We start from the raw sequence: 120,091 nt of genomic DNA, 5'->3' as shown, positions 1-120,091 counted from the left end.
GCATAAGTTTATTATTCTAATCCCAAACTGTAAGAGGAGAGTCTGTTATTTTAGCTGTAGTGATGGGGCGTCTGTCTGGTGTGTGGGAGAAGCAGAAATGTGTTCACAAACTTTTAAAATAGTTTTATTCCCAACTCTTTCTAACAAACGCGAGACGCTGCGTGACCTGAGGCTCCTCTCTGTTCTCGGGGCTGAGATGTGTCTGCCTTGATTAGAGGCGCCTTTCTCCGCCCTCTGACGCCACCGCCTGGTCTCGTCTGGAATCGAGGCGAGGCGCACTTCATCTTAAACACACCTATTAGGTGTGTTTGAGATGAGCCAGACGGACGCAGTTTTTACAGCCGACTGCAGACGCACGGTGCATGCCGGTTAGATTTCTGTCCGACTTGCTCCAGACGGGCTCTGATGTCACGGGCACGTGGGGCATGGAAAGATCGTGAGACCCCAACGAGACCAGCCGACTCGATCAGCCGCTGCATCTCTCCAGAGGCAACTGCAGCGGCTCCACGGCCCCGTGCATGACGGGAAAACGCCCACCTGTCCGCGGCTCACGCTCAGGTGATTGGATACGAGTCTGTGTGATCAGAAACGTGCTCCTCGCCCCCTCCCCTCTCCTCCCCTCTCCTCTTTAGATCTGAACAAATAAACTATGACTGAAACTATTTAAGTTTTGTATCGCCCCTAAAATAGAGCTCATGTTTGATGCTTTTCAGAACAAATTAATGATTTAAAAGGACGTATTTTATCTCACAAACTTGAACAAACAAACGAATGGGAAAGTTTTCTCTGATGAAGAATGATGTCTCTGGAGTAAAGGAAACAGAGCAGGAGGTGAATGACTTTTATTTAGGATACACTTTAAATTAACGCGATATCTGAACGAGAAGCTGCGTGATCAGAGGCCACTCTCGTTGTTCTCTGCATGTGGAGGGTCGGATTGGCTTCAGACTTTTTTTCTCCGCCCCCGTTGCGCCGGCTACTCTCGCCGATCATCCAGGCGAGCCGCAACGGCATCTTAAACACACCTAGTGTTACACTGCAGCTGCCCTCTCCTGACCATCCCCTGTGATAGTCAAATACTGTCCAAATGTACATTTGTATCAAGAAAAGGAAAAAAATAGAACCGTAAACAAACCCACTGTAGTTACAATAAAATTCACGGTTTATTTGATGATTAATATCATTTATATCGGTCAAGTGCAGACATGTGACCAGCTGCCTCTGCTGGAGGCAATTGCCCCTGGCAACAGCTGTGCAGATTAATGGCGCGCATTTACCACATGCTAATTATTCTGGAAGCATGAGAGTTCAAGTAAACAAAATCACACATGAAAACACTGGAAAAGACTAGGCCATAATTTGGTGAAATTATGTCAAATTAACAATGATGACCTTTGATCTATATACGTAATTACGCCTGACGTGATGCAAATTCTGCGTGTGCGCTGGTGTTCGTCCAGCACGTGTGATCAGGGGCGCTGTCCATGGTGCTGAAAACTAATTTCTCCGTAGTCGTAATAACTGGAGACCTATGCTGTTTTATAGCGCCTACATCTTGAAGGACTTCTTAAATTGCTGTGCTGAAATGGATGGTCTTTCAATTCATTATTAGAAACACTTTTGTTTTAAGCAAGGATTTATGCCATAATGAAAATATATTTATAGTACAATTCCACTAGATGGCGCGCAAATCATGTCAGTCAGTCACCGGAGGATAATTCAAATTTGTTTAACAAAACATGTTCGTTTTGCCTGCTACAAACTCTGTTTGACAATATTATTATTATCATCATTACCATCATTATGTTTGTATTAGCATTTGGTTATTGAGTCAAACCATAACGACATGGGTGCGTGCGCTCTTATTGGACGTATTAAGATTATCAAACGTAGAGACACGCCCATTTCATCTCTCCTGTTTTGGCCAAATCAGAGCCACGTGGCTGAATTTTTGTTTTAAACAGTTTCCGGCATAAATCAATTATCCGACACAGGTAACATTTCTCAGGATAATATATGCATTTGACGAACATACTTTGTCAAACGTTATTGTCTCAATTGAGAGAGGATTGGCGACCACATTGTGTGTGGCGCAGAAAAAACGTCATGATGCGATGCACGCGATTAATACAAACACTTGTGATTTACATCAATCGTGTGTTTCACATCTTAGATCTTATGACATTTTATGCGCTTCAAGAGTTGCCTAGTTTGCAGACTTTGTGTTTTGTTTTGTTTGTTGTTGTTGCATTTCACGGAGAGTAACGCTGGGCGGCGCACTACACTTGAACAGAGTAGCTTCATCACAGCATAGAATTTGATGTTTTCATCTCAGCAGCAGAAATATGTTTGATGTAACTCAAAAAGTCAAGTTGACAAGTGCAAATATTAACTTTTTGCAGGTTAACTGTTCAATAAAATGTATATTTTTAGCATATTATTGGTTGTGATTATGATGTTGTTTATCTTTCAGAGCAGACCACCCCTCTCCTGCCCGGTAACAGTATACTACACCACTGTCCTCCCGTTTCTATGGCAACAGTGAGCGGTCCCCCTCCTCACAAGCCTCCAATTGATCTAAGGTGTGTCGTGTGTGTGTGTGTATGTGACGCCCTGGCCGACCCTGACCCCAACACCCCCCTGCCGCCCCATCGAAATGTGAGATTTATACTTTTGAATTATTAACATGGGTTCCATATTCTAACATGCAGCGTCTTCATGTTCATAATAAACACTAGTCTGGCACGATTTGTTTAAATGACCTATTTTCTAGGATTCTGACGAGTTTTGTGAATAATTCATTTTATTTTATCTTTTTTATCAAATTTCTCTCCATAGTGCAAATGTTACACTGCAGCTGCCCTCACATGTGAGAGAAGACTGAAATGTGAACTTCTCAACTCAGACTCATGAGGAATGTTTGCAGAGGTTTAACAATAAATCCTTATTTTTGTTTTCAGAGAAACCTCTTGGTTGCATCACGTGCTAGAATTTGTCTCAGATGGAAGGCAGATACAACTCTATAGGTTAAGACTCTATTATTGATAGAAATCTCAACAGAAAATCTACAAATGTTTTCTGTGATCATTATTTATGAGGGATTAGGTCTCAAAACTGACCATATTAATCTTTTGGCTGAAAGTCCTTTCAACTATAGCCAAGATCAAGCACATGTTTTTAAATACTCACCACATGTGGACACATTATGAGAGAATAATTTCTCCTTGGTGCAGAAAGGGAGCTTTGTGCCAGTTTTTGTTTAATGCTTATAGGCCCCGTAATTGCAAAGATATTAGCCATAAATCAGGCGGCAACATCTGCATTTTGACAGTTGCCATAGTTACCGCCATAGACGTCTTAGCTGCCCACCACCTCAAGATTAAAGTGTAGGCTCTATAGAATGTTGTGATGTCACAGGAAAGCAACCCATTGCAGTCTTTAGTACTATATTTAAACACACACACTGCAGCGTAAGCAGCATGTATCTGCTACCGTCTTGCTCCCTTCACAGATTGAATTCAAACGTTTCAAATGTTTAATGCATGGTGTGTATCGGGTGAAGATGAGCTAAAAATTCAAGATGATACTTGAAAGCGGGCTGCTGGTAACCCATGCCCACCGCGCTTGATGTGAGAGCTGGAGGCAAACTCACGCTCCACTCAGATCCTCATTGATCAAACAAACACATCCCTGCAAGTTGGCTACCGCTCCCCGAAAACGATTAACCCATTCACATCAGGGAAAGCAGCTCAGTATTGGGGCCATGCAGATTGCAATCGCATTTGTAATAACATAGGCATAAAGTCATACGTTGGGTATGTTACTTAAGCTAGACAGTGCCTTGTTTGTGAAAAATAAAGAAAATAAAAAAATAGAAATAAATTATCAACCCAATATCACACAGCTATCAACTTTTGGTGCTACAAAGTCTAAACAAAGTCTGCATTACTAAGGAGGCAGAGGACATTTAATATTGTGTTTTATGTAACACTATTGCCTCATTTCCTTCAAAGCAGAGAGCAACACCGGGGCTTAAAGGAGCAGAAAGAGGCTCTGTGCCGAACTCATACATTATTTAGCAACGACTATTCTTCCACCGCGGCTAAAATTAGGACTCTCCTCACTTTTGCTAAAAATTACCAAAGAGATCATAAGCATTTATTACTGGGCACTGAAGGTCCTGACAGTTCCAGGTGAGGGTGCTCGCTAGGTGCTATGTTTGCTCTCCCCAAACGTGCTAGCGCTGCTGATGCCCCCGGAGGCTGGCGGCAGAGACCGAGCTCCTCCTGTCTGCCGTCAAGGTCAGACCGAGGCGCATCCTTTAGCGTCAAAAGCATCGCGGAGAGAAATTAAACCCCAAATCAATCGCCCTTGAACCGAGCATCCGTCTGTGTGTGTGTGTGTGTGTGTCTGTCTGTGTGTGTCTGATTGCCCGCGGATTTGTTTCAGCGTGTGAAAAATGCCGTGCTCCGCTTTTTTTTTTCCCTTATCTTCTGCTCTTTTTGTGTGTGTGTGTGTGTGTGTGTGTGTGTGTGTGCGTGTGCGTGTTCGTGTATGTGTGTTGGCGTGCCAGGAGCGATCACGGGTCGACGGCGTAATTGCGCGAGGCACTTTATGCGCGATGGGGAGGAGAGGATGGCGGCGCTGCGTGCAAGCGCGACGCCCCGCCACCGTCGACGTCGCCCGTGAATCCTAAAAGACCAATATGGCGAATTGTGACAAGACGGAGGAGGAAGGAAGGAAGAAAGAAAGACGGTGATTGTTGATGTGAGGATGCAAAGGTGCCCGGCGTGTGGCTCGGGGGCAGGAGGGAGAGACAGTGCGCCCTGGCTGAATGGGATGAGAGGCAGAGTCCCCCACCCCCCCACCACCCCCTGTCACACCCCCTCTCCTCCTCCCCCCCCCCCTCCCTCCTCTTAGTCCTTATTTTCATTCATAGCACATCACTGACACACTCACGGACATCTCTCCTTGTACCGCGCACACAGCGGCAGCCTCAGACAGCTCACCCCTACAAACGCACAGCTTTACATAAGGACGAGCTCTTTCTCTTACAAACACACCTTCATGCTTCACCTTTGGGAGGCAAAGTCAAATCAATAGTGGAAAGAGGTATTAATCGAGCCGACAATTGCTTCAAGCCTGTGCGTCTAAGCGTTTTCTGTTGTGAATGAATTTAATTGTTTTGAATCTGGTACATGACACATACATCATTCACATGCAGGAAGCGTATGACGGTATTGGATTACAATGGCGCATAGGCTCACGCCGTCAATAACATTCGGTCGTCGCCACAAAGCCCCCTCGACCAGACAGACGCTACAATAACCAAAAACACGTTTGAGCGGCTGCACATCAAAAATAACCGGTTTAGTTTGTTTTTTTTGTTTTGTTTTTTTTCCCGTCATGACGCGCACACACAATTCCCAGACACACACACGCACTTCCCCACCACCCACTCAGAGAAAAAGGGAGAGGGAGGGTGTGGGGGGGGAGCAAACCTGAGACGAGAGGAGCTTTGAAGCTGCTGTTTGCCCTCTCTTTCCCTCTCTCACTCCAGAGAGAGGGAGAAAGAGAGAGAGAAAGGTAAGAGCAGGTGGTCCCAGAACACGCACACACTCGTCCCATCAGTGCATCGCTCTGTCCTACACACACGCACACACACACGCACACACACGCACACACACACACACACACACACACACACACACACACACTCACACACGCACACACATGCACAGAAAACATGGCAATGGCAATCATTCGAGTCCAGCACCGCCCCCATCTGCTGCCTCTCTCGCAGCCACACTGGCAGACAGGCTGCTAGACTGCACAAGGCCACTTCTTAGTATGGCAAATTTCAAAGTTAAGACTCATGCCCAAATCTACACTTGTATTGGATATCTGATCTGGCTAAGAGATTGTATTTTTTCCCCCTCCCAAATCGATGAACATTTCTCCTGAGGGCTTTGTTGGTGTCTTTGTTTACCCTAATGGACAAAGTTGGTGACCAAATTAGATCATCAGAACAATTCCTGAACTCTTTGACTCGGCACTAAAAACGTCATTGATAGTGAACCTCTTAGCCTCCACCTGAACCGAGCACATTTTCTCCAGTTTGGCTTTACCTAAATCTTAAAGCTTCTTGGGGGGGAAAAAAGTGTCAAAACAGAGACAAAAACAGGATGAAAATACAAAAAAAAAAGTAAAAGCAACAAAAGAACAAAAAAAAAACACTATAACCAAGCGAGAAAAACATGATTAGATAGTGATGAAAAAGCAAATAAAAAGGGCCACAAGAGAGCAACAAAGAAGCAACAAAAGAGAAACAAAAACATGCCAGAAAAGCAACAATAACATAATAAAAAAAAGGGCCAAAAACATGACTAAAAAGTGTAAAAAACAAAACAAAAAAAAAGCGATGAAAGGCAACAGAAAAATGAGAAGAAAAAAAAACATGGCAAAAAAATTCCGATCCCTTTTGTAGGTCTTAGCTTTCAAATGAGGCGTTACCCTGGCCTATAGGCTGCGAGCTCCAGTCGTGAAGCTTTTAGATTTGGGTAAAACTGAACTGCAGAAAATGTGCTTGGTTAAGAGGTTAACTTCTGACCTCACTCTCCCTGCTTGCGGTGCGTAGTTCCTCTTCTGAGTAAAATAATCATGATATAATGAAAAAGTGTGTCTTGTTACATAATCTGATGAAATATAAATGAATTCCTCTCTCCTGGATTCTGTGTTTTTCTTTCCTTTATCGTTGACAGATCTCTACCCTAATATCACCTGACAGTGCAGTGGAGGCTGTAGGACGATGCGCCCCGGCATAACTCCACTCCCCTTTCCCCCCCACCCCGCCAGTGCCCACGCGGTGCCCCCTCTCCGGGCTAATTCCATTATATACATTCCCCGACTGGAAGGAAGCTGGGGCTGTCTTCTAATTGCTTTCTTATTCCCCTGAGTCCCTCGTCGCACCACCCTTCGCCCCAACCCACCCACCCACCCCCGTGCGCAGCCCACCCCTCACCCGGCGTGCACTCAACATGGCAGCAGACAAGCCGGGGAGCCAAGTGAGCTAGAGCAGCAGCAGCAGAGGAGAGGGAGAGGGAGAGAGAGAGAGAGAGAGGCAAGCTGCCGCTGCTGAGGAGCACTGGTGCCATTTTCAGCATCGCAGGGCAAAGGGATTGAGCCTGTTTCGGGAAACGCGCTCAGCTCCAGACCCCGGGACGCACACTCCAGCCCATCCACAGGGGGGGTCAGAGGGGCTACCACGTGGAGGATTGCTGTCTAACGCAGGTACTTTTATGCTTTTCTGCTCAATAGTAAGTAAGACATGTGGGGTGCTAGAATAGGAAAGGGGGGCGTGTGTGTACTGGCTGTGTACTTGCATGCTCAAAACAGGACATCATGGGATTTTGTCATATTTGAATTTGAACAAAACGTTTATACATTTCGCACGCACGGAGTAGTCCAAACACACAACACCTGCCTCTACTTCTTGCCCGAATCTCTACAAAATAACACAATTCTAGTGAGATATCTGCCTGGGGGGAAATAGAATAGAAAGAGGATGATGAGCCAGTGTTCAACATCGCCTGTTTGATCTGCCTGATCTCTGTGTTGAAAATGTAAAATCGTGTTGTTTTGCGTTGTGCTATAATGAGATACAGTTGTGTGTCGTAGCATGCTGTTTACTTTGTGGTCGCATCAGGACGAAGCCATGTGTAGGAAAAGCATTCAATGTCAATATCTTTCAAGTTCAAGCGATGGACGACATGAAACGATTCTGATTTTGTTGTTTTATTTGTTGAGATCAGTGAAACTAACTCTGTTTTTAAGCTGCGTAATGCCTTTTATTCATAATTTCTTGGTGTAAGCTGTGACGAATACAGAGGGAGGCGGTGCGACGGTGCTTAGCGTGTTTCGGTATAACATGCCTCATAGGCTCACATCACAAGCATCTCTACTGCTTCAATGCCATTTAAAGACGCGACGAGACTGCAGTGTCACTGCTGACTGAAACGGATGCTACCAACATCCTCAATCACACAGGAGAGAGCGAGAGAGACAGAGAGAGAGAGAGAGAGAGGGAGAGTGTGTGAGAGAGGGAGAGAGAGAGAGACAGGGAGGAGGAGATAGACTGTGAGGGGAGCCAGTGCAACAGAGTAGGAGGGGTACAACGAAATAGATAAGGGTGTAAGAGAAGTGTCAGGGAGAAAAAACAGCGGTGCGATACAGACCATTGTGTGTGTATGTGTAAAGATAGCACCAACGTAGGCTCAGAGTAAGAACTATAGAGGGAGAGGGCCAGTGATAAGACGTGGAAGGGGCATGAATGGAAGACAAGGTGCTGATCGTGTGTAGCGAAGCAGCGACATGGCGGCCATCAACACGTAAACAGCTGCGCTTAAGTCAACGCGGCACAACATTTCCAAAATCAAAACATCTACAGCATGAATAGATGGGTCTGTGTGTTGTCAACTGAGCTGACAGTGTAGTTGTGCTCCTGTATCTTTGACTAAGCGCGTCCCAAAGGAATGCTTTTTTTTTTGTCGCAAGGAACAGATAAGACCAGAGCCCTCCGATTGGTTTGGCACAGCATGGTGTGATATGGCAGAGGAAATGGGTTTAGAATATTTAATAGCTGTTACAAGAAAAGAGAATGAGGCTTGCTAGGCATGTGGCTTATGTTTTTGTCTTCCTTCACGCATTACAAGACTGTTTGTTTTTTCTGTATGATGCAACACAATGAAAGAAACCTGATTACAAAAGCTGGCAGAGGGCTGAGATGTGTGCGCGTGAGTGTGTGCTTGTGCGTAGGTGTGTTACGGTCAGCAAAGGGCAACTCATTGCTGTGGAGAAATCAAAGGTGAAACTTCCCTCTGGTTCTCTTCCATTTTTTCTCCCTCATCCTGAGCCCAAAGCTAATAGAGGTCAGTGAACATTGCCACAGTTTGTTGCGCGTCACTTTCTAATACCTTTTATATGAATTCTTACTTTTGTAGCCCCGTGTTTGTCCCAAGAGCATGTTTAATTACCCCAAAGGAAGCTTTTTAGTGTGTGAGGTGACTACTCAGACCGAGGAGGAGACGGATAGAGGCTAAAGATGTTTGGCCCTCATTAAGGGGACGTGTCACAGGCTCTCGGATTCCTGTAAGGGCCACAGCAGCAATGCACATGACAAAACCCACAGCCGCTAACGACAACAGGCATCTAACCTATGACTCAGAGAGGGAGGTTGATAATCACACCAGCAAACTGTCGGCACGCTACAGGAAGCTGCATGGACGACTGTTATGATTTGATTTTGAGCGTGTAAACATTCATTATTACGACGATTTAGTGCAAATAGGCATAAGACACACTTGTTTACTTGAAATTTGTCCCATTATTCTCTAATTGAAGGGGGAAAAAAACAAAATAGCAAACTGTGGACAACTTGCATATGGTGTTGTCCCACCTCAGCTGATGTGAACTTGAGAAATGACACTCTGTGCTGACACGCTTCACGTTTTTAGCATCTTTTTCCATGTGCGTCATCCATCCACAACAAAACAGTGAATAATCCCAAGGATAGTTGGTCTGATATCGGCCCATTTGATTCACTCTCGGGTTCCTAAAAACATGGAAAAGCGTCTCTGCTGTCTATAACCTTATTGCGCTGGTGACTGGAGTGTTTCCCCCTCTCTGAATGAAGGCAGTCATGATGGGTACACGCTGTTCCGGTGAATGCTAAGGCACGATTGCTAACCTAGATCTCATTACACGCTATATCGAATCACGTGGACGTGTGAGATTGGGCTATGGCAGGGTTTTTTTTCTTTTTTTTTTTTCTCAGGGAACCCAGTGAAGCCCGTGTCAGTGGTGGTTGCCAGGCTCCTCTATGTAACGGTGGACGACATGATAGAAGCACGGGGGTTACTGCAGGGAAGAGTAGGCAGTGGTTGTGATGAGAGAGAAGGGGGTGGAGAGAGAGAGAGAGAGAGAGAGATGCTCATCAGTATTCTGGGTACTGCACGCTGCCTGTTTGATCTGGAGGGAGTGCTTAGTGCTGGATGGTGGGATGCTGCAAAGTGCGGAGGCAAAAAATAGGGTTCTTCCGAGTGTGTGTCTGCGTGTGTCTGTGTGTGTGTGTATAATTAGGAGTGAGGTGTCGGGTGCAGCACTTTGCTCATTAAAGCGATCTGGCGCTGGTTCAGCTCCGTGCACTTCATCAGCTGTCCTTCATGTCTCTATCCACCTCTTCTTACATTTTTTTATTTGTCCTTGAGTTACTTCTGAACACTTTGTACTCACTTTGTACTCGCGGCACGATATGACAAAACATTGCGATATTCGATATCTGTTTTGAACATTGTCATAAGAGGTCGACCAATATGGGTTTTTCTTAGGCCGTTGCCGATTTTTGGGGGATTTCTATTGGACGATGCCGATATGCTTGGCCGATATTTTCATTCAATTTCATCAAATGTCTGCTCTATAATCCTGTAAAAGCATAAATGATTTTACTTTATTACTGTAGGTGATTCAATCATAGTTTCTGTCCCAGCCTTGATTAGTTTCCATTAGCATTAACCCCCCAGCCGCTAGCATTAGCATACAGTTGCTAGTCGTGGCATTTTGCGCGGCGATTACAAATACAATGGCGGAGGTTAGAACTAACTCAGCGATTGGATTCTCCAGGTTCTGTGCTTCAACATGACATGAGGCCTAGGGAGTTGTGGGAGTTGTTTTAAAGCCACAACTTCGCTCTTTCCAATGCAAAATATGGGAAGTCCCGGGGATATCGGCTTTTTTCGGTATTGTAAAATCCCCAAATATCGGCCCGACATATCGCTCCACCTTTAATTGTCACTAATATTGCATTTTATTTTACTAAAACCATTTCAACACAATATGTTCCATTAAATATGTTCCATTAAATTAGGTATTTATTTAGGGAAAATAATTTAATAAATATGTCATTATTCCTAGTCTGAAAAACAATTCTAGTCCATGTTTGATAAAGCCTTCGTGGTTTAGTAGGCTAATTCTTGTGACCGTATTGCTCCCTGAAAGTTGTGAATGGTGCTTGTGAAGAATTGTAATGTTAAAAATGTGTGATGAAAGTTAGGAGAGTTTGAGCCACAATGAACAATTTACCCGCTCCCTCTTTCTATTGCTTGTGAACAAAAGATCAGGTCTAGAGGCTTTAAAATGACATGCTTTTTAAAGAACATGATTGACACACTATCTTCACTGCCCATTTGCGTGCACCTCAGGGCTAATGTTTTTCGTGGAGTGCATTTGGCAGCTCATTAGCCGTAGACCTGTTGGCTTTGTGTTATCGGCACCAAGAAGTCACATCTGCTTCAGAAGTGAAACAACACACGCAGGTAGGAGTCGGCCCACTCAGCAGTGGCACAGTGCAGAGCAGGTGCAGGAGAGTTGCATGATCAAGGCTTTCACTCAGCAGCTGCAATGAGTGGAGCACATCTCACTTCTTCAATGTTCAACAAGGAATGTGAAAAATACACTTTAACCAGCAGTCGCCATATTGAATAATCCTGGTTATGTCTTTATGAAATACTAAATTAGAAGGAAGCAGTGAATGTTTTGAACATGGGGTTGCTAGAGCAGGTGTCTGAAACCTTAAGGATCCAAGAGCCGATCCTTTACGAAAAAAAAAGAGCAATATTTCATCAGCGTGTTTATGAAGGTGACGACTGAACAAAGGCTAAACCCACAATAAACCTGGCTAAATTAGACCTAAATACGGGACTAAACCATTTCCAAACCAGGGCTAAATCAGACATTGCCACACAGTAGGAGCAGTGCTAAAGAGCCGAATGAATGTGGCTCTAAAACCATGGGCTGGAGTTGCCTGTGCTAGAGGCATGAAATTGGCATGAAGTGCGAGGATTTCCGTTAAGCATCAAAGCTCTCTCTGTAGACCTTGTTGTGAGGTGTTCCAAGTCTGCACTGAGAACTGGTTTTGATCCTAAGTGAAGATTGGCTTTCGTGATCTGATGCATTCAGTCCAATAAACAAGCGAGTCACACACAGATTCACAAACAAAGTGCAGCCTTTGTACCGATATATCGAGTCCAGGTAAATGTGTCAGCTGTCAAATACAGTATTGTACATGACTGCATGATAGCAGGTAGATTCGCTGACAACAGCTGCGCTATAACCGTCCTGCACCCTGCCTTATGCGCAGATCTTTCATCAACAGCAGCACTTTGAAAAGTTTCACCCTACCAGCCCCCTTCTGCGCAGCTGCTGGAGTTACATAATGGTGCGAGAAAAGGAAGACAGTCAGAACCCTGGAGAAAAGGATGTTGTTGATATAATAGGCAGACTTCACACGTGCGGCGGCGCTAAGAATGGCATCACATGCTCAAAGACTGACAGAGTGTTGTTTTGGATCTTGACACTTTTCAAATTTTAATATTAATAATTTGGTGCTGTCATGGCGGCTGCACAGCTGGAGTCGGGATGGGACGTGGAAGTGGAGCAACAACTGAGATGAAACATCACATTGCAGGAAAACAAGTAAAGCTTAGGGGTTTACTTTAGAAACCCCCAAAAGTGGAAACCTAGCAGCAGCAGAAGACACTTAAAATCTAACTAAAATGTTACTCATAAGGTTACTAACGCTATAATGATTGTTCGTACATCTACAGCTTCTACCGCTAATCCTGTTGCTACGACAGTGATGGGCTGCGGTCCTTTATGTATCTGCTCTATACCTTACCCTGTGTCTGTTGCTAGGGAGCGCCATGTCTGAGCCTGTATGTATGTGTGTGGCAGCTGTGCACTGGCTCCATCCTCAAATTAGCCTCCATAGAAACCAACGCTACACATCCAGCTAGGGCAGCACAATACAGCGGCAAATTATTATGACTTAGTTATTAGATATTAGGTAACGCGATGTTAATATACCAAATAGCTCCACCGTTTTCAATGAGATCTTCTATGTATCTGACTAAGTTGTTCACATATTTTGCTAACACACCCTTAAAAATAAATAGAAATAAAATATGCAACCGCTAAGTGTTCAGTAATGACTCTTCTCGTAGGCTCCTTCCATCAACCTCTTAACCCCCACCTGAACCAAGCACATTTTTTCCAGTTTGCCATGACCCAAATCTAAAAGCTTCTTGAAAAAAGCATCAAAATAACAACACAAAACGAAACGAGGATGAAAGTGCAACAATGAAACACATCAAAAACGTGACCACAAAAATGACAAGAAAGCAATGGAAAAAACTAAAAGTCACAAAAAGTGATTGAAAAGCGAGGGAACTTTTTAGAAAAAAAAATTGACGACAGAAATGTGACACTGGCCTAAGCTCCAGTCAAGAAACTTTTTAGATTTGGGTAAGGTCGGCCGAACTGGAGAAAATGCCCTCGGTTCAGGTGGGGGTTTAGAGGTTAAAGCCTTCTTTTGGTGCTTATGTTGTATAAATGTAAAATAATTTAGTAAAAACATTACAGTTACATTTTTACCTCATATCTAGAAACACAGATAGGTCATGTTTATCAATAATTTACAAAAAATCTCACATCCCATACATTTAAGTCGTAGTGAAGGGAAACTAAATGCTGGGAAACATATTTTTCAAATCTTGCTTTGACTTTTTGATTAAAAAAAAAAAAAGCTTGCGATTCTTCAGCGTTGAAATGGTTTGGTGACCATTTTTTCTCACGTGGTGCATTCCTTCATCCTTCCTGGCCCCCGATGGAAGGGGGCTTGGTTTTAACCTTGTGGTGGAATGTGGATGGTAAACACAGGATTTAGCGGGAAACGTAATAGCTTCCCAGGCCTGTTTGTTTTGATATTCTTTCTCCTCCTCCATCGCTATTTTTGTTTTGGAGCTTAGTATCTCCCTGTTTTGCCTCTTCTGTGTTGACTTGTCTTATCTGTGTTTGCTTTCCTCCACTCTTTCTATCCGACTCGGAGAGAAAGAGGTTGCAGCATTGCAGAGGTGGGTGTAGTGTGGAGGCTGGAGAATATTTTTATCAGTCCGAGGTGGCCGATCACCTTGGATACTCACATATGTTTCAGACGTCAGGCGCGCGTCAAATGCAAACGCTGAAATATTGGGCTTTGTGGCAAAAATAACCAAATACAGGCCTTGCACAAGTCGAGAAAACTTTAATCTGAACTAAAATGTGACCTGATGCTGGTCCACAGCATCTGTTCAGCCACCGAGAGAAGAAGAGTGATAATTGGTAATGTTCTTGTGCAGAGATTGAGAAAACATGAGCGAGATGCTAATGACCTCTCACTCTGATGTCTATTGACTGACCTCATTGTAACCATGGTATCGAGGATGAAAACTCCTGGACTGTGCAAAGCATATAAAGGTTAAGATTGATACATACACTATTTGAATCTTGTGAAATTATCACATTGTTGAAGAATATTTGAATGAATGAGCTTTTATTTTTCTTCAAAACCTGTGCCAAGCAAAAACAAAACCCACATGCATGCATACAGCTTTAATGTGCATAGGCAACAGCTTAACCTGCAGCCACGGCAACAGAGCAATGCATAAAAGATTAGGAAGGAGGCCAAAGTGGTGAAAAGCAGACGGATGAGACAGCGGAGGGCTGGGGTGAAGGATGGAGAAGAGCGGGACGGCCAGATCTGTAATGGGATCTGGATGAGTCAGTATCAGACTCCATTTGAATGCATTATTGTTGGGCATTTATTAAGGCAATGTCTTTCAACCAGGGCTCCATAGACCTTGGAGTATACGAGAAACTAGTCAAACCTGTGAGGCGACTTCTGTTGTGATATTGGGCTATACAAAACCTTTAAACTTAAACTTAAACTTATTCCTATATTATCCAACATTGTTAAAATACTTTTTTTCAAACTATTGTTATTAACTATTTTTTCAATAACCACTTTCTAAACTCATCATCATCTGCATTTGCGGTTTGGCGACTCAGAGTGTGGATGAAAAGACAGAGGGGTGAGACTTTACAGGTTGGGAAACACTGTATTAATTGATGTAGAATAGATTTATGCATCAATCCAAAAATAGTTTAAGTTTGTAACCACAGAGAGGAAGCTTCGTATGCAAGTATCTTTGTTTTAAGGTCATAGTTATATGTCAGCCCTAAAACACAGCCAAATGAAATGACATTGTTTAGAAACAAGACACTCTCATATGTCTTATTGAGAATGAAATCCCAAGTGTGTGTCTTGATTTATGATTTTTATTTTCAACCATTATCATTCTTTACGATTCAGTTCCAGCTCCACTGGGTTTCTCCCGGTCCTTATCTTTGCCCCCAGCTCTGCTCTGTTCAGCGTATCTGTCTCCACACTATCATTCTCTCCCCAGTTTCCTTTTCTTTAATAAATGCTTCTCCATCATTTTACAGCCTCACTGTCAACATCCAGGGCCACACCCCCTTCTCTCCTCTCTCCAGCTCACATCTGACTAACACCAATCTCCCTCATTTCACTCGATTGCACCCTCTTATTAAGTTCTGGTATTTTTCCTGTTATACGTCCTAATTTTAGGGGTGACTTGTAATAGCATATTTCTTCTTCAGACACGGCAATTACCTGAAGCATTCATATTGTTAGCGTGAAGATTAGTAGACCTAGACTGTGCTGAATGACTGGGGTTTGGTTTGGATGTAGGAATAGCAGCGGTGCTGGAAGGAGGTGTGTGAGATGGCAGTACAAACTGAATCTTCAGTATGCTGTGGGCTAGGGCTACACGGTTTAAAGGGAAAAATGTGTAATTGTGTGTATAGTAAGTAAGTAAGTAAGTGCTTTATTTGTCATTGTACAAAAAATTGTGTTCAGGTATTAGTCCTGAGCCGCTGCGTCTGAGTTGCGCCACCACTTTGGGCCAACCTGACCAGCATGTTTTTGGAGATAAGGGAAAACGGAGAACCCAGAGGAAACCTCATTGGCTCCCTTTAGTCTCTGATCCTCTGAAACGGTGCAGCGCCTCATGGGTTTGTCCCTGTTTCAGAGCATGGTGTCCTGCACTGTTCAGCTCCTCCACCTCCCCCTTCCTCTTCTCCTGAGCAGGTCCCTTCGCTCCACAACAATCTTTCACCGTCTTCTGGGAAGAGTTTAGCAGTTATTCTGTTGCATTCTCCATTGAATGTCCATTAGCCAGAACAACAGTAGGGACAGAAGGCATGTGTGGCTTAGCTGTGAGTCGTGCCCGGATACCTCCTCGTTTGTCCCTTTTTTGTTTCCTGTAGCGTCTCTTGTGATGCCTCCACTGTGCTGCAGGTGTGGGGGGCTCTTGGTGCCTCATCAGTGTTTCAGAAGAGGGAATTTGTAGGTCTTTAGCCCATAAGCTAGCTGTTTGTTTACTTTTAAAAGCTGCTTTCTTCAGGACCATTATGGACTCTCTGCAGTAAAAAAAAAATCACTGAACCTCCACATGGCAAAGACGTACAAAAGCATCAAGTAAAACAGTGTGTAACATTTAGACTTGCGATTTTTGTGTTGAAATCAACATTCAGTTCCCTGTGAATTTATTTAATGGTGAATATGGATATGAACTAATGAGCTAATGCAAGAAATATAAAATGTACATGTATAAACTCCAGAGCTGTTGCAAATGAAGTTCTTACATAATTGCGGCTTTTGCAATTATGTAAGTAGACCATTCAAATTGCTATTTCAGTTCCGTTGCATCTCGCAGCCCGACTGCGGGCACCCTGCCCCCAACTGCAATGAAAGATGGGTATAATCCAGAGGACAAATTTGATGACGCTCTTGTTAAACAGAAATCCAACCAAACAGAAAGAAACCATACTATGTGATCATTTTCAGTCCGCAGCCTGAATACTTACATAAGGACAGACATGTGAGCAGCACGCGTGTCTACAAGTTTGTCCACATTTACAGTAGCGTGAACGTAAAAATATCGTTTTGATGCTACGTCGCTCCCCTCTCATCTATTTTTACCCGTGGTACACCCCCACTGTCTGCCTCTCACTCTCCATGTCCTTGTGTGTCTGCTGCAGCCAGCTGTGTCTTCAGGCCATTACTGCACCCCCCCCCATCGCCCATTTCCCCCCTCAGTGACTCCCCAAGCCTCCTCTGCACTCCTCCCCTCGCCTCTCCTTCACACGGCTCTGTCCCTGTGACCACTCGGGGCTGTCACCAATAATGCTGATAATGGTCCCCTCCTCGATCAGGCTTTTCCATTACGCCAATGCGCCAAAATCACGCTCCCCTCTTTATCGCAGGCGAGATTAGCAAACAGTTCATCTCCATAGTGTTATTTTGCTTCTGCCCATAGCCACATTCAAAACAGTGCAGTCAGCATCCTCTCCGTTCTGTCTATGTAAACATCTTGCGCTGTGCTAAAGCCTCTCTCGCGTCCGCCTTTATGAAAAGTTATTGCGCTGCATAATGTAGTGCCTTACTACACTAGGTACCTCTCTTACCCAACTCGCTCATCCTCATAAAACGCAGATTGATCTATAGCTTTGCCGGCTGCACACTGATGGGGTGAGACAGTGCGTGGCCTTCAGACGTGCAGCAGAGGAGCACAGTGCGGCGTGCCTTTGAGAAACTGGGCCACGGGTACCGCGTCCCCTGTGGATGCGGACGGTCAGAGGGAACACATGTGATGCAGAGGGCTAAATACAGTCATTCTCTTTTGTAATTGACCCATATATACAGTATGTTACACTTGCACATTGAAATAGTTGAAATGTTTTCTATCTTGAAAGATGTTTTAGTCCCGGGATTACCCAGTTGATCAGGTGAAACTTATAAACTGTACATTACATATTAGCCAAATGTTACTTATATATCAATACTACAAATGCAAATATTCAAAGCATTTGTAGGGTTTATTGTTTCTTCATATTATCCAATTCTCCTGCGAAGAGTGGTATACCAAATTCACCAATTTTTTTGTCAGTTTAAAAGATGGTGGTTTCAATCATACGAAACTAATGAACATTATTGGATTACCGACATTTTCCTGGCAGAACAGTGCAATCTTATATTCCGGGCATCATGCAAGTGATTCGTTAAGTTTATATAAGGTTTTTATTGCCATAAAGCCAACAAACAGATGATCTGTTTGGGCTCCCCTTTGCCCAGGGATGGGGCTATAAAATTGGGGTTTCAGTTCAGGCAACACACACACCCACACTTCTTCTGTACACAAAATGATGGCTTGTTGCATCAGGCCCCCCCCCTCGTTTTCTTCTTTCATCCATTACCATCACTCCTTCCTCCAAGCCACTCTCATTGATTGGACCATTCCATTTCCAGCTGTAATTCAACTACGGGGTCGCACTTAAATATGTAAATGAGGAGTCACCCCGAATATTTTTGTTGTCATGGTAACGCCTCCATCCCGGACGCACACACACGCACACACACATATAGAGAGAGAGACACTGGTATTAGGATCCTGAAGGAGTGGCAAGGTGAAGTGTGTGTGATGCTCACATGGCTTTTGACCCCAGTAATGCAAGGCTGATTTAATCAGAAATGGCACTCAGTGTCCACGGGGCAATTGTTGTGCATCTGTTCAATGAAAATGAATTCCCATACCTCTGGGTTTGTTGTATTTCAAGAAAATACTGAATTGTATGAAGAGATTACTTTTGGAAATCAAAATTAAATTCTCTGCAGCTTTTAAACATTACCACATTACCACTAATACTGGGAATACATACAACTGCTTTACTGCAACATGCATTTCAGAACATATTTCAGAACATACAGGAAAAAGACCTCATAGTAACAGAATATATAACGATATGTCATTTATATATATTTTTCCGCCTAAATAATTACGGTCTTTGTGATTTGCGATTTGCCTGCTCTCTTTGTGGCTCTTATTTGATTTGTGAGATAGATAACATTAGAACATTTACCCTGCTAAAGCTGAAATACAACCATCTCTCTAAAGAAAAAATATCTGCCAATACATTTTCATCCCTTTTTCTTTTCTTTCATGTTTATGTAAACTAATTGTGCCGAGAGCAGAGGAGCCTCGTGCCTCCGTGCAAAACGCACATAAAACATAACCGTATGCAAATGTAATATATTCTGCATACGTCGTCCGTCTCTGTCACACACATCCTGCTGCGACGGGATACGCACCAATATTACCAAACACGCCCTCTCTCTCTCTCTCTCTCTCTCTCTCTCTCTCTCCCTTCTTCTGTGCTTGCGTCTTCACTGGCTTGTTTTTGCCATGGGGACATTTTTAGGTCACTACAATGTCACGGCGATCCAAGCACACTGGCATCTCAGCGGCTGTGTTTGTTATTGTGGATTGTATGTGATAGCATGTATTGGTTTTAGCTATTGAACACAACTGCAACATTCAGTCTGATTGATACAAATTTTAACGCTATTGCTCTACTTGAAAGGAGCACAATTAATAAACAAAGAAAACACATATTTATTAAAAAAACGGGCAAAAATATGAAGGTACTTGAGGCACTTGAAGCTACAGGGTTTCATTTGAAATAATAAATGAATATAAAAAATATCCAGTAGTCATTTTATGTAAACAAAAGCATGAATTGTCTGGAAGCTTGTGACTTTGCATCTAATAAACAATGACACTTCAATTTGCGCTCGAATCAAGAACAAAATTCACTTCTCTTGTCAAAAATCCTCCACAAACCTCTCCTGGTGATGATGATTTGAATTGCTGAGCGATTGTGCCTGTGAGTTGCTGTAGTCAAATGGTGCGTATGCTGTGCAGGCCTCTCGGTGGCGGCTGCAGATGGCGGTGCGGGGATTGGGTTGATTTCGTTTGGACGTGACGTGAAGCCTGAATGCTGCTGCCGGGCTCAGGTGCCTTATCACATCCGACACACACAGGTCCCGACACCAGCAGCCCACCGGCTAACTTTTACAGCCCATAGATGCGTGCGCACATGATGGTCATTCCCTTGGGTGATCCCTCTTTGCTGTGAAGTTAATTATGAGCCCCCCCTCGCCGGCTTTGCATTAGCCACTAGAGAACTGTTTCTGACGTGTTTACTAGCTGTGAGAAAGGACATCTCATTTATTTCAATTTTATGACTTCACTGTCAGAGTTTATACGCATCTTATCGCCCTTTTGGGAACAGATTAACAAGGCGAAATGCCTTTCTAGACCATTGTGCCCAATATATTCAAAGAAGAATGTAGGAATGTACTGTTACATATTGTGGTTGTGGAGGTGGAGAGCATACAGTATAATACAGCCACAGGGGTTCACAACCAAGAGTATTATTCTTTTGTGCTGTGGCTATACTGGAAAATGTCAAAAGAAAGTCACCATACACATTGCTTCTATGTGTTTTTATTTTTGACAATTTGAACAAACACAGAATATAGAGTAATATTGTTCAGTTTCTTTAAAGTTAAAGCAGTACTAAGTAACTCATGCCCCTAGAGGCCATAAGCGCCACTGCAGGTGTCCTAGCATGTCGCGTTTTTTTACTCATTAATTGTTCTTGAGAGTAAATGCTATACTGATAGAAAAGACAAAGAGAGAGAGGTATATTGTACATTCAATTACACAATAGAGATCTTTTTTTTTCACTCAAACTTGGCTGTAAATACTCTTAAAGTGGCACTAGCCCACAGTTAGCTTTTCCCTTTAGCCTGTTAGCTTCTTCTTCGTGACTCTATCAGTGTGTATTGGGCCAGAGACACCAGGGGGAGATGAAGGACCCCCCAATCATCACTTTGTACTGCTTTAAGTAACTTATGTTTACATTTTGAGTGCAAACTGAAGGGAAGACTTCCTAAGATTCGAAAGATATTTAATATAGATGTGATTTATCTGATTAATATTGACAATAAATACAGCCGTTATTATTTATATAACACCTTTATGACCCAATGACTATTACTGTCATAGATTCCTTAGAGTACTATAGTATATGTTGTTCATTTGGTCAATGGTCACAAATCTGCCAAGGTGAAATCTCTTACACATCTAGCTTGACAACAGCTAGTGGCACTGGTTATATACTTATGCTATATTGATCATTTTTTTTACCAGTTTACGCACATGATATCACAACATCGCAACACAAAGTGAGGAAATGTGTAATTATTTGTATTTTGTCACTCAGTCCATAATGTTGAGGGTTCTGTTCAGAATGAAAATGTATGGCATAGTACACGCAACCCTGTGTTTGGCTCAAGCTCTCCCCTCGCCACCATTTGAGAGGAGTTACCTCAGCGGTTGGACAATGAAATCAAAGACACCGCACAAGCCGCCGCGATGGCAGTGCATTTGGTGTCTCCCGCATGGTTAACAATGCACCAAATACTTGAAAGATTTCAAAAAGTCAATTTTCTCATCAGATCAGCTTTGTATCTGTTCTCTTCCAGTTCATCTGAAAACTTGAACATGGGTGAATTCGAACTATGGGCAAACATTTTGTCTCACAGTTCAGCCCTGATTCCATGTAATCTAAAGTCTTGATTCAGGTTTTATAATGAATTTTCAGTTCGCTGTTCCGCCCTCTTTAAGTGTGTGAGTGCGTCCTTGGATTACATCCTTTTTTCGTGCGCTTGCCCCTCCCCTCACTGACTGTATTCTTTGCTTTTTTTTTTCATCTCCGTCCTCTTCCCCGCTCCTCCTCTCCCAGGGTGAGATAGAGGAGGGGACGCGGCAGGCCGAGGTGGTGGAGATCATAGGCGGATAGGAGGCCGAGCTCTGCGGATTGGATAGACAGATGCATTGATAAGGGCTGCCGACTGCACAGGGCCCTCGCCGCATACTCAACCCCCCTACCCCCACCCGCCTCCCACCCCACCAACCCACCCTCTCTCTCACGCTGTACTCGCTCTCTCTTTTCCCCTTTGCAATTCTGGACTAATGCTCCCGTAGCTCACCCCGCTTTGAGACACACACACGCACGCGCTTTCCGAAACAAAACGATCCAGGCTTTTGCAGTCGGGCAAGAGAGAGAGAGAGAGAGAGAGAGAGACGCAACAGGGACGTAGACGAAGATGGAGGGTTGCACCAAAAGAGAGCCTCAGATCTGCTTCTTCTAGAGTTGACTGATAAATGCACTCACAAACCATAGCTTGGAAGGAGTTGCAATGACACTTTCATTCTGTGAATCTACTGGCATCGGAACCTGCTGTAGTACCAGAAGAGAACAAAATGACAGTAATTTTCCCTAGAGACCACTGACCATTTGAGATATTACGGGTTCAAAGACAACAGAGCCTTGTAAGCGATGTGGTAGCTTGGTATATAGTATTAATGAAATATATCAACTACGGCTAACTATCAAACAAGGTGTGACCCATTTTGTTTATTGTCTGAAAAATACAATATCTATTTAAGTATCAATGCTCTTACATGAATACATTCTGGCAAATTTTTGGACGTCATGCTGACAGATTACAATAGAGTGCAATAGGGCCTTGCAGGCTGTTTAGATTGAGAGTGTTTACACAGAACAGCGATCTCTCTGACATTGCGATTTTGTTTTCAGCGCTCAGGGTTCAGTCGGCATGACCGTGCATTTATTCCTAGGTCAGATGACTCAGCAGGTATTAGGCCCATCAGCGGCCGGGGGTGATGTCCTTTGCATCAAAACTGAATCTGCGCGTTACTTTACGGAGCACAAAAAATGCACTGTATACGACCTTTGCACCCCGTGGCTCAGGAACGTATAGCGTTTTCGCAGTCTTTCAAAAATAGGGCCAGAGATTGAGCACAAACCACGTAAGTGCAAACCCGGATGATTCCAAGCTTTTGTTAGGTTGCTAGATTGTTAGGAATACCTTAAAAACATTACCTTACCTCAGACTTGACTCCATTTTGCTGGGGTCATGACATCACCAGCTTGTCTCCATGGAGATGTTGCTGCTTTGCTTTAACCACAGGTTGCCAATCATTATGTTCACATTAGGTCCTTTTCCAAATGCTTTATTTCGATAACATACTGTGAAAAACATGGTCTGTGTCTGGCTAAATATTAGGTGCATGCTTGGTGTTGTATTTATCAGTGTTTTGCGACAGTTCCGTTGCTCTTGAGACGTGGCATCATGTGACCTAGAACGTGGCTTTAAGCTACAGTATGTCTTTGACCTCTACTGACTTTTTTAGCGTAAAGTCATGTCTTTACATGTCGGCTGCGTTACGTCCCGCTAAGTTGACCAAATTCATCCCAAATCGTAAAAGTCTAAAGGACAGACGCATAAACATATTTTATATCTAAACGAAAAGGAAAGAGGCAGTGAACGGCATAAAACTGGGGATTAGGGGCTTAGTTTGCATGCATGAAATCCCCTTTGCCTCTTGCGTCCTACAAAGGGAGAGAAGCAATTGGCCACATCGCACAAAAGAGGTTGAGACGACGGAGAGGGACGCTATGTTTTTTTCTCTCTGCCTCCTTTGGTGTAGCGCTGCGTTGCTGTCGTTCCACTTGTGACATCACCTATATCGATGTACAGGGCGCCATTTCCCCCCTGCCTTTTAGCTTTCTGGTTGTTTCCTGTGAAGGAAGAGTGACATTGGCCTTGAAGCCCGCTATTGTCTTGCCTCCAGGACCGCCAGCCAACCACGCGCGCGCCGTCACCCAGAGATACAGGGGAGAGACGGTTGCCATGGTTACTAGCCGGGAGGTTTCGGCGAGGCTTGTTTATCCGTTGGCCAGTGATGCACACGCACGTCGGGGTCCCTCTCGTCCAAGCAGATGTTCGTGTGTGTGTGTGAGTGTGCGTGTTTTAGGTTCAGCTAGGACACGGAACCGGTGCCGTCTTTGTAAACACAATCGGCCGCCGTTACCTGTTCGACATCAGGGAAGCCATAATGGGAGAAAAGCAGGAGGAGACCACTGCAAGAATAGAGTGGAGTTTCAAGATTAAAATGACTGACAGATAGCGACAGAGGAAATGAAAGCAGATTGGGGGGAAAAATTCAAACAAAAAGAGGCCGGCGAATGCTTTGTGACATAAAGCGCAGGATGTTGCCAGAAAACAGGGAGAGGATATGAGTCGGGGGCAGAGGGATGAAAAAGCAATATAAAGAGCGCCATGAGAAAATGTCATGAGAGAATCTTTTTATAGACGGAGGCGAAGGGAGAAGCGGCAAAACATCTGGCGAGAAGCGGAGGTGGAAAGTGTAATGGCGGAAAAGATTCGAAACTGTGGGGGGAAAAAGCACCATGTGACGACAGAAAGGTATATTTGATGCGATGCAACGTGACGAGTGCAAGACGAGGCGAGATGCTGAGATCACGGAGCACTGCCCCCCCCCACCCCCTTCCACCCAATCCCCGTCCCGTACAATAGCACTGCAGGCGCTGGGCTGTGTCAAATGTCAGAGGAAGACACAAGGCAGGCCAAAGCAGGAAAACTCCCCCCATCAGCGCATTTCTGATTTCTGACCTTTTCTTTAAAACAATATATATTATTAGTGACAACTAACTTTAGGCCATGCATCACAATCAAGATAAACTTGCAATTGGAGCAATGATCAAATCCAAAAGAGAGCAATTACAAAGGTCATGCAACAACAAACTGACCGGTCTCCACGGGAAACCTTTTACATATAAACCCCACCAGTATTGTAGTTAAGAGCTCCACAAATATGTTCCAAAAAGGCACATAATTCTTCCCGTGATAGAGTTAAGCAGTTGAAATTTCAAACTTCTCTCCAATGTTAAGGCTCCTGGACACAATTAGGTATTTTTCCTAAAGCAGCACTAAGTAACGGGTTTACCTTTAATAAATCCTTTTCGTTGTCCCTCTGGGGGTAATACAACTGTTAATGGGATGATTGGGGGGGTCTTTCATCTCCCCCTGGTGTCTGGCCCGAAAACCACACTTACAACTTTCCCTGCCTCTGGGTCGGAGCCACCAATACACACTTATGGAATCACAACGAAAAAGCTAGCAGACTAACGGGCAAAGCTAACTCACTTTGGCAGTAATTACAGCCATATTTGAGTGGGAAAAATATCTCCACTGTGCAATTGAATTGTGGCACAATGAACAATATCCCTCTCTCCCTTTGTCTTCTCTGTCAACGTAGTATTATAATCTTATGGACAATTAATGAGGCAAAAACAACAGGCAGTGACGCTTATGGCCTATAGGGGCATGAGTTACTTAGTTCTGCTTTGAACTGTGGTGCTCCATTAATCATGATATAACTGAAAAACAATGTACAGCATGTTGTGAAACTCCTTTTACAATATACAAGATTCCCTACTATTTCATTTTGCAAGTTAGAAGTGCCATACCTGACCTATTGTCTGGCATACATGAGACCTGAACAAATATACTTTGACCGTCTTCTACCAACTTTTTCTTTTTCCCATCACTTGTGCTCATTATAGGAATGTTGTGTAAGCTAAATGAGCATATTTGTCCTTAATGTGAGAAAAGCATATTCACAGTAACCTTATCATCTGTGGTGGTTGCTATGAGACAGTGGCTACATATGATGAGGGGAGATTGTACAAGACGCCCATTACCAGAGACAGACCTCCAATGCAGTTCGTTAGCCGCGCTGCCGTGTGCCGTCATTTGCGCTGAGCACTGAGACGGCTCGTGGAGGTGTATTGTTCTTTATGTGCGTCCCAATTTCTATTTTTCAAACTATCAGAGGTGAGCACGAGAAAAATAACCTTAAAATAACAAGCCAAACCTTTCCCGCAGGACAGCAGACAGCTATCGCGCGCGCGGCCTAAACCCCGGGTCGCCCTAGTTCACTGCTCGATCCATCCCTCTTTTTTTCTGCCTGTCTCTGCCTCATACGATGCTATTAATGTCTCTCTCTCTTCTTCTGCTCTCCATGAATCACACATAGTGGCCTAACAAGCCTCTCCCTCCCCAACGTTCCCCTCTTTTCTCTCGCTGTGAGCCCCGTGCTAAAGTGTTGAGACGCGTCCGCACAAACAAGGCTAAATCATCAAATGTGCATCGGAGACAACAGCCGCACTCGTACTCTTTCTAACAAGGCAGGCTGCCCACACCTCCAGCTAAGCCTAATGAGCTTTCCCTTGGTTAACTGGGCCAGAAAAGGCAGCGGTCAGCAGCAGCCCAAAGCCCATCTATCCAGCAGGCTCTAATTTTGATCAGCCTCTACACTTGAGCAGCTTGCTCTCATTCGCCGGGCAAACGAGTATGCCAGAACAGAATAGGCTCCATCACTCAATTAATGGCTTTCTATTATGCCTAAATGAAAAAAGGCAAAAGTGGAACATTGGAAAAAATAAAACCGTAAAAGTGACCGGATCGCACGCAGGTAAACGCATTGCACCAGTTCGAAGCCAGAGAAGGAAACTGGTAAAGCTATATACATACATGCTTTTGATTAGATAGGATTTACCCTCTATGAGTTATTTTGATTGGAAAAAAGGACGAGTATTTCTGTTTGTTATTTTATTGTTAAATCCGCAAACAGAAGACAACCACAAAGTTCACTCGGTGACAGTGTTTTGAATGAAAAACTCTAGATAGACGTTTTTGCTTTGTGACTAGGTTGTGTGAGTGTCTTATTTTGTCCTATGGATTTATAGTTTGGAAAACAGCTGCCTCTAGTGGTAATAAGAAGAACATATTGGCTTGGAAAACTGAAAACACAGGAGTCTTAGTTGTAACTGGAGATGTGTATTACCTTTAGCATCCTACATAGTCCACTTTTTTCTGCAATACACTGGTGAGGCTGTTGGTAGAAGCCCAGTGTTGAAAAGGACTGTGCATGGATGTGGGGTACAGGGGTGCATGGGGGGGGGGGGGGGTTGCAGCAGGGCGTCTGGCAGCGGCAGGCGTGGAGACAGTGGCACGCAGTTCCTCTTGGCATGGTCTCTATCAGTCACTCTCAGGCCTGGGCGCGGGGCCCTCGGCGGCACAATTTCACACACACAAAAAACACACTGGGGCTCGCCGCTGAATACAAATCAAAGAGCGCAGAAAGGCCGACTGACGACTACAGTGCCCCCAAACCGACACCGCACACAATGCCCCCGGTCCAGCAGCGTGCACGCGTGGCAGAAAGGAGCCCGCAAAGTGTGTGCACCAAAATGTCTAATTGTGCCAGCGCTGCCAGACCGGGATGAGGGATGGTGTCTCCTAGCCCCTTGCTTCCTCTAATAGCCGCTGACTGGAGGTGACAAGCTCGCCCCCTCCACTCCACTCGGCTCTCCCTTCTCTTGTTTTTGTCCAATCAGCAGTCGGCTCCTTGCTCATTTCCTCGGCCAGGCTCTGCGCATCATCTCTCCCCCCCCCCCTCCGTTTTTATCCTGCGTCTCCTGTGCCCTTTTACCCTCGCCGCCTCCCCCTCGCCCCCTAACTCTGCTTTCATCTCCGCGTCGCACCCCCTGCCAGCCCTCATCAAATTCTCCTTTACTTCCTATGCAGACCCTCACTCCAATCACCGCCGTTCTCAGCAGCGTTCCCAGCGGTGATGCACAGGTCCACCCCTGGATGATGTTGCACTGACTCAAATAGAGAAACCCGGCAGAGAATATGGTAGCCTCAAACACTGCTACGGTGGGCGGTGCCCAACTTATTTTCTTGCAGTAAATAAGTACATTTATTTTACCATCATAGAGCAAAATGATCAAATTGATAATACATTTTTATAGACGAGGAGTAAATCTAAATCAGCATGTTTTATTTTTTTTATGGCATCCTGCTTTGTTTTGCCGCTAATAATAATCAATCGTACATGCTTGCAACGATTAGTTCACGCAAAATATCGATGGAGGATTCTGTTGGAGCTAGAAATGATTTGGGGCAGCAGTTTTAGTTTAAAGTAAGGAGTTAAACCACTCCTTTGTTCATATATTGGAAACATGAAAACCACGTAAATCAGTCAAGTTTCTTGTTTTCTTGTTTCTTGTTCCCCTCCACATCTATTCTATTACATCAACTTAAAGGAACAGGCCACAGTTTTTCCATACTGAGATGTGTTCTCAACGGAGTTGATTCGTAACTGTCTGGCTTTATGTGTGCGCTCAGTCACGTAAAAATCTCAGTTTTTCCACGTTTTCCGTATTTAAATACGGTTACGTGCGTAGATACACGATCCAAGTATTTAAAGGGCGTAATAACACCTTAGGAGTACGTCCGTGCAGTAATATCTTCATTTTACCGCGTGAACGTCGAAGTGCTTCTAAGGTGTTGTTATGTCTATAGTACCCTTTTACTCACGTATCCGTATTTAAATAGGAAAAACGTGGAAGAGCTTAGTCGCTTCTAGCTTCACCTCCGTTTGACCCCATAGAGGAGAGGCTGAATGCTAACAACATCTTTGGTCTTTTTGCGTGACTGAGCGCCCGCGTAAAGACCAGACAGGTACGCATCAACACATCTAAGCTCAGGTAAGAACATATCTCAGTATGGAAAAACGGTGGCCTGTTCCTTTAAGGAGTGAGCAGTAAAATAGTGCGGCATAGGGGCTTAGGGGTTAGGCAGGAGCACATGTATATTAAACACTATGCCAGCCTCAGCATTGTAAGATTAAGTCCCAGGTTTCACAATTTGCCGAATATCTCTGATGTGGATTGCACTTTGGGATGTTTTGGTCATCTTGTGATATATTGTGCAGCAATAGCATGAATACACACACGTTGCTCGCTCTCCCGACTCATCTACCCACGAAAACGTTTAAATCCACCAGATAAACCAATGACATAGCCAGTTAGAATAGCGGAGTCTCAAACAGGCTCTGATTGGTTGTTTGAAGGCCTGTGTGTGGGTGCACCAGGAGGTGAGTTATTATTCCTGGTGTGCTGCAGCGATTCAATCCTGGATGGAAAGATCAAACAAAAGACTAGAGGACGCGTGCACACACACACACACACACACACACACACACACACGCACACACACGCACACACACACACACACACACACACACACACACACACGCACACACACACACTGCCTTCTGTGTCTGTTCTGCTCCAATCTCCCGCTGCCTTTTCATATCCCGTTCGTGTTGTGCAGTTGCATCACGTCTGGCCCTTGTCCGCAGAGAGACGAGATAGAGCCGCTCTCTGCATTCTGCCCCACGCCAGGTTATTAGATGCACACAATTAGGGCCCGCGCAGGATAAATATGCCTGTATATGTGCGAGAGCTGTCAAGAGGTCATTGTGTCCGCAGTCAAATTGATGGTATAGAATGAGTCATGCCTGATTTGGTCACTTCGGAAACGCGCCACTGTGATCGTGTCATCGTAGATATTTGTTTTGTTTTGTTTTTTGCGAACTTTGCTTTTATCTGCTACGATATTGAACATCATGATGCAGTTGCTGTGTCCCCATCTTCTTTTTAGTTTGACTATGAATATTGCTATGTCCGGGTTGTTTTCCAAAGTTTTACATGGCGTGTAGCGTTCACTTACGCCATTTTCCTTTTTAAAAGACCCCTCTACGACGCAAAACCAACAACAAACTTATTCACTCAACGTCTACTACTCTCATTTGGCGTTTGTTATCGCCATGCTGTAACATCATATGCGTACCCTCTTTGCAGGTTACACCAGACTATTGTGTTCGCTGCAGTCCTTTCATCTGGTCTGTGGAGGTGTATCCGTCTCCTGATGCTCTCTATTCTCTGCACTGTAGCTCTGAGGTCTTGAAGGCTTGAGGCTGCGCGGACGGATCCCTCATTGTCTTTGTACATATTTAATGCCTGTGAGCCGCGCGTGCCACAGCACACGGCTAAAGGGGGGGGGAGGGGTCACTGCGGTGTCGTCCTTCCTAAAGGGAGAGAGCTGGCCCCGCGGGGTGCAAAAACGGGGGGCCGCAGTGCTTCACAGCCAATCAGTTGTACTCAGCTCAGGCAGCCATCCTCTGCCACCACAGCAACAGCCTCAGCACCACGGCAACACGTAATACCGATGTGCGGGATGACCACGTGGGATCCATTGCACTGTTTTAACACGCTGTTCTCTTTTGACCACTACTGTTCCTTTTTCCAGAAGCTTTCCGATGTGTAATAAGAACCAAAAATTGGGTGTGGAGCATAAATGTTCTTTTTCATTTCTTTTCACCGAGAGCTGTCTGCGTATCTCGCCGCTCCTCTGTAGCTTCAGCTCACAAATCCCTTTTCTTTTACCTCATATGTATGCAAATAAGGCATCCTATGCAAATCAGACAGGTAGAGAGAGGGGAGTTGAGCTCAGAGCGACGTCTCGTTGATATTTGTTGACTAATATGGTGGTCCTAAAGCCCATCCAAAATCTTGATGAGCTCGAGGGACGACTTTGAAGCTTGACCCATTCATTTAGATGTTTCTCCGATCCAAAATCTTAGTACATCTCGTGGCGTTTGCTGTCAGCTTGAAGGTGTAAGCAGCCCAATTTCTTATTATCCATAGCCTCCGCCGTGGGCCAGCTGTTGGTACTAAAGTCTTCTTAATGCTCCGATTTCCCTCCCTAAATCCCACAGTTTTTTTGTCGGTAAGACGATATGGCTACTTAACCGCCTCCCCCCGCCTCCATATGCATTTGTTTTCCCTTTCTGTTTTACCAAAAAGGATAAACATCTTGGAAGAAATTTCTCCATCAGCCTTTCTCTCCTTGCACCATCTGCCATTGTGGGAAACTTTGAGCGCTTCTTGTTTTGTTTTTTTTGTTTTTTCTCAAAGCTTTTCTGTTTTATGCCCAGCACATTTTTTTGTAATCTGAGGGTTACAATCACTCAGCCAAAAAGGATGATATTGAATAAATTTTTTGAGTTGAAGCATAATGTCTGGTTGTCAAGGTTTCGAGGCGGGTGTGGGGATGGTGCAGGAAGAAACTTGGTAACACTTTCTAATAACTACACCTTATTTAGCCTTCATAAATGAAGGGTTAGCACTTAATTCATCATGAACGGTTCATCAGTTAAGTGTGACTAACACTTAATAACTACTTAACAATGAATAAGTGGTTGGTTAGTTGGTTGGTTGTTTTATTAAAAGTTACTAGAAGTTCACTTTAAAGCAGTACTAAGTAACTGGCCAGAGGCGCCACTGCAGGTGTAGCATGTTGCTGTTTTTTACTCATTAATTGTCCGTGAGAGTAAATACTACGCTGACAGAAACGACAAAGAGAGGGAGGGATATTGTACATCCAATGACACAATGGAGATAATTTTTTCCACTCAAACTTGGCTGTAAATACCGCTTAAGTGGCGCTAGCCCTCAGTTAGCTTCGCCTGTTAGCTTGTTAGCTTCTTCTTTGTGATTCCATTAGTGTGTATTGCACATCCGACCCGGTGCAGGCAAAATTGCAATTGGGATTTTCTGGCCAGAGACACCAGGGGGAGATGAAAGACCCCCAAATCATCCCATCAACACGTGTATTACCCCCAGAGGAACTATGGAAAGGATTTATTAAGGCAAACAAGTTATTTAGTACCGCTTTAAATGGCAACAAAGTTGCAAAAACTTTGGCCTAATGTATCATTATCATCACTGTATTTCTTTAGTGCAGCATGTATTGTGCATGCTTCAATTAATGTTTCGTGATGAGCCTGTAGTGTTTTCACAGATATAAACGTGTGTATCGTCGTGTTAGCAGCAGGGCTGGACGCCGGTCTTTAAATGGTTTGATTATTATTGCAGCCGCTCCAAAATTGCATATTGCATCAAGCCGTTTCCCCTCCTCACTTTTTCCAGAGGCTTCCTCCTTCCACTGCCTGTTCACTCCCCATGCCCCCGTGGCTGCTGCAGGGATGAAGTCATGCTTTGTCTCGCCCTCCCTGGCTGTGCCCACCCCTCCTCTCTCCCTCTCACTCTCTCTGACAACATATGGGTGTGTGGTAGTGCCAGTGCCTGCCCCCCTGCCCACCTGACTGTGTCTAGTCACGCAGAGCGGTCACTGCGCACTCTGCCAGCCTTCCATGACGGGCACCTCCTTGATGCCCCCCACTGTGGACCTCACCACCAGCTGCAGCTACTATGGAGACTCCCTTCACTGATGACTGTAGCTGAGCTCACTTTTCAGTTTTTGCTCAGGCTTATAACTTCATGTTGTGAATGAAACAGGTTAGTGGTTAGTTACCCAGAGATCCAGGTTAAAAGTATGTGCGCTCCACATACTATTAGAGGCATGTGAATAAAGTGTTCGCCACAAAGCGTATGCCTGCTCCCTCATCCAGCATTAGCACTGCAGTATTTGCTCAATATAATTTCATTCAGGGATATGGAGCAGCAGTAACAGCAGTTAATCTGCAGTATGGGGCCACCGTGATGGCTAATTCAGTTTATGTTCTTCTGCAATCATCGCTTGTGTGTGCTGCAATATGAAGATTTTACCATAACAATTGACTTACATCTACAACTTTCAAAGACACACGTTCATGTGCATGAAATAATATTGCCGTTGCCAACAATTTATGTACAGCTAACATTTCAAGCTTAGATCAACACTTTACCAGTTGGAAATATGACCCATTCCTTGTCACGTGGCAAGTTGTCCAATATCAATTCAGTTAGTGGGGCATGCTTCTTCTCTAGCCATAGGCCCCTCCGACCACCACCAATCACTCACACATTACATTCACACGGGAAAGTTGGTAAAATGTCTTGCCAAAGAACGCAACAGCAGCATCAACAACCAACCTTCCTGTTATGGAATGAGGGCTCTACCACATGAGCCACAGACTGAGGCAGTTGTAATCTGAATGCTTTTGTATGTACTATATATAAAGATTTAAAGGTGCATTATGCAACTTTTCATGTAGAAAAAAAAGTTTGGCTGTATGAGTGGTCAGCATGGAGCCTTAACTTTCCATCACAGTGGTCTCTAGGACGCTCCAGGATCAATTGTTTGGAAGGTTTTTCCTGCTGACAGACCCTCATACCACTCATACAGCCAAGGGGTCACTACAAGGTCAAATATACACAAATATCCACTTTTCTTTCCTCATAAATAGTTTCACAATGCAGCTTTAAATGCTTTTGACCAGTGGGCTGCTTCAGGTAACAGCACATGGCCTCTCTCCAGCAATACAGGACCATTCAGCGCCTCATTGTGTCTATAGATTGGACACACACACTTATTATTAACACACAGCGGCATATAACGGATCATAATTGGTTTCCCATAATTGACAATGGGACGCACACAGTCTGCTACTGGGGCTGGGATGCCCTCTGCTTGGCACAAAATGGCGCCGTTTGTCCTACCAGAGGTTGTGTGAGAGAGAGCTGGAGATGGGAATGGGGCCAGACAGTAGAGGACTTGGAACCAACGGTTTGTGTGAGTGAGATCAAATTTAGGCGAGAGGGAGTGGCTTCACCCTGAGAGGCCCATTTGCATCAACATATAGCCACAAAGAGTGTCATGTGTATTGGCCACAAATACATGAATAAAAATATTTATGACAGTATGGGTCATTTTCTGTGCTCGAGCAAAATGCGTGCAGTGATTCACATTGATAGCTTTTTCATATGTCCTTTTTAATACTCCCTCTGATCTCACTGGCTCAGTTTTATGTACGCCGTATAACACGTTTTGCTGCCATTTGTTTGCCGCAAAACAAAAGTAGAATTCGACTAAAGACGGGGATAAGCTGCAGGGTGACCTTCCATCCTTGTCATTGTAGAACTGACTTGTGTGGCAGGTCATTTGCGCACTATCGCCGATTAAAGTTTAATTAGCGAGCTCGGAGTCATTTGGGTCTCGGCTGAAGGGAGTAACTTGGTGCCTCGCTCGCTCGCTCATCTCCTCATCGCATGAAGGCTCATCAGTGGGGAAAAGTCTGTGTGGGAGTTTCGGGATCCAATTCTTTCTTTCATCAAGCAAGAACAAAAGGACCTACCCCTGTTACCCCTCCACTGCTTCCTTCATCCTTCCTCACTTTTTACACTTCATTCTCCCGCATTTTTCCTCGCCGCTTCCAGCTGGCTCATTTCCACAGTCACATCATGCTCGCGGTTTTGAGCCTCAGAGACTTCACCTCCGTCACGCTGCACCACGCTGAAAAAAAAGTTGTGAGGATGATCAAAGTGGCCTCACGCTAATGTAGATATTTTAAGATTGATTAAGTTTCTAGAGATTGCTTTGGCTGCTTGCAAGATATTGTGGCCCATCTGTTGGGCCACATTCTAGAGTGGCCAGGATTCAGTTTGTAGCTTGGTTGAATTTCATAATAATCATGCCACTATGGACTTCACCCATGGAGAACCCTTCAGCCAGTATTAGTGGTATTCAGCCAAATGCTGTTTGTTATAGCCACAACGCTTAATACTGTGGTAGTTTATTGCTTCTTTATCTCCAGACAACAGCCACTGCTTTTTTGTATGCATGCAGTGTGTATCTGCATCCTCTGAGTGCTTTCAATTACAGACAATGCCTCGGTGTTGTCAAAAATCAATTGTCTTTCTACGAGAGTTGCATTTAATCCATGATAAATTTGTCATTCTAGGTTCTAGACATACTAAGCTCTACCTTTCAAAAGTTTGCTTTTCTTTTCATTGAAAATGTGACCGATACAGTCCTGCTCAAAAGCATAGCCCTAATGATGACGGCTAAACTATGGGACGACTGCCTCTAGTGTCATGACCTTACCTCTCGGCCCGACAATTAACTCTCCCCGCTTTTCACACACTTTCACGCTGAACTGTTCTGTCTTATAAGGCCTACAGTCCCAAAAAATCTGCAAACCAACTTGCACTATTATTACTTAATCACAGCCCATGTGTGCACAACTGTGTTCTCTGACGTGAATGCGTGTGTCTGTGTGTGCGTGTGTCTGTGTGTGTGTGTGCGTGTGTGTGTGTTCTTGTAATTAGGGTTAGGGGCTTAGGGTTCCGGGTTAGTGTCTTGGTTATACATTAGGTCTGTGAGTGTCCTCACTAAAATGGCAGTACACGATTGTGTACTCAATCGTGTCTTCTTCTACTTGTCTTCCACATTTGCTTGTGTCGTCTTTTTTTTGTCTTGAACACACCCTAGGTTGATCAACCCGCTCCCCACTCCTGCTCCGTTTGCCTCTGTGCGCCGCCCGCCTTTTTCCGGCAGGTTTTCACTTTTACTTCAAATCCTCATTGATGTCACAGCTTCTCAAGCAGATGGTGGGACGCGTCCTTTGTTCTGACTGGTTGTTCCTCACTCCTGCAGTCTATGACCAGGCCAGCCTAAATAGTTCATGATGCCAATTTTAGGTAGATGTCATTTTTGTGGACCAGTAAGACAATTAGTGTTTATAAGGGTATGTTTATATCGATTGTCGGTTTTAGCCAAAGATGATATTTCAGGATAAGGGTTTTGTGACTTCTGACTTCTGTGATTTCTCCCTGAACTAGAAGATTCATGGTATTATAATATTATAACATTTGAATGATGTAGATATTATTCACTGTTTCCATTTGAATATACAAGTCAGTTCAGTTCATTTATTGAGGAATAACAACATGGTATACAATGTCACACAATACAATACGAGACTTTTGGATGCCTATTTGAAGTAGAAAGAAGTCAAAACAAAACCCCTCGTCCACATAGCAGATAGCAATACAAAAGATTACATCTAGTGAGCTGTGGTGGTAAAAGTAAAAGTTTCTTAAACAAGATGATACTGAAGTAAAAGTGCTGAAGTACTGACTGTAGAAAGTATCTCAGTATTCTTAGAAGAAAGTACAAATCAAAATAAGTGTTGTGAATAATAACTGTACAGCAACGTGAGGGGGAAAAACATGTTTCCTTGTCATGAGTCAGTGGCATTGGCAGAACATCTGCAGACTTCCACCTACTGCTTTGAGCCTCATGAGGCTTTTAAATAGGGCAAAAAATGCTGCCAATTGTAGGCTTTTCACTTTAGTGCCTGTATAGAAATGTAGTGAAGTATAATGTATTATTATGTGTCTTTCAAATGGAGTGGAATAGACGTATCTTTTCAACAAAAATACTTCTCAAGTAGAGCAGAGATCCTCAATAACTTTACTTGCTGTATTATGTACTTATGTATTTACTTTGTTACTGACCACCTCAGCTATTGAGTAGGCAGACATTTTGACCAATAAATTGCAAACATAATTCCTTTAGGGATGCCACATTTTCTTTGTGATCATGTCCCAAACTCTTCATATCCTTCTATCATTTTCCTTTTTTTTTTCCAAGTTCAATGTGTCAGACCACAGACCACATACCCTGGTCTGACCTAGGACAAGGTCACACCCCCCCCCCCCCCCCCCCCTACATTTATGCACACACAGCCAGCTGATGCTACACTGCAACGATAGTGTGTAAGACATAGAGGACAAAGGAGGGCAAACTCGGGAGGACACACTGACATAAAGCCGAGCATCAAGACGACCGCTCCTTTGACGCGCCGTGATCAGTTAGATGAACCGGAGTGGCACAAAGAGGGAGCAGGTGTATGCCAGTGTGTGTCTGCCTGTCGCATGCATGAGCCAATCTTGCACATGTGCGTACGTGTAAATGAGAGAAGGGACGCGCCGAGGAACAGCAGCAGGAGGAAAGGGGGGGGGGGGGTACCAAAACCTGCCCAGACACCTCTTTCTGTGCTTCACTTGAACGCTTCACCTTATTACCTGAAAGTAGTCAGCGCATGTGTGTGTGTGTGTGTGTGTGTGTGACTCACCAAAATGGGTCACCGCAAGAGATGAGCCATGCCGCATCTGTTTTTTCGTAGTCAAAAATGGCATCTTTGTTTCTCAGCTCTCTTGCGTCTGGTTTTGAAGTAAGTTGGGTCAAATTGGATTTTTTTTCCACCCGTGGTGTAAATGGGAACTTACCAGGGACACGCGCTTGTGATTGAGGCTCTCTTTAAGTCTTCTCCTGCTAATCTCCATCTTCTTCCTGCGTCATTTTCTTTTTGCATGCGCCACAGACTCCCATGCTGGCTCTTTTGGTGGATTCTGAGAGAATACCAAACAGTTGTGCAGCCCGCATTAGAGGACCCCCAACTCCCCTGTGTGCTTAAAAGAGAGCGAGCCAGAGATAATGAGAAAAAACTTGTGTGTGGGCGCAGCTGAGGTGCCAATAGTACCTAAACTTCTGTCACTTGACAAAAATGGGTAATGCATAATTCTCCTTATGGAAAAATATTTGACAAAAGAATGTCTGTTGCCGTTGACGTGCTGGATTTATGTGTTTATTTAGGGTCATTATGCAACTTTTTGTGTGAAAAAAATCTGTTGACATTTGTGTGTATTTGACCTTGTAGTGACCCAGCGCCTGTATGTGTGGTCAGCATGGCTCCTTTACTTTGTGTCACAGTGGTCTCTAAGACGTTCCAGGATCAGGTTTTCACTGCTGATGGACCCGCGCACCAAAAAACCTACAAAACAGTTGATCCTGGCATGTCCTGGAGACAAATACGCACAAATATGAATTGATTATATCACATAAAAAGTTGCATAATTCATCTTTAAACTTGCCAACAAAGCTATTCCTGCATATTCCTAATGATGTTTTGTACAAGATGGTCATGTTGAACATTAGGTTGGCTGTACATAAAAATGGTTTTGTTTGTACACGCTGCAGCATTGTATTTAGTATTATATGACACCAACTTTTACATCTGTATGTCCATGTTTGTGAAAGCTCTCAGTCGTATTGCTTTTTAAAGTTCCTCTAAACAGAGGCTTTTGATCCAGCAAAGAGTAACTTTTTAACATGAAGATGGTTGAGTTAAATCCCTTTCGATCAAAATATATCAGGCCTGCTGCCAGATAAAGATCATTAGTTGCTGACAAAGCTTCCTGGGTGAGAAGCAAGAACCTTCACAACACTTTAACTACCAAGTACAGATGAGGGCTTAAGAACTTGTCGACAGTCTGTATGTCCATGGTATATTAAGTTGGCATTTGTTCATTCTCCTTCCCCCGGCCCTGTCTATCCATTCATCTCTGTTTCCATGTCAACAAACCAGGTACTTTCAAAGGACAGTGCTTAGCAGCTGCCCATTTAGCTGTATCGAACAAAGGACGCAAGAATGGACAGGAATCATCAAGGATTAGAGACTTGGGGTCAAGGTTCTTATTAAAAAATATACAACCTGTAAAGTTAATGTGTAAGTACCAACAAAACCTCAGGATCACGAGATTATGGTCTATCTGACCGAGGCACAGGATTTGTGAATGATGTCATTTGTATCGGTTGCTGTACGGCCAAACTGTGCCTGTGATGGTAATTTGTCACTTTTTTCCCATTTCTCTTCAATAAATGGGCAATTCACTGTTGTGAAATATTATGAACACTTACCACCAGCATTATAGCATGAGTTGCTATGAAAATAAATAGAAACACTTGAAAAAACATAATAGCCACTTTAAACAGTGTCATCATTATCATAACCTTCATTACCCAGCGATTTCTCAGCTCCAGAATTCCTGATACTTTCAGGGTGAACTAGACTTTCAAAAGTATAGCGTGTCCCCATTCACTGACCTGCATTTCTCCCACTGTTGTGGTGTTGGTGCGTCGAGGCCGGTCTAGAGTGTCATCCCCATTAGTGGTGAGATAGACAGCCGAGACGGTAAATGCCGATGAGTCATCCACGGCCCCAGAGACAACGCCGCCGCCGCTCTCTCCTCTCACACATGCAACCAAGAAAACTGGCTTAAACCGGCTTTCATTTGCTTTTTGTTTTAGCCCTAGGGTTATCATCTCAAACGTACGTTGCGCATAACATCTAGCTCAAGAAAATTACACTTTTTTTTTATACTGGCAGGACGTGACAATGTTCGATTGAATGAGTGCTTTATGGATGCTTGATTAAAAAGTTGTTGAGGAGTGATGTTAAATCTGGACAGAGTTGATGAGATGGCACCCACACATCGGCACACATAGAATAACAATTCAAGCCAACGCAGTATGTAAGTTATGCATAGAGATCCTATGTATGTGCTCATGCAGCAGTCTGTAGATCACTTATTGAGACAAGACATATTTCAACCCTGATATTGAATGGCCTTTGGAGGTTATTTGCAGCCTGTCCTTACGCCGTACTGGTCTCTACCCATACCACGTCTTCTCTGATAATCTATGTGACTGGCCATCGCTGACCCTGCATGACCTCCAGCTGTGTGTCATGACAACGGGACTGTGACAAATGTCAAGGCCGATATTGGCTTCCTTCATCTCCTCTGTCTCTCTCCCCTGGGTTAGACCCACCCACACAGACTGTAGTGGAGGAGGCAGACATGTCCGTCTGTCCGCTGTCTTGTGCAGAGAGCTGCTGGTGGAAAAAGCACGAGGGCCAGGGATAGCAGTGTGTATAATTAGTGAGATTGTATGGAACCCTGAGGATGAGGGGCAGCAGAATACATCCCAAATGTGCAACATCAGCAAACAGTGGTATCACCAGAAACTAGTTCTATTATAGTCCAGCAACCATCAACTGATTACATATCAGAATCACTGTCTTATCCAAGCAAACATACTTCTTTAAAGACTAAATAAGTATTATAGCATAAAATGAAGGCAAATTCAAATAGGATGAAATATTTAAAGACATCTCTTCCACATGTCATATCCCTGTGTTTTCCCCCTGTTTGGAGAATGCTGTTATTAGACATATGTTGAGGATGTGGGACTGTACACGCGTCATGTTATTTTCATATTTTTTCCATTTTTAGTTGATGGTATTTCCACTGGAGATGGCAAAGTGTGTCTGGATTTAGCGTATACGCAATGGGGCTGTTCCTCTGCATGCATAATTAACCAGGATGACTGGGGAGGTAAACACACAGGGAGACGCTCGCTCGGCTCACGTCTGCGTGTTTATTTGTGTCAGAGAGACAGGGCTCAGCGAAAGGTTCGAAGCCAAAATGGCGTGGTGTCGGAGAATCAGAGAGCTGCCTGTTTCCCCCTCTTCCTGTGCGTGCGTGTGTGCGTGTGTTTGGTGAATGTAGGGGAGGGCCGATAAATCCCATCTCAAGCTTCCTCTGAAGATGATGCGATGAAGGGTGGATGAAAACCGAATGAAGGGCCAATGGAACCAGTCACATCTCAGCGCATTGTGAAGCCCTGGAACAATCAGATTCAGCACTATTCTATCTTCTCAGTCGCCAACATTACCTTTAGTTCAACACTTTCTATCTTTTTACAAGAAATAAGGCGAAACCAGCACCCACTTAATAGTTGCTCTTGAACCCTTTTGATGCCATGTTTCAGTCTTCTGGCCCTACCATCTCTTTGATTGTTTTATCAATACTTTTTTACTCTCCATTTCAAGAAAGCACAAATTTGTAAAACAATAATATTATTGGTGCCAGTAAATGACTCCACACAATATGTTTATTTTCCCCAAACCAATGCAGTATCTGACAACAGAGACGGTACTGTTCTATGTCAGCATCATGGCCACGTCATCTCGCCTCTCTGACCCTTAGCTGAGGCAGGAAGCTGTGACAGAACAGACTGCATGCAAATATGAGAAGGAGGAGGAAAGTGATAGGAATACAGATGTCTCTTTCCACTCGAGTATTCATTTAGTGCTATTAAAACATTCTAGATTCTGTCTTTATGGTCAAAAGTAATCACATTCAGGCTTGGTTTACTGTTAATGCCATTCTGTTAATTGATTAATGGTAATTGATTTGCCAAAGTAACAGTACTGTAAATTAAGCTTATTATTGTGCAAAAAGAGAGGAGATCTTACATTAAAACACTGCCATAAAAAATAATGAATGTCTGTGTCTTGACTCGATTTGGGTCAAAGTGAAAGAGTACACACGTGTCCTTGCATACAGACATGCACACTGCTAGTCGGGGGCTGTGAAGTAGGTAGGAAGCAGGGCACGGTATCTCCGGGGAATTTACAGATGTGGGTGTGTGTGTGTGTGTGTTTGTTTGAGACACATCCAGAAAGAGCTTGCATACCATACATACATATACAGAAGCAAGTCTAATTCCACACACCTCTGTCTTTGCGAGATGAATAATGCTTGTGTGTGTCTGGTGGGAGGCTCTGTCCCTGGGGCGGGCTGAATGAATGCTGGGATATTGTGCTGGAAGTGCCTGATACAAACATACACCAGCTCAGCGCTATGTCTCTAGATGACTGAATTCGTTTTATAGAGAGCGCTACCCCCCTTTCTTTCTTGAACACACACACACACACACACACACAGGTAGGCCACAGATGCAGAATACAGTATAGAGGCAGCATACTTGAGGCGTTTAGACTGCATTGCGAAAGCCACAGAGGAAATTTGAATGAAAGAACATATTTTGAGGCCCTCATATCCACTCATGTCACTTGACTTATAGTTTATATTAGGGCTATGAATAAAGATGGTAATACTGGAATATCATGGTCTAACCTTCACTCTTCTTCTCTCCTTTTCCCCCCATTTGTCCTCCCAGATCCCTAACCCCCTTCCCCCCTCTCCCACCTCCCCTTCCTGCTCTGGACGCAGACGGCGAGATGCAGTCCTTCCGAGAGCGCAGCACTGGTTACCACAGCAACCAGCCCTGCTATCAGCAGGAGCCCCATGAATTATCCCGTCTCGACACCTACCGCCAGCACCCGCAGCACCCACACACTGGTCCAGGACCACACCCAGTCCCCGGCGCAGGGCACACCAGACCCGGATATGACACCCATCCCCTGAGCAGTCCCACCAGTATGACCCCAGCGGGAGGTGGGGCCAAAGACTGTTACAGCCATCAAGCCTTTGCCAGTTTCCCTGGAAACGGTGGAGGCAGCGGCAATGGAAATGGGGTCCCTGCAAAAAAACCTTTTAGAGGAGGAAGTAAAGCACCCACTCAAACCTCTGGACAGCATCTGCAGGGCCCAGTTGGCTACAGCAACCACTTGGGGCCCGGGAGTTACTCAGCCCAGTACTTGAGTGAAGGTCATTTGCAGCAGAAGTGGGACGATCCCTCGCAGTTATCCCAGTACGACCAGGATGTTGTGGCCCGTATGGAGGCAAGCACCCCTACTCCTGGCTCCACTCAGTACATGGAGCAGAACCTATTAGGCCAAGCCCAGTGTCACCAGTCCAGTACCCCAGCATACACAAGCCCCCACCATCAGTCCCACATCCCCAACCCCCCACCCTCACCACTCATGTACCCCCAGAGTCACCTGCACTACCCCCAGCAATCCCCATCTCCATACATGGACAAGTGCGGCCCTATTCCACACTGCTACAAAGGGTACAACATGCCCCCCAACTCACAATATAACAGACAGATGGGGAGCCACGGCAGCCTGAAGCAAGGACCATACAGGCAAGGTCAGAACAGTTACGGCTACCAGCAACCTCCCACCAGAGGCTATGAGCCACACACTCCTCTGCAGAACCTGAACAGCCCACAGGAGCCCCACCCAAAATACCAACACTACAATCAGACACAGCCGAATTACTGTCTGACAGATATGCCAGTCCGGTCCCCAGAGCAGTACTACCAAACCTGTAGCCCATCTTCCAGCCATTCCCCTGCACGCTCTGTTGGGCGTTCCCCTTCATATAGCTCAACTCCTTCCCCACTAATGACTAATCCCGAGTCATTCCAGTATGGCCAGCCACCTATGACGCCCTCAGCTTCATCTTCTACCACTGCCATGCAGGAGCAGGGCGGGTCCAGTGCTATGCTAATGCCCCCTCGCTCTCACCCATCTCCTAATGTGGCCCATGCTGCTCCCCACAGTTTCACTACCGCACCACAGCTACCCACCATGAAAGAACGCTTCTCAGAAAAGCTGCTGTCCAATCCGAGCTTGTGGAGCCTAAATGCTCTCACCTCTCAAGTTGAGAACATTTCCAATAACGTCCAGCAGTTGTTGCTTTCTGAAGCACTTGTCGGGAACAAGAAAAATGGTAAACGGAGCAGTGGAGGAAGCAACAGCAGTGTAGGCAGTGCCTCTAAGAAAAGTGAGGAGTACAAGAGTCCTTTGTATGCAGATGGAAGTGGGGGAAGCATCAGTGGAGGTCCTATGCAGGACCCATATTCAACCTCTCAGCACCACAGTCTTCAAATGGAGCTCCATGAAGCAGGCTATTCCAGCAGCAGTGATGAACAACTAGAAAGGGGCTATTACTACTGCAGCCAAGGCAGAAGTCCAGCGCAAGCCCCAAACAACACTGGTCTGTGCATGGATAATGCCTCGTCATGCTCAATAACGTCTCCAGATGACATGTCCATCAGGTCTGGGGACTCGGGCGTACATAACCTGACACCTGACCCAGCTATATGTCCATCAGTTCATGGTGGTGACGGCATGAGTACTCCAGCCAAGAGCATAGGTGATGAAAGATCCCCCACAAGCATTACAGTATCAAGTCCACTAAAGCAAGAACGAGATTCACCTCCTGATGTCGAAACTATCGATGAGCCGGTTAAAGAAAACTTTGAAGAAACCTCTTGGTCTGACAAATGCACAGACAAAACTGAGATTACAGAAAAAATTACAAATGTTGAAGAAAATGCTGAGACTAAGTCGACTGAGAGACTAGAGCACTGGACAACAGAAGATAATGAGTCAGAATTCTTTAGTAAAGAAGAGGAGACAGAAAAAGGCTACTCCTATGACAGCCCTGAATATCGGGAGGACCAGAGTAAATATGAAATAACAAGGGGGGGCTCACCTGACCAGTCTCCTACTGGTCATTCCCTCTCTGATGACAAAGAACAAGAGGGGAAAACAGAAGAAATCAAGTCTGACCCACACACTCCATCTGAGAGCTCTATGAAAACTTCTCCTTGTGCCCTGAAAGGTGACCTTGAACAGGAGCAGTATTCTACAGAGAAAGAGGACAGCTCAGAAGACACCTCTCCAACTCCCCGATTCGAGGAGGAAGAGAACATTATACAGAAGGAGGAGAGCAGAGAGTCAGAGGCCGAGCAGCGGGTGGAGGCAGTTGAGGATGAGGGCATTCAGAAAGAAGAGCCACAGACGCTCTCCCCTCCACTGTCCACTGAGCCGAGCAAAGATCTGGAAGAGGAAGGGTCAGAGACTCAGGGTCCAGAACACCCAGAAGAGTTTGCTGCGGTCCATTTGAACACAGCCGCCGATGTTTCCACCAGAGAAACAGCCATTGGTGACACCGCCCCACAGCCTGAGTCTGCCATGCCAGTCTTTTCATCGCTCAATGATAAAGCTACTCCAGCTCATGCTCGAGATCACATTGACCACTGTGATGCTAAAGTGCTGGAACCAGACTCACCTCAGCTGCCGGGGAAGTCAATCCTTCCCTCAGCCCCCTCCTGGGCTGATACCCCACCCTCGCCCAAAAAAGGGGATGAAGATATGGAGCCAGGCATCAGCTGTGCCAGTGCCGTAACCCCATCTGCAAAGCCAGAGCCTCTCGCACCGACCGCTCAGCCCAGGACCTATGGCCGAAAGCACACCCGAGGCAGGAGGAGAATGCACTCTGGCTCAAGGCTGAGACGACAGCTAAGTCTGGAGACAGAGAGAGAAAAGGGAGAGGAGTCAATGCCAGCTTCTCAAAAACCCTGTATGCCCACAAGCAAAACTGAGCTGATTTCAGATCAAACAGATCTTTTGCATCCAGAGTCAATTGTAAGTCCAGTGGCTAAAATAATAACTGATGTATTTTCCTCAAGAATGTGCACGCGCTCCTTCAATGCTCCCGAGTTACCGCCCAAAGACAAGCCTCTGAAAAGAAAGCCAGGCCCCAAACCAGGAACAAAACCTGGGCCAAAACCAGCTGCCAAAGCAGCAGAAAGGGCAGGGGCAAAAGCCGCCAACAAACCTGCCCTGAAACCATTACCTAAACCTACACTAAAACCAGCACCAACAGAACCAGAGATCCCATCAAAAAGTGAGATTGAGGTGAAACAAAACATTGGACTAAAGCCACGTGCAAAACCTGGTCCCAAACCTGGATTAAAAACTACCCCTAAACTAGAACAGACTCCCGAAGTCGCTCTTTCAGCCGCGGACACTCCTCCTGTTAAGGCCACCGACATGCCCCTTGCTAAGGCCTCAGTGGGCCGTCCAAAAGGCTCAGGGTCCAAAGCCAAGAACATACAGGAAGTGGCCCCGGCTTCCGAGGGCATGCAGAGCAGAAGAAAGAGGGCACTTCTTGAGGCAGCATCGGCAGAAAATCAAGAGGTAAAATCGGTAAATGTTGAAGAGAAAGCAGACGTAAAAGCAGCACAAAGAGCAACGAAAAACATGGTCTTGAGATCCAGAAAACCGTCGCAGGATAAAGCCACAAAAGACAAAATAAATGAGGAAACTGTTGCAGCAAAGCCGTCAGCAGACTCAAGAATTGATGTGAAAGTGCAAGAGACTGTTATGGAAGAGCAAACGAGTCCCCTGTCTGAAATCAAAAACACAGAGGCTCCTGCTGAACTACCCGATCCACCTAAACCGACAGACTCACTCCCAGACATCCAAACTGAGAACAGCGTTTCAATGAAGCGAAAAACCAGTAGCCCACCACCTGCTTCTGTCCCAGCGAAGAAAAAACGGGGTCCTAAGCCCAAACCAAAACGTGTGCCACCTCAGCCCCCACAAATGGAAGAGGATGTTCCTAGTACTACAACTGTAATAGCCGTCAGACCCTCGAAAAGAAGACTGGCTGCACTAAATAAGTCTTCACTAAGTATCATTCCGACAAACGAAACGGACGCTACCAATGACGCACCCCAACAGTGCCCCACCAAAACTAAAGTCCTTCCCCCACGTAAAGGCCGGGGGCAAAAATATGAAGCCTTGGTGCAAAAAATGACATCCCCTGCCTCAAAAAAACACCCGATTCTTCAAACAGAAGACAGTTTAGCAGATGAGTTGGCATCTAAGGCTTTCACTCAGAGTTCAGTTAAGGGGAGTGAAACCGTCCCAAACACTACAGAGATTATGGAGGAAGTGAACAGCACAGACATCAAAGTAGATGAGGCTAAAGAACAGGAAATCCCAGTGCAAGCCGAAGAGGACCCTAAACCTCCAATAAGAGAGGAGGAAAAGGAAGAAAAAAACTGTGATAATAATAAAGAGGGTGAACAGAAAGAACAAAAAGAAGAGTCAAGCTCACAATCAAATCCAACTAATGTGGAAATGAGTGCAGAGGTGACACAAGGAGAAGTGTGTGCCCCTGTGGATACTCCTAAGCCTGTGAAAGCTAAGAAGAAGAGGTGGGCAATAGTGGAGAGCACAGAAGCCTCACAAGCTGCTTTAGACACAGACAGTCTTATCGTCACAACACCGAGGCTGGCAAAGCAGAGAGCGATTAAAAACAACCATGAGATGCATCTGAAACAGAGAAGGAAGAAAAGGAAGGACACAGAAGCGGTTGGTGAGGATAATGCTGAGGCTAACGCTGAGGCTAACACGGAGGCTCATGTGGAAACAGCAGAGCAACAAGAGAAGACTGAAGCGAAGGAATTGGATCTCGCAACACCAGTGCCTGTAAGCACAAAGGAGGTCACTGAAGCTGTGCCGCTGAGCAGGACAGAGCTCACAGAGAAACCCAGGAGAGGGAGAAAACCATCAGTGAATCAGACCAACAGGAAGAGAGGGAGAGCGTCATTAGAGAACACTACAGAAAAGCCAATAAAGCTCCATAAAAAACCTGGACCAAAACCGGGGATGAAGGACGCTCTAGAAGTTATTGAGGCTGTGGTCAGGGCAGCAAGCTGTGAACAGGCCCAAAAAGAGGAGAAGGAGAAAGAGGAGAGAGAGATAGAGGAGACACGAGGAAAATGCAGAAGGGAAAAAGAGGAGCCGTGTGTTGAGGGTCCTGTAGTGTCAGTTTTAGAGAAACAGAGTGAAACCATATGTGTGAAGAAATTTAGACGCAGAACAGTCACTCAAAACTCAAAACTGTCGTTCTGTCCGTATGTGCGGCTTAGCAACTCAAGAGACTTTTCATCATGGTGTGCCATTGTTAACAAGCCTGAGGATGCCATTGTATTCCAGAGAAGAAGAAAAAAGGGCATACTTAGAATGAAAAATCCTTATACTGTGGCCAAGGGAGTGCCGCACTCTGCAGCCATGCTGCAGGGACCTTTAGTAAATAACACCCTGACGGACAGGTGTCTAAATTGTAGCCTTTGTGGAAAACCAGCAAACTATAGGGACCTGGGTGATTTATGTGGCCCTTTTTATGTAGAGGACGACATCCCACGAAAGATTTTGACATCAACTCCTAAAGACATAATCAGGGAAATCACAGATGAGGCCAGTTGTAGTAAAAGCAGTATAAATAAAGAACTGGGCAGCTGTACGAAAGATGAAGGAGAGCGAGAAGCAAAATTAGAGAGCACAGATTCCTCATCTCAGGAGGGCAGCAGGCGGCATCGGCGTTTCCGGCGACCGGAGGGGTCAGACTGCACCTCCCGGAGAGGGGGTCTGCGGAGAGTCACGCTGAGAGAGAGGTTCAGGAGGATGCAGCAGCTCCAAGCTCCAGGCAGCAGTGAGGACACACAGAGCCTCCTCCAAAGGTTACAGCAGGAGGCCGAGGCCAAGGAACACTGGGCCCATGAAAACTGCGCCATCTGGACACGGGGAGTCGTCATGGTCGCAGGGAGACTGTACGGACTGAAGGAAGCGGCCAAGACCTCTGTCCAAACGGTAATAAAACATCACTTCTTTTTTTAATTGCATTATTATAGTCAGTCGAAGTAAGAAACCCTTCTGAATGTATGCTTTTCTTGTTTTTTCCTCCTCACAACTGTTGTCTGTCTCGCCGCTGGTGTGGGTCCATATGTCCGAACCTTTCACTAACCCCAGAGTTGCTACAAGTGCCAGATTGTGGGGGCGTCCCTCAGCTGCTGCTGGAGAGGCTGTTCTAACAAATACCACTATGTCTGTGCCAAAGAAATAGGTAAGACACTGTGGCAATATAGAACAGGAGCAACAGCAGATGAAAAAAAGGGAAGGAACGCGAAGGAGAGGCAGGAGATGGGAAATTGGGACGGGGGAAATAGAAATCAGGTTTTGTGGGCAGCTGCGTGCAGGAACAAATAGGCCAGGTAAGAAGAAAATATACTGACGAACCGAGATGGAAATGAACACAAGGCTTAGAGGATTAAAGCCACTCTGCGTAACATTTCATCCAGTACATACCATAAAGCATTCATATCACTGCAGGTGTTTTTTTGCTGGTAAAAGCTTCATCTTCATTGTGAGTGGACTCCACTCTCCACCTGTCTGGTAACTTGTCTTTGTGTGGGACATTACCTGTTTGTCTCTGTTTGTCATTAGGAGGTGGAATGGGTCGCAGTGTGGCTTTAAAGTGAAAGTTTTAGACGAGCGATAAATCTTACACTGGTTTCACTCTGTAGAAAATGTATCAGGAAATAGCATTACTGGATAAATGGGCGCCTTAGCATCTGAGAGTGGAGTGGGGGGAAGTGGACACGGTAGAGTGTAAAGAGACGATTTTGAGGATGTGCATTACGAGTGTGGCTCCATCCATCCTGCTACTGCTCACCCATTGTGTTTGTTTCTTCAGTGCTTCAATACGGCATTTAACCTCTTAACCCCTACCTGAACCAAGCACATTTTCTCCAGTTTAGCTTTACCCAAATCTGAAAGTTTCTGGGTCGAAATGGTCAATGTGGTGAAAACGTGATGAAAAAGTGACAAAAGTGGAAAAATGGTGATGGAAAAAAGAGCGATGGAAAAAAATGTCAAAAAAGTGGTGACGACAGCACGAGGAAATGGCTCCATTTAGATGAGTTACCCTGGCCTATAGGCTGTAAACTTTTAGATTTGGGTAACGCTAAAAATTCACTCAGTTAAGGCGGGGGTTAAGAGGCTACATACCGTTTTTGAGGATCTGTTCTTTACTAGAGTTGTCATTTTGTTTTTTCTCCACATTTGAAAGGTACATCCACTCCGCAGCATTTCCAAAAAGGCTCCATAGTAAAAAGTAAAGTTGGCAGTGGGTTTTGTTCCATTGAAGTGGTTTGCTACTAACTCACGACAAGGACAAAGTTTCTATAGGCTGTATAAGGCTCTATAAGGGTTGTTCAAGTTCAAGTTGTTTACTAGGTTGTTTAGAGTAGTCTGAACTTCCCTAGATGACAACTTCAACAACCATCTTTACGGCAGGGAAGATTTGTCCCTATCATGTTGTTGTACATGCTTTTGAAGCTTCAAATTTAAAGAGGTATAATGCAACTTTTTATGTTGAAAAAAAAAGTTGATATTTGTGCATATGTGACCTTGTAATGACCCACAGGCTGTGTGTCAGTTATTTGGAAGATTTTCACCGCGGATGGAACCTCTCACCAGAAAACCATCAAAACAATAGATCCTCGAGTGTCCTAGAGGCAACCATGATGGAAAGTAAAGGCCGCCATGCTGACCACTCACACAGCCTGTGGGTCAATACAAGGTCAAATACGCAAAAACATCAACTTTGTTTCCTGCATAAAAAGTTGCATAATGTACCTTTAATGACTACACTTGTAAAATGAGTCATGTAATCAGCTCCGTGTCCAAACGCTTACATTTAAAGATAGATTCTAAATTTAAATTCTAAATTATCCATTTATTTGTTGTTATGGGAAGCGCCGGCGGTTTTGGCCTATTCCCCAATTTGTGCAATACACATTGGACTCCCACTGACGTATCGAAATCAAGTACTTTGACCACTCCGACCCTAATAGTGGGCAGGAAGGCCACGCCACACGTCAGCACATGCGTTTATGTGTGTCTTGCTCCCATATAACCTCGCGCCAAGGAGGTACAGTGTGGATTAGAAAGCCTGCCACGTCTGCCGAGCCAGATCCGAAACCTTTTTAATCCTGCTGAGTGCCCCGGCTCTATCTGCCGCCTGCTTGCCTCACAACTCATCCACTCTGCTCCCTTTGGCTGGGTTGACACTGCCACTTCCTTTGTGCCCCGCTCTGGCTCATTTTTCATCTTAACCCCCATGCTTTGTCATCTATCTGGGTGTTTGCAGGGGTGCATGTGTGAGCGTCGCGTGCGCTTTGCTGTTCAGTCGTTACCAACTGTTAATCTTTATTTTTTTGTGCTTTTGTTTTGTCTTCAGGCTGCACATTCCACGAGGATGACTTCTCCATCAAATGTCCAAAACATGAGGTAAGGCACTGAATTAAAAAACAAGTGTAAATGTTTGTCAGTTAATGAATTCTGTTTTTAGCCTTGACAGTGTAAGACAATTTTCTTTATACAATATTATTCAAAACAAGGACCTGACGGACCAAATAAAACAAACACTTCGACTGTCCAAGGAACTGTCCGCCGTCTATAGAGCCTCCACCAGGGTATGAAGTCACAGTCATCCTGGCTATGGACAGATGATACAGTGCAAACACAAAACACCTCTGTCAGCGCTTGTAAAACAGAACAGAAAGTCTGAAGAGAACATTGGGGGTTTGGTGTGGCCGTATCATGTGCCCTATCATCCATCCTTGTGACAAACCCCACCAAGACGGGGACAGCATGATCTTCAGTTTCAGATCGATATGTGCTCAGTGACCTTGGCAGGATTAAGCTGTATCAACCAGCAACAGCAACGAGGAGTGTCAGCCATGATAACTACATGCCTTATAACCACAACATGGAGCTGTTTAAAAGCTCATACAAGAGCTAAGATCATCCTGTCACAAATGCCATCTGTTATTTTGTACAGCTGCTGTTATCTATAATGCAGAGAGAGAATCTGACATCCAGCACTGGTTTGCCTCTGTCTTTTCCCACGCTTTTAATTCTCTGCTTAAAGTGACACTCATTTTTTATGAAAACACCCCAGTTACCTGCCTGCTGTCTGTCCCCTCTCAGTGTCTTTGTTTTTTGTTCATTTATTTTGCTAAGCCCCATCATGAACTGTGTTGCTTTTATTCCCACAGGCCGCTGTTCTCTTTTCTCTTTACTCATTCTTTCTTTATCTTTTTTTTCCTCATTCACCTTGACTCTCACATGCAGCAGCACAAACAGTGAGTAAAAAGGCATGGCTACGTGTGGGAGTCTCCTGCAATCCACACTAGACAATCCAAAAGGGTGATAAGCTATATTCTATCGTCAAACCGTGCCTCTGTCTCCTCCAAATATCTGGCACACAGTCCTGTCCACAGAAGGTCGTCGACAGGTGAGCTGGTAGCTGACACACTGCAGATGCAGAGAAAACTGAAAAGGAAGACTGAACATGTACAAGGTTAACAATAACAATGTGAAAAACTTAAACTAGGTGCAGATAATAGCTGCAGGTCTATATCCAGTTCAGAGAGACAATCTGAAGCAGAAAATGGAGAGAAATGCTGCAGAGGTGGATAACACCTCCAACACAACACGGCAATTAGTGAGTGCTCCCACTGTCTGTCACAATGGAGCTGGTCCACTGGCAGCTGCAGTCATCTGTGAGTGCTACATGCTGCAGCCAGCTCCAATCTGCTCCTGCACACTTGGTGTCAACACAGAGCGTCCACAGCCATGGCCACATGGACAACGAGGCACCATGCTCAGTAATGGCACTAACCAAAGGTTTTTTCTATAGTTCCTTATTAAGTTATGTGGTTACCCTCTCAGTCAGAAGTGGCTCTACCGTTACTCACAAGACTACTGAAGACACAAACTAAAGCCAGCTTCTGTTCTCTTCTTCTTACAGGACCTGTAATACCTTCAGCAGAAACACCACTTCTCCACCCATCTAGCACTGCAATGGAAACTGTTGTCCAAATAGCCACCTGTGTCTACAGCATAGTGCCACCATTTGGACGAAGGTGCTTGTCAGCAGAGGGCAGCCAGCAGCAGGAGGCTGAGCACTGAGCGCTGGAGGGTGACTTCGCAGAGAAGAGCCGCTTCCAGCCACAATGTGTTTCTCCCTGAGTCCCTCCTGGAGGCAGGCAGCAGATGTGACAGAGCTGTTCAGCGGGAGAGCGTGTGCCGCAGGCCCGTCGCACAAGAGGCTGTTTAAAATGCAAAGGGGGCAATGTGTGTGTCCTGCTTTTCGATGGCTCACTATCATACTCAGACACCTGGCGGACACTGATTGGACTGGAGCAGCCTCTGGCCACCTTCATGGTGCACACGTGTGTGTCGTGTCACTCACTCATCATGTGTTTGTTCATTTGTGTCTGTGCGAGTGAGGAAGTGCATCTCAAACATTAAGCAAGTATTCCAACATTCACACTTTAGTTTGAACCAAGTCCAGGAAAAAAACAAATGTTCACATAACAGGTAAACACATGATATCAGTATTGGACTATAATTTGACTATATTGTCCAAATTCTGGAGATGTATTACGTGTGCATCACGACCTCATTTGTATGTCATGATTTGTGTTTTTCAGAAATATTAAAAAATATATATATTAAAAAATAAAATCACATCTACTGTGTGCACATTTCAGTTTGACAGACCTGAGGAGTGTTCAGAGGCACGCCCTCTCACTCCAGTACAAACGTATTACTATGAAAAATATAGTATAACTTCGTCCACACATGTGAAAATTGATGTGTGTGCATTCATTTCCAATTCATAAAGCACCTGTCTGTATGTCAAATGTAGGCTTGTTACTCTGCCATGCTAAGTATGGTCACTATACTGTTCATATCAAATGAGTATTAAAGCATAAAATAAACCAACTCCAAACTTTCTCTTGTAAGAAGCTCATTTAATGGTGTACAGTATTTGATGCTGTTTAAATGTAAGATGTAATGTACTAATGTAACTGTGTATAGTATTTCCTAGAGATGTTTATTTTCTATAAAATGGAATATGTTATTGCTTATAAAATGTTATTAAAATAATTCCATTAATGAATATAATTTAATTTTGGGGAATGTCACTTGTTTTGGGTTGAAGCATGCGGTTTAATTTTCATGTCTTTGTTTGGACTGAAACAGCATCACATTTGTTTGAAATGTTTTTGTAACGCCAATGTTAAATATACCAGCAACTTTCAATGCTGCTATGAACACTTTCTGTTGTGTCTTTTTCTTATCCTTTTCATGTTTAAAAGTGTATTGGGTTCGAACAAGCTACGGCGCCGCCAGTGTAACTAAACTATGCTGAAAGTTGCATTATGGACTAAGAATACAATTCAAATTTATAAAGCTAGTTCTATTTCATATCAGATCTACAGCATAAAGACAGTTACCCTTTACAAAATATTTATTTACATATTCAGTATGAAATGAAAAATATTAAACATAGATTTTCAACACAGCTGCTCAGACATCTACATCTCTTCTGGGACATAGAACTGGTCTAACCTTGTTATACAATCTAAACAAGAGTTTTCAAAGAGCATTAAACTAAACAAACGTAAGGGCATTCAATGACATTGCAGGCTGATCTGAAGAAAAGTTGTGGGTGTTTTAAACCATCAGTGCCCCACCATTTGATGGAGGGTCATCACCAGCTTCTCGCAGCATCAGTATAAGCGGTCAAGAGGGTCAGCCAAAATTGCAAAGGTCACCTTGAGCGCCCAATGCTGTGTGTGCAGATGGCTTTTCATGATGACAAATGCCACTTACAATAGAGCCTTTAAGGACAAGCATTTTTCATTCTGCTCTCGTCACAATACTGCAAATTTAATCAATGATATAAATACATTTTAAAATATGTACACACCAAGAAACAAACATAATTTAACTCTTAACGCCCAGGCCTTTGAAATGAGCCTTGGAGGCTAGTGCAGACACAGACTTTGGGCTTGTACAGTGAAGCAACACTACGCATGATTCAAATGAAATTAAACTTAACCCAACAAAACAGCTTCTGACTCAATACGTTTATATGGTTTGCATCAAAAACTGTGACCAGTTCTTCCAAGAGGACAACCAATGAGGTCAGAGAAGCTAATGAGAAAGGTTATAGCCTGCCAGGCAGTTCTACTTTCATGATTGAGAGGAGATAGCGCCTCTCCATGGTCACACTCTGGCACTGCAATGACCAGAAGTGTTAAGTGCCTTCTCTGAGGCTGCAGAGAGGACAATTAATGATCCAAATGTTTCCAGTTTGATATCAGTAATCTATAGCTGCGCATCGAGAAGCAAGAAAGTTTTCTGTTCTTGTTTTGTCTGGAAGTTTGACATGTGTTGTATGTATACATTATATACAGTGCTCTCGTTGTATTTGTTTTTCTAGCTGTTGGTGACAGTGGTGCCGCTCCCCAGCTTGATGATCATTTGCTGGCAGTCATGCAGTGTCCTCTTGTCTCCCAGCTTCTCCAGGGTGCGGGCTGCGTCGGCCAGCATTCCCACCCTCTGGCCCGGGGCTGACAGGAAGGAAGGAGGGAGGTAGCGGCATGCCAACATGACGGCCTCCGCTTGCTCACGTTGGCCTGGCCGTGTCTCACACTCCTCTGCATGTCACAAAAAAAGAGGGTCAGAAATGCAAAAAACAACATCCTATTTCTATTTCAAATGTAGCTTTTAGCAATTTTTTCAGTTTCCATATTTTCAGTTTCAAACACAGGCACTTTGAAGACGACTATTCTTTACATGCCTGATCAGTGTGTACTTCCTAAACGGATCACCTTACTGCAAGTCAGTGTTGAAGTGAATAAACGAATACGCATGCACACCTGTCTTTGCTCCTTGCGTTGCTCTGCGTCGTAGTGAGCGATCCAGCAGTTGGTGTGTGCGAGTGGGACTAGCCCCTGCCATCAACCTGGCCGTGGCTTCGTGAATGAATAACTGGAAAGAGTCATAGACAATAACGGATGAGAGTTTTTGAGACAACAGAAAATGCATGTTCCTGCAGACTTCAGAGAGACTTTGAAGCATTCAAAATGTTGTTGCTGAACACTTGCCTCAGGGGCTGCGTGTGCGTGTGCGTGTGCGTGTGCGTGTGCGTGTGCGTGTGCGTGTGCGTGTGCGTGTATGTGTGTGTGCGCTGTGTGCTAACACCCATGGGCTAATTTCCATTGGGAATTTCACAAGAAAACGTTGGGTCAGATGTGCCTGTACATTTCTATGCAATATGTCCTTTTGATGTGCTCCCTTGTTGTATTTGAACTCAGTGTTTATGGGAGAATGCTATTGGCAGCAGGGAACCAACTTCAAAAATGGCCAGAGTGTATGTGGTCCCAACAAATAAAGAAGAATAGAGAATAATTCTTTGCACATTGATTATTAACATACAAAGTGCCTCCACGTACCCGACGCATGGCAGGTCTGAAGCTGTGGGCTAATTTGCGCAGCGAGCTGAGGTCTTGTTGAAAGCCCTGGAGCTCTGGCGGCGAGGCCTGCTGCACCCCCCCTGCTGGACAGCTGGGACCTGCAGGTGTGGGAGGTGCAGCGGGTACCCCTTGTTGCTGCAGCAGCTGCCACACATTGGTCCGCATCACCAAGAGCAGATCACACAGCAACAACTGTACGACCTGAGGACGGATAGAGAGGGGAGAACTTACAAACTGACCAACTTTGATCAGAACATGTTTTCTTTGTCTTGAAAAAGATCTAACAGATGCGATTTGTGAGAAGGCAGATTTTTTCTGTTCGTTTTTAGTTTATTGTTCATTGTTGTGCACTCAAACAGACACAAAAAGATGGCAAAAAAAAACTATTTAAAAAGGCTTTTAATGTCCAGTAATTGCCCTCAACTTTTTATGAGTTCTTTTATGTTGGATTTTGTTATTGTATTTCTGTGACGTGTCTTTGAATGTCTGGAAAAGCGCTATATGAAAAAATATATATATAAAAAATGGCAGATAATATGAATAACATTTGTATAATAAAAAGGCTTTTTGCACTAAAACAATGATTTGGCAAAGCAGATGTGGCCCTTTTTGTGTTGGTTCTATTCGTAGCTTTAACGCACCATTATTGCGTTGTAAAACCACTTTGAATTAGTCTGCCTACAATGAGTAGTTTTCAGTTAGTTTCAGTCGATCAAAATGTTGTTTTGAACAGCTGCATTAAAGAACAATAATTAAATCCCATCCCTATAGTGGACTGTTGAAAGAAGATTTTCCTTGTTGTTGTGCTGTTTGGGGCCCAGCTCTGTGTTGCACTGCAGGTGCATTGCACTCCTCTGAGACACAGATGCAATGCAACTACAATGCACCGCAGCTCTGGCCATGGATTCACACATCACCAGGTACCCATCCACTGATCGCCAGAGGAGAGGACACAGCAGGAGCGCAGGAGGGATCCACTCAGTCTATATGCGGTGTCTTTACAGTAATAGCACAGGTAGATTTAACCTGGCAACACGTCAGCTCTGGGGGTACCTTGTCTAGGCTGGAGCTGTGGCAGTGTGGTCCGAGGTTGAGGTTGTCTCGGAGCAGGGCGCTGGCCTTGTCGCTGTGGCTCAAACTCAGCTGGCAGTTCTCAGGCTTTGACAGCAGAGCTCGCACTGCCTTGAATGTGTTTAAACACGCTTTGGGCAGCAAACTCCTGACAGAGACCAGAAGAAAGATGGAAAACATTAATCAATCTGTATTCCTTCCTAGTTGTTTTAGATATTTTTTTTGTACAGGCCATGAACAGCAGTGGTTTAGCACATCAGCATTGTTGGACTTGTAAACTCACTCTGCGCTCTGCAGACTACGAGGCAGGTGTTCAACGGTTGGATACAATCGCTCAGCAGCAGAATCATCTCCTTGTAGCCAGTTGATTATCACCACTGCAACTGATGACCACCATTTAGAATGAGGGTCACATCCTATGGGGTGGGGTGAATAAAAAATAAATGTCACAAATGAAGAAAATAATCTGCTTATAGTCTGTAAGCACAAAGGTGCTTTTAACCACTTACCTGTAACAATCGCCATGTTGGAACCAATAGCAAAGGACTGCGTCGTGGCACCGGCTGCATCTGACGCACTGATCAACAGCTGCAGGTACTCCAGGGCATCAGCATACTCCCTGGAAAAAAGAACGGGTAAATGTCACTGACACTTTATTATTTTATCAAAACTTTAGATAAATATTAAACTGAGTATGTTTTATGTGTACCCCTCTCCGTGGCTTGGACCCTTCTCCCCTCGAGGCTGAGCCACACAGTACAGGGACTTTTCCAGAAGATGCTCCCTAAAAGCTTGTGTCACCTGAGCCAAAGGATCCACTGTAATGAAATCAACAAATTGCACAACTTACAAGGTTACAGCTTACAAATGTAGCACACAGTGAAGCCAATTTACCTGTATTGCCTGCCTGGCTGTAAATACTTTCTTTCGGAGTGCTGCGAATTGCCCAATCGCCATCCACAAAGAAGCGGTGACCAAGAGGATGACACAACCACTGCATAGCTGGAGGCACACTGCCACTGGACGACAGACAGGCCTGACGGGCACTGCTCAGAAATACCCGCTGAACATAAAAGCATACAAGTAAGTTTGATAAGCTAAGCCGAGCTCTCTATAAAATGCACCGTATTTTCCGGACTATAGGTCACTCTGGAGCATAAGTCGCACCAGCCTCGGCAACTACCTGTGCCTGGAGGCGTAATTGCATCGTTGACAAGCCTCTCCCGGCATCACATTATTCAAGCTCTCATTTGCAAACTCGTTCCTCTAGCTGTGACACAAGCTCAGATCGCCCTCTATCGGTCAGTGTGAAAATAACAAAGATGTGAAATCATATATTTTAATATATAAGTCGCACCTGAGTATAAGTCGCAGCCCCAGCCAAACTATGGAAAAAAGTGTGACTTATAGTCCGGGAAATAGGGAAGCTTAAAATCTGTACATTGTAAATATACCATCGCACAAACAATTTGAAGGAGACCAAAACATTTTGAGGATGAATGCAGGGCTAAGCAGTGTGGAAAGCACTTACAGAAGTGAAATGCAGGATCCTTGGCAGGCTGGCTTTGACTCGCAGGGCGGCGGACACGTAGACCTCAGCCAATGAGGCCACAGGCAGAGCCGAGCCAGCACACTCGGACAGATTCACAGCGCTCAAAGCCATGTGGATTGCAGAAAGGTGAGTTCCGTTTAGTTTGCCTATAAACCAACAAAAGAGTTGGGAATGTTAGATTGAGGTGAAATTTGAAGGTTTAGGTTCTCCCTCCCCTGACCTGTCATGTGGAGCTGGTGCAGGCGGTGGTAGACCAGGGCAGCGTCACGACTGCTTTTACAGGCATCTTCCTGCAGGGGGCGGTCAGAACGCAGCCCTCCAGCTCTAGCCGCCAGCCAACGGCCCACCCACAGGCGCTGGAGGCAAAACCGCAGCAATGACCACAAAGCAGCACACGCCAAATCCAGCTGAGAGGTGGGCAAAGGCCGGCCCAGGGCTTTCAGACAGGTCCACAGGTTTTGGCTGGCTTGAGCAAAATCACCCTAAGGAGGGAACAGAAATTAAAACTAAATAGATGAGACTTAATGATTTATTTTAGACACTGGTAATTTAATACTAGGATTTTAAAACTAAAAAGACACATACTCGTGCTAGGTCCAAATCTGCTTGTTTGCGATGACGCCAGAATAAGACGGAGGATCCGGAATGTGGTCTTGTAACGGGTTCTCCGTAAACCAAGAGTCTGATTAGGACTCCTGACACCAAAATCCCATTCAGCAGCCACACCAGGAGAGTGGGCAACATCCAGTCCATCCAGCCCCAAGACTCTGCTGAAAATGCACAGGGTAAATATTAGCAACACATGGATAAAATGATTTGTGTAAAGGTTCCACCACAAAATTGTTCTTGTGCAGTTTATGGATATATTGTGCCTCTTTTTAACACCTTTGCATTGGCGTTACATTTTCGACCCTGAAATAAAATTAACCAGTGACAGTACACGCACCAAGCGCCTGTTCCAGTAAATCAGTAAAAAAAAAAAAAAAAAAAAAAGGAACAAAAACAAAAATTTATTTCCTGCTATAATTTCATTTGTAGGTCATTTGTGCATGATGATCCAAACTCATCCTTTAAAGCTGTCTGAACTTTAAAACTACCTTATAACATCAGCAGTTTCAGCGGGGGAAGGGGGGGGGGACTGTTGAAACTGAGAAATACCCATCTAAATTCACTAATATTCATCAGTGAAACAAATCATAACTGCAGATATACAGTATGGTTATTATAACATGGTTAAAAGCTCTAAAAAGGAGACAAATAGTAACTTTTACATGACGCAAGCCCTTTAATTACCTGCACTTTCTAAGCCCAGGATACCCCTGCCCGTGTGAGAGTTGCTGCCGGTGCCAGTGGTGGCAGATGTGGCGCTGCACAGGAGGGAAGCCAAAGGATTCATGGAGAGGAAGAGGAAGGTAAATGCACACAAGGCCATACGGGAACGGTCCAACATGCCGCCAACACCTCCAACTGCCGACTGGCCCAGCAGATCCACATTTGGCTGGAGCAAAGACACAGAAATGAATGTTGATTCATGTTTAACTAAACTATTTCCAATGAAATACTTTTAATTTTAATATTGTTCCAAAGCATCAGTGCATTTATGGCTTCCTATAAAAGCGTCATACCTTTGTGTCCTCGCCCATTGGGCTGTCTGGCTCCGAATCACTGGCACAGTGTGAGAGGGAGGAGGGGGAGCCCACATCAGAGGCTGGAGGGGTGGGCAGCTCGGCCTTTACATCAGCCTGACTATCCACTTCCATGGCAACAATGTCTTTGAGAGATTCTGAAGGACAGCACAAAGCTACGGTTAGAGGTGTTACTTAAATTACTTGTTAAGAGAGGAGAATTCGGTACTCACTGTTTTTCTGAGCAGCCATTTTGAAAGCCATGTTCTCCTGCTTGAGTTTCTGATTAGTCTGTTGCAAGTATCGGATGTAATCAATAGCTTTTTTCAATACTGCAGACTTGTTGAGCTAAAAGACACAAAAGAGAGTTACTACCATGCAAATCATCAGCTGCAATGTGTTTCATTACGAAAATACTACAGTATATGCAGGTCATACCTTGGACTCAGTTCCCGCAACCAAATCTTTAAGCTCAATAATTTTGTCATTGATAGATGATCGATATCTTTTCTCGATGGCATTATGGGCAGTGCGCTTCTCTCCCTTGTGAGGCAGTCCATTTGGCTTGCCACTGATGGCAATCCGGTTTATTGGCAGTTTGTCTGCATCCACCATAACAGGAACTGTGGTCAAATATGTGCCTCCACCAACAAAAGCCTGTTAAAAACAGAGGGGGTATTAATTCAAAAACAGTATAAACCCTATTTCCAACAGTACTATGACAGAAACTAACCTGAATAGGAGTACTCTGCACAGAGGATGTTGTGGACAGAGATGTGGTGATCATACAAGGGTCATGCTTCAGAGTAGTCAAAAGCAACGACTCTGCTTTAATGAACTGAGGCTGCAGAATCACCTGAGATAAACATACAGTCAGGTAAGTGTCTTTGTCTCTGTACAATGCACATGTGGCAGACTTGTATTACTTACAGGTACTTGCTGAACATGGGAAGTAATCGTTTGTGTAGGGGGGCTTCCAGACGTTGTTGAAATGGGAGAGGTGGTGGTGATCCCTTGGATCTGAGGCTGAATTGCAACTGGAGGTGATGAAGACAACGTGGTGTTTGAAGAACCTACACTGCCTGGACTGGATGCTGGAGAGCAACAAAAAATGCTATTTACGGTTTTATCATTCCTTGTGTTGCATAATGTAAAAACACTTAAAAGATACTTCGTTTTTCATGCAAGATATCCATATTATCTCCTAAACCTAAAGGGCCACTGTCATTACCAGTAGGTTTGTAGGCCAAAAGGTGAAAGCCATTATCTCACTAGGGATAATAAAGCTGTATGCAGTCAGTGTGTCACCCTTCACAGGTCTTATCAGTCTGAGCAGGATACACACAAGATAACATTCTGGACAGGAGAACATTTAAGAAAAAGTAACAATCAGCTCTAAGAACGTCCTGAATGGGAAAAATTGGTTCAAATGCACTGAATCAACAAAGTGGTTGAACTCAGATCAACAAGAGCAAATATTGATGATTCACTCTGTTCATTTAACTTCATGTACATAGAGCACAGCGTCCATGCCTCTGTGCTCTCATACTCCAGTTATTTCATAAATTACTGTAATTGGTATTTACCTTTGTAACTAACAGGTTTGCTGTAGTTGGTCAGAGTCTGCTGAGACTGAACTTGTTTCTGAGGAGCAGCAGCAGTGAAAAAGACAGGTGGAGAAGAGCTCAAGGTTGCGGTCATTGGCGGCGAGGCTTGAGGTGAAGGAGCTTGCGCTGGAACGGACAGTGGTTCTGCTGTGGGCTGCCCGACAGTCTGGGCCTGCTGTGGGGAGGAGGGCTGCGGCCTCACATTAGAGCTGGGGACCTGGGCCAGAGGGGACTGCTGGAAGGTGGCAGGCTGAAAGGTCTTTTCTGTGGTGGAGGCGGTTCGTGTGATGGGAGGCCCCAAAAGTGCATCCAAATGTGGGCTACTGCTGAGGATGGAGGAAGTCGGGGGTGATGGGACAGCTGCAATAGTCACAGGTAGTGCAGTTGAAGTGATGGGTTGGTTAAGACCAGGAAGATCATGTTTTGAAGTAGCTCCAACATATTGATGGTTGTCAAAGAGTCCATCAAACTCCATGTCCTGGTTGTTGATGAGCTTTAGCATGTCTGTAAAAGAAACAACGTAAAAATGATCTTCATCAAATCATTCCTTAAATATTTCAGATCTACAAAATCTTTATACATTTATGCACTACCGCTCAAAGGTTTGGGGTCACTTAAAATGTCCTTATTTTGTTTAAAGAAAAGCAACGATTTATTAATCAATCATTAATCAGAAATACAGCCTAGACATTGTTAATATTGTGAATGCCTATTCTAGCTGGAAACGGGTGATTTTTAATGGAATACCTACATAGGTGTGCAGATTTCTAGCAACCATTGCTCCAGTGTTCTAATGACACATTGTGATAATCTGTTAGAGGGTAATTGATGATTAGAAAACTCGATTATGCCAACACTGCTGAAACTGTTACAGAACTGGCCTGGGTGACCCCAAACTTTCAGACCGTATTAAGATTATTGCATATTGCATTGCATAGCATTCTGTATCTTTTTTTCCTACTGATTTCCAGAATTAAATTGAACTTGCCATATATGGCTCTAATTGTTGACATTTTCAACATTTTGCATTGCAAAGGTGTAAGGCCTATGTCTCCAATTATCTAAATGCATGTGCGTGCACCCAAACAATCATCTTCACAGACACGTGAGCGCGTTATAAATTCTACCCTGGGTCAAAATGACTGGTTCAAAAATAAAAATGACTGCTTCCACAAAACAACAGTTAGGGTCGCTATAAAACAATGAAGCAAATTCAAAGAAATGAAATAGAGTTATTTCGTAGCAGCGCATTGTGGATGAGGGTTTTGTATGAGGTGACCGCTCTCGGCCAATCAGCGCGCGCCTGCGAGACTCGCTTGGCCGAAGACAGGAAAGAGAGCGAGCCGTCTGAGCGAGGTTACCTTCGTGCAGCATCACCGAGGGTAACTCTCGGTCACACAGAGGTAACTGCTGCTCCATGACATACATTCAACACATACCTCATAAAGCACATTTCACTCTACACTTGGTACAAGTAAACAGTTGGTGGAGGGGAAAGACACGGCCTTTCTGACCACAGAGAAGAAGGGACAGCGTTTTCCTGCTGGAAATAATTTGCTCTGATTTCAAACAAATAAATGGGATTTTTCACACCCCAAAGGGCGTTCATTGTAGACGTGTCTAGGACAAAGGGTAATAAAGCATCACCGGCTTAGTTGAGTGCATAGACATATTTAAACAAGAGACATGATGAGTTGTATCATTCTGGGGTCCTGTGAACCCGGCAGAGAGGAATGAACTGCAGTAACCTCAGTCATGAGGGGGGCGGGGTTCTATTTAGAAGGTTAGCATCACTAGCTAGTGTAGCTCTGTAAATATGTTATGCTCAAATGCGTAAATACAGGGGCTAAAAGTGTATCACATAGATATGTCAGGCTTACAATGCAATGTGAGCCTAATCCACTCTGTACAGCCATCCAGGACCAGCACTTAGATGCCACTTGGTTTAACAAGCTGATATATTTCACTACTAAAACTTTGAAACAATTATGATAAACCTACCCAGAAAAATGGATTGAAATAAATGAACTACACATACATTTCTGATCGGAGCAAGGTGTGATGGATGATACGGTTAGCTAAACGTGACAGTTACTATGCAACACAACAAGCACACTTTCTTACCATCAATGTCGCTCAAAAGGGCCGTGTCAATGTCGCTGGGATCATGCAGCGAATTGAGCGAAAGCGTCGGATCCAAGTTATCCAGAGTTGGATCGTCAAAAGACAGAGAATTCATCTTTACTCAGTCTGGGCTGTCTTTTATACTATAAAAACTGAACAGACACGAATCACCAAGTGAAAGCGCACCCTTCTTACGTCCCTACATCAGTCAAACAAGTAAAATCCCAAAATCGATTAAAAATCCACAGAGGGGGAACTTTATCAGTCAACTCAGTATTGGCTCCATAAAGGTACGGGGTAAACTTGTCACGCCAAGCCAAACACAGAGCTCATTCAACACTAACATGCTCTCACAGCGGCGAGACTAAAGCCCGCCCCCCGCTGCCTGAGTGACAGGACGAACAGCCAATCCGCGTCCACGGATTTCTGGGCTCTATTATTTTCATCCTACAAAACTGGAGACTTGGTACAATCCACAAACAGGGAAAATGTGTTCAAGTTGGGTAAATAAATACACCAAATGTAGAAGAGATCTTTTTTTAATGAATACAATTTGTAATATGGTGTTTCTGTCGATTTGTAAACAGCCAGTAAGTAGGTAAAATCCCCAAATCCCACTTGTACTGTGTGTCTGCGTGTTGTGAAAGCCATGTGTGCTCAAATACGTCTTTAATGAAAAGGACGCAGCTTCACAGTGAGATTGAGCAAAACACATGTGTCTGTGTTTATTGTGGGCTTGCCTCAGAGCGCCAATAGGACAGAGACAGGCGTGGTCTCTGACTGTCAAGCTTGTTTGACTTGTGCGCCTGTAGAACCAGCGACATCGTCCAATCAGGAGCTTCCAAACCGAGTGGGGTGATCTCACGTCACCCATAGTCCCTGCTGATTACATCATGGTTTCACGTAAAACTAAAAGCAACCCTGCTGCACATATGTACACATTGCACTATTCTACACAGATCCAGGATAAATATTACACATTTTCGTGATTTCAGTGAATAAATGTTTATCTGTGAATCTATATATTGTAGTAGGAATGTTACCAACTCAAAGCATGAACAACAAATAGGAATTACAAAAGAAAAGCTGTCAACCGATTAGTGAAAAGCAGGAGTAGGTTGCATCAGCTGAATGGCCAGTGCGGTCATCAAATGTTAACACAGGACAAACACACACAGGTCATACGTTGCCAGTTTTTTCTTTATTAGTTACACGTGTGCACTGAGTCAGACAGTCCTGAGTCCACTGAACAGACAGCACTTCTCATTTAACACAACATTCAGCAGCCACTGTTAAATCAACACATGTGAAAAAGTAGGCCGGATTTTGGACCCTCAAACCGTATCAAAAACACTTAAGACTGTAACTACGCTCTTTACTGCAGTTACTGGTTACTCATTTCAAAGTAATAATTATTTTACAAAAAAACAAAACAAAAGCACTGTTAACAATTGGCCAGGCACGCAGCTGACCTGATATCAACTGTGACAAAAAAGTGATTTGTCAAACATTCTAGGGTGAGCCACAGATATAGATTGAGTCAAATTACAAATTTATTCCACTGGAAGAAAACCGCAAATTTATTGCCAAACCAAACAATATTTTTAATGAGCAAATGTAATAATATAATGTTTTTGACAGAACACTGAAAGCTCTTCACTAAGTGCTAAGTTGCAAGTGAGTGAGCAACATTTGCATTTCACAATTAACTCTTGTTAAATGTTGTTCACATGTCTCTTATGAAATGTGTTGTATAAATATTATCAACAATCACAATAATACAATAGTTAGAAAAAACACTATGTGCAAAATAAAGCTAATCGAAGTCGATTTTCCCGCTCTGTTAACACAAATGAAACTATACAAAATTCAGATTTGCTTTCCTTCGAAGTGCAAAGATGTTAGACATTGGAGAAGGAAAATGTCAGTAATGATTTGTTTCTAAAGCTTTGAGTGTCTTTGGAGTAATACATTTTAAACATGATATGTTTTAAGCATTTCACTAAAGAAGGTTCCATGTCCCTTTCCTGCTGTGTTTTTGTCAGCTGTGCTTTTATTTATCCCTTCAGTAAAAGGAATGTTCAAACATAGGTTAACATTATCACACACTCCCACATTGGCTAAATTAGTCTGCCAATATTATGCATAATAAACAACTTGAAATTTGACACAAACACATACAGTTAGCATGAAAAACTTACAGTTTGCAAAAACATGAATGTTTGCAGACTTTAACCACAGATTTAAACACATTGTGGCTGTAATTATGATGCATCGCACGATAATGTTTGCATACTTTCATGTTATGGTCATTTGACTGATTTTGGAGTGATTTGATTCATCATGGCAGACCGTTCACAATAGTTTTCACATGGAGACGTTTGAGTTACTTTTTGAGAAATAACCAAACATTGAACCATTTTATGTTAGGAAATGGATTCACCATTTTGTCATTATAATCTGACAGTTTTATTTAATTCTAAAATATTAAATCTATTGTACCATAGATTTCTTCGCGGTTCTACATTTCTCTATTAATCTATGGCCTCTTTAGGATGTTAGGAAGTCATGTGACCATAACCTATTAGATTTCTTCTTTGGCAGCTAGTTTCAAATGCCAGTATAGCAAAAATAAAACATCCAAACACATTGTAAACAAGCTATAAGTATAAATACTGCAAAAATGGTTAAAGTGTTTTAAATGAAATAAGTGCAACGGACCTTGAGGTGCCCTCGCGAGACACTCTACAAGGCAAAGAGGGCGTCTTCTGTGTGCTCCGCCTGCTTATGTGCCCCGCTGGGAGGATGGACCGGGTTAGAAGGGTTTGCTCTGGTGTGAGATGGGATAGAGTCTACTGCTTTTGCTCGCTCCTCAAGGAACTTGTCAAACTCTGAAAAAATAAATAAATAATAATAATCAGAGATAATGAAACACGATCATAAATACGGAGTTTTCATTTAAGGCTGGGCCGATAAAAATCTAATCCTGATCTGATGTTATAGTGCTATCGTCATATCACAACTTTTGGTTTAATGCAGCTTTGTGCTCAAACAAAGACACTTTTTTTCCCCACACACATTTAACAGTGACATATCAACACTGAGAAGCAGCAAATGGCTTTAGTTACTTAAGTTACTGTAATTTAGGGTCTTAAAGAAATACTGATACTTTATAATATTAATGCAGCACTGTACCTTCACTAGTGACTCCATCTTCCACTCTGTCCCCTTTCTAAAAAAAACAAAGAGAAACAACAGTCACACTGCAGTACATTACATTCTTTTGTGCATGTCATTTGTATTTTGCATTGTGTACAGCCATTTGAACGAAAGTGTTGTTTATAAAGTGCTTTATAAATGAAGTTGGATTATATTGGAGTGTATGCTGTAGTCTGGACAATAGGCTGCATTTAGTGTCGGAAAGAAGTGGGTCTGGTGGGTTAGGCTAGTATTTAGAACCACATTAACATGCCACTTGTGCTCAAAACTGTTGAGTGAAAATATGATTAAGTTAAAGGATTTTTATAGTAAGAGATGAAACAGATAAATCCACTTTAGTGAAGAATAAAACAAAAGAGGAAAGGCAGCAACATCAAAGTAATAAGCCTCACCACATCAGCACAGAGCCACTCCTCTATGTCATCCATGACAGAGGACTGCGATACTGGGATCTACGCGCCAAAGCCAGAGACAAGGGGCAGCAACAAGCCACAGAACAGAACGGACAATCACCAATGAAAAGAAAAAACACAAAAAAAATCAACAAAAGAAATAATTTTGATCAAACAAAGTTAAAATATTGGGAAAAGACAGCTTTGTTGGGTTCATGATAACCAGGGGTTTCCAAAGTGGGGGGTCGCGAGATGTATTTTTTATTGAAAGTAGTATACTTTAGTAAAAAAGAAGCCAATATCAAAATATAATAAACCAGATTTTAAATGTTGGGCGCCTGAATTTATTCTAAAAACTAATTATATTATACATCGGGGTTGTTGGTCTGGTGATTTTGGGGGTCGCGGTCCAAAACATTTGGGAACCCCTGACATAGACAGAACTCCATCCTTACTTACTTTGCCAAATGCTCATTAAGGCAATAAGTCAAAATGAGAAACTAAAATCTGTGCGACTAGTCTGAGACAGAGAGAGCAATGCATGGAACTGAAGGTGGGAAGTTGACAACACAACAGCGTGATTGTGCTGAGGAGTGGCAGACAGAAAACGACAAACTCGATACAGAAAATCTCCCTTTTTACACATGCTTTTGGTTCATGAGATCTATGATTCTTTTATTCATTTTACATTTGCTTTATGGCTTCAATAACATGTTTCTAGCACTCTGATGATGTTGAACAACTGCAAAACTGACTTGTTAATAGTTAGAAAGTAAGTTATTATTCATGGTAAAATGTCCCACAAAGGATCTTACAGATACTCACTTTATGGTTCACATATATCATTATCAATAGTGTCTTTTAGAGATGTCAGTCCTAGTATGTTAAGTTTGTTATTAATTGTACAATATTCATCAAACGTGAGAATTAGAGAGTAGAACACAGTGTTATTCACTATTCACTAGCATGGATGGATGTAGGTCGTCAGGGGCGTAAAAGAGCTCAACAGTTGAGCCTCTGCCCCGTGCCAGACGTAAAAATAAAATCCCATTGATCGTCTCCATAGAGGAAAAATTAAGAGTTTAAAAGTCCGACGTAGGCTAATCATCTATGTGCTAACTACTGACCAAAGCAGGAAAATTTTACATGGGAAAAAAATTAAAACTTGAAAATATGTCAAAATGCTTTTACAACTTTTCGTTTTTTAAAGTTTAGGATAAACTGGGTGTTTTCTGTCCATGTTACAACAAACTACGGCGATGGAGATTTTGAATAAGATTTTTTACTTCTGACTCCAGGGAGGGGCCTGGACTGTTGAGCTCCATGTTGCCCTTCGTTAACAAATGAACTTAAGACAAATGCACTAATGTGAGCGATGGGCGTGTTAACGGACAGTGAAGTGTGAATGAAATTATGGACAGATGGGTCTAAGGAGCGAAAAGCCAGCGATATAGTGAACGTGTGAGAGGGGCAGGAGGACACTCGGACAAGTCAGTCCTCACCATTCCTTGGGTAATAAGCCAGCTGTCTATGGGCAGCTCCTGATCTGCCGGATTATCAACCCTCAGCTGAATCAACAACAGAATAACACCTTACACCACAGCATAGCCCACAGTGCAGAGAGGCATTGAAGAAGTCAAAGGTGTAACACACAATGGAAGAAAATAACAAGAAAGAGTGAAATATGTACGTACATGGGATTCATTCAATTAAAAGAAAAAGTGAGGGTATAAATGAATAAAGGTGCAGCATTGTCAGCACTGTAAAAAACATAAAAGTGTGTCACTTAAACTCACCCCTGCTGTGTTTTGTTGTCTTACATCCAGCGCTGAGGCCAAGCTGCCTAAAGCCTGAGGATCTTCATATGTTACACTAGAAGACACACACGGTGTAATACATTAGTTTAAAGTTCAATCTTCTTCACTTCATAAGATACGGATACTTCTGCAAGAGAAAATAAATCATACTTTTTGCGTTGTTCCGCCAGAGAGCTACTCCTTGTCTGTGCAAACATGTCAAAGTCGTCTCGATTGTGACCTGATAGAGATGACAGTGTTCCACTTACAGTCCCTGTCCCGACATCTAAAAAGGACAGCAAATTGTATTTATCTTTCATGAATCAGTCTTCTCAGTGATATAGGTCGTCTTACCCAGACCAGCGAGTGCGGATGACAGTGTTGTGGAGGCACTGTTTGCTGACGAGGCAGTGGCCCCTGCAGTGGACTGAGGTGGAGGACTGGAGGTGATTCTGGGTGTGACTACAGCCGGAGAGCCTGGCTCCAGGTTTATGAGGTTGTCATCAGTGTCGTCAGTCAGCAGCTATGAAAACAGAAGACAGAAAATCATAATCAATTAAACCAGCAGTGAGAAAAACAGGAAACAACAATAATCCCTGTTTATGTTGAAGAATTATATTAAATATGTTTAATATAAGAATGAGCATTCATATTTATTACTGTTGTGTTATAAATGCTGCAACACAGAATTGTATCTATCATTGACAGACACATTGTCAATAAGAATAATACAATCAGTGATTCTGCTACAACAACAGCATTAGTGTTAAAAGTCAGAGCTAACCAATAGTATTTTACTGCATCTTTTAAAGGGGCTACATCATGCAAAATCAACTTTTTGGAGCTGTTAGCCATGTTGTCATGCCATTTCCTTCTCAAAAACACCCCAGAGTGGTTTTTGACTTCATGAACCTTCGCCAGAATCAAAGTGGATTCACTTTTATAACCAACGCGAGTCCCATAATGTGATGGCCAGGACAGAGCGATGAGTCAATCAAAATGCGTGTTAGCCTGTGTGTTAGCCATTTATGAAGCTGTGTTGTAGATGTCAACTCCTTATAACTGCATTGTGAAGTAACTTCACTTATTGCTGTGGTATTTTTCATTTCTACTACAGTAAAGTTGTATGAGCGGAGAGAGGGGGCGGAGTTAACTCAATCTAAGCATTGTGTCTTCCGGGTTTGAAAAATACCTCCAGAAAATACTTATAAGTATCACAAAAGTGAGTACTCCATAGTGGTAGAGGTTATATAATATAAATGCCTATACTTTACTTTGGAATGGCTAAAATAGCATGATACAGATCCTTTAACAACTTTGTCCTCAATACTTACCCCGTTGTTCTGCGAAGCTCTTCCATATCTGAACCTTTCATATCTGTAAATACAAAAACAAAAACACCCAGTTGATGTCACAACACTGACCAATTTCTTTCAATGATCGATGTATTTTGGTCCACAACTTAAACATACATTGTTTTTTGTTAAATTACACACACAAAATAAAAATCAATAGCTTGAAGCACCTGTCATAGCGGAGGAAAATGTTGTTGAGGTCATCGTTGACGTGTAGAAGTTCCTCCGTTACCTCCTCATTAGAAACTCTCGAAATAAGCTCAACCACTCTTTGCTGCATAGCCCTGCATGTCCTGTTTAGTTCCTACAACACATTGGTCAAAACATAAAGATGCAGTCAAAGACACAATTGTAACAGCATGGAGTAAAGTATCCAAGAGACAGCCTGGTGGATAAAACGACCCCTGGAGGCTAAAGACTGGACAGTGAGTGACATCAGAGCAAGTACATTTGGCCTTTACCTGAAGCAGTTCTAGCTCAGAAGCCTCTTCTTCTCCAGGAGCCAGCTCTGTTAACATCTCTGACATGACTTTGACATTTCCTCTGACAACGTCTAACTCACTTCGCAGTCTAGCAATCTGAATGCACACATTTAGTTAGTTACAGATATACTGAATAGTTACTTCAAAGTATCATGCACTTCTCACCTGTTCTGCCGTTGCTGTGATGGGCCCTTGTGCACTGGGGCTGTTCACTGTCGGGGGGGCAGGTACATGGGCGGGTTTAGGAGGAGCAGCAGCTGGGGCAGGAGGCGCCAAATATTTAAGCACGGCTGGGTCTACTTCAGGTGTACCCTGTGGGAATTCAGAAACTATAGCACAGTGCAACATCATGATGTAAGATAGATATGCACTTTTTACCCTCTGTGGAGTGTGGATTGGAGATAGTGCATCAAGATCTGCCATAGGAAACTCCACACCTTTTCTCTTCAGTTCTTCATAAATATGGACTACCCCCGTAAGATCAGGACTACTTCTGAAGGCATCAGCCCAAGCCTGTCGGATTACAAACATTACATTTGATAAATTGACCAAAACTACAGGTAGCAGTATTGAGGAAAACACTTGGGGAGGAGCACTGAAATGTCTGCTGTCCACTTCAGGAAAAAAGAGGTAAACTTCCACTAACTTCTTATAAAACCAACCTGGATGAGCGACAACACTTTGTCTTGTACAATGGTTGGAGGATTCGACTTTGGTGAAATGATTCTGACCATAACACCATCTATGAAGTCTCGATTTGCCACCTGTACATGAAATCTATGACCACAATTCTTCACACACGTCTCCAAAACCTGTAGACAGACAAAAAGTAGCAAGTTAAGAAGAAGCAGTTTGCAATAAACTGGTAATAAAGCCCACAACAAATAGTACATGACTTCAGCCTTTGCACGTGTACATGCATACAATAGCTAAATGGTTACTTTATTTTCATGGTCCCCTACATACAACATAAAAACATCAACAACTAGTTAATAAAGTAGCTTTAAAACTTGTTCCTTACCGTCAGTGCAAACATGACTTCTCTGAAGTTTTTATTCCCACTCAGTCTCTTCTTCAGTGCTCGCATGGCATCTTTTGGCCTGGGGCAATAAGACGTAAAAGGTCTAAATAATAATAATAATTTGTTTTTCTCATCATTTAGTTCATCAGATAATTTAGGAATTAATAATACTGCATTCATCTTATATAGCACTTTTCCAGATGCTCAAAGTCGCTTTACAATTTTGTACATTATTCATGCACACCATACATGGTGATGCTAAGCAACGTTTGTAGCCACAGCTGCCAATCTGCGCAAATCGGCTCCTCCGATCACCACCAACCACTCACTCACACACCACATTCAGCCAGGCTTCCTGGTGTTCCCAGCGGCCTCCCATCCAAGTACGAACCAGACCCTACTCTTTTTTTTAATAGCTTACCCCTCATCAGTCTCATTTATGATGTCACAGATTTCCATGTTTAGAGTCCAGTCCTCGTTCTGGAGGCCTCCATCAGTGGCTCTTTCTGCAGAACATAAATGCAACGATGGGTAATACAATACGGACATGATAGACATTCTGTCAGAGTTTGATCAAGCATGGAAGCAAAATAAACAATCTGTTCAGAAATGTTTCTGGTGAGCATATTAAAACTGCAAAATAACTAATATTATTGTAATCAGTGTTAAAAACAACTGTGAGGACTGAAGTACAAGCACAATCTACTCTGAGGTTACATCAGTGAGAAAACCCATACTATATGTCCTGCCTGTTTCACATGTTTGGTCGTATTAAGCTTCATCAGGAATATCCTGTGTAATCTTCTCAGGTGGATTGCCAGGTCAAGGCCAGCCACAGCACAGGGTGCAAAAACAAAAAGTCCAATCTTCCCATGTAAAACAAGCAAGGCAAGTAATTAAGCTACTGAATGTAAACAATGCATTCATTCTTACTGAGTCTTCTGTCCCAAGCACTCAGAAAAGACACTGGGACTGTGAAACCAGCCAGTCACTTGACAAGCTGGGGCCTTATGTACCATGCAGTGCCAACAGAGCAAATGTCTCCCACTTCAATGCTCCATCAATGAGAAGAACACAAACTATTTGCTAATATTCAACACTACTCTGGCAATCAAGCAACCCACCAATAAACTGATTCATGTTTATGACGATTAAATGAAGGTGGCATAGTAGTAGTACTTCAGTACATCTGGTACATAGACAATAGTGCATTTCGTTACAGAGAAAAAAGTTTTGGGTTCATTAAACTTGGCTAACTTGAGCAACTAGTTGACCAAAACAATATAGTTGTTTTTCAATTGGGGAAAAACAATAAAACAAAGTTCAACTACGTAATCTTTCCAACATAGCTTTTTATTTTGAAAGGCTAACATTGCCGTTTTAAATTGCATTCATTCTGCAGGTGATGAAGCAGAGTAGCAGCAGCTAGCATTAGCCGTAAGCTCATTCCAAGTTGATGACGTTTGCTGTTATGATGTCCGCTACTTCTACTTCAGCGGCCCTGATGTACTTTTGCTCTATTCTAGTCTGAGGGATGAGGAATGATTCACCAAACTTACCGACACATTGGCCGACAGGAGTGCTGTATGGATTGCCGAGTAAGAACTCCATTTTAACAACAAACAATCCGCTCCCAGAGGCTGAAGGAAGTCCGTGTGAGCCCGCCCACCTCACGCGCTCCTACAGGACGCATCAGGCCGTGGAATGTGTATGGGTGATCAGTGTTATTCATTTAAAGCAACTACAGTTCTGTTAAGTGGCTATTTGTCTACTTGAATAGAAACGTGAAAAAAAAAAATGTTATATTTCTCACAATTGTTGAAACAAACGAACCCTTTGCTAAGAAACAAGAAACAATATATTTTGTTTACATCTTGGAGGTCTTAAGCCACATTGAACGTAGGCGAAAACGAAAATCAAGTTAAACCGTGTGGATGAACTTTTTTCCTATTTGAGGGATTTATGTAACATGACTTAAGAGAAACAGAAAAAAAAAGCAAAAACATACATTTTCCATCATAATAAACAGACCTCTCCATGGAGGGATTACAGGCCTACATCTATGGAGGCAGAGATTGAATTACACCTCTGTTGTCGGATGAACTCAGAGACTGTAAAAAATAACCTGAATGAACCTGAACTGCGTCTCGGCCCGAATCAAATACATATCCCATAATGCTTTTCGAGACACTGTCCAATACATTCCATGCGCTGGACAAGCACCAGCTTTCAGCCAATGAAATCGTGTGAGCCAGTGAGCTAAAATATCGGTCAAAGTTTTGCGTGACTGCTGGCTGCACTTTGGAAAAGCAAGTCCATGACGGTGCCGAGCGAGGACAGTTTTGTGCACAACATGCCAGTCCGAGCAGAGAGTCGCGGCTCCTCGGGTACGGCCTGCCCGCCCTCGGCCTCTCTTCACCCCCCTGCGCCGATCAACACACAGCAGCCCGGGATCGGCTCCACTCTGCTGTACAGCGGCTCACGGTTTCGGGGTTACCAGAAGAGCAAGGGGAGCGCGTATGACGTGGAGGTTGTTGTGCAGGTAAATGTGTGACTTATAGCACTTGTTTGTTCATTGTGGACTAGTTTTCATTCACTTTATGGTTGATCCTGAGTTGCCATAATATTGCTGACAGTAGGCCTAACTGATCCAATTTTGCAGGTAAAACTTATCATTTCATTAAAAAATCTTCAAATATATCAATTTACTTTGCTTTCAACTATGTCCAAGATTTGCTTAACATGACAATAAACTGGAATGATGTTTCTTAATACACGTCATACATCTGTAAAATGTGTCATCTGCAGCATGTGTCCATAAAGGAGTCCTACTTATGTGGATATCTAAAGATCAAAGGGCTGACAGAGGTAAGCATATGTGTGTCAGCTGTACTCATTACATTATGCAACATACAGAGGGGGGTCAGCCAAGCAGTTCTCCAATAGACAAGAAGCACGGTAACTTTTACAGTACCTACATGTTAAAAAATGGTACTTTTTATGTTAAGTTTTCTTTCACTTCCATTTTTCAAGGAGTACTTTTTATGCTTTATTTTTTCCGTCTTCCCCTTTTCAAGGAGTATCCCACTCTGACAACATTTTTTGCCGGGGAAATAATCAGTCGGAAGAAACCGTTTTTAACCAGGAAGTGGGATGCGGATGAAGATGTTGATCGAAAACACTGGGTTTGTACTGTATTGACTGCTGATGTTGTTCCTGTTGTGCATTATTAAACATTATTGAACTTTTATTCTATCCCAGGGCAAGTTTCAGTCTTTTTGCAAGTATGCCAAAAGCTTCAATTGTGACGGCTTTGAGTATGAAGCGTTGGAGAGGAGTGATTATATTTTCATGCGGTGGAAGGTAATGCACAATCGTGTTGACTATACTCTACTTGTGTTTATGACCTTTGGCCTCTGCTGTTCTGACCCCTTTAGGAGCAGTTTCTGGTTCCAGACCACACCATTAAAGACATCAGTGGCGCATCTTTTGCAGGTTTCTACTACATTTGCTTTCAGAAATCTACTGCCACTATTGAGGGTTACTATTACCACAGGAGCTCTGAATGGTAAGGATTTAAAGTGTTAAAGTGTTTCATTCATAGTATTCTATACTAATTATATTATTGCTTTTTTTTTTTTTTTTTTCGGATTTCAGGTTCCAGTCTTTAAATTTAAACATAATTCAAGAACACAGTTTGCCCATCTATGAATTCCGGTGACACTTTTTGGAATTGTTGGGGGAAAGGGACATTGCCTACTTTTTAGGCTCATGTTTGGACTGGACAGAGGGATTGACAAAGGGACTTTTTTTTCCTCCACATTGTGGAAATGTGGTCAGAAGCTGCAGAGGTGAATGTGAAATGGCAAAAGAGAAGATGTGCAGATCCATTTTTATGGTTTAATTTTTGCTGTTTTTATTCAAGTCTTATTTTAAAAGGATCGGTCTCCATGCAGTTTTGGGGACTTACTGAATTTAGTTGTGTTGGAGTTGTAAGAAAACCTAGTGATGTCCACTTTCAATTTGGTGTCTTATTTTATAATTGGGGCATTTGAAATCTGAAATGGGTTTAATGCAACAAAATTACACATTTTCCCCACTAGTAGGAAATCTCATAATAATAATATTAACTTTTTAGCCAAATTATTTATTGAAGTCCAGGTTTAGAATTGACAAAAATAAACACAAAAATAGATTTATTCATTAATAATATTGGCACCAACAGTATGCCTCATTAAAGCAAGTATTAAAACATCTTTCTTTTTTTTTAACTGTAGCCTTTTTACAGTACGTGCTTGCTTAACCTTATTTTTGCAAGTTTAGCAGCGAGTGTAAAGCTTCAACTCACAGCCCTAAATATTCACTGCCCTGCACAAATCCTGAGGTTCTGGTTAAGGAAATGTACTGCCATTATAATTTATATTGTGACAAAAGCCTTTAAAGGGAAAGTTAATTGAGTTGTATTCATATATGTGCAGCGAGGACACCCTGGGGCTGCCGACAGTTGTGGTTATGTTCTGAAATATGATGGATATAAAGATATTATGAACTGACAAATGTATGTGTGTCTATGTACTCGTCTAGTAGGCATTAGCAGTACTACCTAGATGTCCCTGATCAACATGTGCCCGAAATCTCTGGCACATCCATTAAAGCAAAACGTTTTGTAATAGTAGAAAGCTGCAGGCCCGGAGTCGATGATCAACTACGGTGCGGCGGATTCGCTGTGATAGTGCGCCCTCTACTGGTAGAAGCGGATCCACGACGTAATTATTTGCTAGTATTGTATGTTTTAATATGGAGCAGGGGTCTCGAACTCATTTGGGTCGTGGGCCGAAATCCAGCTTCCTCGGCGGGTCGGGGACCACATATAATAGTATTGAGAAAACTTTTTTTTTCCAATAAATGAATAATAATGAGCGGTGATTTTATAATAATGCTGATTTGGTCAAAAGTCGGACAGGACTGAAAACATAATAACAGCACACGCTTGTATTGCACTTGACAAGCCTGTGTCACAGGTTTCTCAAAGTACTGTAGTCATTGTTCATTCACTTATTTTTTATTTGATGGGACCATACATGTTAATGAACATACATGTCTTGGGCTAATTTGTGCTGCTATTGTAGCCACAGCTGCCCTGGGGCAGACCATTTACCATGTGGCTAGTATTTGTTATTTTTATCTTTTTGCTGGACACGTGGACTTTTTTTTCTTCTTTCCTTTTTTTAAATTTAATTTTCCCTCTGGTGGCTGAAATGGGCACAGTGGTTATTTCCTTTAAAGAATCATAACTCCACACAGGAATGGGCTAGACTTGTATTTATTTATTTTGACATACTCAGGGATTTGTGCTCTGCAAGATCGACAAGATTAAATCATCTGGCCCGCGGGCCACCAGCTTGACATGTCTGCTATAGAGGCTATGCAGATTCTATATAGAAATGGAAAGTCAAATGAGTTAACAAATCGAACAATAACGTAAAATGGAACACGTGCATTTGGGTCGTTAGGGTTAGATTAGGGTCAAGGGGTTATGCGTATGCTGTTCGAAGTTATGTCATTTATCAATCAACAGAAGCATCTAGTAACACTTTCCAAATGTGTTCATAAGATTTTTGTTTTATGAAAAAAGTTAAATCACTCCCCACGTGCGTTAAGATCAACTTCAACCATCCTAAACGCTGATCGGCCTAGATCCGTTTAATCCAGCAGAGGGCGCACTGTCACGGTGGCTCTGCCCCGGGTCCGAGTCTGCACCTTTCACCTACTCACTTTTTTAATGGATAGAAGGACACCCTCAGTGCAGGACGGAGCGCTACCGCAAAGCCTTCATCCCCACTGCTGTCAGACTGTACAATAAGACTGTGAAGTAACGCCGACTGTAACAAGTGAATTTCTCCTTTGTGAGATCAATAAAGGTTTAGGCCTATCTTATCTTATCTTAAACTGTATATTTTCTTTTAAGGATTCTGACCTTTTCGGTTTTATCTCTTACCAACCAGTTCTGCATTTTTCTGCCATCCTGCCCCGCTAAGCCGAACTCGTTTAGTTTTCCACGTAGGCCTATAGAAAGTCGCATACATTGTTTTGGGGCTTTACCAAATCTTCGAAACAATAAAAAGCCCGATTTTCCGGTGCTAAAAATAGACCACGGCTGATGACTGATGCCTGTTGCCGCACCTCCTTCTGAAGGGGTCACTGCCGCTCATAAATGCACCTGCAGACGCACCTGCAGCGCGCACAGTCCTGTTTGACGCTTCTCGATTTAGCGCGGGATTAAACTTCATTCCCTTTGAGATTTATGGAGCCCCAAAGGCACCCAATCAGTGTGCGCTTGGTCGGCGTGATGCACAAGGAGAAAAGAAAGGTAAATATGTTTTTGTTGTTGTTGTATCGTTTCTATTAACCTTAAGATGAGACCGATAATAACTTGTATGTTGTTTTGCAGATGTACGTGGTCTCCGTGTTTTGGTCAGACCAGAATGATATTGTGGTTTATAGAACTTTTCGAGACTTTCAAAAGTTACACGTGAGTATTTCTCTGCAACTCATCTTTCAGGTTTCAGATGGATAGTAGCCAAAAAAGCCTAAACAAATAAGATTAACATCTTACTCCAGTAGCAGAAAGTAATTTAAGTAGTCATCCAAGTAACTACACAAGTAAGAAACATGAGATTGTCGTTTTCGCGACAGACAAAACACAAAATATGAAAATTCTGATCTAAAATAGACCATTCAAATGAAATACAAAATGAATCATTTGACGAAATACAAAAAGATTCATTCATTGAATTTAAATTAAACCCTTGTCACTTAAAGATTTACTCTGTGAGAAGAGTTACTCAATGTTTTACTCAAGAATATTGTTATTTCATAATATTACTGAACCTAGCTGTTGCTTCAAAAAGTATAGTCCATGTACTTGAGTAAATGTAACAGTACCACCAGCCTCTGGTTTTATTTTTAAACCAATTACACTTCTTATTTTTAGAAACAAATGAAAAAGACGTTTCCACCTGCGAGCAAACTGAAGAAATCTGACAGAGTTATTCCCAAATTTCGCTGTAAGTAAACCTGTTAATGTACTGTGTAACACAAAAACAACGGCCCTATTGATAATTCTTTTCAGACAAAAGAGAGACGCGCAGTGTCCAGAGGGAGAGTCCAGCCAGGTCCCTGGTGCGCCTCAACTTTCTACAAAAATACTGCAATGACCTGTTGAGCTGTGACCCCAGGGTTTGTCAGTGCACAGAACTCGTCCAATTTTTTCACCCAAAACAGCAGGACCTCGAACCAGAGTTTTCCAAAAACAGGTGGGACACTGTCTAAATGTATAAGCATAACACATCAACAAAAACATACACAGGGAATTTACAAATGTACACTTTGCTTTGCTGTTAGCGAGTCATAACTGTTGTAGTCTGAAGTCATTCCTAACTTTCATAACACATTTCTAACATCCCAATTTCTCACAAGGATCAGATATGCAAGAACAGTTCATTAACTTTCAGGGTGCAAATCAGGGCTTTACCACCACAGTAATAACAACAACAGTAGTATACGATAAACAAAAAGATTCATAATTAGATCATAATAGATCACTGTAGTGCAATAAAGGAGGACACAACCAAATTAATTCCACTCCTAAAAATATAAGTTATTATAAACATTCAAGACAAAACTGTTTTAAATTGAATGATATGCAATAAGAAGAGCATTTTAATAGTAACATTTCTATTAACAAACACCATAAATCTCTCATCATTTTCAGCATCATGGTTATGCCATCGGAGCTCAAAGCCGATTTAGGCGGTGGACATGTGACACAACCATTTGTGACAGAGACATACTACTGCGTGGCCGCTTACGAGACGAAGGACACGAAAAACAAACCCTTTAAAGTGGCTGCAGATGAGAAAGTAGATGTACTTATTAAAGACAAAGCAGGTGAGAGATACACACTTTACTCTTCAAAGGCACAGTATTCATATTTCAGATAACAATGTCTGAATACCTTTTTGTACAGGGTGGTGGCTTGTGGAAAATGATGAAAAGCAAATGGCTTGGTTTCCTGCTCCTTATCTGGACAAACTTGAGGATGACAGTGAAGATGGAGTAGAAAGAGGTAACCCTTGAGATGTGTCATTTTACTGCAAGCATCTGTGTTAAGTGTTTCTACTCACCATATTCAATTTCAGGGACGCGCTATACAGCGATCAAGAGCTACACAGCCGCCAAAGACGATGAGATAACCGTAAGCATTGGTGCTGCGGTAGAAGTTTTGCAGCAGTCGGATAATGGATGGTGGCTTGTAAGGTAATGAACAAAATAAGGGCCTAATATTTGAAAGGAACAATTTAATAATCTTTCATATGTTTTGTTAGATACCAAGAGAAGGCGGGTTATATCCCCTCAGTTTACCTACGGTCCTACAACTTCCCACACTTTCATTCCCCTCGTCTGGAAATTCCTTCTTTGGGGCAGCCTTCCCAACAATTCAGCCGTTCTCAAGAAAACCTGCTGGTAATGCCATCATCCCGACCGTCTTCGCCGCATTTACTGCAGCCAGAAATCAAGCAGAAGTCTCGGTCTCTTAATGTCCTACCACAGGGCTCACCTACATCTGCAGCCGTGGTTCCAACTTTCAATGTGAATCCTGTGAACAACTCTGCACACTGCCATCCACCGCCAACGATTACAATACAAATGGATGAGGACGAGGATGATGAGCAAGGAAGAAGTCTAGAGAATTACAGTCGGGGAAGCTTCGACAGTGAAAGTGATTATAGCTTTGGCGATGACCTAAGTCTCTCGTCTGGGAGCTCGTCTCTAAACTTAAATGTCAGGGAGGATCAGCTTCGTCTCAGCCGCACACCTCAGCCCCCTAAAAGCACCCACCTGAGTCCTTCAACGGGTGCACGTTTGATGCCAAGTGTCTCAGATCCCAACCTCTACAAGGGTCCAGCGTCACCAAAAATCCCCCCCAGGCCAAAGCCACAGCAGATTATGGCCCGCTGCACTACCATCACCAAAAAGAACGCTATAATGGGACAACAAACCAACTGAAATGCGATGAGATGAGTTGTTAATTGAATTTTGCCCTCTAGGAGTGATGTGATCATATGTGGGACCAAAAAAACATAAACAGGATGGTATATGGATTATTATGGATTTATTTGCATATTTTAAGCTAACTGTAATCATGTTGACTTCATCAGGTACACGTAAAACACATTTTCTTTAAAAAAAAAAAAGATACTTTATTTAATAAACTTTTATCGAGTGAATCATGATCAGACAACAGCCAGAAGTGTTGGTAACAGTGTAAAAAGAAAGGAACTCCATTTCCTTCGAACTCAAAGGAAAAGATTAACAATAGTCTTGCAGATGATGATGATGCCAACAGGAACAGTCATACAAGCTTCAGTAAATCTATCTTATCTGGAAAATAATTTGGTCTTTACAACTGATGTGACATTTCCATAGCAGGTCAAGTTCAGTCCATTAATATTGATTATCTGTAGTCTATTTGTGTGGTCAGCTGGCCAATGTCTCGCATTGTGATTTTGAAAGAATATGAATGTCTTTAAATGCTGTGAGATCACCTCGGTCATCCTCCTGATCCTCGTCTTCTGAGCTTTCTTCACTCTCAGAATGATTCCCATTTGTTTGGGCACAGTCTTTATTTTGTCTCGTCCTGACGGCAGAGGCTTTGTTTGTGACACTAACCTCATCCATTTCAGCTTCTTCCACATCTGGGACATTTGTTTCTTCTTCTTCCTCACTGTCATCCCCCTGGTCTTCTTTATCACTGCCCCTCGGCTTTTCTGTGTCAATTTCAAAGAGGGGTCGGGCTGATCCAAAGGTAGAGGTGTCCATCTCTTCATCTTGGTCCAAACTAAATGAAAATATAAGAATATTTGCATTTACATCTACTCTTACTTTAACTGTCTCTAACTAAGGATAAACATCCTGGAGTTCATGTCTACTCTTTTTTCTACTCTTTTTTTTTTTGCGGTGGTGGGGTTAAAACTTTACCTTAGTGGTGCTCCAACCACTCTCATTTTCTGCCACATGTAGTTCAGAAACATGGACGACTGCAGCAAATGCCCAATCCTCTGCATGTGTCTCTCTGTGTGAATGGAAATAAACAAATATTGAGCCAAGAGGTATATCATTTTTGTTTGTTTGTAAGATTATTCTCTCCATTCTGACCCGTGTAAGGTATGAGGCCCTCGAGGTGCGCTCTGGCCCCCTGGTACTGCAGCAGCTCCTCAGGGGGCAGGTGCGTGAGCAGCACCCGCAGCACGGCCTGGGCCTGGAGGCAGTTCCGAGCGTTGGTGTTCCAGACCACGCAGAATCTGAGCAGTGACTCTGAGCGAACACAAGCAGTCAATTCACTAGATCATCAGTGGCTGCAACCAGGAAGGCATTAGTATTTTTTTACTTTACCTTTTTGATCCTGACGAAGTTTCAACACAGTCTTTTCCAGCAGCTCTTTACTGTCTTCTACTTGCCAGATCGCTAAAAAAATTCAATATGTTGTTTTTAAAATTGTCTTTAATAATTGTAAGAAAACCTCCACTAAATGCATGCAAAGTCAGAAAATATTAGATACCTCTCCTGCTCATGTTCTCGATATGTTATATGTACTATTTATGACGCAAGTGCTAAGAAAACAAATGGAATCTTCAGTATAAAAGCCTATTTCCTGGTTGTTGCCAAATAGGGCATAAAAGTAACAATGGAAGGATGGATTTTGAAACGGTGCGGGTCAACAATGAGCAACTAGGACAATAATACTTCTACAGAAAGATGAGAAGATAACTACAAACAATAGGATAGTGTAGCATGCATGGCTTGTTGTAATGCATCAGTGCTGACACAAGAACAACAAGAAGATGAGTCAGATTTAAAGGCATACCTTTGATAACCATGAGCACAGTGTGAGGCTGGTCCAAAGAGATTGCAAGGCCAAGGGCTTTCAGATACTTTTTTTCATGAAGGAGGTTTGACAACTCCTGTTGTCTGTCAACACAATGAAAACACAATAATGTAGGAGCAGCACACACTATACCTTTTTACTGCAAACTCTAGTTATAGTTGACCAGGCTGATTTTATATGAATAGTTCAGTGAAGTTGTAAATAGGAAGAACTTGAGGCTGCCCTTCACATAAAATGCGAGACCAAAACAGTGGTTTGTACTGCAGTTACACATTAAACAAAAACATAACTGATTCCATATTGAAGACACATGAGACCCATTTCTCTTCTGTTAAGCTAACATACATCAACTATAATAGCATTTCAACACAAGCCACAGGGGAACACACCTAGAGGAGTATTTGTTAACCGCATTATAATCGCAACACAAACAAAGCAACATTATGAAATTACTAAATCATAATGGAAAACCCCTTGAGATGTAAAATCTTGCTTGCAAACCGGATCCAGAAACCAAATTCTAATTTCTAATTTGACAAAAAACTTACTTGAGTATCTGGTCTTCCTGTTTTGCTTGTTCTTCTGCAAGCTCCACTTCAGTGACATCCTAAGTATTCACCAAGGAAAAATAATGTTGTCATATAATTAAGAACAATGTGAAGTGACACTAAGAAAAAATGTGACAGTGCAGTTACCTGCCACACAGTGATGTTGGAGTCAGCTGATCCTGTCACCATCTTATCATCCTTATGACTGTTGTGGAGACCCCACACTTTGTCCTGATGGGCATCCAGCGTTTTCACACACTCATTGGTTTTTATGGTCCAAAGCTTTACCAAACCATCAGAACCGCTGTGGAAAAGACATGACAACTTCAACATGGAAAATGAAAACTGCACCATATGTACAGGCCAAATGTAATTTACCTGGTGAGCAGCTGAGTGCCACGGCTTACAAAGATTACTTTCAAAACAGACGCATCATGTCCCTCAAATGTCTGGGGGAAGACGAGGTTAAAGTTTATTCCAGTAATTTAGCACAATCAAGACTTGCTTATTAGATGTAAAAAGGTCCTGAACCTTTAGACAGCTGAAGTCTTGCAGGCCCCAGAGCTTAGTGGTCCCATCCGCTGAGGAGGTAGCAAGCACCTGATCAACAGGAGAGAAACAAACCGCCCAAACTCCTCGCCGGTGACCCCGAAACACACCCAGGAGACCGAGGCCTCCGTCCACGGCCAGTGACCACAACTTAGCAGTGCGGTCTTGCGATCCAGAGGCAAGCAGCTTGTCATTAGGAGAAACTGCCACACTGTTTACATCCTGGGGGAAAAGAATGGTGGAAACATGATATCATAAGGACATGCAAATAAAGAAAAATAAGATAAGAAAATCAAATAAAGCATAGTGAGAATAAAATAAAGTAGGATAAAACTAAGCCACACTATAAATGTACAAACATACAAGCACTTAAAAACTGAGTTAAATACGGATTTAAAAAACTGTAAAATAAACAGGAGGTGCAAGCTACCAGGTCGAGCAAATACAATGGGGGAGGGGATCATTTTCAGAAATAATGCAACTAATACATGTTAATTTATGTCTAAAATTAAGGATGCAAATGTATATTAACAGGACAGGCATGCAGGTACTTACCTTATCGTGTGCTTTCTCAGTGGAGCGGGCTGTGAGCTGGTGGATCTCTGCTCCAATATCAGATATATTCTGCGGTAGATCCCACACCTTTACAGTGCAATCTTGACTGCCAGAAACTATGAATGATGCTTTCAATCTGCATAGACAAAAGGTTGTTATTTCATCTTAGTAAAGTTTAGTTGGTATATTATTATATTATTATGACCTTACCTGGAGAATGTAATGGAGCCCACAGCATTAGTGTGACTCAAGCCATAAGCCACACAGTGCACTTGCCCACTGTCACCGTCCATCTGCCACACACGCACTGACCGGTCCTAAAAGAAAAGGAAAACATCTCCATTATGATTGCTATTCTAAAACGTCTTATTACCACTGATTGTGGAGTTGATGCTGACCTTAGCACAGCTTGCAAAAAAGAATCCTTTTTTAAAGACGTCCAATGAGAGGACAGTATCTGTAAAAACATTGAACATACAAACAATACTTAAATACAGAATCATCTTTCTGTTTTAAAGATCGTTTTATTACAAAAAATAAAACTACAAAACCAATATTACTATAGTTTTTTTTAAAGTAAACTCAACCAAATATGTCTGTAATGTTTTTATGCATCCATTGTACAGTGTCCTTTTGAATAAAATGTCTAATCATTATCCTTATCATTATCATTATTATTAAATATCTGTCAAGTAGTCAAGTCCCTTGATTACACTGCCCTCTACTGGCCACTGACCTGTGTGTCCGTATAGAATCTGACAGCTGTTTGTTTGCAGATCAAATACTTTGAGTTGGCAGCTGTTTGTTGCCACCACAATGTGACTGTCTGCTTTCCCCAGAAATTTCACATCCAGCACCTCATCATTGTAACCCACAAACTGAAAAATAAAAAGGCACATCTCCAAGTAAGAAGTGATTCGAACAGGATTTTTAACCTTAACAGCAGACCTGGTCATCACCTGTTGTTGCGTGGTTAGAGCGGGCAGCTGATAGAGCAGTATGTTATGCTCAGCAGTGACTGTCGCGATCCTGGAGGAGGCAGGAAGGTGAAGCAGGTAAGTCAAGCTGCGGGGGTCATCCTCTTGGTCTTCACAATCATCAGAAGAGCTGAGAGTCGGGGGCAGAGCCTGAGTGTAGACACAACGGGCTGTGCTGGCGTCCCACACTCTTAACACACCTAAGGAGAGACATTTATTAAATGGATGAGATACGATAGCAGTTTAACATAGATTTAAGACATTTTTAAATACCTTTGCTTCCAGCAGTTATAAAATGCAATTCCTTGTTTTTCACGCCAATTTCAGAAAAGTCATCTTTTTCAGGCAGCAGCACTACACCTTCTACAGCCTGGAATAGAAATATAAGAATTTACTCAGGTAAATTGACTCAGGAGTAATAAAGCACCCAAGCAACCCCATGCAACCTACCTCATACACAGGAATAGCACGTTTGACTTTTTTGGTTTTCAAGTCCCATACTGTACAGATTTTGTCTCTTCCTGAGCTGCAAAGATGACACAAAACCACAAAATGAAACAAAACTAAACTATAACAAACTTAGCAATGTTGACCTGGGGGTGTACCTTATCATACTTTGGCCATCACGACTGAAACAAAGAGATGTAACAGCACTGTAGTGGCTTTGTAGCACGCACAGGCACTGACTGCTGCGAAGGTCCCACACTCTGATGCCACAGTCCAATGACGAGGAGAAGAGCTGCAGTCTGAGGGCATCTGGGTGAAACTGGACGAGGCTATAAAGCCAGATTTAAAATTACTTGTAAAAAGGTCTCTTATTTGTTAGTTTATTTGATTGGGACAAATTACATTTGTCGCCCATAGTGTTCTTGTTGTGTGGGGGTGTGTACACACGTATTTTTTTATCTGTTTAATACTGAGCAATAATACATTTTGTAGAAACGTACTTACTGAACAACACCCGATGACCCTTTGAGATTGTGGGTACAGTATTGCTTAATCACATCCCACACTTTTATGGTGCCATCACATCCTCCTGCAAATAAAGTTGTATGTATAAGTACTTAAGAAATATTGGTGAAGAACAAAGTGGAGTTGGTGAACAAAGCAGATTGTAAAACAATTGTATAAATGTAACCTGTGGCCAGGAGAGTAGAGGTCGAGTCAAAGGTCATACTGGCTACTGGTACATTGTGTATGGCCTTCCAGGAGCGTGTGCACTGAGCTTGTTTCCAATCCCACTGCTTCAGCAGGAGAGCTCTGCTAGCTGTGACCAGCAGCTGTAAAAATATATTAAAAGGCCGGCATACAAAGTCAATACTGTGACTACAACACAAAGTTGAAAAAAAATATGAATGAGCAACACATGTGTTTTAAACCTCATCGTCACAGCTGAGAGCAAATGATGTTATGTCCTCTTGGTCATCCTAAAATTAAAAAAAAACTATCAAACATCGCATGACAACGTTCAGTACAGAAAGATTCTGTGCTGGAGTGGAGAGTAACTCACGTGTTCAATTCTATGCACTATCTTTCCCGTGCATATTTCTAACACGTTGACATGGGAACCACTGATGCAAAAGATGTACTGCTCATCTTTGCTAACCTGAAATAAAAAAAGAAAGCCTTGTTGATATAAGTTACATACTGTATATCAAATATATATGTCAAAGACAGCTTACCTGAACCTTTCCTCCTTTATAAAATGGCTCGATCTTGCTTGAAACTTCATAGCTGCAAATAGACAACAAATTGACTAGTTACTGCATTGTTCTTAGCGCATTAGCTGTTGATAGCTAGCCAGTAATATGTAAATATTTGGTTGCAAGAATCATTTGTCAATCTTACTTTGTCTTGAATTGGAGGTTTGCCATAGTTTTTAAACAATCATAAATAAAACAATTGTCTGCTTTCTGGAAGATATCTGTTTTCACTTTTTCACTCGCACGTTGGCTTCAGTCAACACATCCCGCATGTCATAGGGAAGTCGGTCGCGCAAATTGTACGTCATCTGAGCGGACGAAGATGTGATTGGTTAGTTTTTACCATAGGTTTTTAATGTCTATAGTTTTTTTTTATAAACTGCTATAATATTGGGTGGTGTGACTGTAATCATAGTATTATCTTTTATCTGGAGTGTGAACAATAGAATGCAATGGAATATATTGGCCTACATTTATAATATCGCTTTGTTATGCTAATTCTTGCGAGTTTTGTTGCTGGTCCTAACAATGGATGCTCACCTGTTTGTTAGCGAGTGAAGTCTGTGTTTAGTGCTAGAACAGCAGGGAAAGGACGCAGTCGATAATGAGCGCCTTTATCTCTTTGCATCCATATGATTTACTAAATCCAATTGTGAGAGAGACAAGTCCCTCCTTCACGGTTAGTCAGGAATGTTCATGTGTGTAAGCGCGAGATAACACGGGTGTGTATGTGACATGTGAAGAGCCGATATGAAGTAAGACACACCAGGAATGGAAACACGGTGAGAGAAAGGTACAGCCATGGTAAGCAATTTATTTTATTAATCTTTATTATTTGTGTTTTTAGGTCTTTGTTATACATTGAGTTCAGCAACACAATTGATCGATTCATTGATTCATTAATGTAATGTTTGTTGTGTGTATGTGTGTATGTTTGTTTGTCTGTTTGTGTGTTGTTTGTGCTGTGTAGTCATATAAAATGGCGTATTAGATATAATTTGGTGTTGATGAATTCACACTATTGCCCAGTATTTGGTTTTGTCTTAAAACATGTGATTGGTCATATGACGTTCCAGAACAATTCTTTTTGTGTGGAGAATAGCAATGGTCACATAATGTAACAGACTTGTTGTTTAGTAAGTATATGTGGGCTTTACAGTATTACAAAATGTGTTATGTTGGACTTGTATAGGCAGACTCTGAGGTGTCAACACAGACTGGGGGCTATGATGTGGACATGTTTATGGAGGCCCCAGACTATGATGTCATATGCACCATATGTCAAGGAGTTCTGCGCGTTCCAGTCAGAGCTGCATGTCACCATATCTTCTGCAAGAAATGCATCTTACAATGGCTCAAGAGGTACTCAAAGATTTCAACGCATTTTATTACGACATTGTTTGCAAAGTGAATTGTGTCACTAATACTGTATATCCTCTTTAGACAGGAGACCTGTCCTTGTTGCCGAAAACCAGTCAACCCAAGCTTAATCTTCGTCATGTTTAAATTAAGTAAATCTATTGGACGTATGAAGATAAAGGTAACTAAACCATGTATCATTCAATATGTTTGATTCTGAATACTACAATGTGATTTATAAACATTCAACAAAAATATACGAAGTCATTTTAAATAAAATTCTTATCTAAACTTGTGCAGTGCAAGAACGAGATTCGCGGATGTGCAGAAACTTTCCCACTGTCTGAGCAGTATTGCCACAGCATGAGCTGTATGTATGAGCTGATCCCATGCCCTTATCAGGGCTGTCGTGCACAGCTTCTGCGCAGGGACCTGGACACCCATGCTCGACACTGTGAACACTGGAGACAGCCATGCCACATGGGCTGTGGAGCTATATTATCCCACAGCACACAGGCACAACACAATTGTTACAAACAGCTGAGGCAGGAGTATGAGGTCCGGCAGAGAAACCACAGAGCTATAGCCACTACTCTCCAGAGGAAGATGAGGAGGATGCAGAGCACAATGGCCCACATGAAGAGGCAGATCGGTCTTATCTGTGAGAGTCTGGAGGTGATGGATGATCTGCATGAAGTTGAGGAAGATGACCCAGAGAGCAGTGGCAGCTCTGAAATTGGAAACATCAGCAACTGCTGACCCATATGCTGCTCTGAGTAATTCCCCTTGTTTAGGCTATATTTTTGAAATTCTGTTTGATATGTGTTTATTTATTTATTTAGAGTGAGTTGTGTGCAAGATGTTTCTTTTTAATAAAAAAAAACTTGTCTTCATAGTCATACGAAGTAATAGTTCATTTACAGTAGCTATCTATTGCACACAATAATCACATTCGGTGCTGCTATATTTAAACATTTTCCCAATGGGATTCTCATGCACTTGCATCAGCTGCCTGTAGGAGGCAGTATTGATATGCCCGTGTCCTCGCGAAATCTCGCGATGGCACATGTTAATATAATCCAGCGGAACTGTGCACCGGCCTTCTTCCTGTTTAAACGATCACGTAAGTCACCATTTCCTTGTAGCGTTATCGTTTGAAATCTTAAGATATCTCCTTCATCGACTCTCTCAACTGCTCATTGCTATTCGGAAGTTTGAAATAAAGTTGTTTTGCCTGATTGGAAAATTATATTTATTACACCGAGCTTCTATTGATGTGTTTATTGTGCGATGTTCGAGAGCGATTCTCCGTGGCTCTTCCTTCCGTTCACGATCTGTAGTTGATGCATTAGGAGCTTTCCCACATCTCACCTACGATTATTCTAATGGAAACCTCATTTTGCAGCAAATGGCGGACGACGCCGGTGGTAGAGGAGGGTTTCGCGGAGGTTTTGGTGATCGCGGCCGCGGCCGTGGTCGTGGACGCGGTAGGGGCCGTGGTAGGGGTCGCGGCGCACGAGGAGGCAAGTCTGAAGACAAGGAAGTATGTACTTGTTTGTTAATATTGTCAATATTCAGTACTTATCAGTATTAAGTGAAGTGTGGTTCCACAGTGGGTCCCCGTCACAAAGCTGGGCCGTCTGGTCAAAGACGTGAAAATCAAGTCTTTAGAGGAGATCTACTTGTACTCTCTGCCCATCAAAGTAAGCCCATATTAAAGGCAAAAATGCAGAAATGTCATACTTCTGGTTGTTAATTTTGATTCTAACTTTCAGGAGTCTGAGATCATTGACTTTTTCCTGGGGTCTGGGCTGAAGGATGAGGTTCTTAAAATCATGCCTGTTCAGAAACAGACCCGGGCTGGACAGCGCACCAGGTTCAAGGTGAGGATGATGATAAAACTAGCGAGTAAAATAACTGCTTGATCAGGGTCTTAAACGTGTCTGTGTCATAGGCCTTTGTTGCCATTGGTGACTACAATGGCCATGTTGGACTGGGTGTGAAATGCTCCAAAGAGGTGGCTACAGCCATTCGTGGAGCCATCATTCTGGCCAAGCTGTCCATCGTCCCCGTTAGGAGGGGTTACTGGGGTAACAAGATCGGCAAGCCCCACACTGTCCCCTGTAAGGTGACTGGACGTTGTGGCTCTGTCCTGGTGCGCCTTATCCCTGCCCCTCGTGGTACTGGCATTGTGTCTGCCCCTGTGCCCAAGAAGTTGCTCATGATGGCTGGTATTGATGACTGCTACACTTCTGCCCGAGGCTGCACGGCCACCCTTGGCAACTTTGGTAAGGTTCCTTTTAAACTTGGTTCCCCTTTCTCCTCGCTCTGCCCAGCTACACCTGCTGTGGTGTACCTGACGTAATCAGGAGAAAAATTGACGAGTATTGTAATGCACGGCAGAAAGACTTATCTATAGTCTGCTCTGTTCCCTGTCAGTGCTCAACATGTTTTTGAATGATTTTCTAGAATGTGCCTTGTAATGTTGCTACTTTTTTCCTTTTTTAGCTAAGGCTACCTTTGACGCCATCTCCAAGACCTACAGCTACCTGACCCCTGACCTCTGGAAGGAAACTGTCTTTACAAAGTCTCCATACCAGGTTGGTATAGTTTTGGCTTGCTTAAGATGACGCTGTCATTGTATTAACACATGTCTGTTTTATGCAGGAGTTCACGGACCATCTGGCAAAGACTCACACCAGGGTCAATGTGCAGAGGGGACAGGCTGCTGTAACTGCACCATCCTAAGACTTTTGTACAGCAGAATTGTTTGAATAAACATTTCTGAAACATAAACCTTGTCGTCCATTAATGCTGTTAAAAGACTAGAAATGGGTGTTGCAGTAGAAACTTAATATAGCTTTTTTTTAAAGGGCATAGATGGTACATTCTTGAGGATTCTTGTACCATTAGCTTGGTTACCTCAAGTTGATAAAGCAGGGGCTCCCAAGATTTTCATTCTGCCAACCCCTTAAATGACAATGAACAATCTGGGACTCCCACTATAACTGATGTGTGGTTTAATGCACATATATGAATTTTATTCGGGTCATAACAAAAACTTGTATGAACTCTAATACAACCTGCCATAATTGAGGCAGTTGTGAGCTCAATCTCAAATGTGTAGCTCCATACATCTATAGTTTAGGACAAACAATTTTACCTTTTGCACATTTTAGGCTGTCTGAAAAGGAGTGGGGGGAAGTAAACACTTTAATCCCACCCCTTTAAGTACTCAATATCTTGTTCGATTTACTTATTAGGCTTCCTTATAACAATCATTTGAGCACTGTGATCAGCAAGTGTGGATACTACCTACCAATCATCTGGTTTACAACACAGCTAATTGACTTGACCTCATCTGTTTTAAAAGAAATTACTTGCACCATCCATGTGTTTTCATATCCAGATCTGGGAGCCACAATTCTGCTTGCGACCCCACTTAATATGTAAATGACAGGGCAGGAGACTGTCATTTACATATTAGGGGGGGGAATAGCAACAACGGCATTCAAATTGCCACAAGTGATCAGATTAGTCACCCTAATAAAGACTGAATTGGGTTTGCGTCAATACTCCAAGTGATCCCTTTAACAAATGTACATTTTGAAACTGCAATGTTTGGGAACCAGAAAAGTATGACTTACAAAGATAAAAGCTGCACTGAAAACCGCCGTTCAATTCACACAAAACAATGTGACCAGCTGCCAAGGTCTTAACACTTTATTTTACAATAATTACAGAGTACAACAACCATTCATAGATTTTTAAGCAGTTTCCGCTTGAGCTTCCATCATTCGTTCTTTTTGCTTCATTAAGCATTTTCGTGCACTAGCGTAGGCTCCAAGGTCTCCGTCTGACAAAAGGGGGAAAAAAGCAGTTCACAAGCTGAATAATCAGAACGCTGTATTAATACTAGATGCAGTGTTGGATAGTAACTGAGTACTGAACTTTATAATACTCATATTGAGTAACTGTATTCTGGTAAAGTTACTCTTTCCTTTCAGTATATTTAAAATATAGTTACTTTCCTAATATCAAAAGGAATACACTGAAGCTGGGGGAAAAGTTAAGCTCTATGTCATTCTGGGCTGTGGGCGTTTTGCATTCCTAATTAGTGGCAAATGAGGTAAATCACAGGTGGTGTAGCATGTTTTTAATCATACACCGTTTTAACGCAAGACTATAACGCAAATCAACGTGAAAGTATTCCAAGTCTACAGAATACCGTACTCTGATTGGACAATGTTACAAAATAAGGCAAGTATTCTGCAACTAAATATTATTGCAAAGTATATACTCACAGCATAACTGGTAGTTTTTTGCCGTCTCGTTGAACTCATTAATTTCCTTGGCACAGTTCTGCTCATAACTGTACCCTTCTCTCTGATGGCAGGCCCTCATACGCTCCTGGACAATCTTCAAGACTTCCTGGTTCACTTTACTATAGAAAGACAATGTAATTACATGATTAAATTACAACGACGCTGCCTCCACAAAGACCCATTGAGTCTTATTCTTGTTCACTATTAGAGATGGGCAACATTTTCATTGTACTATATGACTGCATGATACAAATAAACCCTATATCAGATGTGGTTGGTTATAGTGAGACTTGGTCAGGGACACTGTAGCCACCAAGGGTCTCTCCACAAATGTTGCCATGATCTGTTTTGGGAAGCTGCCCAGTTGAATGGCATTTGAACTGTACTAAGAAGAAAAACATTTAATTTTATGACAAAATAAAACACATTTTAAGTGACCATCCAAATGCTCTGATGGACCAGCTGCTCATACACTTACTAGTCTCTCCTCCACTGCATCTCCGCCTCGTAGTAGCACAGGTAGTCGCCTTCCTCGCAGTCGGTCAGGTCGGGGACTCTGCGGAACTTCTGGTGGTAGTACACAGGCCTGTTCTTGGACCTCAGACCGTCTACAACACCTTCACAAACAAATAAGCATAATGACACTCGTGGCCACATGTGCGCATGCAAAGAGCGAATAATCTGTGGGTTTAGTTATTCAGATATAGCATTTTAGCATTACCTCTGGCTGTGGTGACAGGCAAATCCACGGCGTAATAGAAGAGTTTTGACAAGATTATAGCTGGGTTTGGGAGTGCAGTTTGTTTGTCGGGAGCCGGAGTCTGCCGGGGAGGCTCTGGATATGCCCCCTTGTCAAAATCTCCCGGCATTTTGACGTATTTCACCAAAAATAAAGAAGTATTCCTGCTGTTCGACCTCAAAAGCTCTCCTTTAGTCTTCACGCATGCGCAGGGAAGACAACAAACATGGCGGCTTAGAGGTCAACTTTTTTGCCAGATTTTTGTCAGATTTTTTTTGCTAAATATTTTTTGGAAACATGGCTTTCCCACCGTTTTCATTGATTTGTTCCCTCGCGATACCGAACATTAAACAAATATTTCAGAAAACTTAATTTTGAACCACAAACGTGTGTTGGTTGTCATAAAACACGAGAAACACTAGATGGCGCCGGTGATACTGTGTAACAGAAGTCGCTTTGGCTGTGACATATGACAATTATTCCCTCTTTCTGTGTATATATGCATTTTTCATATAGCTCAATTAATTAATAGACATTTTCTGACTTGGATAATTTAATGGGAATGAATAGGTATATGTGGCCAATATTGCTTCCTATGTGGGTCAATATTGTTGCCTATTTGCATATCTTTATTAGAGTATCAGACTATAATAGAGCAATCAATCTGCACCAAAAAAAAACGTTTAATATTCTAATCCTGTTTAGTAAATAATGTCTTTCTTGGAAAGTCAATGAACCTCTCAGTGTCTTCTCTACTCTACTTGGCAGAGGTCTCCCCACGTGAACGTGAATATGACTCCTCAGCTCGGCCAAACACAAAATTAGTCCTTATGTCGTGGGCCGTCTCATGTGTGATCATAAATCCAGACAGCACCAGCCCCTCTCTCTTTCTGTTTCAGCCTCGACAGTGCACACTCATGGTCAGTGCCTCTTGTGCTTTTTGGGTTATGCTTTCTTTTCAAATGAAGCTTTGTTTGCCGTTCTGTTTCACAGTATTTCTGTGACCACGCATGTAGCCTAATTATTTATAGGTTCTGTAAACTATATATGTTATTTGGCACAAGTTTAAATCTGTATGCTGTGTGTGTGTGTGCAGTTAAGTTTCCATGTGCTCACTTTTAATGTTTTCTTCAGTCTCATCGTAAATTTGAGGCCCCTCGGCACGGGCATATGGGCTTCTTGCCCCACAAGCGAAGTAAGAAGCATAGGGGCAGGGTGCGTTCATGGCCCAAAGATGATCCAAGCAAACCTGTTCACCTTACAGCCTTTCTGGGTTATAAAGCTGGCATGACACACACCCTCAGGGAAATACATCGCACTGGTCTCAGTACGTACAAGATGCTTGTGTAGTGTGAGAAAATGTTTACTTCATTGCGTCTAATGCCTCATTTATGTTGGATACAGAGCAGTCAAAGCGAGAAGATGTAGAGGCAGTCACCATTATTGACACTCCTCCTGTCATTGTGGTTGGAGTTGTGGGATACGTCAGCACTGTGCGTGGCTTGCGTACCTTGAAGACCATCTTTGCAGAACATCTCAGTGATGAGTGCAAGCGCAGATTTTATAAAAGCTGGTGTGTACAGTTCTAAATAGATAAATGTTGAATTTATGTAACTGACAGTACGTTTGTGATTTAGGTACAAGAGCAAGAAGAAGGCCTTTACTAAATACAGTAAAAAATGGCAAGATGAGGCCGGAAAGAAACAACTGGACAAAGATTTTGCCACAATGAAGAAATACTGTTCAGTGATCAGAGTGTTAGTGCACTCACAGGTAGAGTTTTGTTTCATTCTGTACTACACACATATTTAATCTCTCTTTGTCTTGAATTGCCCTGATGTGTTTACATAATGCCCTTTTAAAAGGACAAATGTCTAAGACCTTTATTCAATTGATAAGCCATGGGGGAGAAAGTCCCCACACTCCCAACCTTGTCAGCAAAAATGAAGAACAGGCGTTGAGGGGTGCCGTTTCAAATGGCAGTTTAAAAATATCCTCCAGGCTGAAGACCACTCACTTCCACTCTCATGCTCCTACTACTGCCAAGGGGAAATGTGGGCAGGAAACATAAGCATTGGCTAAGACAAGGTTAAGACAAGGTTGCACAAATCAAAAAGTTACTACATTCTAGTTTTAGACACATTTACGTAATTACGCAATTAACAACTTCTATTAATTACTGATTATTGGGATAACTTGTTTTTTTTATTATTTTTTTTATTTTAGGTGCGATTGCTGCCCATTAAGCAGAAAAAGGCCCACATTATGGAGGTCCAGCTTAATGGAGGTACTATCCCAGATAAGGTAGACTGGGCTAAGGAGCGACTGGAGCAGGCTGTCCCAGTTTCTGCTGTCTTTTACCAGGATGAAATGATTGACATCATTGGGGTCACTAAGGGACATGGCTTCAAAGGTTGCACAAACAAACAAACAAACAAACACATTTCTGATTTCTGTATTGTTTCAATTTGATTAATTTGAAACATAATCACAGGAGTGACAAGCCGATGGCGCACAAAAAAGCTTCCCAGAAAAACTCACAAGGGTCTGAGGAAGGTCGCTTGCATTGGAGCCTGGCATCCCTCCCGGGTTGGATACACCATTGCTCGCGCAGGTCAGAAAGGCTACCATCACCGCACTGAGATCAACAAAAAGGTGAGATATACCTGTCAAATAAGAATGTACTCATTATACGATTTGAATGCGTTTGTTAACTCTGTCTCCTTTGTTTCTCTTGTCTGTCTCTTTCCAGATTTACCGCATCGGTAAAGCAGTGCACATGCAAGATGGGAAAGTCGTTAGAAACAATGCCTCCACTAACTATGACACCACCCAGAAAGCAATCACTCCCATGGTATTATATTCTCCATTCTACTCACCAATTCTGATTTCTTTGCTCATTACCATATATTGCTCATGCACTCTCTCTAGGGAGGGTTCCCTCGCTATGGTGAAGTGAAAAATGATTTTCTCATGGTGAAAGGATGTGTGGTTGGATCAAAGAAGCGCGTTCTCACATTGAGAAAGGTACTATCTCTGAATTTGAAAGAATGCAAATTTCTTTGACAGATAAGCTCACTCTTGTAATGTCTGTCTTGTAGACCATGGTTGTCCACACATCTCGTAAGTCCAAAGAAGAGATTGAGCTCAAGTTTATTGATACCACTTCCAAGTTTGGTTATGGTCGCTTCCAGACTGCACAGGAGAAGAGATCCTTTATGGTAAGCATGAACTACTTTAATGTACTACTGTCTTTTGGTATAAATATCAAGATTAACTATAACCCTTGACAATTATCTGCAGGGGCCTCTGAAGAAAGATGCACTAAAGACTGTCACAGAGCCTCAACCAGAAGAGGCTTGAATGGATTTCGCTGTAAAGCAATAAAGAACAAAACACTTTGCACCAGGGATATTGCACCAATGCAATATCCCTTGTGCATGATTATGAAACTGTGGGTATTTAATTAAAGCAAAGAAATGTAATTTGAATGTTTTGTTTATTTCTCCAAGACACGTGCAAAAATACTGTATGTTTGACAAAAGATGCAGAAACATTTTTGGATGAACAAACAAGCGACGTGAGCATTAATGCCATGCAAAAATGTCCACTTTGGCCTTAAAAAATGGTAACCTTTTGGAAAACCAGCTTCCATTGGTGTTCGAAACCTTGGCATATTTAACTGCTCTTACAGCAAGGGTACAGGGGAACATTACACCATTAAATTCCACAGCCTTGAAAGTTTGGTGGAAAAGTATGAAATTAGCTTCAAGTCAACCCCCTCTGTCCATGCAAAGTAAACATTACTACCGCTCTCATCTTGGTGTCACCTATTCGGATAAATAGTCCTGAGACTCGATGGAGGACTGTTGCGATGAAGGGACAGACGAGTGCTGGGACGGTGGTGTGCTTTCCAGGCCGGAGGTCATCAGTGGTAGGTACAGATCATCCATGTTAGGCATTACAAACACTTTCTGTTGTCAGGAACAGAAAAATGTATTAGTTGTATTCATACTTCAGTGTTTTCAGAACTTTCTAATTATTCCTGTTTCATTATACTGCAGTACTGATCTTCACTCTTCTACTCTTCACTGATTACCACACAATAATACATAAAAAATAGGCAAGGTTTAGAAAAAATATGAAGAAAGACAATCTTAAAGGTATATTGACATAGGCAGTCAGATCCAGTCATTGCGCTCAGGTATAGATGTTTTTAAACATCTATATGTCTATACAGCAGCAAAACAGATTTTTACCCCCACCCGAACCGAGCACATTATCTCCGGTTTGGCTTTACCCAAATCTGAAAGCTTTGTTGTAAAAGCATCATAATAGCAACAAAAAAAAAAAACTAGGATGAAAACGCAACAGAAAAGTTACCAAAAAAGTGACCATAAACCCAGCAAAGAAGTGACAAAGTGTGAAAAAACACAATAAAAAGCCAAAAAAAAAAATACATATATATATCGATAAAAACTACATGAAAAAGACGGTGAAAAATGTGACAACCACACAAGGAAAAAGACCAGTTTAGATAAATTTTGTAGGCCTTAGCTTTCAAATGAGGCGTTACACTGGCCTATAGGCTGTAAGCTCCAGTCCAGAAACCTTTAGATTTGGGTAAAGCCGAACTGGAGAAAATGTGCTCTGTTAACCTCTTAACCCCCGCCTGAACCGAGCACATTTTCTCTACTTCGACTTTACCCAAATCTAAAAGCTTCTTGAAAAAACAAGGATGAAGACGCAGCTAAAAAAGTGACAAAAACATAACTAACAAGTGATGGAAAAGCAACACAAAAGCCCCAAATTTCAAATGTAGATTATACACAGAAAAAAAAAATGTACCTGAAATTCACACTGCAGCTTCTTTTCTATCCACTCAGTGACATGTGTGAGTGTAACCTCCCTCTCCCCGAGCATAGGCCTGACATGAAGGTCTAACTGTGGGGGCACGCGGAAACTGTACCTGCAGCGTCAAAACAAACAAACATCGTAGTTGTAAATGCTTGAACATCAACAGGCGTTATTTACGGTAATACAAACAACAAATCAATACCATATTCTGTCTGTAGGGGGCGGAGGTATGTTGATGGCCAGAGTCCCTGACAGCTCCTGGACTTCCACACTGAGCATTAGAGGCATGTTGGACACTTCTGCAATCTTCTTTTTGATGTACTCGTTTTCAGTAGCCTTCTGGAAGTACTTGGACTTTGCGATCTTATCCACAAATCGGAGAATCTTCCTGCCCGTGCTGTTCCCGCTATCACAGGGGAAAAGAAAAAAATTATGATATTGAATAATAAACAAAAAATATCAGCAGAAGACATTACTTACTACACAACTTGAATTACAACAAACCAGGGGACATTTAAATATTTACAATACTGTTCACACAAAAGTACTTTGACAGCCTGGCTAAAAACAATAGAGAAATTAAAGAAAAACATTTGCTATTACCCCCTAATATGACAGATTTCTTTAATAAAAATATTCAATCCATAACATCCCATTCCAAACCCTATTCACCATTGTAGTTCTACAGGCCACTACCGTCCATCCACCCATCCATCATGTGAACTCAGGGGAAATAAGGCTGAATCTGGTGCTTGCAAGGTAAATAGTACAGTGGCTGTGGAGTAGATGATTCATAAATAAAGGGGAATTTGGGTGATTTACCCTTCAGGCACCACGACAGCGCTCTTCTCTCCTGGAGGCCCCAGTGGCTCAAACACTTCTTCTTCATCAGACGACCCTGCGCTGGAGGACTCTTCATCACTGTCAGCCAGAACCGACAGCCTGGGTTTAGACCTAGAAAAACAGATCAGATACATCAACAAACTTTATTTAGGCTTTGAAGCTGCTTTTGGACTCGTAATTAACATAAAGTGTGTGAGCTCTTGAGGGAGAATGATTTGAAGAATGAAAGGAACAAACACTACCCTGGGCACGTACATTGGGTTTAGAGAGTTTGAATTATTTCTATTAACCTACAACACATTAAAGTTAAGTTAAAGTCAAGCTTAACAATAGACATTTAAAGCAGTACTAGGTAGCTCATGCCTCTAGAGGCCATAAGCGCCACTGCAGGTGTTGTAGCATGTTGCGTTTTTTTATTCATTCATTTTGTGTGAGAGTAAATACTACTCTGCCAGAAAAGACAAAAGGAGAGAGGAATATTGGACATCCAATTATACAATGGAGATTTTCTTCTCACTCAAACTTGGCTGTAAATATTACTTAAGTGGCACTAGCCCGCAGTTAGCTTTGCCCGTTAGCCTGTTAGCTTCTTCTTTGTGATTCTATTAGTGTGTATGGTGGGTGGGGGTGGCACCAGACACCAGGGGGAGATGAAAGACCCCCCAATCACCCCATTAACACTTGTAGTACCCCCAGAAGGACAACGGAAAGGATTTATTATGGTAAACAAGCTACTTAGTACTGCTTTAAAAAGTGAAAATGCGAAATTTGAAAACTAAGTATTCAGAGCTTATACACACAACAAAAGACTCATTCCCAAGCCCTTCAATCATTAGTGTACAGTCAAAATTAGGGTCTGTAGTAAATCAATTAATTGCCCATGAAATCTCTATATAAGCCCCAGAGTAAAATGTTTAGAATGAAAATAATAATAATTTGAGTTTGAGTTGAGTTATGTATCAGACTTAAGCAAAACAACATTGGAATAAGAGGGGTATGAATCCATATTTCCAAAATCTATTAGGAAACAATTTTATAAAAAATGAATATAATATATGTAAATAAATTTCGGCTCAACGTTTTGTAAAAGACTGGAATGAACTACAAAATTTTCACCCAAATGGAAGAGTTTCTTGAAGAGTTTCAGCTTGGACTTCACCATCTTTCCCCAACTTGCACAGGTTCATCTTGGTCTCGAGAGTCATCTGAAGGCAGCCAGTGTACATGACCTCCATTTCCAACCAGAGACCTACAAAGCAAGCCAAAGAACAGGGGAGGATAACGCGTGAGCTAAGTGAGTATATTGGACACTGGCGATCTGCCAGAAGAGACATCAGACATACAGAGGTTAGTGTGAGCTTGTTATTGTTGGTTAGGCTTAGGCTAAGAGGATTGCGGATCGCCTCAGTTGGAGACAATGGAAGGGTTTTAAAGGCAAACTTAACAGTAGATTAGGCAATGACCCAAATGGATGGCAGCATTTTGAAAAAAGGTAACATAGTATTTAGAGTGAAAACTATCCACATTAAAACTCATCTTTGAAATAAACCAACTACTCCATGCTGTTTTTTGGTGAAAAGGTTTATTTAATTTAGTGAAGTAAGTTTACCTCTGCGATCCAGTGAAGGTTTGGAAGTGCTGATGACTTGAGGTAGACAAGTGCCCATGTCGATATCCGCAAGAGTCAGTTCATTCATAAAGTAGGGCAACTGCAGTGAAAATACAAGCGAAGACATTAGGATGTACCATAAAAAATACCACTAAGACTTTATAGGTCATATTTAATATGAGTATGATGTCATTCTACTTAGGAGGGGGAAACAGAGTGTGAGAGTTGGGCAGTAAACTGTTATGTCATCAGTGCTCACTCCTGCAGAAGGACTGCTTTATCAGCTTGGCTCTCACTGGCACAAGCAAACTGCAAACTGCAGAGAGCTGCACCTGACTCTCAATTCACATATCCTTATTGCGTTATCACGGTTACTTTTAGCCAAGCTTAAATAATTTTCCTCTTGAGAAAACAAAAGGTAATCTCATGTCAAGTGTTAAATGCCGAAATACTACAATTAGACATTTGTTAAATGAACAAAAATAAAAGTTAAATAAATACAAAGCTCTCTTTCCTGGAAAAAATAATTTCCTTCATACCTTGATTTTACTGAGTTTCTTCTGAATCTTATGTGACACCTGGTCAGTCCAGTACTTTTCTTTGAGAAAGTCCCAGAAGATTCTTCCCACAAGTGAGTTCACCCATTGAGGCTGTGCCTCTGCAGAGCAGCCCGGCTCTGCTTCAGGCTGGACACCACATGTGCTGTTTGTGTCAGGATTCTAAAGCGGTACGTTTAAAAGAGATATTATTATTCAGTTTGTTAGCTTAATTGCACTTGCAGTCCAATAATAAAAACACTATCCACCACTATAGAGTTTTAATCATGCCACTCTCTACCTTACAGTCATTTTTACCTCACTGGTGTTTTTGAATATTGTGGGGCCTTCCTTCTCCGATGGGCTGGGGATATCGCCATAAAAGTCTGAGTCAATAAGCTGAGCCATGTAGGTGCTGTAGTCCACAAAGGTTCTTGTTTTCAGAGCTCCAGTTAAGTCGACCAGCTCCTCACAACTATCTTCAACATTTTCTTCAATACAAGCTGCACCTGCTGCAAAAAACATAGAGAAGTACAGCGCAGCTCAGAGCATGTCATACCATCTATGCCTTACCTGAGCTCCCCTCATCTCTGACAATGCTCTTCATCTCAGGCTTTGATGCAGAAAGGAAATGCTGAAACCACTCCTCCTTGTCCCGGCCTGAGCGGCCAAACAGGTAAAGGGTAACTGGTGTCTCAGTCTCGACGTCCTGCTCCTCATGTGCCCCAGGAGCCAAAACAATACAGATGGGGTACTTCTTGTTCCATATCCTTTTTCGTGCCAACCCAGGAGGCAACAGAGACACCTGTGATAAAACATATTGTAAATTTACCCACATTGTTGCAGATTGTGTTCAGGACAAGTAGTAAACACATCTAATATAGACTTATCAAGATTCAGTGGAAATGTTGTAAGTCTTTCATAAGCTTGATGTAAAGTCAAATTGCACGATCTAAGACCAGTGCTTTATTATCAAGTTGTCTGCCCACGATGACAGTTGGCCGTTGTTTTCTCCCGGCCTGGTTGTTGTTTGGCCGGGACGTGAAACAAAGCATTCACCTGGTGTGTTTCTTTACATGCCTGCTCCCGTGGAGTCTTTGAAGAGCACCATTCACACTGACCTTGCAGTCTGTGAGCTGGTAGACCCGTGTGTGCACAAACGCAGCAGTCTCTGGGGGGGTCTCGTTGAGTGATGCCCACCGGCGGATGTTGGCACTTGGGTAGGAGAGCTGCAGCCGGGTCCCCTCCAATGACACATGGACAGAGTGTGTGACTGAAGGGTGAAAAGTCTCAGGGTCGTAAGTGTGTGCCTCATTCATCCAACCCTAAGAGAAAATATGATATAACAAATTAACTTACATATAAGTTCATTTGATGAGTATCGCGATAATATTATGAATTCATTCACTAGCTTTGACCATGTCTCTACATGCAATACTATATAAGAATGTTTAAGTGGAAACATATAAATGTGTTGCACTCGGACAGATCAAATAATGCTTCATGCAGACTAATAAGAGCCAGATTGCAATCACATTAGTTGCTGTAGTTGCAATCATACGTTTTATCAAATGGCTGTTAGCTTTAATGCATTGCGGCCTCTTTAACACTTGACACAATACTCCAGTTTTCATATTGACAAAATACCATACTCAGGCTAATTAAATCCACCATGAATGATCCCTCTCCAGTGTGACAGCAAAGCTCAGCTGGAGGGAAACATGAGACATGCACAACACATCGAACTCATTTAGCACTATGGACTAATCTGGAGTTTATTGAGTATAGAATATTACAATTGTCTACAGGTGTGGAAGGAAAATAGCTTGGGAGGTTGTTGGAGATTAAATGTACACATGAAAGAACATTTTCCTAAAGGCAAATGAGAGGCCTGGCGCACGTCTGATTTGCCTGAAAACAACACGAGAATTACCTTAAAAAATCCCTTTGATTACCTTCAGAATGCCTTCATCTGATTTGTTTCCATCCAGCGGAGTTATATTCAGCCTTCTATTTCTCACCATGGTAGTACATCTATGTCTTGGGGCAAAGAAAAATACAACAACTAGTCCCAAAATGAATCCGCATGCCACCCCCACAGACAGGCCGGTCACATACGAGGGCAAGGGAAGAATGAAGAAGCCATAGGCCATAAGTCCAACAGGAAGGAGCCAGTAGAGAGGCAATGAGGGACATGGGAGCATGCTTTGATAATGGGTATAACTTCTGTAATTTGTTCGATTTCCGGTCGACAGATTGAAACCCTGCGCGGTGTCGTCAAATGTACACATGTCGTTTTTGTCGGCTGTAGTGATATGCTGATGTTCTGGTGTAATAGGTGTTTTTTTATTGAATTTCCCAATGTGCTCGCTGTCTGTCCTTTTGCGGCACTTTAAGTCTGGCACATAGGAAATGGTGGGGTCTCCGGCACTCATAGTCCTTCCTTGCTTGGGGCTTTCATCACCAATAATCTTACTAAACATGGAGAGAGGATCCTGCATAGCTTCAGAAAATTTACGCCGCGTGTCCTCAAACTCCGCAATCAAAGAGCTGCCCTTCGATTCAATGGGAGATACACTGCCCGCCGAAGGGGGTTCACTGTCAGTTAATTTGACTTCTTTGGGTCTTGCTTCGGGGAACTTCTGCGGAGTGAGTGGTTGCCTTGGGTGCAAATGAAGCTTTGAGTCTGATTTTGATAGATTCTCGTCATACTCCGTTCTATGGGGAATTTCTGTGCTCAGCGACTTGACGAGAGAAAGCAGAGGTTTGCCTTTCAGTGGGCTACATTCCTTCAGCTCAAGCTCAGAAGATGAGGATTTGACGAGGCTGGTGGCCGTTGTGCACATATCTGTGAGTGAGCCCGGAGAGGAGGGAGAGTGAGACAAAGTAGGAGCTTGACAACTGGGGTCCTGGTTTGGACTGAGATCCATCCCCACAGCAAAGTTGTCCCCTGTCTGTGGTTTGTCTTTAGAAAAAGACACTGTAGGTCCTTCTTCACAGACGTCCAAGCTGAATATGAGCTTGCTCTCCTCCATGGTGTTTGTGTTCAAATAGTCAACCCAGTGGAGCAGGGGCATTGGACATGATCCACGACAACACTGGAGCAAATGTCAAGTAACCTGAAAGAAGAAAGACAAAGCTGTTTTGTTTATGCCAGTACAGCATCATCCTGAAGGTCAGAAGTACGTTAATAGTTTTTTTAATATATAGATTACTATAAATCAAATTATTAATCTCAGTTGACCTGAAATTAATGTGCTGCTATTACTGTCAGATCTGCTTCTTTCATTTTAGTCCCCTTTTTCCATCTCAATGATAATGTCTATGAGGCTGCCGTTAAGATTTCTAATCACAAATTAACCTGTATAATCTCAACCCACCGAAGCTGCTCTTTACAATCTAAAACTACATTTTTGGACAAAATAGTAACTTATATTATGCAGTGTACTCTTATTTATCGCACTCACCTTAGTGTTGCATTTAGCGCAGCTTTAATGTCACAGATCAGAGAGACCGAGGGCAGCCCGATGCTGCACTGCACTCTCCCGCAGTGATGGGTCCGGATGCTGCAGCGCGTGGTGATGTTGTTCTCATCGCTGCGCTCACATCAGTTCACAGCACAGAGACACCCGGTTTGGAGAGACTGCGTTAAAGCCAACCATCTTTGGCATTTATCAAAAAGGTTGATCCAGCGACGTGATATTTCCGTATTTGGCCTGAAGAGAGGAGTCCTAGATAGAATAATGTGATTAATGGAGTCGTGGCCGCAGACTGAACCAAACTTTAATCCAGATTAGACCTGAAGCCAACAGGAGGCGACGACTCCTCCTCTCTGCTGTGCGGCCGGTGTCAAAATACACAAACTCCCCACACTGCGGTCTGCGCATTCTGCAATAACACAATCTTCAAGACGGCGACTGCAAGGGGGGAATGAATGAACAGACGCATCGATAGCTATAACCGAATGAGACAACAAAACAGAATCATATGAAGTTCTGTCTAGCCTACCCAAAAGTAAGAATGGTGCCACCTACTGACTTAAATGGGCTATATGCACCCCATGCCCACCTCCGCTCAAATTAACCTACTGTTTGGGAGGAAGCAGCCTATAAATGATTTTTCAAAAGCAAATTACTCTTTTTGAAACCGAGGCATCACTTCAACATTGTACCTCAGAACAAGATATTATTTCTTATGTGAACTGTTAGCTCCCTGTGAGCAAAACATCACAACTTCTTTGTCGAGGATTTGCTGCTCAAACGCGTGAGTTTTTGCCATTTTGTATCCTGCAAAATATTGTAAAGTGTTAATGTGTAATTTCTCAAAAAATATTTTCAATTGTCAAACATAGGCTGCTTTTTCCTACATCAACACCCGACAGGACAATAACAGAGGAGCTATTATATTATCTTTTTTTTTTTTTTTTTACTATGATAAAGAGAGCCAGTTCACTTATATTATAATAGACCAATTTATTGGGCGCCATAAAAAAAATAGAAAAAAATAAAAACTTCCTTCTGACCATCCAGGCTTTCCTCTGAATGATGTCTTCAAATCATCTCATCTTTTTGACGGACAACAAGAATAAAAATAAGAAAATGAAAATAAAGAACAAAAACAAACTTTTCTCAAACAGAGAACTTTGACCATACTTTGACGTAATATGTTCATTTATTTTGAAAATCTTTACAAACCGGAAATCCCCTCCGTATTTTCTATTTACATGTTTTTGTAGAACTTTAGCGCACACTCCGAAGAACATCCTCGTAACGAAGTATGTCGTTTTGTTCTTTTTTCGGGGGAGAGGCCTTTAAAGACCACTTCACGCCCGGTAAGTGAATACAAACTAAGTTATAACTTATAACTGTGGTCTTGTGCTTTTCGGGCTGGTGTCTCGCTTCACTTTACATAATCCTCATTCAAGACAGAGAGCTGCACGCAAGCTTATTCTTCACTGTTTTTGTTGTGGGCATGATCCATGGTCAACTTTTAATTTGTAAAACATCGATGTTACGGAAATTTGACTCTTAATTAACTAGTTTTAACACGGTAGTAAATGTACAGTATGTTGTATAACACCCACAGTTGCACAACAAACCTTGCAAAATAAATTGAAAACCAGAAGTAACATTAGAGTGGAAAAACACCTCAATGCATTGGTACTTTCCACCTGTTATGGCGTATAGCCAGAATAATCCACATAAATGACTGTTGTTTATGCTTATAGGGATTTATGTGTGTTCAAAGTGTGACCACCAGCTCTTCTCCAGCCGATCCAAGTATGAGCACTCTTCCCCTTGGCCTGCGTTCACAGAGACTATTCAGGCGGACAGTGTGTCCAAACATGAGGAAAGACCTGGGGCATACAAGGTAATTATAATAATAATGCATTGGTTTTATATAGCGCTTTTCTGGACACTCAAAGACGCTTTACATTGCACTATTCGTTCACTCCATACTCGGTGGTGGTACGCTACTATTGTAGCCACAGCTGCCCTGGGGAAGACTGACGGAAGCGAGGCAACCAGTCTGCGCCATCGGCCCCTCCGGCCACCACCATCCACTCACTCACTCACTACATTCGCTAGGCTTCCTGGTGTTACCAAACGGTCTCCCATCCAAGTACCGACCAGGCCTTCCCTGCTTAGCTTCCAAGGTCTGACGGGATTGGGCATAGCAAAGGCGGTATGACCACCGCCTTTGCTATGCGGTGGTAATCAAACCACGGCATAGGTAATCAAACAAAAGATGTTCAGAGAAAGTCTATAAGTCATATATAATAATAATAATACTAAAAAAGTTTTAGTTTGTGATATGAAATGCCTTGTTTGCTTTTCAGGTGCGATGTGGGAAGTGCGGGAATGGACTAGGTCACGAATTTATAAATGATGGCCCATCTAAAGGGCTTTCACGCTTCTGAATATTCAGCAGCTCACTGAAGTTCATCCCGAAAGGTCAGAACAATTATTATACTGACGAATAATCACCTACACCGCCGATAATCATCATTCAGCTCATAATTCATCTCTTCATTTCAGATAAGGTTGATGGACAATAAGGCGAGCTTTGAACAACCATTTCTGCTGCTGGACCCGTCGAAGTTGCTCAGCTGCCGAAGATGTGGGCATTGTATGGTGAGATCTGGTACAAGCCTTGCCAGGGACACCAGAGCTCTGAAGAATTGTGACCACAGCGAACAGCATGCAACACAAGACAGGTCTTTCTATGCAAATTTATAGTTACTCAGTTATCTAGTTTAAAGAGGGGTAATGATGTTTAATTTATTGTCATGAAGTACAACGCTTTTGTAATAAATTATGACTGAATTATGATTCCAATGAGGATATTTTGACGTCTCTCTTGTAACATTTTGATGCGTTAACCTTTTCAAACATCGAATGTATGTGAAATAATCTGTGTAATGAGAATACCTCACTTATGTACACAACTGCAATAAATAATTTCCTTACATATATTAATGTGTCTTTGCATATAACTGGAATTTCATCCATAACCAATCAGTTAACAAGTGACTGCAGAAGCTGATGGTCAGTGCTGCCCTCATGTGGAAGTAATGAACATTACTTAACTTTACACAACTCTGACCCAGCTCAAAGTTATTTCCAGCTCAAGCTCTGAGAGAAAAACATGGACGAAATGTCATACTGCTCTTTTTCTGGAGGGGAAGAATATACAAACCATTTCCAGCCCGGTGAGCTGACTGGTCTCTGAAAAAATATCACATTGGTTCTGAAGATCTTACATTTATTGACATATTTCTTTCCCATTTTGAGGCATATATGTGTGCTCCGACTGTGGCTATGAGTTGTTCTCCAGCAGCTCAAAGTTTCAGCACTCGTCTCCTTGGCCAGCTTTCTCTCAGACCATTCACGAAGACAGTGTGGCCAAGTATCCTGAGGCATGGGGACCTGTGAAGGTGAGGGTGCAGTGGGTTAGTTGGACAATATAATGAATGATAAATAGGATTGACACACACATATTTTTGATGAATTGGTATTTAAGGGTTTACAGGGAGTTGAGGTTATAAGAAAGGGACAAAAAAGCTTTTAAATAGTACCATTAACTACACATTTAAACTTTTTTAAACAACCTGCTAAGTTGCCTCTTAACTTTATTCCTCTACTGCAATATAAGCTTTAATCGTGCAAATTTGATCATCAGGTTTGCTGTGGCAAATGTGGTAACGGTTTGGGACACGAGTTCTTGTATGATGGACCAAAAGAAGGACTGTCTCGTTTCTGAATTTTTAGTAGCTCGCTCAAGTTTATCCCCAAAGGTAAAGCTACAAGTTGATCTTTTTTATGTAAAAAGAAATGCTTGTATATGTAATAATTTGTATACTTTTCCTGTTCTCTGAACAGGAACTGAACAGCAGCAGAAGCAAAAGCTGTAAAATGAAGGGAATTTTGATGCTACTGTGGCCATATGAAGTGTTTAGGGACAAAGCCTTTTCAAGGAGCACCAAGGCACTGATGTAAGGGCCATCACTCTGATGATCATCATCAGACAAGTTCACGTTAATTTAAGGTACAGTTTATTTTCTGTTCATGCTGTAGGCCTATTTCTGGCAAACAATCTGTCTATGTATGTTGTTGATCAAATCCATTTGCAATGGCTTATTTTGGTCAGTAGATAGCGCTCTTTGTTCACACATGGCTCATTGATGGCTCAATGATAAATGAAACTGTGTAATGTTCATCATCACATTGTTTCACAGAGTAAAGTTATCTCATTATTTCTAAGTGTGACGTCCAAGCATTCTTAACTTCTTCACTGTCCAGTCTAAGTTGTGGCCGCTGTCCCTTTCCTCTGCAAAGACCCGTACATTGGAGGAATGCTTAACAAAGCTGAGACATGGGGGCACATTGAATAGTGCTGCTCTGAAAGTCTATGGGGAGCAGGTGTTGGGTCTTCAAACACTAAAACATCAGTGAATTACAGGAAACATAATCTGCTATGCTTCTACCTGCTCTTATTATAGCAGGTAGAAGCAAATTTGCCTTGATTGTAAATGCGTGTTGTGCTCTTAAAAGACCCTGTGCCCGATTGTTTTTAATTTAATGAACAATGAAAGAGGGAGAGAGTGAAACAACTGTTTGTCGTAATCCAACTAATCTGGACTGCTGGATGTTGGGATTTTAGAAATAACCGTAAACCAGGTCATTACATCTGCATTTTGATAGTTAATAATAGGCAATTTCTTCTCAAGAATTCATGAACTTTATAATATGCCACATGAACAAACCTATTCAGTGAAATTACTATTGTTGCTCTGGTTTAGTCTTTGGTCAGAAAATGTTGATGCAAAGGGAACAAGTTGATTTGTTTTTTCCTGTTAATTAAATAAGAATGTTTACTGCATCCCCAGTTCACACAACCTTTTTTTTATTGGTTGACCTGCTCACACCAACATAAATATTATCCATCTTATTAAACGTCTTCTTCCACTTGTCCGTTGCCGGGTCATGGGGGCAGCAGTCTGAGCTGCCCAAATCACACTGCACCAGCCCCATATGGCTCCTCCTGCAGGTGTTCGGTTCACAGGAGGATGGCCTCACGATTAAACGGGCCTGTTGGTCTCTCAAAATGGGCTTCTTCCGTCCTTTGTGTGATCTGTCACTTGGGACGTGTTTGCCATGGGAGACCCAGGGGCACAAAGTCCCCGACAAACCAGGAGGTTTGTTCCAGGAGGGGACATAAATATTACATATTATATATTGTATACTATAAATAGGGACCTTTTTTTGGATGAATTCCAATTAATAAATTGCATAAGGTTTAGTACGATTAAAACTTTTAATCTAAATTAATCAAACTTTACTTTAGCAGCACAGAAACCTTTTCAGTTTCTTTTTTCTTGCAAGGCGTTGCTTATGGACAAAAAGCCAGCGATTTTACTGTCAAGCTTGTTCATTGACAGAGTTAAACTGACATAAACTTATTCAAAAAGATAATTCTCCAAAATTAATCATTGTCTTTGAAGTCACAGGCCTCACATCTCCACTTCAAATAGGTTAAAATGTTGGAAAATACAAAGAAGCATCTAAAATAAACCACTAAAAAAGAAAATACCCCTAAATAAATTATGCTTAAGGCAAAAATTAAAATTGATTGAAAATGTTAATCAAAATCCCACCACTAATTTTTACTTTGTAAAGGCATTTCAAATATTCCTTCACTGTTCATAATTGCATTGCTAGTTTCATCAGTTACTCATTTCTTTCATGGCCTGGCAAAGCATATAAAGTCCTCGGGAGCAAAATGAACCCAGTCATCTTGTCGGGGAGCAGTTAAGAATCCAACTTAGAGAGGGAAAAAATGAAGATAAACCAGATGTAAGAACGAGATGGAGAGGGAAAGGAAATGGGCCTGAATCCTTAACTGTAATTAGCTTGTGTTATCTGTGAGAACACTCTTCTCTCTTGGCATCTGTGCACAGCTGTAAGGCCAAACGGAAACAAACAGGAAGGAGGAAGTGGTAATCCTTGATCACATCACGGGGCAGACTTCTCTTCTTCTCCTCCGCTGACCTCCATGACCGGGGCTCATCCGTAATCATATTAAACCACTCGGAAGACTTCCCCGCTCACTCCCAACGGCCGGGCCTCGAGGCTCAAATAAACAAATGTCTGCAGCTCTGAGTCATGCACGGACATCTTGTTTTAATTGTAACCTGCTCTGCATTCTGTTGTTTATTATGGGCACTGCACCTGCTTCTGTTTTCAAACACAGATTAAAAGTGCTTCATTCTGTGCCCACACGCAAGGGAATATATAATCAGCCCGCCTTACAAACATCTGTCAACCAAGGGGTTCACAAATCTTTCATCAGGGAGTAATACGTGTTGCGTACACGAGAAATTCTATAAGTGCTTGTACATAATGACAAGCAGCGTTGCAGTTAATAATTCCATGTACCAATTAATAGCTTTTGAATTTGTTATGTTTGTACCATCGAATTGATCAACATACCGTAAATATGGCTTTGTGAAAATTGCAGACCATTATTATATCATGCATCTGAACTGGGGTTGTACACAGTGTCTCCATAGATCCTGAGACGTGGGATTGAACACCACATGTTTCAGCCATGTATATACAGCGTGTGGGCCAAACTTCTGTCTCCGTATTGGACTACTGAGTGAAAGCATAAACAAGGACTTTATGCATGACAGAGGAATGCAGCTTTCCCCCAGTTCAAAGGGATGTTCTGGAAACCAGCGGCCCACCAGGTTGCGCGCATTGTAGTAATTCTGTCAGAACATGTGTTGGAAAAGGCCAAATAAGAAGATTTCCCCAGATTTTTCCAAAAAGACCTCGCAGTGAACCGTGCAGAAATTAGATTTATTGAAAGCATAAACAGATATTATGGAATGCACGACTTTGACGAAGCATGTGTAATAAACATTAACATGAGGAGTAATCAAAGATGAATACTATAAGGTCCTTTAGGTACAAATGTACAGCAGTGTTTGAGAAAAAAAGCAAAATACGGCTCTACGTCGCCAAACAGTTTTTGCAGACTTTGCCGCATTTTGTGAGATCATACCCATATCTCAAAAAGCCACAACGTATCGCAAAATCATGAGGTCTTCCATCAAAGTTCAGTTTTTGTCATGATTTTTATAATTTCTTACATTGTTTTGGTCCTAGTTTCTGATTACTGTTTAAAGTGCATATGACATATTGGACACAATTTTTGCTAACACGATTGTATTTAAGATTTTGCTCAAGACTGTACCCAGTTTTCTTTAGTTTGGCCATTTTTGTGATGTTTATAGTTTCACTTCCTTATTGGACACTGACAGAAAGTGACATAGAAGAAGGTAAACGATGTTAAACTGTTGCCGTGCCAACCATGTTAAGTCAATGGGAAATGAGTCAAATTGCTATGGAACGTTACCTTCTTCTATGTCACTTCCTGTCAGCCGCTTAAATATTCAAATAAAAATAACATTTCTTCATTAAAATCGCTGCTTCACTGAAATACAAGGATAATTCTGCAACTGATGAACTGGCTTCTGATGTTATCCTTCTAAATAAGTATCTTCAAAAGCAGTAAAACCTCTTATCGTGCAGCTGCCCTACACCAGTATTATTGAAATAAGAGCAACAAATCATAACAAAAGTACGCTCTGAAAATTATGGAAAAAATGTCAAAGAATGTCAACAGTTAAAATATGGTCAAGATCACTGTGTGAAACACTATCCTAATGCTAGCTGAATCCAGGGAGCATCTTTCCAAATCCCAGGCATGAGGGTTCCCAAGAGAAAACAAACAATACAACATGTTCAAAGCGATGGTTTTGTCTGCAGTGGCTTCTTATTGTTGGCCTAATCACACCATCACATTCCAGTTTGGGAGCTCCACCTGGTTTTTGAACATGTACAGTGTGTTTTTCAATAGGAGCCTGTGATGTTAATGTGGGAGATAGGGCCCAGAGACAAGACAGAGACCACAGAGTTCAAAGAAAGACTGAAGGTGTGTGGCGCTGGCATCAGGCAGAGAGAGGAGGGAGGACAGATGAGAGATGGGCATATTCAACTAAAGGCACATGAAGCTTTGTACATTTGCATCAATTAGGCAAAACATTATGAACAACTTGCTGGTCACTCTTTGTTCTAAAACCTTTTGAACAGTTTGTCCCTTTGGGCAGACTTTAAAGTTTACTCTTTGCTCGTCTTTGATGCTGCAGACTGGAACCGATACAAATTAGCCTCAGAAGTAATGTTTCCAACTATTTATTTATTAAATTATCTACAATGCATTTGAGAATACTAGTAGATGTAAACATTCCAGTTTTCCACTGTGCTGCTGATGCACCCACTCTGCTAACTCCAGCTCCCTGCAATTTGTGGCTACTCATCCCCTCTGTCGTCTTCACCCTGTAATCCTAGTCTCTTTACCCATAAGGCAGAGTACAGTGTAAGTGAGAATGCTCGTAATATTTCCATCTTTGTGCAATCTTTTTTACATGTGCATCTTATAAAACCAAGGGACCCCCCATAAGCCTCAAACGGGTGGTCGTAATAGTCAAAATTGCCCCTTTGGTTCCGCTGATTGCTAACCTCTGTGAAGAAACGGGCCTCAATAATTATAAGACAATCAGTATCCTGTAATCTACGTAATGTTACAAAGGTGCCCTAGCTTTAAATTTTTCCTTTTGCTACACATGTACAGTGTTTATCTCAGAACATGCCAATTACTATATTCCACGCATGTCTTTGCATCTTGGTTTGTTTGTTTGTGTGTCATGTTGGCTTTTATTTGGATTAGGGGAATTCCCCAACCTCATGAGCTTTGTCATACTTTACAGTATGAGTGTCTGGTTTTCCACTATATATTTAATACATTTAATCCTAATTGGATTTCTCATCTCCACATTTAAAAAATACATTTAGATTATACCAATCTTAGAAGGAACATGTATTTCTTCAACCTAAAATATTGTAAAACACACTGACACACAGAGTGATACTCTACTCCAAATGCGGGTACTTGAGAAATCCTGAACAAAGTTAGAGTTATGACAGGAGGTTCAGTATCACCAATGTCGGCCTATTTATCAACTAACCTCATGACCTTTAAGTAAAGAAAAATAAATCAATCTACCAAAAACATTTGAGCAACAATAAAAACTTCAACAGTCACATTTTGCATTTTTCCCACCCCATTTATCTTGTTCTTGTCTCATATTTTCAACCTGGTGGGTCAAATATTCTGTACACTCTTGTCCCCTTTGGCCATAACAACACCCCAGCGGCTCAGCTGATGGTTTGCTTGTTCGAATCACCCTTGATTTTACATTCCTGTGAAATTCAGGCCGGCCCCACGGGGGAAAAGCAGCTCATCTCCTGTTACAACAACAAAAAGTTTTGAGACCAGACCCAAAGAATAGTGAAAATATGTAGCACAATAGTTAACTTATACTTATGTGTATCCCACATAAAACAATGTTAACAGTTCAAACAGCTAATAAGGCAAATGCAAAACACTGTTTGCTGTTAGTCATCGTGGTACCTTTTGATATCAACGCTTGCATCAATCCATTGAATCTGGGACAGTAGATTGTCATTGTGTTGGACGGGGATACTAACCTCCAAATGGCCATAAGGAAGAAACAGAACGTATAGAGCTTGATGAAGCCACACAACAGTCCAGGTTATGTCGTAATGTCACAAGATCAACTAAACTATTATGGAACTCAAAATAAAAACAAGCATACATGCAGCTAAACGTTCTCCAAATCACCAGCCATTTCATCAGCCATGTATCAATCTTTTGGAAAAGGACCAAGTGTATTTAGAGCAGAACTATGTAGCTCATGCCCCTAGAGGCCATAAGCGCCACTGCAGGTGTCGTAGCATATTACGTTTTTTTACTCATTAATTGTCCGTGAGAGTAAATACTACATTGATAGAAAAGACAAAGGGACAGAGGGACATTGTACATCCAATTACACAATGGAAATATTTTTTCACTCAAACTTGGCTGTAAAATATTGTTTAACTAGCAAGTTAGCTTTCCCCATTAGCCTGTTAGCTTCTTCTTCTTGATTCTGTTAGTGTATATTGCGCCTCCGATCCGGAGCAGGGAAAACTGCAAGTGTGGTTTTCTGACCAGCAACACCAGGGGGAGATGAAAGACCCCCCAATCATCCCATTAACACGTGTATTACCCCCAGAAGGACTACGAAAAGGATTTATTAAAGGGATATTTCAGGATTTTTGACATAGGGCCTGATTTCCTACTTATCCAGAGTGTTGCTGATTTCAGGAGATTTTTGTTGTTGTAATTCATGCAGTTTTTATATTTGAAGAGTTACGTGGCGCTAGGCTTGTGCTAGGCTAGCGCATTTCTATGGTATCAGCTACACTGCATTAAAAACAGTCTGACCCGCTCCAGACTAACAATATAAATGTTTGTGTCAACCATTTTGCATTTTTGGAATATAACTGGCCTTGCATCACATGAATGATCGCATTTTGAGGGACTATTTTCTAGCAGATCACTCCGCCGCTGCATAGCTTATACAACCACGAAGCTGATGCTGCTCAAATATAAGGTATTTTAAATGCAAAATGGTTAAAATTACTCTATCGACACAGACATTTATATGGTTAGTCTGCCGTTTTAAGTGATTTGCCTCAAGTGCACTGTGGAGTGTGTCGGACTGTTTTTAATGCAGGCTAGCTGATATCGTAGAAATGCCCCAGCCTTGCATTAGCCTAGCGCCACGTAACTCTTCAAACAGAAGAACTGCATAAATTACAAAAAAAATATCTCCAGAAATGAGCCACGCTAGGATAACTAGGAAATGAGGCCCTATGTCAAAAATCCTGAAATATCCCTTTAAGGTAAACAGGTTACTTGGTACTGCTTTAAACCTCCAGTTTGGCGACCTTTAGTCAAAGCAAAGCCCTAAACCCTAACCCCTAACCCGAGACAGGTCTGAGCAGAGGCGAGCCCGCTCCTAGTTAACCAATAAACCATTAAACTGGTTAACATTCTATTTATGGGGAAATGTTGGTTTAAAAATGGCCACACAGCACATTTGTAGGACATATTTTGTACTCAAATGTTTGCCACAACATATTTGCTTTAAAAAGGTTGACACTTCCATTATATTCCGTCCTTGCTCACATAGCTGTAGTGATAATTCGGAAACATGGGAAACTCCAGAAGAGCCATAGACAAAGTGCTGTGGTTTGACTCCAGTAATTACTGCCACTTAACACTCGGCCTCTTTTTTTAAAAATGAACTCATAGTAGCTCGAAGAAAACATTCCAGTAAATCCTTTTTATTTCGCATCATTGAAAAATGCGTTAACAGCCGTGTACAGATACGGGTTGTAAGTCCTGGCATGGAAACAGTAGCACAGTATTCAGTCAATAGCCGTCAGGGAATTTGCACAGATGGAAAGAAAGCCATTTTTCACACACTGGGTGGAAATAGACAGTGACAGCGACACTTAAAGGCAGGGCTGCGGTTTGCATCTGACGTCATGGCAATCAAAGTTAAAGTCCAACCACAACGGGACGGCCACAAGCATTTTTTTTTTTTTTTCACATATAACAGGGTGTAATTACAAGCTGTGACACTGAGTGAGACAATAGGCCTCAACAGTCTCACGGAAAGGCGTCAAGGCTTTTATGGACAGCAATTTGCATCCTGACATGTACAACATATGGGAATCATCCAATACTTTTTCACCCAAGCTTTGAAATTGGGATTCTGACAGGTTGTCTCAGCAGCATTATAGGATGGGTCAAATTCAGGGTTAAATTTGGCATTAGATATAGTATGTGCATGAATGAGATTAACTTCCAACACATTTGTACACTGTAGTTCCTCTGTGACTCCCAAACATCCCAGATTTGCAGCCACACGTCGAAGTGAATCCCCAGAGTGAGCTCCCAGGCATGAAACTATATCCTCAGCTAATCATACTTGTCTCTTTTTTAACCTCGCACTCAAACTCTTTCTGTCTCATTTCTCACTGTCTGCAGCAACACAACCCACGCCCAGAACCAACACGCCCAAAACACAGAGAAACCGACCACCATATCCCACTTGTCACCACACAGCCGTGGATTAGCCAAAGCAAGGCATTTCCCAAAGACACAGGCTTGCGATTGCCATTTATTCTAATCCCCTCCAGCCTCTATGCTGTGCTCCAATAATGCGCCCAAAGAAGGTAAATAAAGGTATAAAAACACACTGTGTGACTCCTGCTCAGGCCTGCTTCTGGAAAGGCATTTGAGGTTTTTTATTGCACAGATGAAAGACACTTTGGAAATGACTGTGTGCAGCTGGTCTACTCGCGTGCTTTTGTGTTTGTGTTAGAAATATGTTAAACTTGTGGCTCTAAAGTTAGATGGACACATGGCCACAGCATCCACCCAGCCATTTTTTTTTTTAAATCCATGCATCTTATCTAAAAGTAATATGCAAAATGTTTATGAGTGTGTAGTCTAAAGGAGATTAGATAGAGTTCATATTAAATGTATTCAGACCTTTAAACATTTTCCAAATAAAGCGAGGAAAGATTATACATTAAGTCTGAAATGGAATGGGCAGGATCTAAAGGTTATTGTGCCAAATGATGCCCAATAATATTGAAACTGAAACGGAATATATTTAAAAATACAGTATTGTGTTTCCAACAAAGCTGCAAATAATGGCCAATAATGATGATAACAATTATTACTATGCCTGCATTACCAACACATTTCCATTGGTTTTCAAATACAAAAGTTTACATACCCAGGCAGAATTTTAGAGAATATGAATGATATTTTTTTTCTTCTCATAGTTAGTGGTTTGGCAAAGCCATTTATGGTCAAACAACTGTTTGCTCTTTTTAAATAATAATGACAAAAGAAACAAATGACCCTGATTAAACGCTTACATACCACAGTTCTTAATAATGTGTATTGCCCCCTTTAACATCAATGATTTCTTTTGTGGTAGTTGTGGATGGGCCTCTTTATTTCCGCAGATGATAAAACTGATCATTCTTTTTGGCAAAAAATTATAGTTCCTGCAAATTCCTGGGTTGTCTTTCATGAACTGGACGCTTGACATCTCCCTAGAGTGGCTCAAGGATGTTGAGGTCAGGAGACTAAGATGGACACTCCAGAACCTTCACTTTATTCTGCTGTAGCCAATGACATGGCCTTGTGCTTTGGATCGTTGTCATCGTCCAAGTGCGTCCCATGTGCAGCATCCAGGCTGATGAGTGACACTTTTCCCCCAGTATTCTTTAATAACATGCTGCATTCATCCATTTTGACCAAGTTCCCTGTAGTTCACACCCCCCAAACAAGAGTGATCCACCTCCGTGTTTCATTGTAGGAATAGTGTATCGTTCATCACAGGTCTTGTTGAATCCTCCAAATGTAAAGTTTATGGTTGTGGCCAAAAAAATCCCACTTTGGTGTCATCATTCCAAATGACATTGTTTCAGAAATGTTAAGGCTTGTCTCTGTGCTGTTTGGCATATTGTAAGCGGATACATCGTGGCATTTGTGAAGTAATGGCTTTCTTTTGGCGGTTTGGCCACGCAGCCCATTTTTTTTATCAAGTGCTTCCTTACTGTGAGTCCTGTATTTTAGATGAAGTTTTTTGCGGGTTTCTCTTATCATCCACAATTTTCCTGCCAATTTTTACTGAAATGTTTGTTGGTCAACCTGACCGTGGGTTGGTTTCAGAATCCTGCATTTTCCACTTTTGAACACTACTGATTGATACTCTCAGTACTTTGGAAATCTTTTTTAGAACCCTTTCCCATTTAATATAGTTCAACTACCTTTTCTTGCAAGACCCTGGTGATCTTTTCATGCCAGACATGGTGATCTTTTGGTATTTTCTTTTGTCATTATGATTTAAAAAGAGTAAACTCAGTTATTTGACCATAAATGACTTCACACAACCACTGACTATGAGTGAAAGAAAACTTTTTGTGCTATCTTTCATATTCTCTGAAAAATAGTCAAAACAAATCCAAAATACAGCCAGGGTATGTAAACTTTTGCGCACACTGTATATCACTCGTATAAGTGATGTAAGAGAAAGAAAGAGATGAACTGAAGCAGTACACCGTGAGGTTGTTCTTGTCAAAAGGCTGGAGCTACACCTGTGTGGTGGTGACATGACGAGTGGGCCGGGGAGAGGGAGGAGAACAGGAAGAACTTTGGAAGTAAATCAAACGGAGGAGATGTGATTCGCTCTCGCCCACCAATCCATCCATCATTCTTAGAGAGTTACATGAAAAGTTGGGAAGAATTAGGTGCAGGGTGGGGCTTATACAGGGTCCGCTTTGTTGTGGGCTTTTGTGCTCAGCTACCTGGGGCCACTAGGTTCCTTACATGTGTGGGTGCAACCTGAAGTCTTTTGTCTCTTCAAAAGCACTGCACTTCAGACGCCATAAGCAATAAGCTGCTAGTTCTTGCTTGGAGGAGCCATCCCGTCTTTGTGCTAATAACCACAAAGGATTCTTGATCAAAAGCGGCTGAGAAGAAAAAAGCCTCTGAAAAAAACACATAAATGATTTACAGTAGAAAAAGCATATTCAGCGCCGTACGGGGTTTGTTCTAGATTCAAACTGTGTCAAAACATTTAATAAAGACAAGAACTTGACAAAGCAAAACAAAATTAGCACTTACTTTGAAAGATCAGGACAAAAATCTGACCTTTTCAATATTTTAAGATGCCACACAATATTATACATCAATCAATATTGCAGTATTTGTTTGGTTTCTTACTAAATTGATTTTGCGATAACAATATTTTGGAGCATGTGCAGTCCTAATAACATGTAGTTTATTAGCAGTAAACACTGATGGCATTAGATCCAGATGGATCCATGTTAAATGTATATGCATTTCTTGTGGCCATTGTAAATAGCCGACAGTCTCTTCCTTGTGGTGGAAATGACAAAATGAGAGTGGAGAGACACATGTATGCATCCCTACAGGCCTTGCAATGGAAATGTTTACAACACACCTGCACATGAAGGAAAGTGCATTCTGAAGAAAAATGCTGAGCAAATCCCTTTACGTTTTATGGTGGAATTTGTTTGTATTATTCTATAATTAGCAAACTAAGGTGCACAGTGGCAGAGTTGTTAACCTTTCTGCCGGAGAGGTTGCAGTCATTGTGTTTACATGCCCGTAAATGTGTAAGTGTGGTGCCAACCACCGACTACTGCCTCAATTAGGTTTTTCTTTTTTTTTTCCATCCTATCCCAAAGTATCCCAAAGAGGAAAGCAAGCTTTGCCTCATGGTTGACTCCGGCAGGCTGTTGTTTGCCAGAGAATCCTGTCTCACTTGCCTGTACTAGATAGTGGCCTAAAATAAATTAAAATGACTAAATTCACACCTGCACAAAAAAGGGGCTACAGAGGGCAAACAGAGGGGAAACAGCTCCAGGGCAGGGTACCATGTAAGCAACCAATATGACAGCAATGATAAAGGTGCTCACAAGTATCCGCGTCTGGTTCGCAGATTGCATCCCTCAAATATTTGTTTACCTAATCTGTCTGTTTATATTTGGCCCATAGCTGTCAGCATGGCTCCAATTAGTGAGAATGGAAAAGCAAATAAAATGTCTGATGAAAAAAGAAAAATACTTCAGGCCAAGATGATCTCAACCTCAATGATTGGAGATGCCACAAAAGATCGAGTCCTTTCCAAAAACAGTTTATTAGTGCTCCTTTAGTCATTGTGCCACATTTCCTCCTGCCTAATTGCTTTTTGTTGGCTCTAATGAATTGTGTTTATCCTTTTTTTCCACAAACAATTGAAAAGCG

The 120,091-nt window shown here is 42.5% G+C and overlaps 12 protein-coding genes across 14 annotated transcripts; 7 read left to right on the top strand and 5 right to left on the bottom strand.

Moving 5' to 3' along the window:
- The first annotated feature begins 6,781 nt into the window (after positions 1 to 6,781).
- rai1 (retinoic acid induced 1) lies at positions 6,782 to 52,756 on the top strand. The gene is made up of 5 exons (XM_079565376.1): positions 6,782 to 7,290; positions 41,255 to 47,435; positions 47,595 to 47,688; positions 49,867 to 49,916; positions 51,442 to 52,756. The coding sequence occupies exons 2-5, from the start codon at positions 41,316 to 41,318 to the stop codon at positions 51,448 to 51,450; spliced, it is 6,273 nt and encodes a 2,090-aa protein (XP_079421502.1). The 5' UTR covers positions 6,782 to 7,290; positions 41,255 to 41,315; the 3' UTR covers positions 51,451 to 52,756.
- Positions 52,757 to 52,928: 172 nt separating this feature from the next.
- Positions 52,929 to 63,285, bottom strand: srebf1 (sterol regulatory element binding transcription factor 1). Of its 2 annotated transcripts, none has more exons than XM_079565380.1 (19): positions 62,944 to 63,285; positions 60,799 to 61,323; positions 60,143 to 60,294; positions 59,946 to 60,068; positions 59,651 to 59,869; positions 59,446 to 59,560; positions 59,213 to 59,370; positions 58,881 to 59,085; positions 58,173 to 58,354; positions 57,808 to 58,069; positions 57,567 to 57,733; positions 56,930 to 57,098; positions 56,745 to 56,853; positions 56,545 to 56,654; positions 56,319 to 56,451; positions 56,018 to 56,183; positions 54,944 to 55,165; positions 54,368 to 54,479; positions 52,929 to 54,145 (listed from the first exon to the last, which is right to left on the bottom strand). In XM_079565380.1, the coding sequence occupies exons 1-19, from the start codon at positions 63,056 to 63,058 to the stop codon at positions 53,925 to 53,927; spliced, it is 3,465 nt and encodes a 1,154-aa protein (XP_079421506.1). In that variant the 5' UTR covers positions 63,059 to 63,285; the 3' UTR covers positions 52,929 to 53,924. The 2 variants fall into 2 exon arrangements, with proteins under 2 accessions (XP_079421506.1, XP_079421505.1); XM_079565379.1 differs by having other exon boundaries at positions 58,173 to 58,357; positions 62,944 to 63,284.
- A 1,298-nt stretch (positions 63,286 to 64,583) lies between these two features.
- On the bottom strand, positions 64,584 to 72,877 carry tom1l2a (target of myb1 like 2 membrane trafficking protein a). The gene is made up of 16 exons (XM_079563980.1): positions 72,768 to 72,877; positions 71,630 to 71,714; positions 71,209 to 71,287; positions 70,850 to 70,999; positions 70,566 to 70,700; positions 70,353 to 70,499; positions 70,167 to 70,283; positions 69,876 to 70,009; positions 69,685 to 69,727; positions 68,705 to 68,873; positions 68,522 to 68,636; positions 68,351 to 68,426; positions 68,057 to 68,122; positions 66,555 to 66,614; positions 66,139 to 66,175; positions 64,584 to 65,834 (listed from the first exon to the last, which is right to left on the bottom strand). Exons 1-16 carry the CDS (start codon positions 72,817 to 72,819, stop codon positions 65,689 to 65,691), a joined length of 1,611 nt encoding a protein of 536 aa, XP_079420106.1. The 5' UTR covers positions 72,820 to 72,877; the 3' UTR covers positions 64,584 to 65,688.
- A 603-nt stretch (positions 72,878 to 73,480) lies between these two features.
- gid4 (GID complex subunit 4 homolog) lies at positions 73,481 to 75,299 on the top strand. Of its 2 annotated transcripts, none has more exons than XM_079565027.1 (6): positions 73,481 to 73,750; positions 74,017 to 74,076; positions 74,286 to 74,393; positions 74,470 to 74,571; positions 74,646 to 74,703; positions 74,866 to 75,299. In XM_079565027.1, exons 1-6 carry the CDS (start codon positions 73,526 to 73,528, stop codon positions 74,877 to 74,879), a joined length of 567 nt encoding a protein of 188 aa, XP_079421153.1. In that variant the 5' UTR covers positions 73,481 to 73,525; the 3' UTR covers positions 74,880 to 75,299. The 2 variants fall into 2 exon arrangements, with proteins under 2 accessions (XP_079421153.1, XP_079421152.1); XM_079565026.1 differs by having other exon boundaries at positions 74,646 to 74,776.
- A 5,386-nt stretch (positions 75,300 to 80,685) lies between these two features.
- Positions 80,686 to 86,770, bottom strand: tbl3 (transducin beta like 3). The gene is made up of 23 exons (XM_079564887.1): positions 86,634 to 86,770; positions 86,468 to 86,519; positions 86,296 to 86,391; positions 86,165 to 86,212; positions 85,924 to 86,065; positions 85,737 to 85,821; positions 85,391 to 85,561; positions 85,236 to 85,311; positions 85,059 to 85,155; positions 84,768 to 84,985; positions 84,545 to 84,686; positions 84,207 to 84,265; positions 84,019 to 84,125; positions 83,809 to 83,944; positions 83,236 to 83,475; positions 83,083 to 83,153; positions 82,852 to 83,008; positions 82,705 to 82,763; positions 82,136 to 82,239; positions 81,664 to 81,735; positions 81,427 to 81,585; positions 81,250 to 81,343; positions 80,686 to 81,109 (listed from the first exon to the last, which is right to left on the bottom strand). The coding sequence occupies exons 1-23, from the start codon at positions 86,657 to 86,659 to the stop codon at positions 80,749 to 80,751; spliced, it is 2,772 nt and encodes a 923-aa protein (XP_079421013.1). The 5' UTR covers positions 86,660 to 86,770; the 3' UTR covers positions 80,686 to 80,748.
- A 464-nt stretch (positions 86,771 to 87,234) lies between these two features.
- On the top strand, positions 87,235 to 88,623 carry LOC306969731 (RING finger protein 151-like). Its single transcript, XM_079565434.1, has 4 exons — positions 87,235 to 87,292; positions 87,681 to 87,850; positions 87,932 to 88,028; positions 88,148 to 88,623. Exons 1-4 carry the CDS (start codon positions 87,290 to 87,292, stop codon positions 88,604 to 88,606), a joined length of 729 nt encoding a protein of 242 aa, XP_079421560.1. The 5' UTR covers positions 87,235 to 87,289; the 3' UTR covers positions 88,607 to 88,623.
- Positions 88,624 to 89,213: 590 nt separating this feature from the next.
- On the top strand, positions 89,214 to 90,643 carry rps2 (ribosomal protein S2). The gene is made up of 6 exons (XM_079565423.1): positions 89,214 to 89,390; positions 89,461 to 89,550; positions 89,623 to 89,730; positions 89,802 to 90,135; positions 90,356 to 90,447; positions 90,515 to 90,643. Exons 1-6 carry the CDS (start codon positions 89,256 to 89,258, stop codon positions 90,593 to 90,595), a joined length of 840 nt encoding a protein of 279 aa, XP_079421549.1. The 5' UTR covers positions 89,214 to 89,255; the 3' UTR covers positions 90,596 to 90,643.
- Positions 90,644 to 91,560: 917 nt separating this feature from the next.
- Positions 91,561 to 93,119, bottom strand: ndufb10 (NADH:ubiquinone oxidoreductase subunit B10). The gene is made up of 4 exons (XM_079564231.1): positions 92,894 to 93,119; positions 92,651 to 92,789; positions 92,152 to 92,291; positions 91,561 to 91,703 (listed from the first exon to the last, which is right to left on the bottom strand). The coding sequence occupies exons 1-4, from the start codon at positions 93,039 to 93,041 to the stop codon at positions 91,615 to 91,617; spliced, it is 516 nt and encodes a 171-aa protein (XP_079420357.1). The 5' UTR covers positions 93,042 to 93,119; the 3' UTR covers positions 91,561 to 91,614.
- A 671-nt stretch (positions 93,120 to 93,790) lies between these two features.
- On the top strand, positions 93,791 to 96,384 carry LOC306969432 (large ribosomal subunit protein uL3-like). The gene is made up of 10 exons (XM_079565053.1): positions 93,791 to 93,831; positions 94,046 to 94,238; positions 94,316 to 94,484; positions 94,549 to 94,684; positions 95,138 to 95,324; positions 95,406 to 95,566; positions 95,664 to 95,765; positions 95,843 to 95,938; positions 96,013 to 96,132; positions 96,215 to 96,384. Exons 1-10 carry the CDS (start codon positions 93,829 to 93,831, stop codon positions 96,272 to 96,274), a joined length of 1,227 nt encoding a protein of 408 aa, XP_079421179.1. The 5' UTR covers positions 93,791 to 93,828; the 3' UTR covers positions 96,275 to 96,384.
- A 64-nt stretch (positions 96,385 to 96,448) lies between these two features.
- On the bottom strand, positions 96,449 to 104,239 carry LOC306969501 (testis-expressed protein 2-like). The gene is made up of 12 exons (XM_079565130.1): positions 104,224 to 104,239; positions 102,712 to 103,875; positions 101,878 to 102,081; positions 101,330 to 101,561; positions 101,075 to 101,268; positions 100,760 to 100,939; positions 100,221 to 100,320; positions 99,728 to 99,860; positions 98,591 to 98,722; positions 97,971 to 98,174; positions 97,760 to 97,880; positions 96,449 to 96,885 (listed from the first exon to the last, which is right to left on the bottom strand). Exons 2-12 carry the CDS (start codon positions 103,831 to 103,833, stop codon positions 96,742 to 96,744), a joined length of 2,766 nt encoding a protein of 921 aa, XP_079421256.1. The 5' UTR covers positions 103,834 to 103,875; positions 104,224 to 104,239; the 3' UTR covers positions 96,449 to 96,741.
- A 1,210-nt stretch (positions 104,240 to 105,449) lies between these two features.
- On the top strand, positions 105,450 to 107,042 carry LOC306969481 (methionine-R-sulfoxide reductase B1-A-like). Its single transcript, XM_079565109.1, has 4 exons — positions 105,450 to 105,587; positions 105,984 to 106,126; positions 106,596 to 106,710; positions 106,795 to 107,042. The coding sequence occupies exons 1-4, from the start codon at positions 105,533 to 105,535 to the stop codon at positions 106,812 to 106,814; spliced, it is 333 nt and encodes a 110-aa protein (XP_079421235.1). The 5' UTR covers positions 105,450 to 105,532; the 3' UTR covers positions 106,815 to 107,042.
- A 353-nt stretch (positions 107,043 to 107,395) lies between these two features.
- LOC306969324 (methionine-R-sulfoxide reductase B1-A-like) lies at positions 107,396 to 110,250 on the top strand. Its single transcript, XM_079564938.1, has 5 exons — positions 107,396 to 107,468; positions 107,551 to 107,693; positions 107,939 to 108,053; positions 108,139 to 108,304; positions 110,217 to 110,250. The coding sequence occupies exons 1-4, from the start codon at positions 107,405 to 107,407 to the stop codon at positions 108,168 to 108,170; spliced, it is 354 nt and encodes a 117-aa protein (XP_079421064.1). The 5' UTR covers positions 107,396 to 107,404; the 3' UTR covers positions 108,171 to 108,304; positions 110,217 to 110,250.
- Positions 110,251 to 120,091: the final 9,841 nt, after the last annotated feature.

The sequence above is a fragment of the Gobius niger genome (genome assembly GCF_951799975.1).
Source record: "Gobius niger genome assembly, chromosome: 10".
NCBI lineage: Eukaryota > Metazoa > Chordata > Actinopteri > Gobiiformes > Gobiidae > Gobius > Gobius niger.
Note: the sequence above shows the minus strand (reverse complement) of the source record. Positions and strands in the feature narration are given on the sequence as shown.

Bases quoted from the DNA above. Each gene is read 5' to 3' on its own strand.
- tom1l2a (XM_079563980.1), bottom strand. From the start codon at position 72,819: ATGGAGTTCTTACTCGGCAATCCATACAGCACTCCTGTCGGCCAATGT. The intron at 70,010-70,166 runs GTAAAGGCCAAA...AATGTGTTGTAG, and splicing joins CTGAGCTAGAACTGCTTCAG to GAACTAAACAGGACATGCAG. The intron at 68,123-68,350 runs GTGAGTTTAAGT...TTGTTGATTCAG, and splicing joins GACAACAAAACACAGCAGGG to CTGAGGGTTGATAATCCGGC.
- rai1 (XM_079565376.1), top strand. From the start codon at position 41,316: ATGCAGTCCTTCCGAGAGCGCAGCACTGGTTACCACAGCAACCAGCCC. The intron at 47,436-47,594 runs GTAATAAAACAT...CACTAACCCCAG, and splicing joins CCAAGACCTCTGTCCAAACG to AGTTGCTACAAGTGCCAGAT. The intron at 47,689-49,866 runs GTAAGACACTGT...TTTTGTCTTCAG, and splicing joins TGTCTGTGCCAAAGAAATAG to GCTGCACATTCCACGAGGAT.
- LOC306969432 (XM_079565053.1), top strand. The intron at 95,766-95,842 runs GTATTATATTCT...CACTCTCTCTAG, and splicing joins AGAAAGCAATCACTCCCATG to GGAGGGTTCCCTCGCTATGG. The intron at 96,133-96,214 runs GTAAGCATGAAC...AATTATCTGCAG, and splicing joins AGGAGAAGAGATCCTTTATG to GGGCCTCTGAAGAAAGATGC.
- tbl3 (XM_079564887.1), bottom strand. From the start codon at position 86,659: ATGGCAAACCTCCAATTCAAGACAAA. The intron at 84,126-84,206 runs GTCAGCATCAAC...CTTTTCTTTTAG, and splicing joins TTTTTGCAAGCTGTGCTAAG to GACCGGTCAGTGCGTGTGTG. The intron at 83,009-83,082 runs GTAAATTACATT...TCTTTTCCACAG, and splicing joins GGCACTCAGCTGCTCACCAG to CGGTTCTGATGGTTTGGTAA.
- LOC306969731 (XM_079565434.1), top strand. The intron at 87,851-87,931 runs GTACTCAAAGAT...TATCCTCTTTAG, and splicing joins ATCTTACAATGGCTCAAGAG to ACAGGAGACCTGTCCTTGTT. The intron at 88,029-88,147 runs GTAACTAAACCA...AAACTTGTGCAG, and splicing joins TTGGACGTATGAAGATAAAG to TGCAAGAACGAGATTCGCGG.
- rps2 (XM_079565423.1), top strand. From the start codon at position 89,256: ATGGCGGACGACGCCGGTGGTAGAGGAGGGTTTCGCGGAGGTTTTGGT. The intron at 89,391-89,460 runs GTATGTACTTGT...GTGGTTCCACAG, and splicing joins GCAAGTCTGAAGACAAGGAA to TGGGTCCCCGTCACAAAGCT. The intron at 90,448-90,514 runs GTTGGTATAGTT...TGTTTTATGCAG, and splicing joins TTACAAAGTCTCCATACCAG to GAGTTCACGGACCATCTGGC.
- LOC306969501 (XM_079565130.1), bottom strand. From the start codon at position 103,833: ATGCCCCTGCTCCACTGGGTTGACTATTTGAACACAAACACCATGGAG. The intron at 101,562-101,877 runs GTCAGTGTGAAT...GTTTTATCACAG, and splicing joins ACCAGCTCACAGACTGCAAG to GTGTCTCTGTTGCCTCCTGG. The intron at 101,269-101,329 runs GTAAGGCATAGA...TGTTTTTTGCAG, and splicing joins CAGAGATGAGGGGAGCTCAG to CAGGTGCAGCTTGTATTGAA.
- ndufb10 (XM_079564231.1), bottom strand. From the start codon at position 93,041: ATGCCGGGAGATTTTGACAAGGGGGCATATCCAGAGCCTCCCCGGCAG. The intron at 92,790-92,893 runs GTAATGCTAAAA...TTGTTTGTGAAG, and splicing joins GCCTGTCACCACAGCCAGAG to GTGTTGTAGACGGTCTGAGG. The intron at 91,704-92,151 runs GTGAGTATATAC...CCCTTTTGTCAG, and splicing joins AAAAAACTACCAGTTATGCT to ACGGAGACCTTGGAGCCTAC.
- srebf1 (XM_079565379.1), bottom strand. From the start codon at position 63,058: ATGAATTCTCTGTCTTTTGACGATCCAACTCTGGATAACTTGGATCCG. The intron at 61,324-62,943 runs GTAAGAAAGTGT...TTTCTTTTACAG, and splicing joins CCTTTTGAGCGACATTGATG to ACATGCTAAAGCTCATCAAC. The intron at 56,452-56,544 runs GTAAGTGGTTAA...CCCACCCCATAG, and splicing joins CAACATGGCGATTGTTACAG to GATGTGACCCTCATTCTAAA.
- gid4 (XM_079565026.1), top strand. From the start codon at position 73,526: ATGACGGTGCCGAGCGAGGACAGTTTTGTGCACAACATGCCAGTCCGA. The intron at 74,077-74,285 runs GTAAGCATATGT...CCCCTTTTCAAG, and splicing joins AGATCAAAGGGCTGACAGAG to GAGTATCCCACTCTGACAAC. The intron at 74,394-74,469 runs GTTTGTACTGTA...ATTCTATCCCAG, and splicing joins ATGTTGATCGAAAACACTGG to GGCAAGTTTCAGTCTTTTTG.